Here is a 144179-nt window from a genome sequence, read left to right as displayed (position 1 = left end):
GAAATGTAAAGTATAATAATGTTTTGAATATATTTATGTAAAAGTAAAAGTGAGTTGAATAATAAAATTAAATGTCAAAATCAATTTTAGAATAAAATGCTCAAATTAGAATCAATTTTAGAGGTAAATTCAATTATATTAAAGAGCAATTAAACATGACAAAATCAATTCTACACATCCAGAATTTATTTTGATGCTCTCTTTGAGATGAGAGACACAAATTTCATAGGTAAATTAGTTTTTAATAGGGTAAAATTGATGTAATATCAACGTTGATAGGTCAAAATAAACGTTAAAATATTTTGTTAATACTTTCATATCAGTCCTTCAATATACTTAATAGCTGTCATATATCAGTTCATATAAGTACTAACTATCATATTAATTAGTCTCTATAAAAACAAAATTTTTGTCAGCATTTAAGGACTATTTTAACGTCACATACTATTTTGAATAATGGAACACACAATCAGATACTAATTTGAAATTTGAATACATTGATAAACTATTGTACATATTCGTTACAACTCACATATGACTAATTTCTCTTCCATTATAGAAACTAGCACATATGACTCATGTAGTATTGATGACTTAACTACAAAGCAATTACTAACATAGAATGCATTGCAACCTAACATCAATTAATCCAAGTTCCAACTCACGAATCCAACTAACTTCATGTTGCCTAGCAAACATGAGAGGCCAGTAAGGTAGCTGAATAGACCACAAACAATTTCAGGTAAGACAATATCACTCTGTTACTTGATATGATTCGATATATTTGGCAAAATTGTTCATCAATTTTCTTTTGGCACATGTTTTCATTTTTTTTAACTTATACATTCCTTTTTTTAGGATAAATAGTCATTTTTGTCATTTAAATGTGTAACGAATAGTCATAAAATCTATTAATACATCAAAATTTTAAAATAATCTTTGATTATTCACTCTGTTAGTCAAAATATTCTATAACGCTAAAATAATCTTATAATTAGCCTTATAATATGTAGATGTTTATATTTTTTTGAGACAAACATTTTTTTTAAATAATATCCTTACAATTATTTCAGAGGAAATGTTTACTGTACATAACATTAATTAGTTTATTAAAAAAATATAAGAGTAGTTAAAATGTATAATTAATAAATCGTATACTTAAAATATTAAAACGATGGTTAAATAAAAATGCTAAATTTGTAATCAAATGACACCTAAAAAAGTAAAAAAGCAGAGACAGTAATTTAAATTTTGGGGATAAACTTCTCTACGCGTGTTCATTTGCTTACGTGACCATAGAAAAATGCATCTTCCATAGGATTATACTAGTGGGCACGTATTCAAGCAATCACCTTCTTAACATGGAACGAGAACTCAAATCAACAAAATCCACACTTTCTAAAGCTCTTGCCATACATTGGTGTCTCCCATTACCAAAGATAAAAACACTTGAAGAAATAGTTGTCAAATCTGATACGTTGGTTATTATTGAATGCATTATAAATGTTTTAGCGTCTGTTTGGATATGCGGTAGAATCCGTAAAACGTGCGTTTGGAGTTGTCAAACACGGTTTGACAGAAATCTCATTTGTATGGCTAGCATCCATGTAAATCGATTCTATCACCAAAACCACGGTGAATCCGAAACTACAATTTAGAGCTTCTGCGTTTGATTGAATCGCGTTTGAGTTTTAATTTCGTTTTTCAATGTGATCTTTCCTTATTGCCCTTTATAATTGTCTGACATGGCCGGAAAAAAAGCGTTCTTTAACTCACCGGAAAAAACGTTTTCTTTTCACCGAGGAAGAGACCAAAAGAGATGGAGGATTTCTGGTGAAAAATCTTGGCTCGCAGGAAAGACAATAATTGATTGCTTCCGTTGTATCTCAATTCTCACCCTGTGTTTGCGTTTTGCTGGTTTTGCCTCAATTCATTTTTCAAGGCGAGTCCCTCAGTGAGTTTCTTAATTGCTTTTGGTGATAGCTTTCCTTTAGTTTTTAATAAATTCATCATTTTTTTTTTTACGATATACAAATTTTATATTTTCTTTCAAAAAAAACTTTAGATTTAAAATGATTTTCTAAACCAATAATAATTTTTTTACTAATTTTATACAATTATCTTAAATTTTTATTATTCAACATAGCTTTAAATAATTATCTAGTTTTAAGTAAATTTAAAAGGTTAATTTGGTCATTACACATTCAAAATCAATTTTGATACAAACCATCCAAACATCATTAACTCATAAGAATCACTTTTATATTGGTGTATCCAAACATAAATCAATTTCATCAAACTCACGTTTAACTAAAATAAATTCTCCATTGTGGATGCAAAGAGAGGTTATACTCTTACCATTACAACAAGTAAAATAAAAAGTGGAGTGACGTGAATCTATTCATCAAACATTTATTACCACGTGTGTCGCAAGCTTATTGTATATGCAAACTCAAAAAAACAGAAATAATGAAGTAGGTTGACAAACAAAACAAGTGGTTCACAAACAAAACTAGAAGATTAGAGACACAAACACAAGGTGCAGTACCAACGCAGCGCACGTTAGCAAACTCTCTTCAATACCTATACTATAAAAACCGCTTGTAAAATTTCTTCACTTCTCTTTCTCCTCACTCCTCACTCCTCACTCTACAAAAATGGCGGCCGTAACTTCCTCATGCTCCACCGCGATCTCCGCCTCTTCCAAAACCCTAACAAAGCCAACCACCACAAGCTTCGCCGCCGCTAATCTCTCATTTTCGAAGCTTTATCCTCAGTCAGTTAAAGCTCGCAGATGTATCGCTGTCGGCGGTGCAGTCGGTGCTCGTATGGTGTCGGCTCCTCCTGCCACTCTTCCGGCGAAACTTGATTTCGAAACTTCTATTTTCAAGAAGGAGAGAGTTAACCTCGCTGGACACGAAGAGGTTTGGGTCTCTTAGAAAATCGACCATTTTTATTTTTATTTTCATTTTTTATTTTTGCGTAATTATAAAAAAATGATTTTTTTTTGTTGATTTCTTGTGTAGTTCATCGTGAAAGGTGGAAGGGACTTGTTTCATTTGTTGCCTGATTCTTTCAAGGGGATTAAGCAGATTGGTGTCATTGGATGGGGTTCACAGGTGAAAATCTCAACTTCATTTTTGATTGAAATTAAGTGAGTTTTTGGTTCATGTTTATGCAACAAGAATTAATGATTTGTATTGCTTATCAACAATGTCCTTGTCCTTGTTAGTTTGACTGTTGCACATGAAATATTTGTTCTGTTTTTTTTTTTTGTGAGGAAATTAATTTATTGTGGTTGGATGCTAACTTTATAGTTTGGTATTTAAACATGTGTAGTCATCCTCTGTACCCTTTTGTGGATTAATTTAATGTATGACTGAAAGTAATATGCCTCATGCTCATGCCTTTTGTGTCTGAACTCTGAAGACATCTTTTTTTCAAGTTATATAATTTTTTTCAAAAAAGGAATATTCTGATACTGACACAATTTGTAATTTTAATTGATTCCTTTCTTTGTGCTATATTCATCAGGGACCTGCTCAAGCACAGAATCTACGGGACTCACTTGCTGAAGCTAAGTCTGATATTGTTGTTAAGGTGATTCTTGAATTATTGTTGTTTTCGTTCATTATCTTGTATTGATATATAATTTTTTATGTTAGTAAGCTGTAAAATAATTTGTTACTTTAAGAAAATCTGATTGATGGGTCTATTTTCATGTCCTGCTATAGTAATCATTTACCTTTCAACATGACAGATTGGACTAAGGAAAGGTTCTCGATCCTTTAATGAGGCTCGGGAAGCTGGATTTACTGAGGAGAGTGGAACTCTAGGTGACATATGGGAAACAATATCAGGCAGTGATCTTGTTTTGTTGTTAATTTCTGACTCTGCACAGGTTAGTATATTTAAGTCAGTACTCCAGAAATTTCTGGACTTTTTCTGTGCTGTCTATATTGCTCACTAATATTGATTTATATTATTCTGTATCACTGCCTTTTATTTTTCTAATAAAGTTGTTGATTATTCACTAATGTTTCCAGTCATTTTTTATTGTCTTCGTTTTCCTAAGTATGATCATGTCTGTTACTTTTTACTTATTATCAAACATATAGATAAAATAATGTTAAAAGAATGAAACCAAGAAATATGTATTGCTTTTATGTGTCAGGTTGTGAAATGTTGGGTCATGCTGCTCTGATTTTAAAGTGTTCTAATATATTGGGTCTCTTCTCTGTTTTCACCTGCCAAGTCCCGAATCAAGTTAATAATTTTCTTTATCATGCAGGCTGATAATTATGAAAAAATATTTTCCCACATGAAGCCGAACAGTATACTTGGGCTGTCCCATGGTTTTCTTCTTGGGCATTTACAGTCTGTTGGACTTGATTTTCCAAAACACTTCAGTGTAATTGCCGTGTGTCCAAAGGGGATGGGTCCATCAGTGAGGAGGTTGTATGTACAAGGCAAAGAGATAAATGGTGCTGGAATTAATTCCAGTTTTGCTGTCCACCAGGTAATACTCCCTCTATCTTAATCTCTATTCCTTCTCTCGCCAGGGTGTCCTTAGTTTATGTAATTTTTTTATTTTACTGGGGCTCAGCTTAATATCATTGTATGTAGGATGTGGATGGCAGGGCTACTGATGTTGCTTTGGGATGGTCTGTTGCCCTTGGTTCTCCTTTCACATTTGCCACTACATTAGAGCAGGAATACAAAAGTGACATCTTTGGGGAGAGAGGTATGAGTTTATTTCTTGCATTTCCTTGATATTGTCCTTTGAAGACTTGTTGCATTGCCTAACTTTGCTTTTATGGCTTACAGGCATTTTACTCGGTGCTGTTCATGGAATTGTTGAATCCTTGTTTAGGAGGTTCACTGAAAATGGAATGAGTGAAGATCTGGCTTATAAGAACACTGTCGAGTCCATTACAGGAGTTATTTCTAAAACCATCTCAACTAAGGTTGTGATCTCATACTCAAATCTTCTAAATTTCTCTTCTCTTGGATTTTTTTTCCATTACAATGTAATGTGAATGTGGGCTTGTGAGTTGTGACATAAGTGTTCTTCTTTTTGGTTGGATAGGGTATGTTGGCTGTATACAATGCTTTATCTGAAGATGGAAAGAGGGAATTTGAGAAAGCATACAGTGCTTCCTTTTATCCCTGCATGGACATTTTGTATGAGTGCTATGAAGATGTAGCCAGTGGTAGTGAGATTCGTAGTGTTGTTTTGGCTGGTCGTCGCTTTTACGTAAGTGCATATCTATTTTACATTTAGAGTTGGCCTTTATGTGGAGGACTTCAAATTATTTCCGTGTTTTACAGGAGAAAGAGGGTCTGCCTGCATTTCCCATGGGCAAAATTGATCAGACCCGGATGTGGAAGGTCGGTGAAGTTGTTCGCTCTACAAGGCCAGCAGGTGATCTAGGTCCTCTATATCCATTTACTGCTGGTGTCTTTGTGGCGTTGATGATGGCCCAGGTATATTTCTTATTCTGTTATCAATGTTTTTTGCGCATTTATTGGTAGTTCATGTATATTATGTTACATAAATTTCTTCGTCCAAGTGGTCCTTAATTTACTGCTAATATTTAGTAACATTTAAATTGAGATTACCTTGTATGTGAGGGTAGCAGTGTATTCGCCCTTAATTTTTTTATGGGTGTTGTACTTGTAATTAAATCAAAGGCAAGTACACATTTAGTTGCTCACTTTAGAAATAAGCTCAGTATAGCTTTGTCCCATGATTTGCGACTGAATAGTTAGTTATTAGTCATCCACTAACAACAAAGCATGATTTTTATTTTAAACAATTCTGATCTTTGTTTTCAATTTTCTTGCTTATCTTTGTGGTAGAATTGGCACATAAAACTGACCCTTTCTTTTGTTTATTTGAATGTTTTTAACAATTTCCAGATTGAGATCTTGAGGAAGAAAGGACATTCTTACTCTGAAATCATTAATGAGAGTGTGATCGAATCAGTTGATTCTTTGAATCCATTCATGCATGCTCGGGGTGTTTCTTTCATGGTTGACAACTGCTCAACCACAGCAAGGTTAGGTTCAAGGAAATGGGCCCCCAGATTTGATTATATCCTAACTCAGCAGGCTTTGGTGGCAGTGGACAATGGAGCTCCTATCAACCAGGACTTAATCAGCAACTTCATGTCAGACCCAGTGCACGGAGCCATTGAAGTTTGTGCTGAACTGAGACCCACATTAGACATTTCAGTGCCAGCAGATGCAGACTTTGTCCGTCCCGAGTTGCGCCAGTCTAACTAGAACATGAACCAATTATTGCCTTTCTTGAGTTGATTTCCTTTCAGTAATCGCTCAAAGTAGCAGCTATCGTGAGTGAGTTTTAAAATGGTTGAGTGCTTGTATTGAAGTTTTGTATGACCACTTTGTAGTACTAAGATTTATTTTACGAATGAGGAATGTTGTTTGATGACATATTAGAAATGAGGTAATAAATTATGTTCACAGATTTTTGAGTTGTCATTTTTTACTAACTCGCATTTTCTGTTTGGGCTTCTTTCAAGAGATAGAGGCAAGGGATCAAGGATTTTACTCTTACTATATTATCATGCAACATTGAACTCAAGATTAATCTATACCACAGCAATAAGAGATGTCCGTAATTTTTATTACAAGTGCAGATTGATGTTCTCATTTACTTTCCAAACAGAAAGTTGATTAAATGTATGTTTGAAGCTTGTTTAGTGGGTCACACAAGTCATGAAAATGGAGAAGCAATACATGTTAGTTTGGGGCGAGCATTCATCTGGGTGTTAAATGCCAAGTCTGTTTGAAACTTTGATGTCAAAGTGCATGGAATTTTTCATCCATCGTTGCATTAACTGGGGGAATGTAGAAGCTCCAGTCTACCAATTAGATAGGCCAGAACTATCATGAGTTTGGGAGTCACTATTGTCCGTGAATTGATACTGGAGTCTTCATTAAGGTGACGTTTGAAAGAATTTAATCAAGTTTATATAGCTGTTTGAACATATCCTCTTATGAAAAATAACTTTGTTTCTATACCTTTTTTTTTAAAAAAAAAAAAAAAAGTTTGTTTCAATTTTCTCATTGAAATAACTTGGAAATATCTAATAATCTTACCAAAGCAATTTGTGAAAGAAGTGTTAAATTAAACTGCTGCGTGTTTAAAATTTTGAATTTTGAACTTCAACATTCGTCTTGTTTGACTTACATTATATTTCAAAAACCTAAACCAATGTTACTTTAAAGAGAAGCTGTAAGTTGGAAGAGAGAAACAATAAACACCTGAAATCCCTTTGCAAGTAAAAAATAAGATTTACGGGATTTCGAAAATTATGAAAGCGAATAAAATAAAACTAAAGAAGGAGAAGAACGAACAATAGGATTTACTCTTAATATCTTCTTTGTATTGATAAATGCACAAGTATATATACACTATACACAAATAGTCATAGAAACCATGATGAATGTAGCTAATAGATGATAAATGCACAATCAATCACAGCTTTGATCGAATTACAAAGTTTAGGTAACATACGCATTAAGTTTGGAAGTTAAGCAGTAGGGTAAGATGCTTCCATTGCAATGCCACAAAGTCCTTCGGCTGCATCGACTCCCCTTTGCATCTTAATGTATCCTTCTTCACCCCAATCAGTTCCCCATGAATTCTTAACCAACCAATACTTGGTTCCATCATTACCGACACCATAACCTACGGCTGTGACACCATGGTCCAACTCAGTTCCACATGAACCAGTAAAGACACCACTTTTGTAAAACTGAAAGTCAGACCCACTAGCATCAATAGCTACGGAAATTGGTTGATTTGCCACAGCTTTCTGCAGTGCCTGCTCATTGTTGGCAGGGACATCTTCATACCCGGTAATAGTAACTGCATGGATGGATGCTTTGTTTGCACTGCAAGTTCCGTCAACACCTTGATAGGGGTATTGAGCTTCAGTGTTGAGTCCATGATTTTGAATGATGAATTTGAAAGCATCATCCATAAGACCACCCTCACAACCTTGGTCTACACCTTTTGTGTCACAATCAACAAGTTCTTGTTCCGATAAAGAGACCAACTTCCCAGTACTCAACTTATGGATTCCTTCGGTTGCCGCAACAGCAGAAAATGCCCAACAACATCCTACAAAAAGGTAAATTAAAATTAACTAGAATTTAATGACAATTCAATATTTGATCACATAGTTTGTAATTGAATGCATTACATAATAGATAGACACTTACCACATTGACCTTGGTTCTTCACTGGTGTTACTGCTCCTTTCTTTCTCCAATCCACTGTTGATGGAACACTTGCATTTTCATACTTAAAAGTACTTGTCTTTGTGATTGAGGAGCACATATGACCTTTGAATTTGTTTCTAGATGCTATGAACTCCTCGTTGGTGAGGTCTGCAAATTGATTAATGCCTAATTTGTATAACTTGTTATTGCCAGCATTGTTGGAAGCTTCAATGTAATTTACGTTTTCTTTGAATATCTTTAAACGATTCTCTCTTTCTTGAAGATCCTTATAGACTTTGCCATAGTGAACCATCCATTGTTCATGCTTCTCATATATGATGGAGTCATCTTGGAGAGTACGAGAAGTGACTTGAATAGCAAACAATCCCAAGCAGAAAAACAATGCCAATGAAATGCTATGATATAATTGATTATTGGCAGCCATGTTAGCTAGTGAAGTGTGACAAAGAACTGTTTTCAAGTTGATTAGTTAACAAGTTAAATGTGAGAAAGGTTTGTTGTGCTTGTACTCGAGAGTTTCAGTGGTATTTATAATAGGCAATTCAATGATGATTTGAATGTTAACATTCTTCTAGTTTTCAATTTGATGCTTAAAACAAATTTATCTTCTATACACAGTTACGTACCCGGGAGAATTTTCTGAATGAGAGACCCTTGTGTTGGAAATGGGGGGCTTTAATTACAAAAAGTTAAAATATTAATGCAAAGGATGCCTTTTGTTGGAAATGTTTTGGATTATAAATTATAAAAGTGAAGGTTTGACAATATAATGATCTTTATTATGCGTTTACAAATTGCTAATTAGCGTATGACCAAATTGACGGTGAAAATATTTGATGTGAAATCCATTATTCGAATCTGAATCATCATATTTTCCCTCTTTTTTATTCAAATATATGTTAACGATGGAATCAATAGCAAAATGAAATAAAAAATGGAATCTTTCCAAAATAACATATCTACTAAGAGTAGGTAATTAACTAAATATATACACCGTTTTTTGGGTTACAAGTTACAACTTACTAAGAATATGGAGTACTTTATTGCAAAGGTCCAAGTATAAACGTGAATTTGGAGACAATCTTGAATATCGTGTTAGCCCCCCAGTGAAAAGTTGAGGACCACTAGAAAAATTAATTTAAACAGAAGAAACTTTCATTGACATTAAGAAAAAAGGTGTGTGAACCTGATTGGAAATGTTCCCTTGAAGAGCTCTTTTGTGTTTCAATTGTGGACAATTGCTACATTTTTTAATTCATATTGCTTTTAAAAATAATAATTTTAGTGCAAATTAATTACTTGGATTTTTTATAATAGACTACAGGGATATTTAGCCTTGTACAAAATGATTTATGTACAACAGCACAATTGTTTACCAAGTGTGTGTTTGAATATATGTTGATACAAATTGAATTTGATTATCTGAAATTGATTTTGGTTAAATATAAAATGATTTATTTTGTATACATTCATGTAATGGGAAGTTGATCAATATAAATTTATGTAAATGCTAGTTGAATAGTAAATTTATATATATAATCAATATTGTTCGAGAACAACTAAATATGTTAAAATCAATTTTAGAGTCAAAATCAATTATTTTTGAGAACAACTATACATGTTAAAATCAATTCTACACCTCTAAACAAATTTTTTTTATTAAAACTTCTAGAATCAATTTTGTCTCTTAAAAAAAATAAACCAAACATACACATCTTTCATAAATTCAGTTTAATATGTTTAGTTTTATAAATATACATTCATCATAATATATATTTTTTATGTACATAAATGTGCCAATCTATGATAATTACCAATATATTTGAAGAAAATTAAAGAATATCTAATTATTTTTTCCCCATTTGGGGTTGGTTTGGGATCTTGTAGTTTGCTCCTTCATGGGTTTTAGGTTTGATTCCCTCTGGTGCCAATTTCGATGGGTTAAATCCATACAAAGTTTGCTCTGGCTTTAAAGGGGGTCCTGCAAGTGGACGGTGGGATTGGTTCCCTCAGATTAATCGATTCTTGGATCAGATACCGAATTTTCAAAAAAAAAAATCTAATTATTTTTTATCAATGCATATCTAATTATTTAAAATGAAACTTATAATTAGAGTAAGAAAAAAAAATAGAGATAGAGTTTAGAAATCTCCAACAATGCCAAAATAAAATTCAAGCATAGTATGCTTTACACTTTGCAGACGTGGAAGAGACGGAAAAGCAAATTGCGACAATAATGAAACCAATTGAGAGATCACAAGAGATCTAAATTGCCACTAATATTGTTCTATAATATTGTTACTATTGATTTAATGACACATAGTGGATTTTGTACGTCTTATATACTTTGCTCTCATCACTCAATAAGATTCCCTTCAAAATTTGCTAAAATCAGCATTTGGCATTATTCAATATATCCTTCTTGTTGGTTGGTGAGAGACTTAAGACTTCTATTGCTGTGTATATCACACTGGAAAAAAGTTGTTTGGCTCCAAAAATTCATTTTGTTATTTTTCCGATTTGCTTTGCCTTTTGTTTCTTTTCCCACTTGTATCAAAAAAAAAAGTCCTCCACTTGTGTAACCTAAATTGTGTTAAAAATCCAAAAAAATTGGGTAACCTAAATCTGAACATGGATGCAAAATAGTTTGTGACTAAAATTGGGTAACTACAAAATTAAAACAAATTTATGACTGGAAGTTTGCATTTAAAATAGTGCTCTAATAGCCGATGAAGAACGATCAGGTTTATAACGTTAGAGCATGAGTTTAACTTTCGCCCTCGAAGTAAAAACTTTTATTGATGTTATTTAAGTTTTGAAATATACTGTGATCTCGATGAACCCGTAACTCGACTCACTTATATTTTTTCATATACTAGTAAAATATAATACGTTTAATAGAGAAGTTTAAGGATAATTTAAATGATTTTAGTATGGATATGATCCTCTCACCTGGATTTATAGTGGATTGTGTGACGATTTTATTGAACTAAAATTAAAAATTATTATTAATATTTGATTCTATATGATTCTAGTATGCATAAACTATTGAAATCAAGCAAATTTTTCAACATTTTACAAGTAAAGAAAGTACCAAGGCCACACCTTACATCTTATTGGTACAAGAACTTCTCCAATATAAAAAGGTGTGTATTCCATAACAGTTCCTTCACTTCCTTAGCCATCATCATCATCATCTACTGTCACTTGTTCACTGACACTGTCATTTTCATCACTATCACACTCCAAAACAACTCTGACACAGAACAAACACCTCTCCTTATTCCATTGTTTCCAAGGTTGTCTCCTGTGTTTGGTCCCCACAAACAACTCTCCTTTTTCATTTCTCTTTTCACTTTGCTATGGAAATGGAAGGTTATGATATATTTGGAGATGCTACTGAGAGAATTGGTAAAAATGGTTTTGAAGTAAACAATGAGGTAATTGGAAGTGGGTATGGTTCAAGTTTCTCTCTGGTTTTGGATAGGGAGAGAGGGGAGCTTGTAGAGGAACCTGTTAAAATGGAAGGAAAGGGTGTGTCCACTACAGAGAGAAGTGTTGAAGCTTTGAAGAATCATAGTGAGGCAGAAAGGAGGAGAAGAGCTAGGATTAATGCACATCTTGATACTCTTCGTTGTGTCATTCCAGGTGCTTTGAAGGTTAGTTCAACATAATGCTTTTACATCATCCTTTCTTTAATCATTCAGAAAAGTAATTTAACTCCATGTTTGGATAAAACCTAAATTAAGCACTTATAAGGTAAGTACTTATCACATTAATGCTTAATTATTTTTTAATAACCAATTATATTGGTGTGAAGTATCCACCAACCAATATCCACAATGAAAGCTAACTAGTGATGTTTAGTGGGCTCTCCCCTCCTAACCCAAGTTTTTCCTTTACACATGGATCGAGCCCGAAACTTTGCTTAAAGGATCCGAGTCAGATATCATATAAATGCTTATGTATAACTATTTCTATAACAGAAGGAAATAATGTCAAACTATTTTCATATATGTTACAAAATATTTTCATAAGCTATCCTAAGAAGTTTATAAGTCGTTTCCATAAGTTCCACAAACAGTTTCACAAGTATTTTTGTTGGTAGATAAGTTCAAATAATTCAATCTACACAAACCTAAATAATTTGAGTAAATTGTAATCATTGTTGACCTAAGCTGGTTATATGATTGACTAGGGTGATTAAAAGAATGTTAGATAAAATCAAACTTCAAAGGTGTAACATGGTATTTTATTGGGTATTTCCTTCTAAGCATAGCTTCACAAGTCCCAATTAGATGGATTTGGTACTGACCATGTATGCCTGCATCTTCTCCAAAGAAGTGTCTTCAATTAGCATTCTCCAAAGAAGTGGCTTCACAAGTCTCAAAATGCTAATGAATTTTAATTGCTCAAGAAATATGTCTTCAATTAGCATTTTCCATTATCCATCTCATCTTGTATTGAAGAAGTGTTGGGAGCTTGAAAATTTGGAGTATAAACCATGCTAGTTGGTAGTAACTAGTAAATGATCATATGTTAGACGATCCATTAGTAAAACCATTTAGAAGAGTATTTAATTGTTTTTATGGTCAAGGACACAATTTGAGTTATATTCCCTTAAAAATGGATGTGATATAAATTTGATATTAACTATCCAACCTAGTTATGTGTTGGGAAGTCCGGGAGAGTGTCGAAGGCTGCAATAGACTATCTACTAGGACACTAAGAGACCTCAACACCACAATCTATACGTTAAACTTAAACATTTAGTATATGAGAAACCTCTCTTATATATCTTTCATTCAGGTTGTTTATAGTTGATGTGAGACTAACCACTAACACTTAAATTCAACATCATGCTTATAGTTTGAATTGTAAAGCAAAAATACTAGTAGAAATAAATATGTTAAATCAGTCATTCATCACTAAAAATCTGATTATTATTATTTCCTTTTAATGACACAGATGGACAAAGCATCATTACTTGGTGAAGTAGTTAGACACTTGAAAGAGCTAAAAAGGAATGAAACACAAGCATGTGAAGGTTTAATGATACCAAAGGACAATGATGAAATAAGTGTTGAAGAACAAGAGGGAGGTTGGAACGGTTTTCCTTTTTCAATTAAAGCATCACTATGTTGTGAATATCAACCAGGTTTATTGTCTAATATAAGACAAGCCCTAGATGCTCTTCATCTCATCATCATGAAAGCAGATATTGCAACTTTTGGAGACAGAATGAAGAATGTCTTTGTTGTAATAAGCTGTGAAGAACAAAACTTTGATGCTGCTGAATACAGACAGTTTCTTGCTGGTTCTGTTCACCAAGCTCTTAAGTCTGTACTTAGTAGATTTTCTGTTTCACAGGATATGCTAAGAGCAAGAAAAAGAAGGAGGGTTTCTATATTCAGTTCTTCATCTTTAGAAAATTTCTTATAAGTTCCTTTGTCAAGTAATTTGAATTTTTATATATCCTTACCATGTTTAAATGTGATGAGGAAGTGAGTGATGATAATAGTAATTTCTTGTACCATGTAAACTCATGTATAAGTGCTCCAATGATTTTCTCCAACTCCATTTCACTCGCATTTTGTAAACTTTGACTGTGAATGTCACTCTATACCACTCAATTCTATATAATTCCAGCTTATTACATCAATCTAAACAAATTCTTACCTAAGCTACTTTAGGTGTGAGGGAAAGTGTGATCTTCTTAGAGCACCCACATCCATGCCTTCCATATGTGTGGTATAAATGAGTCCCACTGAATACATTATATTATTTTAAACTTCCCAATTATTTAAATCACTAAACTATATTTTCTAAATTTTCTTACCACCCCACTTGTTGGACAAAGTGAAATATATGACACAGTGTCATAAATATCCGCAAAGACACTCTAAAAAGGAACCGATATTTATGCTCTTAGTGATCACTCTGAAGTCATGAAATATATGACACAGTGTCATAAATATCCGCAAAGACACTCTAAAAAGGAACCAATTTTATGCTCTTAGTGATCACTCTGAAGTCAAACCTGAAAATGGTTTAAAACACCATCGGTAAATAACATCGTCTTCTAAAGTAGAAATTTGATGTTACCTCTGTCTTGTTTATGCTATATCTTGATCTTGAGCTCTGGATGTCTGTTTAACGTGATCTTTAATTCGTTGGAAAGTTTAAAAAAAATTCTACATTTCATCATTTAAACTCAAGATCAAATTCGGCCTCTTTCGTGGTGGAAAATGGGTTTGATTTCAATAGTTTATGCAAGAGAAGAAGCGACGCAATATAGAAGCATAATGGAGACCGAACTAACACTTCAATGGTGAGATAAAAATGTTTAGTGAGCTGCAAATGAATGTGTAACCATCTCAAACATCGACTTAGTTGCCCACTTTAAATAGCCAATTAAGTTATAACCTTTTCTTTGTTTAGTAGCCAGAGTTATTCATTAATCATGCATTCATGCTATGCTATGCTCGTAATCTTTCCTCCATTGTAGCCTATGTCTTTTATAATGGGGGCAAAAATTATGAATAAACAAGTAAAATATTGATGGAAATTACACTATGTGTATTTTAGTGAAATTTTCCCACTCTTTTGAGTTCTTGAATCAAAACTTGTTCATTGGATCTTATCAAAGATTTCTTTACCATTGTGCTCAAAAATTTGTCTACTAAAATCATCCCTTTGTAATATTGATATTTGTTGCCGCAAATGTCCATATATAATTTCTACACCACATTAAGAATTATATCACTATATAATCACTCAACTTGTTTCTTGCAAAAATATAGTTTAATACCCCCTTACGCTTTTGTTACCTTATCTAAAGTGTCCAACTCGAAACCTCTGCAAAATAGCAGAGTTAGATCAAACTGCAATGCCCGTACTCTTTCAATGAACCACTTGAAACAATTCTCTTATATGGTATAGTAACTTGATAGCAAATTCAAAGTTTTCGCATTGTCACTTTTGGTAGACCCTCTTGGTTGACATCGTATATTTTAGCGTCAATTGATGTATATGCAATTATTTAAAAGTCTAGAATGTTTTATTTTGAGTTGTGCAAACATCTAGTTATTTCTCTTTGAGATTCTCACTGATAATACAAGTTTATAGACATGATTCATACCTTGGAAAATATTGAAAATACAGAGGATATTGTGTCGAAATTTCAGTGGATATTATTTTAAAGTGAAGGTCAATTTAAAAATTGTTTAAATTATAGTTTGTCAAGTGTCGTCAATAGGCTTGCCGGACTAAGATGTTCTAGTTTGTGCGCCGGTCACGATTTTGAATTTTGGGCCGTGTGTAACGCCCTAGTCGTTAATTTATTTATTATTGATTTATTTAGAGTCTTTTATATGATTTTAAATAATATTTGTTGATTATGTGGTGTGCATTATTTTATTATATAGTTTATTTTAATATAATTAGAATAGTGTGAGAATTAATATTATTTTGGAGGTTGGGGAGTTAATTAGGAATTAATAGAATTAAGGGGGAGTAAATGAAATAAAGGGGAGTTAATATTTGGGGAGTTAGGAAAAAGAGAAGTCAGAACTGCTTTTACGTACAGACAAGTGTTGGGAGAAAAAAACCAATGTTGTCATTCCTATGGGTAACTTGCAGGTGATCCTGAGTAGTAGGTGGTGGCTCAAGTGTCTAGGGCTCTGATACGTACGGGATGGGATTTACTTATTTATTTTCATTCCTATGTATCAATTTTTGGAACATGCTGATGTAGCTCTTATTGTTGTTTTAATTACTTTGATGAGGCTTTCATGCCAGGATTTTATGGAGAATTAAACAATTGATGTTGTTGTTGTTTTTAATGAAAATATTCCGCTGCAAGGTTTTGGTGAAACTAATAAAGTTTGTGGTTTATTAAATAGTTTTATATTCTATTTAAGAAAATTTAAAAAGTAGTGTGACATGCCCGTTTGGGATATACTCTGATGTATTATTTAACATTTAATTGCTTTGGGATAACGGAGTATTACACCGTGACAACTAAGAAGTTATCAATCATCTTTATTATGACGCTTTCTTTTACGATTTTTTTTTCCCAAATTTCATCTTTTATTTTACTTAAATTGTATATATTTACTTAGACAAATCGAACTACATTTTATATGTAACAAAAAAAAAAACTACATTTTATATATTAACATTTATTTTTATATAAATAGTGCCTATGGTTAAAATGCAAGGAGCTGAGAGTATTTATTTTCATTTTACGATCTTTTATTTACCTTTTTATTCCTCTATAATTTGTGTCCTTTAATCGAAACAAAAATGATTAAATTTTGAGCCACATGCATGTTTTTTCTTGTATTTTTCCCAAATTAACACTAAAAATGGAAAATCATTAGAGACAGCATGGGAGATGTAGATAGATCTTAGAGTTTATTTCAAGGTCCACATGGTTGTATATTATTGGTAAGTTAGATTTAGTGTCGATGACTTATAACCATTAGATCCTCTCACAAGGATGGATGTGTTTACGTTTGGTTACCACTGTTTGAACCATTTTCACACAATGGCTCTTTGTTCACAACTTCAGAACCTCTCTTCATTAATCTCTCCACACGGCATCACCACCACAACCACAAAGGCACCAACACGGCGTCATGTGGTGGTTCATGCGGCAGCTTCCGACACAACAACCTCCCTTCAAGCTAGTAGCTATGAAGAAGGAAAGCTGGTAAGACCAAAATGGACTGGAGAGACTCCTCTCTCTCGCATGGTTCGAGCTCTTATATCTTTCAAGCCTTTATACTCTATCCTCAAGCTTGGTGCTAGACAAGTTTTTATAAGGTTGGTTAACCATTGCTTCTACTCACTTTAATTTGCTTCAAATTTTGCATAACTATAGTTTTGGATGTGATTGTAAATGCAGTACAGCTGAGAAAAACAACATACCTTGGAGGGAAATGACAAAAGAGATTTTGGAGTCACAAGTTTATAAGGAGTTGGATAGCATTCAAAACCAATCTTTAGTCTACCCTGATTGTAATTTCATCTTACTTCTTTAATTTACTACATATAATCTTTCTCTTTTCTTTGCACTTGCATGTTTCAAGTGTATTGATGGAAGGACTGTTTCATTTACTGTACAGATTATTTGAATCCATTTCATGCATATGATGAAGGGAATCTTACATGGCTGGTAAGTGCTAATTCTTAACTTTACTTCACTTTTTGTCAATGTCAATGAATGGTTTCATTTGGTCACTCCTTTCTTGATAACCAGTTACCATAGATATTTTCCTCTTTGGTTTGGTAGTTGAATATGTTGTGTTGTCTATGAATTATTGACACAAACACCGGACACACACTCGTAATTATTTAGGAAATTGAAGTAATTGAATATTATGTAACCACATGTGTCGGTGTCGTGTGGACACACCATCAATCTAAAGTGTTGGTGCTACATAACGGTTGTTCTTCAACACTTTTTTGGTTTTGTTTTGATATACTTATTATGCAAAGTTACTGCTAACTTTCACAAGTTCCAATTTATTACTTTTAAAGATTTGTGTTTGTCAAAGGTTACACATTATAGTTGTAAAAATGTGCCTTGGCATCCATCTAAGATATGGATGATACCAAACAGTCAAAATACGTTTTTGCTGGACCTTTTATGCTTGGCATTAATCATGTGTACATTACTATCTGTTTAAGCACATTTACAAATTATGAGATTTTCCAATGTAATATGTGGTTTTTTGTTTCTTTTGTTCTTTAGCAACCATTTGAATCATAGGTGCATTTTTTAACAAACTACTCTGTGGATGAAAATCCTGATCTTTATTGGCTTCTTTGCTGAAATTCCAAAGAAAATATCATAATATCTGTTTTATATGATGATAGGCAGCAGCAGAAGCCGAGGCTGCTACTAAGTCAATGGTAAGACGAGCGATTCCTACCGCTTCATCAGTAGAAGAAGCGACGCAGATAATGCGTGGCAATTGGCTTAATGCAATTGAACAACATCATCTACAGCATTCACAAACATCTATGATTGGTGACATTCTAGACATTGGATGTTCTGTGGGAGTAAGCTCAAGATTTCTTGCGGACAAGTTCCCTACGGCCAATGTCATTGTGAGTTTTAACGAATGCAATTGAAATTGTTCTGTCAACACTATGTAAAAGAAGCCTTGTGTATGGGATGTACATGGTTTATGATTGAAATGTTTGTTCCAGGGGCTAGATATGTCACCCTATTTTCTAGCTGTGGCCCAGCATAAGGAAAAGAGCGGAACACCTAGAAAAAATCCTATAAAATGGATACATGCAAATGGGGAAGACACGGGCTTGCCTTCTAAATCATTTGATCTTGTGTCTATTTCTTATGTGGTATGCCTTCTTCTCCCCTTATTTGGTCCTCCGTTAAATTCAGAGAATGCTGCAATGCACTTTTTTCTTATGTTCAAAATCACTGGTTAGAGACTAATATTCTTCAGTGTTCTTGCATTAAATCAATTGTGGATTTTCAAGCTCGTAACACAATATGACAATATACTAGAAAAACCTTTTTATAAAGAACAAAGGAATTTGCAGACGTGTATTTTACTTCCTAGGAAAGGAATCTTGCAATTGAAATCTAGGTGCTATCTTTCCTGCACTGCAAGTCACAAGTCCTAAACAGCTGAATGATGGCATCTTTTGAAAGTTTTTTCCATGTGAATTAATTGATACATAGATTTGACTGCTCTAACAATATTTTTAACAAAATATTCAGTAGATTTTATTTGCTTGACTCGTCAATTTATGCAGTTTCATGAATGTCCTGCAAGAGCCATAGTGAATGTAGTAAAGGAAGCATTCCGTCTCCTTCGACCTGGAGGCACGTTTGCTATGACAGATAATTCGGTAAATAAAATCATGATCAGATTTTCTTCTTCTTTCTTTTTATTCTCCTATAACAAACACTAATATCATTAATATTGCCTTGTGCAGCCAAAGTCAAAGGTCCTACAGGTATTTTTCCATCTTTTATTCTTGATCATATTTTTATAATCAATACATTGAGTTTGTTTATATAGCTTTTCCTTATATTGTGGTTAACAGTAAATATTAACATAATATGTATAAGTTAGCTCAAGAGCTAACTACATTTGACTCTTTTTTTATCTGCATAACTACATTTCAACGATAATATGAACCAATACATTAAATCATATATGCTACTAGAGACGCATAGTCGCTGTCACGTTGAAAATCACTTAGCCTGTAACATAACTTTTAATACTGCATACTCTTTTTATTTTGAATCAATCAGAATGAAGTGAGATTTTACGGATCCAAAACTGATTAAAGATCTTTCATGTAGTTTATGGTAAATTGTTGTCTAGTAGGAACATCATCAAACTTGTTCATTTGTTTTCTTCATGTCTTGTAGGAGTTGTCTCCTGTCCTGTTTACATTGATGAAGAGCACAGAACCCTTTCTTGACGAGTACTACTTGACCGATATGGATGAAACACTGAGGGAAGCTGGTTTTGTGAACATAAAATCAATTCTTACCGACCCTAGGCACGTAACTTTAACGGCTACTGTGCCTCAATGAAACATCTTGGGATTTTGTTTCCTTTAAAACTTTTTGGAATACACAAACAACTTTAAGTTTAATGAAAGGTTTTACTTGTTAGGAAGCTTTATTTGGTTGTTTTTTGCTTTGTTCTTTGGTTAGCTTGAATGGTGTATGATCAAGAATAATAGATTAGGAATGATGTTTAAGAAGGATAAGCAAACGTACATAATAAGATAATACTGTACTTCCGAATGTTAGAATGGATGTGCATCTTAAGGGGACAACAAAATATTCTTTGTCTGTCTTACGTTAAAAGCTTTAAAGCTATCTTCTTCACGGTCTATCTATGGACATTATCCAATCTTGGTTATCAATACAAAGTCAGGGTGTGACAAAAGTCACTATTGTTTGAAATTAAGACCTCGTGAAATGAGTAAGTCAATATCAGCAAAAATTTATATTTTTTAGGTTCATTTATTAAATGTTGTATGTAATATATATATATATATATATATATATATAAACCACATATAACATTTAATGAATGAACCTAAAAAATGAATAAAAATGAATTTTTGCTTATAATAGTGATCGGAGGGTGTACATACTTTTCATTACCATAGTTTTGGAAATATAAACGAGATAATACTCCCTCCATCCTTTACAATACAGTTGACTTGACAGATATGTCGATACATGATTTTGATCTTAAATATCTTTGATGATATATTAGAAAAAATTTAATATTTTAAAAATATTCATCGAGACAAATCCAACATCTTATATGATGCCATTTTTCTTTGTATATTAGTAGAAAAATATTACTACATCCGTCCCTAATTATAAGACCCTTTTGAGAAAAAAAAATTGTCCCTTTTTATAAGACTCCTTTGGTATTTTCAAGTACATTAATTATTTCTTTACTAACGTACCCTTATTTATTTTGCATCTTTTTTTTCAATTAACAATAAATATTATGTTGAAAACATAAATTAACTCTCTCTCTCTTAAGGATAAAATTGTAAAAACAATAGTAATTATATACAAATTTAATACTAAATCAACTTTCTTAATCTCCGTAATTTTTGCAAAAGGCTCCTATAATTAAGAACGTAGGTAGTATCAAATTATATCATTTAAAATGGAACGGAGGAAGTATGATATTTGATGAAATCACTTATTTAATATACATTTTAAAACATTTTAAAACTATAGTAATAGAGAGGAAAAATGGAGTTTTGAAGAGTATATGAAACAGAAATGTGAACACGTTTCTTTTTGGTTTGACGAATGTTAATAGGTGCTCGCTCTTACAGCATTTTTTAGTATATTAAAAATAGAAATTACATATTGGAAATTGTGTCAATTTATTTTTCAAAAAGTTAAAAATTAATTTTCTACAATAAATACTTCATTTGTGGAATTCTTAATATGTATCATGACACTATATTAAATAATCGACTAAATTTCTCTTTTAATCCTTTAACAATTTTTTTTGGTATCATTTTGGTCCCATAATTAATTTTTGATTTCTTTCATTCCCTTAAGTTCATCTCCGATATATATTTTAATCCCTTTCGTTAGATTTATTAAAAAAACGTTAAGTAAGTACACATGTCATTTTAACATTAGCTTTGTTTTAATTCATCTTCTTCCTTCTTCTTCACTAGTCTTCTTCTTGATTAGTGAATAAATTTAATGCATCTAAGTTTTATTTTTATTTTAATTCTTAATTCTAAGAATAAAACTTAGTGCATATTATTTTGTGTTTTTTGTATGATTCGCTCCTCATAATTTTATCAAAGTTTGTTATAGCTACACAAAATGTATTTATTTTTAGTTAAAAATCATATGAAAAACACATAAGAAAATCTACATGAGTTTTGTCCTCAATTCTAACTATTTATTTGTTTTCAGTTTTGTTCTTCATTAAGTTTCAGTTTAAACTATATTCAATTTAGCATAGCTTTTGTTAAATTTATTAGATAATTCCTTTATTTTTTTTAGATAATAATTTGATAGAGAAAATTTTAGATAATTATTTGATTAAGTTATTTATTTGAACCAATTTTAAAAATTTATAAGGAAATAATTTTGTTTCCCTGCATATATTCACTATTTTCATTCTAAATTCTAAATACATTTTCTTGATAATTTTTCAATTTAGATAGCTAACACTCATCTTTCAAAAAAAAAAAAAAAGATAGCTAACACTCTTGATCTTAAATATCTTTGATAAAATATTAAAAGAAATTATAAAAATTTGATATTTTAAAAATATTCATCGAGTCAAATCCAACAATATCTTATATGATACCGTTTTTATTTGTATATTAATTAATAGAAAAATATGTTCAAAGAATGTTACTTGAATAATGCATATTTTCAAATGATGTGATTTAAAATGGAATAGAGGGAGTATGATATTTGATGAAACCACTTATTTAATATACACTTCAAAACATTTTAAAACTATAGTAATAGAGAGGAAAAATGGAGTTTTGAAGAGCATATGAAACGGAAATGTTAACACGCGTTATTTTTATTGAACAATGTTATGAACACTCTTTTGAGCACTATCTCTAGCACTCACTTTTTTATTGGATTAAATTAATGTATGTCCCACCACTTTATGTGGGTTCCATTTTCAAAGTGTAGATCCCACATTGTTTTCACCTAATAAAAAAATGAGTGCTAGAGAGAGTGTTTAAAAGAGAGCGTTGCTAGCATTTCTCATTTTTATTTAAGGATGTTAACACGTGCTCTTAGAGCATTTAGTAGTACTCCAGTCGTCCATGTATATAAGCACTCATTTGACTAAAAATTTGTCCCTAAATATAAACTCATTTCAAATTACTAGATGCATTTATTAATAATAACTAATAACTTGTCTTGAAAAATAAAAAGTCAAAATTAATACACATACAAACAAATAACAATTTGTTAATAATAGCATACAAAACAGAAGGCTTATAAGGACAAGTAGAGTACTATATTATGTTACGGATACTTCTTGATCCAAGTATTATTTTTATAATCTTTTAGAAAAGTACAAGATTTATTTTCACCCGGTTGTAGTGTCGAGTACCTTATCATCGTAGGCTATATCATGAACCATATCACACATGAGCAATGATATTTGGATATCCATTTAATGATAACTTTGGTGACAATTTTAGTTTTCTCTCTTTTTATTAGTCAAAAATAATAGAGAGAAAAATGAGAGAGAGGATAAGAATGTTATGTGAGTATGAAAGAGAAAGTTGTCAAAAATTTATCATAAAATGATTGTACAAATATCATTTCTCATCACAGAAAGATTTCTTAAGAATCCATGTTTAAACCATACATTACTATCCCATATGCTATCTTGAAAATAAAATCGTCCTTTCATGTCATAAAAAATGGCTTTCCAAGTATGGAGCAACATTTTACCATTTTTTTTAATATGATATGATTATAATATTATATTCACTTATAACCGTTTAGATAAAATATCACGACTCTCTTCTTACTTAATCAATGTTTTTAGTTTGAATTTAGTCTTGAGCACGCAACAACAACATTAAAGGATCGCACAATGTTAGAGCATCCACAATAGAGATATTCATTTTTTGGTACTTAAATGGCCACATATGTATACATCACTCACTTATAATTTTTTAATAGTAGTACCTAATAAGTACAACATTTCACATAAATTTCTTAAATGAGACTCACTAATCAACTATCAATAACTTTATATCATTACATTTCAATTTTTTAATATTAAAAAAGTGTAGGTTCCACTCCAATTCTTATAAAACCTCGAAAAAATTATCTTCAATTGAGTACCTAATAGGTATCAAGTCTTAAATGTGTAAGACTCTCCTATAAAAAGATATCTTTTAAGGAAAGATAATACTGATGTCTCCTCTGACCATCCTCAGCTTGCCTTTTCATTCCAAATCAAAGTCAACAATGCTCCATTGTTTTACCCTGTCTCTTTCTTTCTTTGTTAGAACATCCATTATTTTGCCCTATCTCTTTCTTTCTTTGTTAGAACATCGATATAAAAACCATGCATTTGATGGAATTTTTTTAGAATTGGAAACGTATTCGTCAAACAATAAAAAAGAAATTGTATTCTTATTTTTTTCTATAAGAAATTGCATTGTTTATACTTGTGTTGTGTTTTATTTTAATAAATTTAATTTTGCTTCTAAGAAAAATTGCATTAACACTTGTATGTTGTTTGGTTGTTGAATCTCCAACTTGCATGATGCATAATGTTTCTTTCAACAATGCAGTTAATTACATAATTCTTGTTGATCGCTATGTAAAACTGCATAAAAGAATTGATTGTCATTATGCTAGTGGATTATCAAATGCTTAACTAGGATTTGTCTCGTCTTTAGAAAAATATTTGTATGCCTAGTGTTTCGCACGGGGAGTACAACTTTTCAATTAAATTAAAAGCAAAATATTATATACTTTATAACTGAAATTGTTTTGAATTTAATATTCTGTTTTGGAAGTAAACCACAAACGATAATAAAAACACGAAATTTTATTTTTCTAGTATTCAACATAGTTTTAGACCATATTTACATGATATCTTCAAAAAAGCACCAATAATTTATCCTTCAGAGCTCTCCAAACTAGTTTCCCTAATATTTGTTTTGGCCTTCATGCCTTATTTTGTCTCCTGCATAATCCTTCCATCTAAGAAAACAAAGAATAAAATAATATTAGAAAGATAGGTATGATAATGAAGACTGCAAATACAAATCAGTTCAAAATATATTGCAAATTCAAGCCTAACACATGCCAATAAAGTATAATAGAAACCTAAAGAAAAAAAGCTAAATGGCCAAGAAATAAATTAGCTAAAATAGATAGATTTCATCACCTCTCACTCTTTACGTTTATCTTCAAAATTTTAGAACAGTTTTAGAAAAACCACTATAATAGAAGTAAGTTCATCATAGTTCTAAGTAACAGGCATATCAATTGAATATGTAACTTCAGATATCCGAGGACTACATATTATTTAAATCATCCTTGACACTTTATTTAATCATCCTCAACACCACCAACAACCTCAATAAACACAAATCCACCAAAAAGTCTATGCTGCTTAAAGAAAGAAGAGATGAGATTTTATGCAGGACTTTGTATAAATCGGCAGTTTCAACTAAAGCTCTTTACTTAACCATCATTGTTGCACAGTAACGTATATTTGATGTGCCAATAAACTTGAGTAAGATGGAAAAATAAGTTAAGCTAACATGAATTTATTCTAATGACAAAAATTATGTCATTCGCTGGAGTTAAATTAGATTGATACATTAAACAAACATGAAAAAGGAAAGCTATTATGCAAAACAAACCTAATGTTGTCCGCAACAAAAGTAAGTCAAAGAGGAAGTAAATATGAGATCTTCACTCCTCTGAAACAGCAAAAAATCAAAAGAGGACGCTTAAAACAACATTGTTGATCAAAATTAACCAAAATCAACAAAAATATAATCACTAATTCTCAAGTATTACAGCCATTTCCATAAATTCACGATGAGAAATAGATGATATTGAAACAAACTAAAACTTCAAAGCTAGCTTGAAGATTTTTATTTTTACTTTTTGCCTAACTCAAAACTCCTTTTCTAAGGCTTTTACTTGTTTAGAAATTAGTCTTCTTCTCTTCTTAAACATTAAGCTACAATGCTTATAGATATTATTTTTCCCCAATCTATTTACCGTTACCTAAAATTATTCAAAGCAACATTTTGTTTCGATCTGCAAGGAATGAAAAAAAAAAATTAAGCAATGAAGCATAACCTGAAGGTTATACTTAAGAAAAACTTTAATCATAAAATGCATACATATAAAAGAATATATGAAAAAGTTTTTTTTTGTTAGTAGTTAGTCGGTAAAAGTGAATTCCTTGAGGTTTGATTAAGGCACTAACTCATGATAAACATAAATCAATTTTATAGTTTTCTTTATGATTAACCATATAGTATACACAAAAGACTTTATCAGTACTTTAAGCATATGATCACTGACCTAAAAAAAATTGAAATACTAGTGATTTTACCTGAGTTACATAAAAAGAATTTGATTTAGCTTGCTTCTCCAAAGCTACTCTTAATCCAAGTGGATGAGCGATATCCTCGGTCTGAAGAAAACCAAAGAGATTTGTTAGCAAAGTAAGCATGTTATTTCATAACCCAAGGGTATATACCATAAGAAAATCAAATTCATTCCTTTCACTATCCAAAATCTATTTTATGTGGCTCAAGATCAAGTCTACTGTCATAATTAGGACCACGCAGATGTATTTTCAACGTTTCAGTGTGAGTTAACTTACGTTGGACAGGAATGAGCAAAAACAAATGGAAGAAGAGCAATTCTTTAACCGTAAAAGGAGCTCAACAATTATCGGATCCAATTATCAACTCCCTATATCATGCAGACGGCTCCTCCCAAAAGGTGTGTTTGTAGTCAAATTGAGAAAATTATGAGGAACTTCTTGTGGGGAACGTTGGAATCTAAAGGGGTTGGAAGACAGTCGTATGGGAGAAGATTCGTCAACCTATGACTTTGTTTGTGAGTTTGGAGGGGAGGGGAAGGGAGGAGTTCAAGAGGTGAAAAATATATAGAAAAAATGAAGAAATCTTTCACATCTTTTGAAAGAGCAATAATTGATAAGTAAAATACTTATGATTGATATATTTTTAATTAAAGAATATTATAACAACAAAAAATGAATTTGAAAAAATTATATAAACCCTTTAAAAGTATTTCCCAATACAATTTTTTAGTTTCCCAAAAAGAGATATTTTGTAACCCCAAATCCTTCTCCTCCTAATTTCTTTTATTTCTTTCATTTACTCTCTCTTTTTTCCAAAACCATCCCCTCCCCTCCAAACTCTCAAACAAAGACTAAGGGGCAAAGAGGCTTAAGCTTCCGCAACGTCAATTTATTTAACAAGTCCTTTTGATGAAGTTGGTGTGGAGTTTGATAGTTGAGCCTAATGCTCTATGGGTGCAAATTTTAAAATCTAAATACAGTAAGGGACGAAGCCAAAAAATATTATGAAGGGTGGCAAAAATTGTAGAGTAATTCTATTATAATACGAGGTATAGTGCATTACGGCGGATGAAAACAAACTCCTAATCTGATGTTATGTAGTGTTATATGACTTTTATTTGTCAATGAGTTGTGGTTTGAATTTGATATTAGTTTTTCTTTTCCTCAGTTATTTTTTATTCAACTTAATTAATATTTTCATATATTTGGCTTAAATAAACTTTTAATCCCCCTGTTTTACCTCAAATGAAATTTTAGTCCCTCTATGTGTTTTTAGTTCCACACATTATTGAAATTTTGGTTTCAATCCATTGTTTTTCTTAAAAATGACATTTTTTGGCTCCAAAAGTCGTGATTTTTAGCCCGGATTTTAAATTTGAAGATAAATTTTTTTAAAAAAAAGAATCACTTTTGTGATAAAAATCACCACTTTCTATCCAAAAAATCACCATTCTAAAGTAAAAAAAAAAAAACTCGGCTATGACTAAAATTACAATAATGGGTAAAACTCGGGACCAAAAACCTAAATTTTAAAAAGCTACAACTAGTAAATTAATTAGTATATCTTAAAGAATGACAAGATATATGTATGTTCAGCGAGGTGGAATAAAAAAAAATATGAGCAAGTTTTACTTAAACAAAGTGGAGAAGCTATATTTAAGGGAAAAATACTTGGGTGACATAGAGTTGGATGATATTGGTGACATTGGCCAATCACAATGCCACAATGCTTGTGTTTCTCTCTCTTTCACAAGCATTGTGATTGGCCAATGTCACCAATGTCACTCAAGTGCTACCCATATTTAAGTATGGTAATTAAACAGAATGAAGTGGAATAAAAAATAGTTACACTATATTCAAGTATATATACTAGGGGTGGCGAAGGTAGTTTCTCACATACAGGAGGCCGTATGTGTTATCCAAGACATAGGGGTGGCTGCCGCCCCATTTCTAATGCACCTAGCTCCCTATGGTGAAATTTAGAGCAACTTGTCTGAATACTTGGACAGGAATCACAATCATTTGGAAGACATTCAATGGAATATTGGGAACGGCAACATTTGGGTGTTACTTCTGAAGAATGTAACCGTCAACTATGTTCCCTAAGAGCAAGCAATTGAATTGGAGGATGGGGTAAGTTGTCAGCACTTAATTCCCGCTAATGTGATGCAACAAATTCATAGCTGCCATGTTGTAGTAACAATAACCACTAATGACGGTTTGTATTAGCCTTTTCTATGCAATGGAACATGTTGGGATTATGTATGGCATTGGGCGGGGTCTCAAAGAATTAAGTTCTTATTGAGCAATAATTAGTCACCGAGCTATTTCCTTAGTCATGCTATGATTCTAATCTTGGAACTGGATCCCACGATGTAATTGCGTTAACGCAGTAACAACTACGGGCCGTCAGATCAAAAATGAAAGGTTGAGATCAAAACTGTGTGAATATAATTGCTACTGTGCCTCAATGAAAATCTTGGGATTTTGTTTCCTTTAAAACTTCTTGAAACATAAACAACATTTGAGTTTAATAGGCCGTAAGGGGACAACAAAATATTGTTTGTCTTAAACTATCTACCTCATGGCCTATATGTGGACATTATCCATTATCCAAACTTGGTTGTCATATAAAGTCACGTTTTGACAAGTCAACATTATTTGAAATTAAAACCTTAAGAAATGCGAAAATGGGTCAAGATCATCACCATTTTTTCATCACCAATGTTTTGAGAATATAAATATAATGATGTTATATTTGATTTGTAAAAGAAAAGTGATATTTGATGGATCCAATTTGTAAACGAAGAGATTTTAAAGTGCATATTGAATAAACAATCTTTATTAAAGAGTGTTTCCAGAACACTATAAAAATTCCTAATAAATAAACTATTCTTTAAAAAGTCAAAGATTTTCATTTCTAATCAATAACTACGTAATTTTCATAAAATCTTACCACAAAGTATATAACACAATTGTTATACTTTTCTTTATTGAATTTACGTAAACAAAGAATAAACAAAAAATCAGGATGTTACACTTATAGGCTCTATAATCCTATGAATCACTCAATTATGATTAGCAGAGGTGTCATAGTGTGTGAGTCAGAAGTTTGGAATTGGAATAAGAAGGAGAGGAGTTCTAATCCAGTTGTTCCTAACTTCCTGCAATATTTGATGAAGAACAAGTCCAACAATAAGTTGATACTCAAGAGGAGCCTCCTATAACAGCCTCACAAAGACAACAATTTGTGTCTTCAAGATTAGCTGGAGTTATCCCAGATAATGAAGTAAATGAGGAGGGAGATTTTGTGCATTATTTTACATTGTTAGCTGATTCCGAGCCTATCAATTATGAAGTAGAAATGTTGGAGAAAGTATGGAAAGATGCTCAGCTAGATGCGAGAGTTCACAAAGTTACCAACAAATAAGAAATCTATTGATGTAAAATGGGTGTTCAAACCGAAGCTAAATCCAAATGGTGAGATTGTTAAGCATAAGACAAGGTTACTAGCAAGAGACTTTACGTAGAAAGTTGGATTTGATTATAATATATTAATAATATTTATAATATAAGATAAGTAACGTGATAATAAATAAGAGATAGTGTGCATAGCTCAATTGATAGGGACAACTATTGTTATATGCAGGGGTTGAAGTTCGAACTTCGAACACCCAACTTATTCACTTTTAAAAAGTGAATTATAACCACTAGACTACTCGACAATAAAATAAGAGATAGTGTGCATAATTATATTGGAGAGAGTGTAGGACATCCCGATAGCCATTAGATTATGCTTCTATTTACAGTTGACGTTTATTCTCCCTAACGATGCAGACATCAATGGTCGTAAGATCTTAATAACATCCACGGTCATATTTAAATATATGCGGAGGATATATCAAATCAATAGTATTTATACCATATATAAATAAAAAAGCATGGCTACTTTTTCTTTTTTCAAAATTATTCTCGACTTTCAATATAAATAGCACATATAATAAATAGATAATAGTAAATTCAATTATTAAAATAAAAGTGTAACAAACACGAATTTTTTTTTTGAAGGACAACATGCTTATAGCATTTCATTTATAATAAGAGTTTCAATACAATTGGGTATATTAAAATAAACGGCGGGACTAGTTAAAGACGTGGCCTCCCTTGCAAGAGCATGAGCAACCACGTTGGCTTGTCGCCTAACAAACTCCACCCTAGAGTTAGAAAAGAAAGTACTGAACAAAGAACGACATGAGGAAATAATGCATCCAAATTCGGACAAGTCGTTTCTAGTAGAAAGGAAGGCTTCAGCTGTCAACTTAGAGTCTGTTTCGAAATCCACATTGTCAAATTGCATATCACTCAACCATTGCAAAGCAGAGTGCAGCCCTAAAGCTTCACCCACTTCCACCTGAACAGTACAAGGGTATGTCATAGTCTTAGCCAGAACAAACGTACCTTCTGCATCGCGAACACAAATACCAATACCTGTACGGTTGACGTGAGAAGAGAAGGCCGCATCGATGTTACATTTGTATCTTCCGGCCACGGGAGGCTGCCACGTGATTCGATGTTGTTGAGAGGTGGAGGCCGTTGTTGGTTGATGATTCGATCTAGATACAAGAACATCCGGAGCATTAGCCAGTTGCCAGTCTGCAAGCATGTTTCTAGCACGCTCGACAACCGCGGCACTTGTTTCTGTTACATCATCCCACACTCTGAGATTGCGGTGCTTCCATATACTCCATAATACAGATGACATATGTTGTTTTAATTCAACCGACAAAGTCTCCAACAGATAAAATATAGCTTCCGAAGCTGAGGCAGTGGTAGAAAGGGCGTGTTGCACCGAACCCCAAAGACCTGTTCTATTCCAAACCTGTATAGAAAAAGGACAAGCAAAGAAAACATGCATAAGATCTTCATGATTGGAGGCGCAACTAGCGCAATTAGTTGGGCAATTAACACCTTTATCCAACAAACGGACACGAGTCGGTAAACAACCCCGACACATGCACCAAATTAAATTCTTGACTTTCGGTGGGACTTTTAGATTCCAAATACCAAACCAATACCCCGGTCGCCAGTTATAAGATGAATCAATCAGTTCTGATACACATAACCTGTAAGCACTACGAACAGAGTAACGTCTGTGCCTTTCCGCTTTCCATATAATTCTATCCTCGTCAACCTGAGAAATCAATGGCGTATGTAGTACTTTGTTTGCTATATCATCACTAAAAACTTGTCTAACCACCTGTTCATTCCATGTTTTATCATATAAATTCATCAAGCTGTTAACAGTAAAATTATGAACAAAGTGAGCACCTGGAGTATCACTACTAATAAACTCCCCATTTGGCAGCCATGGTTAATTAAGAATAGGAATAGTCGCGCCTGAGCCGACACTCCATCTAGCGCCCCCACGCACAATAAATCTAGCACGCATGATGCTGCGCCAAACATAGCTGGGGTTGTGCCCAACAGTGGCCGTGAGATAGGAGCCAGAGGGGAAGTAACGAGCTTTAAAAATTCGAGACACCAGAGAATCTGGTTCTGTAATAAATTTCCATCCCTGTTTACCTAACATAGCCAAATTAAAAGCAGATAGGTCCTTGAAACCCATACCTCCGTGAATCTTTGGTGCTGAAAGCTTCTCCCAATTCATCCAATGAATCCCTCTTTGTGTTGTTTTACCGTTGCCCCACCAGAAGGAGTTCATCATCTTTTCAATTGAGTCTAGTAAGGTAGTGGGAAGCTGAAAGATACTCATCACATAAGAAGGAATAGCCTGCAAAACAGATTTTATCATAACCTCTCGACCTGCTTTAGAGAGACACTTACCACTCCAGGAATTGATTCTCTGCCAAACACGATCCTTGATGTAAGCAAAAGTAGCATTTCGATCTCGACCTATCATAGAAGGTAAGCCCAAATATTTACCTGTGCCCAACACAAGTTGGACGCCTAGAATATCTGTAATGTTAGCTTTGAGGTCATCAGGAACATTACGACTGCAATATATTTCAGACTTTGGTAAACTGATCGCTTGACCAGAAGCTAATTCATAAGTGGATAGAATATGCTTCATAACATGTGCTTGATCCTTGTTAGCTTTGAAAAAGAGAAAACAATTATCAGCGAATAAAAGATGAGAAATTGACGGTGCTTGACAACAAACCTTTGTACCGGTGAGGACACCTCTTGTCTCGGCATCTCTGATAAGCGAAGATAAACCTTCTGCACAAATAATAAACAAGTACGGAGAGAGAGGATCCCCTTGACGGACACCCCGCCCTGGAATAATAGGACCGACCTGTGTACCATTTACAAGCACAGAATAATCCACTGATTCGACGCACATACACATCCAATGAATCCAACGGTTATGAAAACCCATCTTATTCAAAACAGCCCTCAAATAATTCCAGTCCATACGATCATAGGCTTTGCTAATATCAAGTTTTAGAGAAACATATCTGTCTTCCCCTCGCGTCTTGGCTTTCATAAAATGTAAAACCTCAATTGCTACCATAGCATTATCTAAAATCGAGCGTTCTGGGACGAAGGCGGATTGATTGTCGGAAATGCATTTAGGCAGCACTTTCTTCAACCGGTTTGCTAACACTTTCGAAATGATTTTGTATAACACATTACAAAGTGCTATAGGGCGCTAGTCCTTCATGCTAACCTGCGTAGAACCTTTTGGGATAAGGGCAATGTTAGTAATATTCAAATCAGGGGGAAATTGTCTCATATCTAACCAACCACAACATTCTTTAAAAATATCATCACTACATAAATTCCAAAAGTGCTGGTAAAAACCCGAATTGAAGCCATCTGAACCTGAACACTTATCTGGATGCATAGAGAAAATAGCATCCTTAAACTCTGCCTTAGAGAAAGGGGATATTCCTAGAATAACTAACATTTATTTATTTCATATTTTATATAGATATTAATAATAAATCACAAGTTATATTGAGTTTTTACAAGTTACAACTTACAACAACCCCTTCAAAAAAAAATTACAACACATAATTTTTTTTTACAACACGTTTGCCTAAAAAAAAAAGTTACAACACATGTTGTCAAAAAAAGAGATGTCAATGTCACACATAGAAAAAATAGAAAAGTTTGGAATATAAAATAAAATAAGAAAAAAGAATAAGTAGAATGTTCATTTTATAGCATGAAAAAGATGATGAAATGAAGAATACACGTGTGGAAAACCTAGCGCCAGAATAGAAGAAGCTAAAACCTTCAAGGTGCACGTTTCCTTGTTTTGTTTTTGTTCCTCTTCCTCGTACCCTTCTTCTCAAGTCACAACTCTTCTTTTCTTCCTTCGTGCGGTTGAAAGGGTATTTCTCCTTCATGGGTTTTTTGTTTTTTGATCAGAAGTTTTTATTTTTCTTTAAAATTTCCTTATTTATCTATTTCATTTTATAATTTTCTGTTTATGCGTGTGGTTTTATTATTGTTGTGATCAAACAAAATTGAACTTGTTTCTCTTTCTCTCTCTCTCTCTCTGTTGATGAGAGAGAAGATTCTGTTGAGGGTTGAAGCTGTTTGAGTGATTAGGACAAAGAAGTTAAACCTTGTAGGTTGTGTTTGGTAAATTAGTTGAAGGTATTGGTATGGTTTTAGAAGATAAAGTTATTGGATTGTTCTGTTATTGGTAGGTACAGAGTGGGACAGTGGGAAATTATGGTTTTAATTTTGGTATTATTAGTTAATTACCTGATTAAATGGTTTGTTATTATTGCTTCTTGTTTTTGGATACATGATTGTTTATGTCTATAATCTATTTGTGTCATGGGTTGGAAATGGAGTTTTTCTGTATTCAATGTTATGTCTTTTATGATTAATGGTGATATTTCATGATCAATGTACTTTTAGCCTGATTGATAATGTGTTGTACAATATCAATTTAGAGACTATGTTGAATGATTTCTTCTGTTTTGTTTTTTTGCAGATAATTGTGTAACATATCTTATAAGTTGAGACAGTTCAGGACAATTTACGATTGTTTGAAGGATATTATGATCACCATGGATGGGGACGGCATAAATTGGGTTGGAAACCTGTATCAGAAATTTGAAAATATGTGCCTGGAGGCAGAAGACATGATATACGAGGTATGCTCTAATTGTCGTTTCATGTTAATCTATCCTATATTGTATATACACAATGGATTCTTTAGTTTCAAATCAGAAATGCGGCTCAAATTGCCCTCGTGCATCTACCATTGCTTGTGATACATGTCACTGATTGAATACCCTAAAATTGTGTTTTGCAATTCCCACTGCCACATTTAGAGCTGCATCTCCTCTTGGTTTATGTTTACCTAGTATTCTGCCTTAATTATTGTTGTAAGCATTGTAATCAAAGCCATGTGGCAAGCATTCGAAGGTCTCAGTGCCTCTAGCTGGTTTAAACAGGGTTCTTTAGGGTGGTATTAGACATGCATATCTTTTTCAAGTCAGTAAAATAGTCAAAATGTTTAAGGGAGTTAAATATTCAGAATGCTAAGAAAAGTTACAGCATAGGATATTGTAAATTTAACATATGTTTAATTTTATTTTTTTATGAATGAATACCCATGCCTAATCTATATGGACATTAATAATATTAGTCAAATATTTTACTGCTTAATTTTCTTCTTTATGAATGAATACCATGCCTAATTTATATGGCACTCTCGTCTCAGTTCACTAAAACCTGATAGAACTTTATCAGTTTTCCTTTGACTTCCTTGAGTTTTATTTATAGTTGAATGCAACTCTGCTATCATTTTTGTCTTGTTATCTTTGATAATCTTTCCTAATATTTTTGCATGAGCTCAAGTTTTTAACAATAACGGATTAAACTGTTTTTGATATTGTTAGTTCCCTACACTGCCATTGTTTTTCAATCTTGCCAGCTACTCTATTTCTTATATATGTTTGTTCTTTGGGTACAGGATACAGTTGAATATATTGAGAATCAGATGCAGACTGTTGGGGAAAATGTGAAAAAGTTATATTCTGATATCGTGGGAGATTTACTTCCTTCAATTTCATGTGTTTTGGATGAGAAGGAAGACTCTGAATTTCCAAAAGATCAAGTTACTGATGCTGGGTTCTGTAAGAAGCCAATCCAAAATTTCATGGAAAGATCTGCGAAGGCTAATACCAAGCAAACAACCGAGGATTCAAAGATTGATCATAATGCTGATAATGATGTTGTACATAAGACCGGTGCTTTGATTATGTCATCTTCAAAAAGTTCTGTCAAAAGAAGAAATATTGTTTCTCGCTCAAGACAGCACATTGGGAAAAATGATATTAAATCAAATATTGGCATTGATGAAAATCAAGTAAATGAGAAAATGGCTGCAACCAAGATATTCAATGAAATCACTTCGGCAGAACCAGATACACGCATGCCATCACAAGGTTGTGAGATTTCAAATGAAGATCAAAATCCTGTAGCTAGTGTTTCAAAGCCAGCTTTGGATGAAGTGGCAAGACTTGCTTCTGAACCTGACCATTGTAATGAAATTAAAAATGCTTGTACTAAGCAGTTCCCTTATGTTCTGTTACAAGTTAAATCAGCTGAAGAAAAACAGATTGGTACGAGTTCTTATGATAGTGAGTATTTCCTTATGACTTTATCTTATGTTTATAATTTTGTATTTTTTCTCTTTGTTTTGGTTGATCATTTTTAACTTCGGGTGGGTCTTTTAATAGTATTGTTTTCTCTGGTAGGTTTATCTATGGATAGAACAATACAGTGTGATGATTGTTCTAATAGCATGGTGGTTCTATCTCATCCAGGTATTATTTTATATAATTCAGAAGTAGTTACTGAGTTTTGATATTTGGTTCACATCACTCTGAACTCTGAAGCATTTTAACTCACTATAGGCATTATGGCATCTTTGTTTAACGCTTAAAAATGTGATTTTAATGTTACAACAACAATAACCAAGCCTTGTCCAATTAAGTGGTGCCGGCTACATGGATCAAACGACATCATAATGTTCAATCGTATTTCATACCTCTATGCAACTCATTAATCTTTAGATTTTTCATAATAGTTTCTCTTATAGTTTTTCTAAGTCTCCCTTTGCCTCTTGTGATTTGACTACCCTCCATATGAGCCACTCTCCTAATGTCTTCTCTCTACATGCCCAAACCACCTAAGCTGAGTTTCCACTATCTTGTCTAGTCTTACCATACATCCAACACAACATCTTCATCTCCGCTGCGCTTATTTTATTCTCGTGTTGGTTTTTTACTACCCTACACTCCATCCCATACAAAACCATCGATCTTACAGCTGTGTGGTAAAAAAATTCTTTCAGCTTGAACGGTACTTTTGTATCACATAAAACACCTGAGGCCCTCTTCCATTTCAATCACCCCACTTGAATTTGATGGCTGTTATCTCTTTTTATTTCTCTGTCGCTTTGTACTATGGACCCAAGATATTTAAACTGTGTAGCTTGTGGTATGACATGTTCTCCAAATTTCAACTCTAAGCTAGAATTCCGTCAACTTTTGCTAAAGTTACATTCCATATAATCTCTTGCTTCTACTCAGGCGGAAGCCATATGCTTCTAAGGCTTGTCTTCAACCTCACATTTAACTCCTCCCTCGACTCTCCGAGTAGGACTGTATAATCCGCAAAAAGTATGCATCTCGGTGATGGCTCTTGGATGTATTCCGTAAGTGCGTTCAAAACTAAAGTAAAAAGATAAGGGCTTAGAGTTGACCCTTGGTGCAGTCCTACAGTTATGTGATTTTAATGTTATGCACAAAAATGATTTATTTTATAGATTTTTTATATTACAGAAGCTATTTTCCATTAGGCTACAATTTTGAAGTCGCTTTTGTTTTTTTTGCAATTAAAATAAGAAGTGCTTACAATTATATATATATTTTTTCTTTCAAAAGCCACTGAAAATAACTTCTTACAATAATCAAATTTTTTAATTTTTTTTAATTCAGACTTTTTTCTTTCAAAATGTTATCGAAACACTAAAATAATGTAAAGGTGGCTTTTTCATTAAAAAATTATTTTAGAGGCATTCCCATTTGCATGTATCATGGTGTTGGACTGTTGGCTGCTTTTGGCAAATATTGCATAAAAATAAATAGTTAAGAGGCAAAACAATTTTCCAGAGCAGGCAGTTCAATTGGTGAGCTGAGGGACACCCAAGGGGTTCTAACTAGGAGTTTAAGTGTTCAAACCCTGAAAGCGAACACAACAACTAATATACCAACATTTTCCTATAAAATAAATTCAAAACAATTCATTTGTAGAAAGTGATTTTTTCGATTTAAAACTAAATGATTCTGAATAGAAAAGTAAGTTGATTAAACCAAGTTTTAAGTTCTACTCTTCTCTGCAGTATCTGATGAAAATGGTGCACTGGCATGCTACCATGCTTTACATATAATTTTCTGTTCATTGCTTACTATTATTCACAAAAAGGGACATTACTTTTATTTGGAAATTTACATGCAAACCCCTAGTGGTTGGAATAGGATGAGGTTGGATTGTTGTTCTGCTTCGAAACCATAGAAATCTGAATAACAGTGGCTCTAGGGGTGAAAGCATAGCACTTCATTCAACCTTTCCATCTGAAATTAGATTTTTTTTTTGTATTCACCATTGTTTGACAGTAACCTGTTGGAAACACAAGGTGAGTTCTCCACTTACAACGAAGTTTTCTCCATATGCGAGAGTCATGGATCAAATCCTTAACCACTTGCTTAACGTGCTCGAGCTCCTTACCACTCAAACCAACCACGTGTTGGTTGAAATAAGGAATTACCCTTGCAGATTATATACCTTTTTGTAACTTCTACATTAGGTTGTAGGGATTAGGTGTCTTTGACTTGGGATTTGATTAATGCTTCATTCTTATGAATATGTCAAAGCTACTCTATTGAAATGAAAATTATGCATAAAACACTCAATTCCCTTCAGAGTAGAATCTGGTTATTTCAATTTAATGAATTCCTCACGTGTCTTTTATCTTCCATCAACAAATAATTTTATTGCCAACACTTGGTTGGTCTAGAATCTTTGCCCCCCTTTTATTTCTTCCATCTTTTATGTTTGAGGGTGGGGGCATGGTGAGAATTCTTGCTGACACAATTATTTTTTTGTATCGAGTCCAATTTGAATGTTTAATATTTTGTGATGATTTAATAGCCACATATAGGTGCAGTCGCAGTTATGTGATATGATTTAATAATATGCACATATAGGTGCAGTTACTATGATAAATGTTGGCAGGATCGTGAGTCAGATTGTGGGATCCTATGATCCATGAAACACAAACCCTGATGTAATGACTATAGGATATGAAGTAATCACAGTGAAATTGGTATGATTGCGAGTTTGTTCCTGTCTGGACTTCTTCCCAAATTTGGGTCGGAAAACTTAAATTTTATAATTGTACGAATTTGAGTAGAGTCTTCACAGAAAATCCAAGTTTTTATATTGAAAAAAATAATAGAAACGTGAAACTTTATTTTTCCCGTCTTCGTTGCACGATCGTTGCTCTGTTCAGATCTTCGTGATGGAAAAACCTCTTTCTTCTCTCACGGCCTGTCTCTCACACCTTCCTCCACCAGCGAAGCCACCTCATTTTCTTTTGGGGGGGGGGGAACTGTGACGCGGCCTCATCCCTCTTCCCTTTATTTCTCTGTTTCTTTCTTGTGGTTCCTATGTTATCAGTAACTTCGTCTTTGTTTCAGTTCAATCTCTGTTGTATTCTGTGAAAATCTAGAATTGTTGTTTCTAGCCTTGATTTAGTTTGAACCTAGTTGAGTTATTTATGACATTATGGTTATCGCTTAGTTTAATGCTGTGATTTAGAAGTTATTTTCTTCATCTATGATAATTTTTATGCATCTATATATGGATTATATGGATAGAAGTACACTTTTTCCCTACTAGTAGGATCTTATGATCCGTGCTACAATCCTCAACTTACAATCTTTTCGACCACCTCTCGATCTTACTTAGACTCTCAACTTTCACAGCATTGACTATAATACTTTTTTAAAGCAGATTTGTTTTCGAGTATGTAGATATATAAACAGATAGTATTAAACCATTCAGTTTCGTGTTGTTATTATATCATGTTAATTAGTACTGATGCAATGCATAATATATGCAAGGTTCAGGGTTCAAACCCCGACCTCCACAAAAAAAAATTAGTACAGATGCTTTTTATTATCTAAGAAATTTTCAAATTTATTAAGTTTTGATGTAACAATGATCATTACTGTTATAGAACAAGGTCATAAAACCGTGCAAGAAGATCATCTGAAGCTTGAGGAAACTTGTGTTATAGTGACTGGAGATGATCTCGAATTAGTTCCCAAAGAAGTTGGTAATCTGAAGGCTAACAAGGTACAAACAGTCCTACCCCCTTCCTTTAAAAAGTTTATCTTTATCTGGTATGCATTCGCATTAAACCTCTAACTTAAATTACATTTTCCGGTTTTAAGAAAACAAGGCGGCAAGGCTTTTCTTTATCCAAGAAATCGGCAAGAAAGCAAGAGTATAAGGAGCTTGCAGCGTGGCATGGAAACAATGAAAAAGCAAATGGAGTTTCAATGAAGAATTTAGATCAAACATTACAGGAGGATCAAAAGAAGTTACTGCTTCATAGTGTGTCTGAACCTGAATGGGAGCTTCTGTAGATACCAGGATGAGTAAATTGTGCAAATACACAACCAATCCTACAAACTTGATTTCCACTTCTAAGTCCTTTTGAAGGATATTAATGTACCCTTCAGGGAATTTTAGATGTTGAGAAGATTTAAATTCCTAAAATATCTCTCCACGCAGAATAATCTGTAACTTTCCTTATTTTATAAAATATTGAACACATCCTATTTACATATTATTCACTTGTTGACATTGTCAATTGCATGTCCTTTCTGATTGATTTCATAATCCTGAAACTTCTTTTGTTTGCATGATATATGTGTATAGTTCTATGTGAATTAATTAGTACAAATACTAGCTTAACTGGAACTGTAATCCCGATTCATTGATGTGAAAATAGTTCACATAGAAACAATATTAAGCCCATGGTTTTTTCAAATTTCAATATTAACTATGATTATGCGTTTAATATTTTAGACCCTTTTTTGTTTATTAATACTAAACTCGTGCCATTGTCAATATGGTGTACATTAATGTTTCTGTGTTATAAAAATGAAGTTTTGCGTAAGAATGACTATAAATTATATAACTTTGGTAAGATAATGGTGCTCTAGGTACAAATCGAACTGAGTAATTACTGAAACTTGACCACCTAATCCACCATTGATATTTAATTGATTATGGCTATAAAGCATGTGGCTTCTCTTAAGTACCAAGTTTGCTACATCAATGCAGTCACTTGGTGTCTTAATCCAGCTTCTTTAGAGAGCCCATATATTTGGCGTCTCGTTCCACAATGTCCTCCATTATTGATCAATAAAATTGAAAGGGAAAGTTCATGGGAAATACTGACAAAGTAAAAATATTATTTTGTGCGTGCAGTTGAGATAGTAAAAGATTGCGGAAACATTTGATATCTTAGAACGTACTCGCATCTTTTCTCCATATTTAGTATGTGTAAATTTTGCTGCTAGGTTTTTCTTTTTAAAAAATGTAAACGTATGTTGAGGATAAGCAAAACTTTCATTTTCCTTATTTCTTTTAAAGAGTCTAACGGTGAATTTCACACACATTAAATGCTGAGAAGTGCTGACTCGCACCTTTGTATGTCAAATATTTATGTGATCTTTTACCATATGAGTTGTATTCACGGAAAGATGAGAACGGGTTTCAATCAATCGCTTGTTGGAAAATACTCCATCCGTTCTAAAATGTAAGCAAAAATTGGTCAACAAAAATTAATGTATTTTGTTCAAAATTTGTACATTAGATACATCAACTTATGTTGATCCATTTTTGCTTACATTTTGGGATGGATGAGTACATGTATAAAACGGATATTAGGAGTGCATGAGCATATGCCAGATATTTTTAGCTGTACATGGCCTACATTACCCAGCAGCCACAGCTTGAAGTAGCATTGTCTTTAAAACAAATTCATTTCACATTGTTTTGTCCCCCTAAAGCCACTGCTCTTGCTAGAGCACCAACCGTGCATCTCAAACTTTCAAGTACTTTTTGGTTTAGATTATTGTAGCCAAATTAACAGCTTTAAAAAGCTGCTTTGGATGTTTGCTCAAAATAATATACTAATAATAGCCCAATAAACAAGGGCCTGGGAAGAGGGACTATAACTAATTAATGGTTGCCTAAAGCCAGCAAATCTGACAACGATGCTGATCACAAATTCACAATTTATGACTTAAGAAATGTATTAAGCTTGGCTACTGCAAAGTTATAAGGAATCAAGGAGCATTTTCTTAAAAAAATAACATATTCTTGCTATTTTATTTGAATAATTAGACAATTTTTATAATTGAAATTGTAACTAATGGTCAATCCGTTAATAACTTGTGTCATTGTGAGCTTAACTCAGTTGGTTTGGACAATGCATAAAATATGCAAGGTCCGAGGTTCAAACTCCAACCACTATAAAAAAAAATCCGTTAATAACTTGTACGATTAAATGGTTTTAAATTATAACACGTCAATCAAAATAGTGTCTCCGTTAATGTCCATCGTTCAAGAGTATGACCTGACACGTTGTGTAAAGAGTAGGTTATAGGAGAATATCGTTAACCCGCTAAAACATCATCAAACTAGCCAAAACTCGATAAAGCCACGTATTGAACCGGCACAACAAACCGGGTTGGATCACTAAGCGCTTTTATAGCATTGAAAATTATGCAAAAAAATCCATAGTTTGGATTCAAACCCAATCAATTTAGCAACAGGAGCCTTAAGCAACCACTAAGCCATTCAACAATTCTTGTACACTTAAGCATATTGATTTTTTTATTAGATACAATGATTTCACATGAGACATAGTTTCTCCGATCAAAGATAGAAGAACCAAACGAGTGTGTATTATACCAAATGTAGTATAATACACATTTACAAAGTTTATTTATTATAAGTACAATTTTAAGATAAAGTTTTAACATTTATCTAAATATGTGCTTAACCAACAAGCGAAAACCTTTTCAACGTGCAATTGAAACAGGAAGAGATAACTCATTTACAAATAGTAATAATCAAATGAAATAAGGTCTTCCTTTTTGTAGGACCGATGATGGGGAAAGGATCACATGGAGAAGGATAACTACGTACGTTGATAGCAATGCTTTCATAGCATGCATTCACCCAATGAAAAGTCAAATACAAATTATGTATTTCCACTAAAAAAAAAGATCACAGTGTATTTCCACTAATTATGGGTGAATATTGTTTTGCACGCAATACTAATAGTGGTTTTTTACTAAGATTATTTTTATAGGTATTATTTTAAGATAACATGCATACTGGTAAACTAGTTTACTAGATTCTCTCTTTGATTCACCTCTTTTAAATATACAAGATCAAACCCTTGTTGTTGGTATGTCATGTGTAATCATAAAATCTTTTCTGTTATGTTTATCAATAAAGACAACTCACACTTTGACTTGTAAGTATACTCTTTCAAGTTTGGTAGGCAATGGCCACTACACTACAAGTTGTTGAGTCCAGCTTATGTTGAAGTGCATTTGAGCTTCTAATAGAACAAGACAGTACGTATATGGCCACTTGCTATTATATCATTCATAGGACCCCCCCTCTTACTGCTTACGTCCCTGTCTTTCATTCAATAAATTATTTTTCATTTACTACTCTATTTCTTTCTCATTTTTAAATTGTCAGTAATTTTTTTTATCAAGTAACGCAGTGGTCACAATTCATTTTTTAAAGAGAATAAATGAGGTGTCTGAAGTTCTAACCTCAACTTCTATATATATTATACAATATCTGTGTCAACTGAACTATGCTCATAGAAATATATAGTCTTCAAAATGTTCTTACATGTGATTTCGTATTTCAGAATTAGGATAAGATAACAAGTTTTTGTTTTTTTTAACAAAAGTGTTTCGTCAACACCTATTTTTTCATTCCTAAGTGACATCTAGGTAGTTAGTTTTTGTCCTATTAGTTAATTAATTCAATTGAGTAGATGATTAATTCAATTTAATCATAAACTTATTGAAGCCTCCATGGGAATGGACTGTTATTTTCATGTTATCAAATTGTAGCTATCTAAATGTACATTAATTGAACCATGGATATCAATCATTGACAATAAAACCAATTCTTTTTATGAGCATTTATTTTAAATAACGGGGAGAATTGCACTACTAGAAATGTGATCTTTGAAAAGCATTTAATTTATTTTTAGTTACGGATATCAACTACATAGCCCTCAAAACTTGACTCCAACCCAGGGATCCATATGTTTGGCTTAGGGATGACAATGGGCAGAGTTTGAACATGGTATTATGGTACTCGTCTTCATACAAGTAGTTTGAAAAATATATAGACTATTATTTTTTTCATCCTATGGCCTTCTCGTACGTCCTATGCAAATTATCAAAATTCCTTTCGGATTTTATAATCCGGAACATCTATGCGCATTTCGGAATTTATATTCCGGACAACTGCGAAGTATAAAAGGAAATTTACCCCCATTTTTACAGTTTTACAGTTTCACATTCAACATTCACTCTCTCTACATTATCCCAAAATCCGAACACCACAAATCTTTTCCAAATTTGGAGTTTTTTTTTTTGCTTCTGTTATGTGCAGTTTGATTGTGCTGTTTGATTGTGATGATTGATTACCCTAATTTGAATGTTACAGAAGGTTCAACGTCTAATACTCGGCGCGTAAGGGAGGCATGTCATGCTTCTCGTAGGAGAGTGCGTAGCCAACGGCTAGAGGATGAAGGTGGTGTTCCTCCGAGGCGTCGGGGTGCTAGAGGACGCCATGCTGATGTCGAGCATCAGCCGGAGCAGCAAGAGTATATGGACTTGCAGCAAGACCAGCCTGATGTGGGCTTGCAGCATATGGAGGAGTAGGAGCTTGAGGAGGAGTTGCATGCTATGGACGTGGAAATGGAAGATGTCGAGCCACGACAAAAGCGAAAGAAGAAGGAGAATGTGGTGGACCCTGAGTCACTAGATGACTATCCCGGTGGCCCACACGAGACTGGCCTGCTGTGGAAGTACCATGTGCACGTGGCTAGGAAGGCGGCTGATGGCGAGGTATTTTTTAATGTTAAACTCAATTAATGTTAATCTGTGTGAAAATGATGTTGATATTTGTGAAATTGCCTGTTTATGTAATGTTAAATTTATTTGTGAAGCCATAAGTTTAAACTCACTTTGTTAATTTTAATTATTTGCAGTGGCGTGGAAAATTAAAATGCATCAATAACGGAAATAAGATAGAAGAGATGCATGATCATGACACCAGACTTATCATAGCTGCACGGTGGTGGGAGAACAGATTGCATGGCACCGACCTTGGTTGGCTCCAAGATACCAGCTACATCATGATTGACCATGGTCTGATCTATGCCTTTGTGGAGATGTGGCACGAGGAGACTTCCAGCTTCCACCTTCCGTTTGAGGAGATAACAGTCACACTTGATGATGTGACCTATTTGCTGCATATCCCCATTGACGACATGCTCCTGTCCCACGGGTTCATATCACGGGACGAGGCGGTGGAATTGATGGAGGAGTACTTGGAGTCTGATACGGGTGATGCTCTTATTGAGGTCGACAAGACCAAAGGTGCACATTGCCGATTTAGCTACCTAGAGAAGATCTTCAAGGAGTGTTTGAAGGAGCAGAGGGATTTGGCGGCTGAGTATGGTGTGACTGAGGAGGTGGAGAGGTTGCAGGACCAAACTGTCCGCATATATTTGTTATACTTGGTGGGGATCACGATATTCACTGACAAGAGCCAGTGGGCTGTTGATGTGGTCTACCTGAAGTTCTTCAGAAACATTGATCTTGTTTCTAGTTTTTCATGGGGAGTTGCGGCACTAGCACACTTGTATTAGGAGCTCAACAATGCCGCACGTTGGAACTGCAGTCAGATGGCAGGATACCTGACTTTGTTGTAGGTATAAATTAAAAACTATGTTTTATTTTTTAAAATGTAAGTGTATATGGTTTGTATATTTATACGTGGTTGTCTTTGGTGCAGGCTTGGGTGTTTCATCACTTCCCAGGTATGGGAAGCAATGAAGTCTGGGAAAATTATGTAGAGAATCAGTACCCACGCGCGATGCTTTTTTTACCATTGTCTGGTTTAGGCACAGTGGACCACTACATAAATTATCTCGATGCGTTGGATTTGACGAGGGTTGTCATGGCCCAATATGGAGTGCACCGTCAGGCACGTCAGTTTGAGCAGGTTAGCCTTTAATCTGGTTGGCTGAGATTTGGAGACCGCATGGTGAGATATCTGCCGAAGAGGGTGCTTCGTCAGTTTGGGTGGGTTCAGACCATACCGAGACATCTCGTGGAGAGTGCAACTGTTGATGTTAATTTGGCGGAGATCAAAAACCGCTTTCTCCGTGCACTTGATTATGCGCTGACACCTCAGTAGTTGGGAGAGCCTGCAATTCATGGTGTGGAGGCAGAAGATGGATATATCGATTGGTTTTATCGACATTCCCATCCACACATGATTCTTCCAAACATGCCGGTACCGGTGCCGAGGCCACCGGAGCGTGAGATCCTTGATGCGCGAGCTGCTCAAGAGGATGAAGACATTGCCTACTTAAAGCTTAGCGAAAGGATGAGCCGCATCAGAGACCACATCTATGCTGTGATGAGAAGTGGTCTGGTGCCGAAAGGTACTGAGGAATGACATCATTTGGAGGACGCGTTGAAAGAGGTGCATGATCGAAAAGTTTACCGTCGTCGGGGATCTACTGATGGTGGCAGTGGTGGCAGAGGTGGTGAAGGGGTGGTAGCAGAGGTGCTGGGGGTGTAGTTATTAGGGATTGATTGTATTTTATTTACTTTTAATGTTTGAATATTTTGGATCATAATGTTACGTAACATTTGGATAATTATGTTTTATTAATGTTCGAAAATTATATTGTGTTGTTAATTTCGATTTTATAACTTGATTTTTTGGTTTGCATATGGTCAAAGGCCAACAACATTGACAATATCTGCTCTAAAACACAGGCTCAGCTAAAACAGATGGCTTCTGCCTCTGTACTGATGCATTCCGGTTTATATAATCCGGACATGTTTATCACTTTCCGGATTATATAATCCGGAACCGTCGTTCACCACCCCCTTTTGTTGACTTTCAATAGGGTGATTTACACTATTCGGATTATATAATCCGGAAATGATATAAAATGTTTGGATTATATAATCCGGATTCATCTATTCATCACTGACATCTTCATCCATCAGGGTGATGAAGTGCCAAAATCCACGAATAAATCCGAAATTAATATTCCGGAAGTAGTTCAAATTATATTTTTTGAACAAAGGGTATTTTGGAAAAAAATAGGGCACGCGAGGAAAGGTATAGGGTGGAAATATATGTGTGCGTAGCTATATTAATATTTATACTTGTAGCCTATGGGTACATAATTATTCAAAGTTTTTAATATTGAATTATATAAAAAATTTAAATGAAATTATTTAACTTATCCAAAACTTTAAAAATCTAAATATTTTAAATGAGTAAATATTATAATAAATTCAAAAACTTGCTAAGTGTAGTATCCTCAACAACTTATCCAAAAAGTTTTACATCATATTAATTATTTATCTCATCATAATAAAAAACTTGAAAAAATGTAAATGGTTGTATTTTATGTGTAAATACAAAAGGAATTTCTTTAGAGAGGAGTGACGGAAGGGAGGAAGATTAGTAGGATTAAGTGAAATTCGGTTTGCCAACCACACATGCCCCTTCACTCTATAAATTGAGGGTATAGTAATATGTTGAGTTCATTTTTTGTGTGGTGTAAGTTGAGTCTACTTTTAGTATAAAAGAGAACTATATATTAAAAAGAACTATTCTAGTATAATTAAACCACAACCACCAAAATTCACAGCTAATTAAACACGTTTCAAAGTGGTTCAACTAGAAAATAGTACAGTATAAATAAGTTTTTAGATTATTTCATATAAAATGATGCATATTCGAATGCTTTCTAATGACATACATGCATTATGCATATGGCCGCCACTTCTTTTCATTGCATATACTTTTCATTCATCCACCCACTTTTGCCAACAGTTTACATACAAAATTAAAGCATAAACGGAGTAACAAAATGAAAGATACACTTGGTGTGTTTGGTATGGCGGTGACGAGAATTGATTTTGATAGAATTGAGTTTGAGAGAATTGATTTTGATTAAAAGTGAGTTTGAGGTGAATTGATTATGTTTGGATACACTTGTTTGAAAGTGATTCTTATGAGTTGATTTCATTTGGATAGTTTGAATCAAAATTGATTTTGAATGTAAAATGACAAAATTATCCTTTTAATTGTATTTAAAACTAAACATCCCATTCTTATTTTAGATACTTATTTGAACTTATCTAAAATCATAAATGGATTTTTATTGGTTCAAAAATTTATTTTAAAATAATATCAGTTTGAATATCAAATATATATATATATATATATATATATATATATATATATATATATATATATATATATCAGTTTATAAAAATCTTTTTTTTTAAGAAAATTTATAAGATTTTTTTAAAAAAAATATATTTTTTATCAATTTGGTTATTTTTAATACAATATAAAAAATTTCCAAAGGTGTGAAAATACACAGCATCAAACGATATTATCAATCCAAAATATTGGAACACAACCCAACCCAATAGATAAAAAAAACTCCAATTTATGTCACTCTAAAAATCACGTGTTCCTTCTTCTATTTCTTAGATTTCTCATAAGCTTCTTTACATTTCTACCATTTCCATCTCCTTCTCACCTCTCACTACTCTTACGCTTCTAACCTTTCTTCTCCCCCATCTCACTATTTTTCTTCCATCCTACCATTTCTCCATCACTCAGTACTAGTCTGATTGGCCTCAAGCTCACAGAGGGGAAGATAGATCTGTATCGAAGGTGTGTGTTTGTGAAGAAGAAAGTTGTTAATGTGTAATATGGGTAATTATGTAAATTTACATGTCATTGAAAAACAAATTGTTTGATTCGATTTTGCTTTGCCGTGAAAGCTTCAATTTGTAGCTTTGAGAAAACCCACGTTTGGGGCCAAATCCGCGTTTCAGAGAATTGATTCTAAAACCCATCCAAACATTAAAAGTATGTTGAAACAACGTTTCAAAAAACAAACTGGCTTTTGAGGCTATCAGACGTCATACCAAACAAGCACTTACAAGTTACATTTAATAAATCTCATTAGTAAAATTACTTTTCAAATTTTATTTTAGTGTGAGTTCATATGTGTGATGCAAGATATGCTTTTAATTATGTGAATGTGCCAACGTCCCTATCAATAAAAAAAAAAACTAACTTAACTAATTTGGTTAGGAGATCCATGCATTTGCAAGGGATCCATGTTTCTCCATTTAATATTAACAAGGGTTTTTCAATAAAGAGAGCTAACTTAGATTTAGGTGAGTGTTTGAAATCGCATTTGACATCAAATTTTGCTACGATTACAATTTTAAAGTTGAAATTATGAAGCTATAAAACTAAACTTCTACCAAAACATAAAAATGGTAAAAGTCACCGTTAAACCAAACAATCACTAAAAAAATCTTAATTTCTTTCCAATTATAAGAACCAAAACACAAACAAATGAGATGGTTCATAGAAAGTAATAATCCAAAAAAAACATTTTTGTTCAAATTTGTCGGCTAATAAAAGCAACATATCTAAGTAGCAACTAGCAAGTACCATTATTTTTTGTATGCTTAAAAAGCAAAAGATGCACATGATAGGGTCAACTATGTATGGTTGGTCAATCATCCAAATTCCAAAATCCAAATGATATTTCTGACTTGTGAAAACTGTCATAGCATATCAACAACAACTACCTAATCAAGTTGAAGAATCACAACTGAGGCAGACTCTGCACCTGAACACAAAATAACTGAAAAAAGCTGAAAGAAGAATATAAGGACCATATATTAATATTACTCTAATAGGGTTAGGTAATCGATGCTCTTAGAGCAATGGTTAAAGAAACAAAAAAAAAAAAATTAAGTTGAAAATATCACTTCTTATACTTTTAAGAAATTAAATACGCAAATTTCAATACAAAATTATTATATTTGTTTTCTTAACCATTGCTCTGAGAACACTAGTTAACATTTTCATTATTAATATTACACACAAAACAAAACTAAAGGGTAAATATGACAATCACCAATGTTAATCACATAGCTTGAAATCACATAGACCCATGTTTATAGCCAAAAATGTGCAATCATTATTTTATCCTTAAGTAAGAAAAAAATTCAATTCTATGACAGGACATTTTCAGTTCTGTCTTTTTGTGTGGCTTAAGTGTTGTTACCATTATTTTTGAATCACAACAAACATGATTCCAAGATATCTTAAAGCTAAGATAACATCCTAACCCCACAAGATGCTAAGGTTAAAAGGTTACAACTTACATTTAAAATCTCACTTTATCTTGCATAATTGAAATACTATGAAAATTTGTGATTTAACTCCTGCTCAAGGTTTTAAAAAACGGTTTGTTATCAAAAAAAAAGGGTGAAGGTATGGATAATCGATATTACTGTTTTTCATCGTTTTTATAGAGTGAACAAAAATCACGATGAAACACCGTTACAGCCACGACGAAATGCTATTATGGCCGCAAAAAAATGTCGGCCATGTTAATAGATATAGAATCTGAATATTTTTTAATTGAGACAGATAAAAATCATATTTTTAGGGCAATTTCTATGGTACACTCAATAAATTTGAGTGTACCGGTACACCCATATGTTAAATGAATAGTTTAATGAGTTATTTTTTTTAGAAAAAATATATTTTCTATTGGTTACAATTATAATAATTATATTTTATTTCTCAAAAGTGTCGGCAAATCAAAATTCAATTTTTTTTTTAATTTTTAATACCCATAATAGTGAATATTGTTTATTTTTTTGAATAAAATGTTAAAAAATTAGTATGATTCTTATACAGGATGAAATGACGTTTTTTCTTATAAAATAATATTTTCTAAAATATAAAAGTTGATAAATATCTCTTTATTACATAAAAATGATTGATAACTTATTGATTTATGAAATAGATGTACTGGTACACTTTAATTTAAGGGTGTACCATAGAAACTCCCTATTTTTAGTATATATTTGAGGACTTATCAATATTTGTTAAGTCTAAATATCTTCCTTAACCTTATCAATTTTCAAAGTAGGACTTACCTAAACTTTTGAGGAAAAAAATTAAAATAATCTAAAAATAAAAAAATACTCAAAAGAAATCAAAGGTATTCTGTTTTCACATTCCATGTAGGATCGTGGAACCCTCCTCTTTCTCTCTCTACATCTTTTTGCAGACACTATTATATAAGAACATGATTAGGTGACAAGTTTATCTTCACTCTTTAGTACTTTTTTCATTCAAAAAAATCGTGGGTTGGGACCAAAACCCAAGAAATGGTTTCAGTGCTTGTAAATGCTCTGTTTCCAACTCTGTTTCTAACTCTGTTTCTGTATTCCCACCAAACAAAATCAGAGGATTTTAACTCTTTCAGCAATGAGACCAACTTTGAAGTCAGTAACATTGCAGGAACATGTAACTTGTTCCGTGGCAAATGGGTCTACGACGCTTCATATCCTCTCTATGACCCTTCAACTTGTCCTTTCATAGATCCACAGTTCAATTGTCAGAAACATGGTCGCAAAGATAAGCTTTACCAGAAATATAGGTGGATGCCATTTTCTTGTAACATGCCAAGGTACAATTTTTGTTACCATTTTGTGTTCTTTTATTGGTTTCTATGGTTGTAGCTAAATGTGGTTGTGATAAATTGTTTTGCAGGTTCAATGGTTTGAACTTTCTGAAAGGAAATAAAGGAAAAAAGATTATGTTTGTTGGTGACTCTTTGAGCTTAAATCAGTTCAATTCATTGGCTTGTATGATTCATGCTGCTGTACCAAATTCTAGAAGCACATTCAGACAAAGAGATGCTATCTCTTCAGTCACATTTGAGGTTGGTTCTTTTCATTCCTTCACTTATTAAGCACGGACACTCCTCGGGTTAGGCGTGTCTTGGTGTCGGACACGTGTCGCGTCCGACACTGACACGACACCGATACTTATAATTACACTAAATTATATAATTTTATCAAATTATTAGCAGTATCGACGTATCAGTGTCCGTGCCGTGTCTGTTGTCTTTATTAATGCTTCTTAGCTTTTATGTCTTTTGTGCTTCCATTGTTTTGAAATTTAAACCAATAGTGTAAGAAAATATTGTTTTTTTGTTTGTTTTGATGATGTTAGGCTAACAAAGTCATGTCATATTCTGTTTTGCTTTTTGAAACTTCTGTTATGTTATTACATAATTGAACTGAAATTTTGTGACACTTAAATCTGATCTATTTGAGTATTACAAGCCTTGAGGTTAGAACATGATGGTGTGCATATTTCTGTGTTAAAGTGAAGTTTTGAGCAATAAAGAATTGATGTGATTGGTTGGAGGCTTTCCTTTGTGTTGGGGACATTTTCTAATGATAATTTATGAGAGATAATAAATGTTTGTCTTCATATACTTAAACCACTTTTGTGGCAATTTTCTACCAATTCAAACATGCACATAATGTAATTTTTTCATCTAGTCTAAATCAAAAAAGAGAAAAAAACGGTAGTAGTACCACTCTTTATTTTTTTGAGAGGATAGTACCACTCTTTATTGTTTCTCAAACTTTTTTTATTAGAACAGACGTGGAGTTTCAATTACCACAAATTCATTACGTATTTTGTTTATGGTGAAAAGTGGAATTGTTTCTTTCCCTTTTTACTTCATTTCTCAGAACTTGCTTAAAGCAAACAACAGTAATTTTCAACAGTTCCTATGCAAAAGAACTAGACAAGAAAATGAACTTTGGCCCTCTCAAAATAAAAATAAAAAATGAACTTTATCCTATAAAACATTGTCAAATAAATTTATGTTTATAGCAATGATTATTTTATGAGAAATGATATTCGTACAATTTTAGACATTTTTTATGACAACTTTCTCTTTCATATTCAGTACTCACGTTATATTTTTACTTTTTTTTTTCTTATTGTTTTGGTTTTTGTGTCAAGAAATTGTTGTTAACACATATGATAGAGCTGAAAAACACATGTAAAAGACGAAAATATCCCTGTAGCAGTTAACTATTGAAGTTTGGAACCGGTTGCAATTAACTATCGAAGTTAACTGCCGATGGAAAAGGAAAGAAAAAAAACCTCCGAAGAACTAACTCATCAATTTTTTTTTTAAACCAAACAGCATGTTAAAATAACTCTATTGAACTATGGACAATATGATTGATTAGCCAAGAAATGACATGTTAAAATAACTTCGTTACTACGTTGCCTTCAAATTTATTGCTCAGCTAATAAATAGTATGGGTTGTATGGAACAGGTTTGGCAGATATAAAAATGCTGAAACACTTGATATTTTAATTAGGACAGAGGGTGTAATTTTCTATGTGCACTTTGTATTATTCTTCATTCACAGCTAATCACATAGACTGTGTATCTAATAGCGTAAAGTAACAATATCAAGTTTAACTATAATCAGAAAATTATTCACGAAAATAAAATAAAATTGATGAGTTAGTTCTTCAGCACTTAAGTGCGGAGGTTTTTTTTTTTCGTCGGCAGTTAACTGTCGAAATGACATTTTCGTCTTTTACATGTGTTTTTCAGCCCTATCATACGTGTCAACAGCAATTTTTTCTTGTGTCAATACCTCTTCGTAAAATTATGGTTATCACAATCAAATGGTTGTTGAAATAACACAACTCTTATTTTATTGTTAAACATCGATTTTTATTTTGACACTTTAACACCTAAAGTTTTGTTAGGTATGGTATTTAACATCTAATAATTAAATTCTATGCTATTATTTTTAATTATTCTAAAGTGAACTTAAATTTTGAATTAATTTTATGAGTAATCAACCAAATTTTAGGATACAAAAAAATCCTAATCTTTTTTTAATTCATTACATTTGTTGTAACTAAATTATGATGAAGACAACGACTGCAACAAACATTGCTTTACGAAACCGTTTTTTTTAATGGTCCCATGGTCCTGTTTCCGCAAATGTAATGAATGATAATGATAATAATTTGCTATTTATCACTTTTTTTCCATACATACCAGAAAATCTGATTAATTGCTTCATAATGTTTGTTTATCATATAAGTTTTCATAATGCTATTTATATAATGTGACTAGTATAATTATTGTTCATAAGTGTATCAAACTGGAATTTCAATAGTGACATACTAACATTGAACATTATAAGCTAACGGTTATAGCTTGTGAAATAAGTAAATAACTAACTACATGTAATTTATGAAAAGAACGTGAAAATGAACACAAGAAACCTATCTATCTATATAACTAACTAAATGTTATTGTTTTTTCTTTTTAGGAGTATGGGCTTGAGTTATTTCTATACCGCACAGCATACTTGGTGGACCTTGATCATGATAAAGAAGGACGAGTATTGAAGCTTGATTCAATCAAGAGTGGTGAAGCTTGGAGAGGAATGGATGTGTTGATCTTCAACACGTGGCATTGGTGGACCCACACTGGAAGCTCACAGCCGTAGGATCATTTTCTCACATTCATTTTTATTGCAATGTTTAATTAATGATGCTAATGTTTTTGTGACTTGAAATTCATGACAGATGGGATTATATTCAGGAGAATAAAAAGTTGTATAAAGATATGAATCGTTTTGTTGCATTCTACAAAGGACTACAAACTTGGGCTAGGTGGGTTGAAATGAATGTTAATCCAGCACAAACCAAAGTCTTCTTCTTAGGAATTTCTCCTGTCCATTACCAGTAAGTTGTTAATTTAAGTAATTTTATGCATTAATCAACACATTTTTTTTTTCATATAGACTCTCATTGTAAATATTGTTTACATCAATTAATTATAATTATCAGATCGTTAAAAATATTTTATTGTGTTCATTTCTACTTCTAAAATCACACATATAATTCGTTTTGATATATTGGCATGGCATTGAACATTTTTGCATACTAAAAATTAAGCTCTAATAATATATATGGTGTGTGGCATTAGGGGGAGAGATTGGAACCAACCAACAAAGTCATGCATGAGTGAGAAAGTGCCATATTTTGGTTTGAAATACCCTGGAGGGACACCAATGGCTTGGATGGTGGTGAACAAGGTGTTGAGAAAGATGAGTAAGCCAGTTTATTTCTTAGATGTGACAACTCTTTCACAGTATAGAAAAGATGCACATCCTGAAGGTTATAGTGGTGTTATGGCAACTGATTGTAGCCACTGGTGTCTTCCTGGACTTCCTGATACTTGGAATCAGCTTCTCTATGCAGCACTTTCTCATTGAAAGAAAACAAAAAACAACTAGAGAGAGGCTTGACAACTTAATTTGTTTATAAGGTTCAACTTATTTTAGAGGAAAATCCATTGTTTTCAACTTTAGGAAATATTTGATTTGGTGTTTCGGTTCTTGTAATTGGGCAATAAAGGTTGGATGGTCCAATGTCTAAAATTGTAAATGTTCATTGTTTAGGCAGCAATTTGCCTTTAATTGTGCCAAATATATGTTTTTTCAATTTGAATAGTATATCTTGGAAGGATTTGGTGTCTTGTTGTAAATCAAGTAGATGATGAAGTTCCCTTTTCTAAAGCATTTGATTTGAATAAAAAAAAATGCAAGAGAATCTCATGTAATGTTGCCAACTAGAGCAGTTATAATTTATAAGCTTCACATGTCAGATTTGAATGCACGCTGTGTTTACACTCCAAGGATCAGGCCATTTACCAATTGGTGCCCAAATATTCAACTAGTGTTTACTAGTATCACGTTAAAAGTGTATGTTTGGTATTACAATAGATGTGTCAGAATCACGACGATCCATCATAATTTTACGGAAGTTACAAAGTGTAACTCTTAGAAAATCACCATGGAGCGTAAAAATATGTGTTAACGTAAAAAAATTACATATTTATATAATGATATGATGATGGGTACGTTGAGTGGAAATAAATGGAAGGAATGGTGATAGGGAAGGAATATGAATAATACGAAATGATGAACCAATAAACTAGGTAATATGGTGTGTTCCAGAGAACTCCAGTGTAATAACAAAACATTCCTTCTTCTAAGCTTTGACGTGTCTCAATTAATCTGACAAGTTTAGCTCGTGGCAATGTTTGGATTAAGAAGCTGAATCACTGCAATTGGTTTGAAAACGATTCCTAGGCTACTTTGTTACACCACATGTCCTTCCCCATGCAAACCTCATCCTCTTCACATTTCAGACTTCAAACCGACATGTTCCTATTTTGTTCTTTTAAACTCACAGTTCAACTTCTTTTTCACCAATAGTAGAGAACAGTGTATGATTGATTGTTTTCAAACGTGAGATAACAAAACAAAAACAATGGCATCTGAACAAATGTTTCGCGGAGGAGTATACCATGAGACTGAGACGTTTTTGGAGGTAAGAGAGGTTCATATCCAGAAACATGGAAAAAACCTTGACAAAAACTTTGCTGCTGCTGTGAATGATATTAAGGAATCAAATAAAGATAAAGGAGGGGGTGATACTGATAACAAAAAACAGCATATTGGAGAGCCACACTCTGGTAGATACAACGAGTCTGAAGAAGCTAAAGGTGTTGGAGGTTATTTGAACAAGTTTGAAATAAAAGGCGTGGTAGAAGCTGCTGCTAAAGGATTGAGGGACAGAGAGGAGAAAGAAACAACAATGGACCATAATAGATGTCAGAAGGCAATGGATGATACCAATGCAAATGCCCAAGAAAGAGTAAAACAAGAAGCAAGGAACAATGAGGAGGAATCAGAGGCCAAAAGAGTTTCACAAAATAAGGTTTTTATTTCTATATGTAAATCAATGCCTCATCTAGATATCTATCTTTCTCTTTTATATACATACATTGATTCATTGAAAGCTCTATGCTTTTTTTATAACCATCCTTATCAACATTTATATGAAAATAGTACCTGAATTAAGTGAATTAATTAACTTGGATATTATGTATCCTGAAACTTGATATGCATGCAAAATGTGTAGTCATTTTATTGTAGAATCTAAAGAACCTTTGGTGTAAAATTCTAACTCTTAGAAATTTGGCAATTGCAATTAGGAATATAAGGAGGGGCCATCAGAAAAAACTGCCACCAAAAGCTTTGAAGAGACACAAGGGCAGGACCATGAAGGAATTGAGAAATCTAGTGTTGTTCGTCCACTTCCACAGATGGCTAATGAAAGCAACACTGTGGAAAGCTTTCAGGGAGTTCAAGAGAGAGACAAAGCAAAAAAGCAAGGTGTGATTGGGGAAACTAAAATCCAACATGCAGAAAAGATGAACAAAACTGATGAAAGTTTACAAAGTCAAGAGGGAGGAAAAAGAAACAAAGTGTATGCTACTTATGCAGACGCTGTGAAAGCCAATGATTCCACAAAGAGTATACAAGAACAAGAGCTAAATGAAAACATAGCTGAAAAAAGCTTTGAAGGAAATAATGAACAACCTCAAGATGGTGTTGTGAAGATGGAGAAGGTTACTGATGGTGGAAGTACTGTGTTGGGAGCTGTAGGTGAAACTGTGGCAGAGATTGGAGAAAACATGATTCAACCAGCGAAGAAAGTGATGGAAAAGAGTGAAGAGGGAAAAGAGGGTGGAGTTTTGGGTGCTATAGGTGAAACTGTTGCAGAAATTGCACAGACAACTAAGGTGCTTGCCCTTGGAGAAGGGGAAACAGAGTCAAAGCAGAGCATTGAGTCAAATGCTAAGTGAATAATCTGTTTTAAACCTCTTGATAGATATAAGCTGTTTTATCCAAATCTGCCTTATGAAGTTGTAAATAAATAAGAATTTCATTACGTGGTTCTATAAAATAATACAAGTATATGTAATTAGACTTCTATTTTGCATCCTTATAGCAAATATGTGCTCTAGTAAAAGAGCTCTATATATTTTAGCAGTCTCATCAAATTGTGGAATTATATAACAATGAACAATCACTTTGTTCTATGAATATTTGCTCACAAGTTTCCTCAAATCCAGTCGTTAATCCAATTCTTTTTTATGATGACCTTGTATATATTATGCATTGTTCCTATCACAAGGACAACTGAAATTGCCCTTTGTTATGACACAACTTACACCAATGATTACAATCAAATTTTTAAAAAAATAAAGGCATATAAATTTTTAAAACTCTTAGTCTACATTATTTTTTTCATCCAAACTCAATTATTGTGGACAATGACTTCAACCAAAGAGCTGATAACTTTTCCAATCAATCACATTCAATAGGAAAAACACAAAGAAACTCGGACATCGATGGTCATTCGATCAAGATCGGATCAGATGGTATTGTTATGTCATCTGATTGAACGACTATCATGTTCTGCATGCGTATTTTCCCTCCCGTCAAGGGAATCCAATTTCAACAAAAAGGGCGTTGATTTCAGATGATACAAGTTGAAATCAACAAGATGAACATGAAATTATTAAATGATGATAAAAACTATGTAAAAGCAAAATCATACATAAATGTATAAGAACAATAGTTCCATATATAGTTCAAAGTAATAAACAAATTAATTCACAGATATCAAACAAAACTAAAATTTTCTTTCTGTGCAATTAAAATTCATTAAACACACTATAGTAAACTCTGTAGATAAAATTTAAAAACCCAAAAAACCAAACATCAACCTTAAGAACCCTAAATCAATCCCAATAACAATAACAAGAAACTATCTTCAGCAGGGGATCTTAGAGGTGAACCACTCCATGACATGCAATGGAGCTTTGACCAATTCAAGCGCAAGCTCCACTATTATAGTTAAACACAAACAACAAGGACATATACAAGTAAGCGCCAATCTGCAAAATATGAATAAAAGTTTTGATTTTTATAGCGATTAGATCGAAACCCAAATCAAAGTAACCCAGAAGAGAAGAGAAAGGGTACCAACCCGACAATCCAGATGAGTACACCAACGATTGAGATGAGGAGACAGAGAAAGGCGAAAGGAAGACCTAATAGAAAACCCAATGGTCTGCATTCACCTTCTGAATTGCACATCTTTTCTGATCACTACTACTTCCTCTCTTAACTCTTTCAATCTCTTTTCAAATACAAAGTGAACCCTTTTTCTAGATTATCACCTTCTGAATACCATAAATTAATACTCCCTCACTCTTGAATTATCATAATTTTTTTTATTATCAAAAACAACAATTATTTATAAAAAATAAATATATATTTTATATCAACTTACAATTTTCAATACAAACTTACAATTTCGAACTTTTAACGTGTGTAAATGATGGAAAAATCTTAGTAAATATTAGGAAAAAGTACACTGAATTTTTTTATGAAAAGTTTTGCAAATTAACCTTTTTTTTATAACTTTTCTATTTAAAAAATGCTAAAATGATAATTTTCTTAGTATTTTTATTTTTTAATTTATTTTTACTGAAAATAAAGAAACTCATAAATCTAAATAAAACTCATGAATTTTTACCAACTCATAAATCTAAATAAACAAATTCATAAATCTAAATAAAACTAATTTATTGAAACATATAGTTTTAACAAATATTTGAATGTCCAAATAATGTGACATTCTTTGTGACAAAGAATGTGTTGAAACTAATTTTTCTATCATAGATTCAACACATTCTTTATCATATTGAATGTCACAATTTGAACATTCAATATCTTCAAAATTCGAACATTCAATATGTTTAAAATTCATAGTTTCAACATATTTTTTGCCACATATTTTCCAACACACTTTATTTATTTGTTAAACCATTTTTTATTCTAAATAAAACTTTTTTATTATTTGTTAAAACATTCTTCATGGCCAAGGCATGAGAGATAATGTTTTTACCATGAACTGCACCTTATGAAAAGCGAGCAACAAAAATCAGTAAACAAACACAACCAACTGTAGGCTAAACACTGCCACACAGTTGGACAGTTTGTGTACCTCCCCCAATCCAGACAGCTGCACCTAAGTAATATTGTTAGAAGTGAGATTTTGTAAAGTTTGAGCATGAGTGAATCAATTTTGAATTTTGATTTTGAATATGATCACTTCTGGGCATAGGTGTTGGTGAGCATGAGTTCATGAGTAGTGTTGAAGAAGATGAAGGAATTGAGGGCATTGAAGAAGATTGAAAAAGATGATGGCAGAAACATGATTGTGTCATTTTGGTCCCTCATCTATGAGTATAACAGAGTTAACACCAAGTTAACGTTTTGGATGCATTTGACTAACGAAACAATCATTGGGGGAGTTTTTGGTTCGTTTCATTGATCTAGGGATGTGCCTGATAGCGAGCAACACTTTCAGGGACCCAAATGAGGGTTTACTCTTTATTTTATTGATAGTTATTTTAGTAGCTATTGTCAGTAAGGATGATAATGTGGGTCAGTCCGTCCCGTTTAGACCCAACCCGCTTTAAGTTCGAGAAAAATGGGGTAGGGTAGGGCTGGTCAACTTGAGGTGGCGGGTTTAAACACACCGCGTCTCGTCAAAAGGTGCACTAGCATGTTGGCGGGTTGGCCCGTCTAACAACTTTTTTTTAAAGAATAATTTTTTCTTGACAAATATTATTAAAAGATATACTACCATTATGAAAAAAAATCATTTTTATTTTCTTATAATCATTTTATGTCCAGTTTAATCTAGCCTAAAGAAAAAAAAAATTGTCTAATAAAAAATTGTTCAATTGTTTCGTGCCTTAAAGAATTGTCTAATTATTTTTAGGGAAATTTTTTGAAAATTGAGTCACTTATTATTTATTAGTAGAATATACAAATGAAAACATCATTTTTAATAAGCTCGGGACCCACCACCCCACCCTACCACGACCCACCTCTGGGCTAAATTGGGTGGATCAACTATAAAGGATGGGCTTAAAACCGTCTAAAATGACGTGTTAAACTGCTTGGTCTGACGGATTAGGCCCGTTTTGCCACCCCCTAATTGTCATATTTTATTATATAATAATAATTAAAAAGCAACCGAGACTCAATTTTGTTAACTTCATTTCACTCATAAGAATTTGTAATTACATCAACATTTTTTTTAATATTTGTAATAAATCAATAGTATCTATTATTTTTAATTGCAGTATATTTCTATAAAATATGGTAATCATTTAAACTAAATACACCCAATCATACCATACAAGAAAACAAAAAACAAACATAAATTTGATTTGTGTATTTAAAAACAAAAACAAAAAAATCATCTGCAGCACAGTGTTGTTGTTGTTGGAGGCGGAAGATAGCTCCACTACGACAGAGCAGAGTTCAAGAATCGTCGCGAGTAAAAGGTCGACGATACTAACTGTCGGTGGCCATTGTTGTTTGGAGTTATCATTATTTTTATAGCATTTATTGTACCGAATTGTTGTATCATTCGTCGGGTTTCGATCGATTTGGGTTTTACTAGTCCAGGTCTTTGCACAATCTTGTATTTACTTTTCTTTTCTTTTTTTATAATTTAACTTATATTATGACAAAAAAAAGACTACAATTCTAAAGATGCATACGAAGACAACCATATCGATAAGATTTAGTTACATTACAGTGAAACAATGTATTACCAGTTCTATTAAATAAAATGCAAATGAGACCATGATGTTTCTTATCTAGAAACAGTGGCGGATCTTGACTTAATTTGTTGGGGTGTCAAATTTCTATGTAATATATATTAAATGATTTCAAGAAATAGTAGTAATTAATAACTGGGTTAGTGGTATGACTTGTTTGAAAGTAGCAAGAGAATGTGGGTTTGAATCCCATTTTTAATAAAATTTGTAAAAGTATAAGATAAATATGTAAAAAAGAAGCCATGGAGTGTCAAACCAGCAACATTTAGCACGCTATGGCACCCCTTTTCCACTGCAGCAGCCACAATCTTATTGACAAAATACAACTAATATGGTATATAAAAAAAATTTGGGGGATGAAGTGGCTCCCGCGGGTCTTTGAAGAGATCTGCCACTGCCTAGAAGCCAACACGATAGTCATAAATACAAATGTTAGATAAAAGCAAAATACGAAAGCACAAAATTCACAAGAAATTCTTGATACATCAACCGAAGGTCTTAATGGTATGAATTATGAGTAAAGAAACACCTATAACAAAGTTGTGCAACAAGAAGAAACATTAGGGTTTTGACCGCTGTTGAAAGATTGAAACACTATAACAAAGTTGTGCAGTAGGAAGAAACATTAGGGTTTTGACTGTTGTTAAGAGACTGACTTTGTGGTCGGCGGGGATGAGTGGATCGATAATGTTACTGGAACTCCAGTTAAAGAGTTGGCATTCCGACTCATGTTAGAGAGACGTATTTGGAAGTTTTTTTTTTACTCTTTTTCTTTTTCCAATTAATAGTATTTTAAAGTTAACTAATTTAACTAGATTTTTACCTCAAAAAACAATTAACTACATTTTTGCTGAACCTACAAGTTTACCTTAGGAACTCGATTCATTTTCCAATTTAAATTTAAATTCAAATCTACACCATAATTATAGGTAATTTGAAAACTAACTACGGTGAGGTATACATTACCCTCTCTTGTTTAGATGGTAATTTACCTATCAACCAATCAAAATGTAATATACATAGGTAACATTAAATGTCAAATAAATGAGTAGATTTTTTCTAAAAATAAAAGAGTTAATCTTAATTTTTTTTTTTTTTTGAAGGAGAGTTAATCTTAATCATAAGGTAACTTTTAATACTTTTAATTTTTTTTTAATTTTTTTTTGAAACAACAAATGATTTAATTTTTTTTTTATATTAAGGTGTTCAATCTTAATTGATTTACACTACAAGACTTATAACAAATAAAATTTTACATCAAATTTCTTTTATCTAGATGTCCTTAAATTCATCATTTACATTCATAAAATTTCTTCCATTCTAGAACCCCGAACGTGAGAACATAAACATCTCCTTCTTTCAAATTTCTTCTTCTTTATTCTTCCATATTGATCAATTTTTGTTTCTTTTTCATTCTTCTTCCCATTTTGATTGTTCAATTTCGTCGTTCCAAATTGCCGCAATTTCCAATTATCGTGTGAATTGTCGTTGTTGCTAGAACCGCGTCAGGTATCGTGACTTATTATTTTTATTTAAGCAGTCAACCTAATAAAATCTGTTAACACGCATAGACCTGTCTCACTATCAGCAAAAGCCTTTAAGTCCAAATAAAAGAACAAAAGCCTCATCACATAACCATTTCAGCTGCAACCAAAAAAATGCTAGCAAACTCACACAACATCACAGCGGCAACACCTGCTAGCAGCCCTCAAAGTACAACGGATGATTTACTCAATTGTTATAATTAACTACCTCACAACCAAGAAAAATCAAATCAAAAAGAAAAATCAAGTCATCATACCTGACGTTGTACTGAAAATAACGACAATTCTCACGATATTTGAAATCATGACGATTCTCTCAAAAATTGAAAAATGCGGCAGTTGAGAACGACAAAATTGAACAATCAAAATGGGAGGAATAAATTTTATGAATATCTTCTTATATATTAAAGTTAACAAGTAAGCCCTAATTTTAACCTAAATCCTATTGCATAATTTTACTGTTTTAACCCTAATGTTCACACCTAATCTCCTATTTTCATGAACAATCTTCTTATATATTAAAGTTAACATGTAAGCCCTAATTTTAACCTAAACCCTATTGCATAATTTTACTGTTTTAACCCTAATGTTCACACCTAATCTCCTATTTTCATGAACAATCCTAATGCTCTCTCCTAATCTTCTTATATATTAAAGTTAACAAGTAAGCCCTAATTTTAACCTAAACCCTATTGCATAATTTTACTGTTTTAACCCTAATGTTCACACCTAATCTCCTATTTTCATGAACAATCCTAATGCTCTCTCCTAATCTTCTTATATATTAAAGTTAACAAGTAAGCCCTAATTTTAACCTAAATCCTATTGCATAATTTTACTGTTTTAACCCTAATGTTCACACCTAATCTCCTATTTTCATGAACAATCTTCTTATATATTAAAGTTAACATGTAAGCCCTAATTTTAACCTAAACCCTATTGCATAATTTTACTATTTTAACCCTAATTTTCACACCTAATCTCCTATTTTCATGAACAATCCTAATGCTCTCTCCTAATCTTCTTATATATTAAAGTTAACAAGTAAGCCCTAATTTTAACCTAAACCCTATTGCATAATTTTACTGTTTTAACCCTAATGTTCACACCTAATCTCCTATTTTCATGAACAATCCTATTGCTCTCACCTAATCTTCTTATCTTCTTATATATTAAATGTAACCCGTAAGCCCTAATTTTAACCTAAATCCTATTGCATAATTTTACCGTTTTAACCCTAATGCTCACACCTAATCTTATATTTTCATGAACAACCCTAATGCTCACACCTAATCTCATATTTTCATGAGCCCTAATTTTAACCTAAACCCTGTTGCATAATTTTACCGTTTTAACCCTAATGCTCACACCTAATCTTATATTTTCATGAACAACCCTAATGCTCACACCTAATCTCATATTTTCATGAGCCCTAATTTTAACCTAAACCCTGTTGCATAATTTTACCATTTTAACCCTAATGCTCACACCTAATCTTCTATTTTCATGAACAACGCTAATGCTCACACCTAATCTCCTATTTTCATGAACAAAGCAAATCGGCATCGCTTTATTTCCCCTATTTCTTCAAAACAAATCGCCCTATTTCTTCAACAAAACAAATCGCCCTATTGGAATAAAAGGGTTTTGAAAGATTATAGCAACATTTTTTTTTGTTAATATTACACTTTTCATCCAAATTAGAACTGAACTCTCTTTGTTAAATATTTACCATAAAATGCACCTGAATTTTGCAATCTATATAAACAGGTGGAAGAAACATTTCAACAAACAGTTAAAGGGTATCATTTACGGTAAAGGCCAAATATTCGATAAAAGGAAAATTATTTAAATAAAATATTTTACATGTTCAGGTTAAGAATGAACTATTTTTAGGTACATAATATAACATTAACATATAATTTTTACAAAAGAATGAAGTAACATTTTTTCAAAAAAAAAAAGAAAAATATGAAGTAACATACCAATAATATAATATTGACATATAATTTTAACAAAAGAATGAAGTAACACACGATTGATAAAAATTAATATTTTTTTGGTGAATAAGCGTGGTGTCTGAGGTTCGAATTCCAACATCTGCATATATTTGGAACCACATATTTCATTCTCTTTGATATGCATTGAGATTTGTTTTTGTCTACTATATCTACAATGTATATGACCCGTGCGGCAGCACGGGTGGAAAGTCTAGTAACTAATAAATTTGAGGACATTCAAATGAAAAAAATTTGATGTGAAATTTTAATTGTTCTAAGCCAGTCATGTAGTGTAAATTAATTAAGATTGAACGCCTAAATATAATTAAGGCAATATTACATTATGGGTCCTTTATCTTATTTATTTGTAACACTTTGGTCCTTTGTCTTTATTTTTTCCCGTTTAGGTCCTTTATCTCTCTTAAAAGCACATTTACATCTTTTTTCGCATTTTTTTTTATTAAAAAATACATAATTTTATTTTTAAAAATATATTTTTATTAAAACTGAAAAAAAAAATCCAACAATATGATGAAGATGTTCATCATCTTCATCTTCTTCCTTTGAATCTTCATCATCTTCTTTAAATAAAAAAAAATCTACTAAAATATATTTCCAAATATCGTGAATTAATGTTATATTCACCTCAAATATTATTTTAAACACAAAAATCAAAACCTTAATTTCACAAATGTTGCAAGGCGGATGGTGGAGGCCTAGTCACTGTCGGAAGGGTTAGGCTTTACGAAAGTTAAGATTGTTTTGGAAACAACAAAATTGATATGCAAAGCGGGGGTTATTTTTATGTCGGGCTTGAATATTGAGTTAGAAAATAATAATAATATACAGTGTGACAATTTATATAACTAATTTTTATTTTTATTTTTTTTGTGATGAAACTAAATCTCTTTCTCTATAGGGGTTTGATTTTTGTATTTAAAAGAAGATTTGAGGTGAATATAACATTAATTCATGATATTTGGAGATATATTTGTGTAGAATTTTTTTTGATTCAATGAAGATGATGAAGATTCAAAAGAAGAAGATGAAGATGATGAACATCTTCATCATATTTCTGGATTTGTTTCATTTTTAATAAAAAGATATTTTAAAAAATAAAATTATGTATTTTTTTTAATAAAAAAATGAGAAAAATGATGTATATGTGCTTTTATAAGAGATAAAAGACCTAAACGGAAAAAAAAATAAAGATAAAGGACCCAAATGTAACAAATAAATAAGATAAATGATCTCCAATGTAATCATGTCTATAATTAAATAAAAATTAAAAGTTACCTTATGATTATAATTGATTCTTTTTTTAGAAAAAAATTGACTCATTTATGACATTTAATGTTGTCAATGTATATAACATTTTGATTGGTTGATATCATGAGAGGGTAAAATACCCTCTAAATAAGAGAGGGTAATCTAGAAAAAATCACTAACTACCTATTTTAGTTAATTTTCTTTTATTACATTTTTTTTCTTTCAAATTTAGATAACATAGATATCATAAAACATAAACAAACTATTAAATTAAAGTAAAGGATTATATATATGAGGGTGTATCAAGTGGAAGAAATTTTAATGTGAGAGATAAGATGGGATTATATTCTCCAATGGATCAAAATGAAAGTGATTTAAATAGTTAAATCTTATTAAAATATGAATTATCCTTTATATAATTAAATTAAAGTGTTTTTCTATAAGACACGGTAGAGTGTGTATCTACTAGTATATATGAAGTAAGGTTTTATGTCACTTACACATTTATTCCAATTATTTTTACTTAATCTTTTCTATTTTCAAAATTGTTTTTTTTTTACGTAACATAAATATCTCAACAAACTACATAAGATACTTTGATCTTATTCACATAATTCAATGTAATCATATGCATCGGTGTCATATCAGTATCAAACATCACACTGAAACACGTCTAATCCATAGAGTGTCTATGCTTCATAAACTGTCGCTAAATTCTAAGCAGCTAATTGTATGATTGTTTTTAATGCACAAAGAAAGTATCTGAAAGAGGTTGAAAATATTTGCTAAAGGAAACAAAATCAAGCCGAAGGAGCTGGTAGAAGATAAAAATAGGTGGTCAAAAGAATGAATAGTTGTAACGATATTTGAGTATTAAAAGTAAGTTATGATTGATATTTGATTTGAGTCAGGGGCGGATTTACCACCAGCTAGCCTGGGCATGCATCCGGGCTCAATCCATACTTTCTTTGTGTCGTCGCAATAAATTTACATGAAATAGTTAATAAATATAAATGGTATGACAAAGATGTTACATATGTTGATTCATCCTAGCAGTAGATGCGCATCCATGCAATGCTTAGGTTGCGGGTTCAACACTCATAACTCACATTTTATCTATAATTGATTTTTTCCTTTTTAATTCTTTTTTTAACCCAGAACTCACGTTCTTTTCTTTAATTGATTTTCTTTTCCTTATTAATTCTTACATAACTTACTAAACTATGTCCATAATTTTTTATGGATTTGATCCTAATTTTCTTTTTAATTCTTTCATAACTCACCCAGAACTATATCCCTAATTTTTTTCCCTAATCTTCTCACGTTTTGGATTATTTGAACATAGTTTATTATGGATTTGGGACTCATGTATCCCTAATCCTCTCTCCAATACAACCAAATTCTCCTTAACATATTAGATTATATATTCATAAATTTTTCTTTTTCATCTCTCTTATTTTTTTTTTGAACAATCAAAAATGGAACTTATATTAACAAACCACGGGCACCTCCGAGTACAAGATGTACCAGGGAAGCTCAAAAGTATTTACAAATATACATAAACAAACAAAAATTAGCCTAGCCCCAAACAAGCCAAGGGACTTGACCACCACAATTGAAACTCAAAAACAAAAACAACATCATGAGCTTTTAGCCACCAAAGAGAGGTCTGCATTACTTTATCCAGCATGTGATCAATAGAGCTACCTGTATTATTAAACAACCTCTGATTACGGTCATTCAAAATGATCCACACAGTAAGCAACCAAACAAGCTGCAAGAAAGAACTCCTTGCACGAACTCCACCTGTTGAATGAGAGAACTGAAGGAAGTGATCTGAGACAATAATGGGGTCGGGGCCTGAGACACCAAGCCAAGACCGTACCTGACTCCACAAAGTGCCATAAAAACTACAAGAGGTAAATAAATGCTGAGAAGTCTCGATGTGTCCGCATCTCAACAAACACCCCGCATCCGAAGCTGAAAGAATACCATGCTGCATCAGATTTGATCGAGTAGGCAGCTTATTTTTTACCAACCGCCAAGCAAATATTGAGACCTTAAGTGGAACCTGTTTATGCCAAACAAGAGCATCTGCACCTTCCACCTGAGGAATGTCGGGATTAGTCAGTAAAAAATAAGCGCTGCTGACAGTATAACTTGCAATAGGATCCAGATGCCATCTCCAAGTGTCTTTTACATTGCACTGCAAAGAAACATTACAAAGTAAAAGAACACACTCCCTTATTTTAAATTGTACTTTTATCGACAAAATGACAAGTCTCTTTTTTCGATCTATGACTAATCTATCTATGGTCAATATTTAGCCCTTATACTTTTATCGACAAAATGACGAGTCTCTTTTTTCGATCTATGACTAATCTATCTACGGTCAATATTTAGCCCAGGTTCGACAAAATTCCTGGCTCCGCCACTGATTTGAGTACTTTGATCTTATCCACTATAGAGTTGACAAAAGAGTCACAAACTTTAGAAGTGTCCGACGACAGTTAATTATCGTTGGGTTAATAACAGATGAAGAAAATAGCAATTTCAAAAAGTGAAAAGAGCAGTCATCGTCCTTGTAACCATTTCGAGTTCAATAGACACTGCACAACTGACCCCCTTGTCTCTTGCCGCAAACCACCAACCATCTCCACATTTTTTTCCACCAACTTTCCAATTTTGGCATTCCCCCCAAGGTTTAACCTAAATTTCACGATAAATAGAACTAGGGGACTAGAAGGAAGAGTATGAACCGAAACAAGAAGACAGAAAGAACATAAGAAATGTCGAATAATGAAAAAAGGTAGAGTGCAAGAGAGCTTAACTCAGTGGTCTTGAACCCTAACAAATCTCCATCCCAACACCACCATAACCCCAAATCAAGCATGTCAATCTATACTTCAAAGTTCAAAGATCGCTACCCTTACTCATCTTCATCCATCTAAGAATAACAACAATCCACAAAAACTTTTGTTTTCTCCATTGATGATAACCAATAGTACCAACACAAAATAACCAACAAAAATAAAGGGAAACAGAAGGAACAGTACTCCTCATCATCATCCATCCATGCTCGAAGATGTTCATATGATTTATAAATTTCTTTATTTTCATATGATATATATATATATATGGGGTTTGCTAGAACACACCCACTAGTTTTTATGTGGAAGTGTTTTAGCAAAGCTACACCTTAAGGTGTATTTAACCACTTTTTAGTTATTCACTTGGTAAAATACTCCTTCTAAAAAAATAAGTGGGTGTCTTCTAGCAAATGCCTATAGGATTTGCTAGAATACACCAATTTATTTTTTTAGAAGGTGTGTTATAGCAACATACACCTTAAGGTGTATTTATTAACTTTTTAATTATAATTTGCTAAAACACTCCCACATAAAAACTAGTGGGTGTATTCAAGCAAATATATATATAAAATAAGAACATTTTTTAAATAGAAAAACGATAAAAATGATTGATTTGGCCACCCGTTAAGAACTAAGAAAATAAAATAAGTTCCTCTTCGAAGTAGAAAATAAAATAAGTTAAAACCATTTTTCCGTCGAATCTATGTTTCTTAAGAGTACAAAAGAAAAAACACCAATAATTGTATTTTAGCTTCTTAAAAGATCTAAAGTTTTGAGATAAAAATATTAAGAGGATAAAAGAATAAAATATTTAGAGAGAATAAGTTTAACAATTATCTTTATTAATTTTCTATATTCATGCTTGCTGCCGCTGTTACACCTTGTCATTTTTTTCCATGGAATCAAATAAAAGTATTCATGAAATGTTCACAATAGGCCGACTAAAACTGTGGTTGAGGAGAGAACGAGTCGTAGAAATATCATAGTAATATGTAGGGGTGGCGAATGGATGAATTGGATGGATATGGATTTGGATCCTAATGGATGGATCAAAAAAGGTCCATTAGTCCATTACAATCCATTATTTTTTTCTTAAAAAAAAATCATCTAGTCCATCCAATTAGAATAAAGTCCATCCAATCCATCCATTATTAGATTTTAATGGATGGATAATCCATCCGATCCATAAATCAAAGTGTATAATTTTTTTTAAAGTGTATTATTTTTTTTATAGGTGAATTATTTTTTTTTGAAGTGTATTATTTTTTTTGATAGGTGTATTATCAAAAAAACTTATTACGATCTCTTTTAAAAAAAAAAAACAGTTTATTTATGCAAAACAACTTATTAGGATCTCTTTTGAAAAACAGCTTATTTATGCAAAACAACTTATTATGATCTCATTTTCAAAAACAGCTTATTCATGCAAAACAACTTATTCCGATCTCATGTTCAAAAACAGCTTATTCAAAACAGCTTATTTATTAAAAATTGCTTATTATGATCTCATTTTCAAAAACAGCTTATTCATGCAAAACAGCTTATTTATGCAAAATAGCTTATTTCGATCTCATTTTTAGTAACAGCTTATTCAAAACAGCTTAATTATGCAAAATAGCTTATTATGATCTCATTTTTAAAAACAGCTTATTCAAAACAGCTTATTTATGCAAAACAACTTATTTCGATCTCATTTTCAGAAACAGCTTATTTGAAACAGCTTATTTATGCAAAATAGCTTATTAGGATCTCTTTTAAAAAAAACAGCTTATTCAAAACAACTTATTTATATAATCAAATTTTAAACCGTGCCAATAATTCATTTAAAATAAAACTATAACGATTAAAAAAGAGTGTGTAATAATTATGTTTAGTATTTTATACCAACAAACTCTTGCAAGAAAAACTCTCTGCAACAAATGAGTTAATTTTTTTGCTTTCCAAAACACAAATAGTCATTGATAGGTTATTTCATGAAGAATGCAACAGTTGATTATATACGCGCTAAACAAAGCTACGTGCCAAAGACTGAAAATTCTTGGCATCTACAAACTCAAATGAATTAGACACTGAATTCAATATCATATGGTCGTGACATGAGTGAAACATAAGACATCTTTATTTGTCTGTTCAACAATGCCTAAGAATGCCTGCTTCAAAATCAGTGATAATGAGAAATAGCCCAGCTGAGTGGGCATGGACTCCTCACATTGAGCTACAACAGCTTCCTCTGCTATGATCCAGCCTTCGCTATTGGACTTCACTTGTTTAATCTCTTCACAGCAACTCTGAGAAAATGAAGACATAAGAACATAACAAGCACAAATATAACCACTATTTGACAACACTGAATTAACCTCTAAAAACAAAACACACTAAATTAAGGCTAACACAGAGGGATAACAAGGATGGAGAATCAATTATGTTCAGGACAGATGAGTAACTAGCACAACCATTGAAGCATACAAACCCAAAAAGTCTGCTTTCTAATCCCACTAAATAAAGAATATGCTTAATATATCTACCAGGAAAACACTATTGCCATTGCCATCTAACAATTTTTCACCACTAAGCCTTATATTCTCAAAATTGTGAAAGAGCAGGGAAAAATTATGTAGATAAATTTAAAATTTCAGACATACTAAACACAACTAGACCTACTGACCTGCTTCATGTTAAATTCATAGAAGAGAAGCTTGACAGTTCCTCAACAAATTGAGGACCATCATGAGATATTCCAGCTACAAAAAAGAATTCACTGAATTAAAAAAGGCACATGTTAAATGAAAAAATTATAAATAACGAGTTGATAGATACTAACCAGGAGTTCCACAAAGCCAATCATGTGAGCACAATAATGCTTCAACATTTTCTGGCAAAAGAACACTTCTATATTTATCTAGTATCCGTCCACCTATACTGAATGAGGACTCTGATGCCACTGTTGTAATAGGAATGCTCAAGATATCACGTGCCATCTTAGAAACTTCAGGGTATTTACCTTCATTCACTTTCCAATATTCAAGAACATCTAAGTTGGCATATTGATTATGATCAAGTCTCTCTTCATCCAAATAAGTTTGTAAATCAGTCTCTTTTCTGGAAGGTCCGCACAATTTACTTTGATAATTACTAAAATCTTCTAATTCACTTGAAGGAATGATTGGACTACCTCTATCAGACCTTTGTGAAGATGAAACACTTAGCTCATTAGAGGACAAGAGATATTCTTGAAAAAAAAGTTTCATCTTATCAAGAATCTCATTAGCAATTTTCACTCCTCCATCATTACCAAACAGCTTCACATAGCAGTATTCAACAAACTGTAACTTATATCTAGGATCTAAGATGACCGCAAAAGAAAGAATAACACTGTAACAGCTCCAGTATTTGTCAAATTTGGTCTTCATGCTTTTGGCCATGCAACATATTTGATCTTGATTAACAGATACATCATGATAAACACATGCAACTTCTTTGAGTTTCATTTGAATTCTCCATACAGCACTAAAATAAAGGTTTGCAGTTGGATAATTGCTACCTGAGAATAAAGTTGTGATATCATAAAATGGCTTCAAAAACTCATCAATTGTGATATCTAATTAATGTGGGACTAAATGTTAATAATCATAATTCAAGACGTCTATGTAGTTATGAAATAATTCATCGTATAATTATCGGACATGATTAGCTCAGCTGTACTAAATAAATAGCTTTGCGTGTCAAAAAGGAAAACTTTGTGCTATCATACACATCAGCAAACGATGAAATAATTTGGAAAAAGTTGCTATGTGATGAGAAATAATTTGGAAATAATAATTACAAAGCTAAGTGATGTTGATAGTTTGGATAATTGCTACCTGAGAATAAAGTTGTGATATCATAAAATGGCTTCAAAAACTCAGCAATAGCTTCTGCCTCAATCCACTCGCTATCCGATAAACTCTCAAAATGAGGATCAATGTCTTGTAGGAGGGAAAATGCGTCCTTTAAACCAATAGTACTATCAAGCATCAAATAACTGGAATTCCACCTAATAGGCATGTCTTGACGAAGTTGCTTAGAACTTACGTTTGAGAGTTGGTCTAAACAACTTTTGAACTTTAACTTTCTTGCCTCCGAGCCTCTTATATACTTCACGCACAATCTAATCTTATCCAAAGAACCTTCAATAACTTTTATACCATCATGAACAATTAGGTTTAACACGTGTGCCCCACATCGAACATGAAAATATGCCCCACCAGCCATAAGAGAAGTTCCAAATGATGGATGTTTCTTCAAAATATTGACCATTGCATCATTATTAGATGCATTATCCAAAGTAAGTGTGAAGATTTTTTTCTCGATACCCCAATCCTTTAAGAGACTTACTAACTTCTCAGCCAAATTAACCCCGGTATGAGGTGGTGGAAAGTGAAAGAAAGCTAACACTTTTTTCTCCAACTCCCATTTCATATTAACAAAATGGGCAGTCAAGACCATATATTGGTCAGTATTTATCGCTGACCACAAGTCAGATGTTAAGCAAATTTTCCCTGGGATTGAATGTAAATAGCATTTTAAATTTTCTTTTTCGCTTCTAAACAACTTTAGAACATCAGCATTTGCTGTGTTTCTAGAAATCCGCTTAGCATGAGGATGCAAAAAAGAGTGTAAATCATGAATTCCGTCGTGTTCAACAAAGGAAAAAGAATAATTGTTCTTGACAATTACCTCAGCAATCTAGGACAAAAACGTTGTCTACAGAGGTTGTAGCAAAAACTATGACAACAATCATCAGAAAATCTTCAAACGTTGTCAAACAAACAACTATGAAAACACTACAAAATCAACTAAGAAAACACAAACAACAACAATCTCAGATAACCCAATTCAGAAAACGCAACAAAATCACATTACAATATAATAGAGACTCACAAAGGCATAGAAGAATCGATTTCAGATTTGAAGAGGAAGAATCGAATCGTCGTCGGAATTTGAATCAATAGGAAGTAGGAACAGAAGAATCGATTTCAGATTTGAAGAGGAAGAATCGAATCGCTGACAATTGCTACATATGTTCACAACGAATTTCAGATTTCAAGAGAAATTTGGAGAAGAAATTAGGGTTCAGTTTTTAATTTGGGGAAGAAATTAGGGTTGAGTTTTATTTGGGGAAGAAATAAGCTATTTTTTTTTTTGGTTACAAATAAGCTATTCACTATCTAGCTTTTAATTTTTTAATTGTTTCTTTTTTTTGTTTTAATTTGTTATTTTTTTATTCAAATGATCCATTGGATAAAAAATAAACAATAAAAAGTGATCCATTGGATCTTTAAAATCAATTGGATGGACTAGATCCATCCATATTGTTTAATGGATGGATTGGATACAATCCATTAAAAATAAAAAATGTTTTATGGATAGATTGGATGGATTTTGTAGTGGATGGATCGGATGGATATGGATTTCATGGATCTAATTGCCACCCCTAGTAATATGACACAGTATTATCAGATAAAGTAAAATGACCAAAAATTGTCTTATTTTACTATCACAGATTGAATTCTCCTTGAATTTTCACAGTTGTAATCTAAATGGAATGGAATTCTGAAGTTCTAGAGAATTACTACACATTGTCCTTTGTATAACACCAAAAATCCTGAATCTGCTAGCACAAAAATTTCATGTCATAAAGGAAACTCAATGCGCAGCAGTAGTTAGCAATGTACACATGCTACGGAACACAGAACACTACCTACCTAAATCAATTATATCATCACATCCTACCAAACAATATTATTATACATGAATTCGTGTCGAAGATTTCCAACTAGGAAGAAAAACTCCCATACTGATACTACTACATCAGCAGGATTGCAACATAATCCAACTGTTAATCTGGAAACTTCAAAAACCAACTAGCGTCGCATCATTATCTACTCTAAACATCTAACATCTGCCACACAAAAAAATGAAGAAAAATTAGGACTTTTCAAGTATAAATTTTCAATGATTAATGAATTCATAGAGCCAATTAAATAATAAAAAGTTTAAATCTCCAAGGGCATTTTGTTCAATGGCATTGTGCAATGTCTTTTTTTTTAAAAGGGAAATAACAATGATTTCAGCAAAATTCTAGTCCAATTGAAATTGCAACAAGTCAGGAAATGCAAGACAGGTAGACATAAACATTAATACAAACAGAGAGCCAGAAACAACATTTTATTTCAGTATTAACAACACAAACTCGAATTTTTTTGAAAGATTTGACAAAACTGATAGTAAGGGTAGTTCCAGACGCAACTGACAAGAAAAGGTTAAAAATAAAAAACTGGTTTTACACTTCACTCGGATCCTTGAATGCCCCTACCAATATAAACACAATTCCTAAATAAATAGCTTCCAGGAACCCAAATACTGAGTTTTATAAGGTAAGAAACCAAACTAAAACTCTGGATATATTTTCAAAAGAGCACACGTTTAGTATTTACAAGCTGATATTATTCCTCAGGAGATATATTGACCATAATGCAAATTTCCACACAGCTCATTAAAAAAACATAAATAGTTAATAAAATACTACATCCGCAAAATACAAGAGAAGTACAAAACTGCGTCATGACATTGTCACTTCACAAAGAATTCGACAGAAATAAATGTGAGAAAATTGGGGGAAAAATTGTGACATGTTTTGTTAGTGCCTATAAACTGCTTTTGATATAGCAGCTAAAACTTCAATTCAACAAATATGGAACTATCATAGAAGACCAAATGTGACAAGCGCAACAGACACCAGCAAATTTCACATCTACTTTGTCAGACAAAGAAGTTCTTCAGATAGAAAGACATTATAGAGGAACACGTCAATTGTAGTATCCAAAGAGCACTAGTAGAGAGACAACCATCCACTTGAACATGTCAATTGTAGTATCCAATGAGGACAAGTAGAGAAACAAGCATTCACTCGAATAAAAACAGCAGACAAACTAGTAGTAGTACCAATTTTACAGGTTGAAATTGTTCCAATTTTACAGGTTGAAATTGTTCCAATTTTACATGCACAGAGCATAAGAAATGCACTTGACATACTCCATGGCAAACATCAATAATTGTTTATGTACAACAAACTCATTATTCAGTTTTTTATAAAAAGAAAACAATACGCTTAGAAGCTGCTATGTACATCCCTCTTATTCAGAATGAAAATGCAGAATAAACACAGGAATAGAAGGCATACTCTACAGTAAGCAGTCACAGAGCAAAAATGTAATTCTACCTGCAGTATATTCAAGTTCCTCGTGACCCTGCATCAGATCCAGAGGATGAGGAACTGTCACTATCAGAATCTGCAACAACATATACAAATAAGGAAGAAAGAGCATCTGATATCAACAATTACCAAAAGCATGCATATGAAAATGACAATATTGAGATATTAATTAAAATACCACTTGAAGAAGACCCAGAATCACTGCTTGAACTACTTGATCTACTCTTATTATCTGCTTGACTTCCCCCTTGCATAGGCAAGGATGGGGGAACATTTCTTTCATCTGCACAGAAATAGGCAAGCGAGACATTTCAATTAGAAAATAACAGATATAATTAACAGTTCAAAAATACCAACACTGATCAAAACATTACCTGCTTGTTTTTCTCTAGGAATCTGGGCCGTGGCTGGTGGCTGGCTCTACAGAAAGCAAGAGATAACGTGTTTAGCAATAAATGCTTTCCAAAGTATGCACTACCAATCATAAGTTAAAATCCAATTCCTTACACTCTGGACGGAATTCTGCAAAGCTTCTGCTCTCTCTCGAGCTTGTTCAGCCTTCCTCTTGTTTTTGCTCAAACTTTTCTTATAATTGAGCACAAATCGATCAAGCTCCCAAAGAATCTCGGCATCCACGGCATCAAAGTCCACTTCGATTTCATCATCTTGTTGATTCAATTCTAAGTTTTTCTTCCTCATCATTTGTACAACAGCATCAAGTTTCTCTACAGGTAAACTCTGGAGGCTTGTGCTTAGTTTTTGCTTTTCATCGTATGTCATGTCTCTTTTATTGGGATCCTTTGCCTTTGGCTTCTTTGGAGCCGGGGTTCTACTTGATGGAGTATTATTCATAGACCTTGGAGTTCTTGCAAAAGGTTCTTGTCTGTCCAAAATCCGTCTCATATCAAGAGGCGGCGGTGGAGTAAATGCCGGAACCCTTCTAGACAGAGGTGAAGGTGCCCCATAGTCCATGCCATATCTCATTTCACGATTGTAATCTGACTCTATTATAGCCCACCTGTCCTCGAATATCTTTGATAGTTGCTCTGCCATTGCATGAACATCCTGTCCCTTTGGGTTATACGTCATAGCGTTATGAAAAGTGAGTCTCACATCCTCCGCAAATTCCTTCGGTGATTTGTACCAATTCTTGTTCAGCCGCGTCTTCACAGTTCCCAAGTCCATTGGATTAGTGATGATAGTAAAATAATCATGCAAACCGAGACCATCAACATCAACAGGAGTGTTGAACACCCAAGCATACTGGTGTTTCATCAATTTTTCAAGCAGTGAACTACAACTCTTGAAAAACTTGGATCCCATTTGAAGCCCAAGACCCATATCTCCACCACCTTGCTTCTTCCAATTCAATTTTGACTTCTTGTTACTCTCTGCAGGTGGGAATTTATCATTTGCGAGCAAGAACTCTGAGTTATGATAAAACTGGTTAGCTTTAGGCATTCTCTTCTCCTTCTCAACACCTTCACTTGCCCTTCGACTATTCTGGAACATTGGAAAACTTAACTGGTGCAAAGGCCTGGTAGGTTGTCGCGAAACACCGACAGATCCTGCCTCTGAGTGAGCGCGCTGTGCTCCACCCCCGTTAGTAATCCCACCACCCAACACTACATTTGAATTGCCATACCCACCAACATACCCCTGTTTCACTTCAATCCTCTTGACTAAACTTCTCACTGCATCAAGCTCACTTTCAAGCTTCAAGCACATCTCTTGCTTCTCCTGCTTCGACGTTGAGGCCAAATTGATTTTGATTCGGTCCTCCAGATTCGGCTCCTCAGTCACATTTTCTGAATGTCGGTATTCAGTGCTAGGAACTGCCTTGTGCCTGTGGATGGGGCTCGAAGGTCCATCATCCTCAAGCAGAACATTGGGATTAGAAGGTTCAACCTGCTGATGGCTATGCAAGTTATCGGAAATTGCTCCCTGCCTATGGATGGGGCTCGAAGGTCTATCATCCTCCTGCCGAACATTAAGGTTAGAAGGTTCTGCCTGCTGATTGATGTGCAAGTCATCAGAAACTGACTGTGACAGCGGCTGAGCCAAATTCAGATCCTCCGATGTAGAATTCGCTACTGGTTGAAGTGAACTCCCCTCCAATCTCAAATTCAATTGCGGCTGAGACGAATTCCCATCTTCCAATATAGAATTATCTTGCTGCTGAGAAGTCATGTCCTCCAACTTTGAATTCAATTCCGGCTGAGGAAAACTCCTATCCTCCAATCTTGAATTCACTTCCGGCTGAGTCAGGCTAGCATCCTCTGGTCTTGAGTTTTCCAGTATCTGAGGAGAGTCCCCATCCTTCTGTGTTGAGTTTTGGGGCCGAGGTGAATTCACATCCTCTGTTCTAGAACTCACATGTGTCTGAGCCAAATTCTGGTCCTCAACTTGCTGCTGGGCTGAATCCCCATCATCCGTTCTCGAACTCACTGGTGGCTGAGCTAAACTTTGGTCCTCAGTTTTCTGCCGCGGAGAATTTCCATCCTCAATTATTGAACTCGCTTGTGGCTGAACCAAATTATGGCCCTCAACTTTCTGCCGCAGAGAATTCCCATCCCCAATTCTCAAACTCGCTGGTGGCTGAGCCGAATACTGGTCCTCTAGCTGCTGATGAGGCAAATTCCCATCCCCTGTTCTCGAACTCGCTTGTGGCTGAGCCGAATTCTCTTCCTCTAACTGCCGCTGGGGTGAATTCCCATCCCCTGCTCTCAAACTGGCTTGTGGCTGAGCCAAATTTGGTTCCACTAATTGCTGTTGAGGTGAATTACCATCCCCAATTCTCAAACTCGCTTGCGGATGAGCCGAATCCTGGTTCTCAACTTTCTGCTGGGGTGAATTTCCATCAGCAAGTTGAAAACTGGCATGTGGCTGAGCCGAATTCAGTTCCTCTAATTGTTGCTGAGGCGAATTCCTGTCCCCTGTTCTTGAACTCGCATGCTCCTCAACCAAATTCTGATCCCCCAATTGCTGCTGAATTGAACTCCCATCCTCCAATCTTGAACTCCCTTCAGCCTTAGCTAAATTCCCATCCCCCAACACTGCGAATTCCGGAGCTTCATCGATATTCTCAAGGGTAGTACCATTGTTATTGTCTGTGTCACTGGTAACGATAGTAGTAGGGATATTTTCATCTTTCAAAACAGTTTCCTCTATATTAGGGTTTATCTTGATACCTTTGAAAACTTTCCTTCTGTAAACCTTACCCTCGCTGTATCTCTGTATCTCTCTAACTCCATCTATATGCCTCGAAGCCATACATCCAAAAACATAATACCAATCACCAATCCTAGGGTTTTACACATACACACACACAAATACACCTTGGAATCAAACAAAAGAATGAAATCAAAGAAATTCAAAACCCTAACTAGCGAAGAACGAATCAAGAGAGAAAGAAGAAGATTCGGTTAGGGTTTCGAAACACGATTTACCTTTGGGTTCCGATCAAATCTAACTTTCTCTTGTAGAAATTGTGAAGTTTCTCTCTATTGAATCTACACAGGTGTACGACAACGGTGGGTTCGTGAGCGATCGTGGACTTAGTTACACATTTGGGGGTTGCGTAACTCAGAAGTATTATATCGCCGAATATTCTGGAAGTGAAATCACTCGATATCTGTGAGCACCAGTTGGAAGGGGCGATGCGTGTGTGACACGCGGGTATGATTGGGGATTGGAATTTTATGGCGGGTGGGAATTTGAAAAGTTTACGTGGTGAACAGAAGGTTTGTACACGCGCTTGAATGGCGATTGGAGACTGTTGTCAGTGCTTTTTAATAGACAAAGTTGGTTTTCGGGTGGAAAACGAACAAATTAAAAGCTTCGATATTTGCGGGTTCGGGTTAAGCGGTTTTGCGGGTTCACGGGTCGGTTTGAATGAGTGTGTGCCAAACACATAAATTGCGCAGAAGCTATCAGTTCACGAAAGATATGATGATTACAGAGGAAGAGGAGGATTAATGGATGTCTTTATCGTCTCTCTCATTTGAATCTAAAACAAGTGTTTTTCTTCTTCGTTTCGTTTGACACTGCAGTGAACATGCATGGGTAAGGAAAATGTTAATGATGTGATCTAATCCAAAAAGATTGAAATGGGATGAGAATTAGAAAGAAAATAATTTTAAAAACAAATGAAAGGATTCATGAACTTCTTAACATGTGTGATGGTAGGTGGCATTTAAAATGGGAAAGGGGAGTTGTTTTCCACCATGAGAAAGTTAAATTTGACCACTAGATTAAGTAATGAACACATTTTTATCATAGACTCTCAACACCATATCTAAAATTCATCTTCTTCCTTGCTTCCTTCCACATCTCATTGGATCTTCTCTCTCCTCCTCTATCAACCGATCTAACCAAACATTGGAAACAGAAACTCACCATTCTACCATGGCAATAAAAATATAATGAATAAATATTAAAATCTTTATTGAAAGAAAAGAAAAGTATTAGAAGGAATGATGAAATAGGTGAAAATGAATTGCAGGTGGTAAAATAAATAAAGAAAATTCCAGCTGCTCGCGAGGGTTTTTGTTTCAATTTTCGTCACTCTCTCTCCTTTCTTCAAACTGTGTCAATTTGACCATAAAACAATTCTCCATTTCTCTTTGATTTTCTAGTTTCATATTTCATAAGTGAAAGATCCATAACCATTAATTTCTATGATGTTGGATCTTAATAATCTTAAAAACTTGATTCTTGTAATATGCATAAGATTATGCTTTGTAATCTTATGTCATTTCACACTTCACATTGAAAACTCATTTTCAGAATTATACATAAAAAAAAACCAAAATTCATAACAAAGATACAAATGGAAAACGGCCGCTGCATCTGAAAATGGGTTAAATAATTTTCATGATGCAGATAAAATGGAAGGCAAGAAATAAATGTATAATTCATTGTAAAACCATCAATCATTAAGCGGGTGATAGAGGAGGAGAGAGAAGGTTTGAGATGGTGGAAAGAAGCAAGGAAGAAGATGGATTTTAGATATGATGTTGAGTGTCTATGATAAGAATGTATTCATTACTTAATCTAATGGTCAAATTTAACTTTCCCATGGTGGGAAACAACTCTCCTTTCCCATTTTAAATGCCACCATGGTGGGTAAGAGAATCTGAAAATATAAAGGTAAATTGAGAATTAGCTTTCATTCCTATAACCGATAGATGCACAAGCATGTCTCCATGAAATCCTTATGTCAACACAATTAAAACTGTCAAAGACAGAAATTAACAGATGAACCAATCTGATAAATGTTTGACAAAGACGTGGAACATTTTGAATTATTAATATAAAGTTAGAGATCAATTTAAAAATTTGGTACAAAGACATAGACATAACCGAAAGAATGTACTCGAGTTGATCGGCCTGAATGTGATTTTTTACATTTGAGTTTTGCGGGTTCCGACGAACAGGTATTTGTCCACCCTACTTGTTGGGTTTTTCGCGGACTTTTGTATCCTGGGTCAAAGCCTGGAAGTTCCTTAACAGAAAAATGAAGCATGTGGCGTTAGAACTTTTCTGAGTACGCGTACAACACATGGACAATTGTCTTGCTTTCATTGTATTGATTGATTAATAGTACAACATATTTCAGTTTATGTTGATTCAATTACCTTTTTATTATAAATAGAATGATGATCAGTATATGATAATATTTTTTTGTAAATTTGATAAAGATAAAGTAAGCAAGTAATTATTACTATTAAGCTTTATTTCTTGCTAATGGTATTCTTTCATATTGTTACAAACAAAATGATATTTCTTGACCGTCAAAAAGATACATTAATAGATAATAGATATATTTAGAATCCAACTTAATTTACAATTGAAGTTACTTTGAACTGGTGTTCATTCAACAACAACAACAATCAAGTCTTATCACACTTAGTAGTGGTCAACCATATGAATCAAAGGACGTCGTAGTGTTCTATTAAATTTTCTTCAATTCATTTATCTGTAGATCCTTCCTTATAGTTTTTCTAGGTCTACCATTACATCTAGCGATCTGATGACCCTCCTTCATCCAATCTACTCCCCTAACTACAAAATCAACATATCTTCTCTCTATGTGCTCAAATCACCTAAGTTTAGTTTCTACCATCTTTTCTACTATATGTGCTACATCAACTCTCTTATGTCGTCATTCCTAATTCTATCACATCTAGTTTTACTACACATTCAACGCAACATCCTCGTTTCTGCTACGCTGACTTTATGTTCGTGTTAGTTCTTCATCATCCAGCACTCTGTCTCGTACAACATCGCGGTCTTAGCACTATTTGATAAAAAAATACCTTCAACTAAAGTGTTATTTTCACATCACATAAAACACCTAAGACACTCCTCCATTTCAAACAACCAACTTTGATTTTATGGTTTACATCTTCTATTTCTCAGTCATTTTGTACTATAGACTCCAAACATTTAAACCGTGTAACTTGTGGTATGATATGATCTCCAACTTTCACCTCTATGCTATGTTTGTTGTCCATTCATAATTCTAAATTTATATTTCAATAATACTTATAAACAATAATCACTTAAAAAAAAACAGACAATTTTATACTTTACACGTACATACGAGTAAAGTATGAAAAGATGCATTTTCAGCCCTCATGGTTTTGCATTCATGAAGGCTTGACCCGCACATGTAAAAATGTGTATCAAGTAACCCAATATTAATTTTTATGCCATTTTTACCCCCTTTCACTTCATTTCTTCCACAAAAACTTCCACCAAACCTTAGCTTCCATTCCCAACTTTTCACCCTCTTTGAAACTCATAGAATCCATCTTTGTTCATTATTAAACCTTGCTCATTAGAGACTCTTGAGATCAAAAACATTATTTTTAACCTCTAAATCACTAAACACTTGCCAAATCTTGTTGACCTTGCTCTTAGATGTTCATGTGAATAGCAGTTTAACTTTTAAAGCTCTATCACACTTATGACCATATCCTTTCATCAATCCATTTTCATCAAGATACATCGCTTTGCCTGGAACTAGGTATGTTAAGCCTCTCCTTTCATGATCTTAATTCCATTTGAGGGGCTAAAGCTTCGGTAACTAGTGAAATAGTTCAATCGTAATCTTAGACTTGAGGGACTAAGGCTTTATTTTACGTAACTGTTGAAATAGTTCAATCGTAATCTTAGACAATGAACTAAACATATAAACGACTAAATGAGTTAAAATGAGATTGGTAAAGATATTAGGGTGATGTGTGCTTTTATGTTACCCTAACTACATATTTAGGTAGCTCAATTGATTTGAACCAAGAGATAAGGAGTTGGAGGTTTTTAGTTTAAATTCGGACAAAAAAGAAAAACTAATCTAACAACGAATTTTTAACATTTGTTATTCAAAACCCACTTGAATTGGTTTGGTGGGGCTAACTTATGACCTTGAAAAAAATTGTCATTCAAAATGTAAAAAAAAAGGAATAAATTGTTTGTTTTTAATTGTCTGAAGTCCTTACTTTGTAAGGCAAGGTATGCTTATTTTATTGCTAAGTCTATACGTGTCTCTTGAATTGTAATTAATATATGTCAATGGTTGTGTGCAATAAAAACAATTTGTAATTATAAACTTTATACTACTACTACTTTCTTCAAAAAAAAAAAAAAAAAAAAACTTTATACTACAGTGCACTAAAAACTAATTTTAAAACCAATTCAAATATTAACCGGCTCGAATACAACCACCGCATATATTGACTAATCCAACTGAATGGGATCAACTAATAAATCAACTCGAATATAAAACTTAATTTAAACCAAGAACTAGTTTTAAAAATACTTCATACATTCTTTCAAAAAGAATAGTTCGGACATATTAAACTAGTTCATATTGTAAACAGGTTCCGAACCAAATTGAAACCAGTTTGGAGAAAATCTGGTTTTTGAAAATCGAATCAGATCATAAACTTTTTTTTAGAGGATAAACTTAATCTAACTTGGTTTAATTTTTGAACTGCGGACATCCAATACTAGCTACATTGCATTTTTCTGCATATTTTACGAAGAGTATTTAAATGTCTCAAAGTAAAGAAAAAGAAACACATGTCATAATCATACAAGTGTATGACATCGACTTGTCTTCATAGACGGATCCACCATAAGGTATGGTGGGATGATTACCCATTTTTTAATAGGTATATACATCTTTTATAGTATAAAGATATATGATAAATATTATATTGTGCAATTTTACAAAACTTGTCTAGCGTGTCCTAATGGTAAATACCTGGCGCTATTTGCTTCAATGTTTTCCGTTTGATTCCCTCCATCATAATTTCTGCATTTCTCTTGATTTTTTTTAATTGCATGCACTAAACTTTGCGCTCCTTAAGAGTTTAAGAAAAGGAAGTTTCTAAAAGTTACGGGAGATTTTATGCAAGAAACGCAAGAATGCGACCTGGCAACATGTAACTCTTTCAAATAATAACCAACCCCTACCCCATGTATGGTCAGCCAGAACCTAATTGGTCAAATCTCCTATTTTTGTGGATTCTTCTCTTTCTTGTGTAAATAATTCTTAGTACTTTGTGTGAAATGGTAAACTGACTCAGTTAAATTGGGACGGATGAAGTATTAAATAACATTGCTCTTTAGAAAAACGTCCTTAGCTTATGCCTTGCTCTTCATATGTCCTACTTTTTGTAGAAATAAAGCACAAATTCTTTTTATATAAAAAAACATCTTTTATCAAAATAAATACAACTCTTCTCTCTTTAATCTTTTTTTTTTGAATGGAATCCTTTTCTTATTTAAAATATCCTAAAATAATATTTTTTTTTATCAAACTAAAATATATTTTATTCTTTTTATTATACCTGATTATAAATATACACTTTTTTATGTGATGAATTATTTTTAATTTTTTTTTTTATTATTGAAGATTTTAAATTATTTGGAGTGCATAGAGAATTAATTTAAGGCATTTAGTTCAATATTTTTGATAATTAACTTAATGCTAATTACAACTTAAAATTTTGTTTTAATTTTATAGTTTTAGTTTATTTTAGTGAACCACCTAACTTTTTTTTTTCATGACTCTGTCAACGTTTTATGTCAAGACACTAATAACACTTGACATGTCTTGTTGTTATGGCTTTGTTCTTTTCATGATTTGAAATTGAATTTTGTTATTGTATTGTACTTGCATGTTAGATATCTCTAATTGTGCATGTTCAGAATTTTGGGTTTCACTAATTATAACGGAAGAAACTCTTTCTCTAATTGTATTGTATTGTAGTTGCAGTTTCGTCTATGGACGATTTTTATTGTAAATGTATTGAATCAAACAATGTTATTTATTATTTTTAGTATAATTTAATTAATAGATTCTTTCATATTTTAGCCACATACAATGTTTGGATCCGCCCCTGCTTGTCTTGAAGACGGTAGACATGGTAAATATCAGGTGTGTTAATATATGACTAAAGATTAATTTATATTGACTTATTTTAGTTTATCTATGGACATAAGTTTTGGAAAAACTTATGACAATTTTTTTACTTAAAAAAATCATCGTATTTTCACAAGCTCTCTAATATAGCTTATAAGAAATAGGTTACATGAACTATACATAAGCGATTATCATAAGCGCTTGCGCTATAAATAAGTTGCTCATTCAAACCGGTCTTAAGTGTTTTTGTCACCATTTTAGCACTCAATTTATTTTTCAATACACATACTCAATATTTAGAGGAGGTACCACAAACTACCCTATAACCGAGGTTAAGTCAGTTCTAAGTAGCAACTGTAGCTTAAACTGTTAAAGCTTTCTTTTTAATTGTCATCATATTTTTAGTGGGAAAGCATGGAGAGCTGCGCATTTTGAACCTTCAGTTACATAATATTAATTTTATGGTACATACCTAATTATATGGTTCAACCATTGAGATCAAGATTGAGATGCCTTCTATGCTGCTTTAATTTGTGACCTTTGTCCTTTGGCTTGCCTCAAAGGCATCCAAAATGTATCATTCCTGGCTTAAACTCGATGAAGAGAGCTTTCTGTCCCCATGCTACTCTAAGGCTACTCTAATAATCTTTTAATTTGGATCTATCAGTTTGATACTGCTGGTTTCTACTAATAAATGTGCTAAGCTCTCCCCTGATAAAAAAAAATACAACGGTGAAATTCTTACTGCTCTGGTTTTAATTTGGCAATACTGTTTACTACAAATACGGATAGTGTCCCAACAACCACTTGTGCCATACCCCCTAATATCTCTTATTTTAGATTAATAAAAGTTTAAGAGAGTTGGATTCAAGGCTCAACGGGCCCATAGAGAAAACTTATAAAAAGATGATATATTCTTAGAAAAAAGATGATAAATGATATATATTTTTATATTAGCTATTAATATGAGACCATCACATTGACAACAAAATTCAAACTCAAATCTTGACGAGATATGAGTTGAATCGCTACAAATTGAAGCAACCTATTTCAACCACATTAATCAATCTCTCAAACTCTGAATTTTTTGAGATTGAACCAAAACTAAGTAAAAAGAATTTGAATTTTAAGACAATTACAAGTTTTAGTCTTGAATAATTCATAATGTATATATTTTTGTTATTTAATGTGTTTTATTTTTTTAATCAAACAACAAAAAAATGAAAAATATTTATAGTAAATTATTTCTTCATGATAAGGTTAGCTGATTCAACTTTTTTATTTATTTAATAAAAGTTTAAGCAAGTTGGAGTTTGTGGTTTCATCAACCATCAATAAAGTTCTCATATAGACACATGATTCGAACTCAAATCCTTGTAAGATCTAAGCTGAATCCTTATCAATTGAACAAACTTACATTCATAAAAGAAAAATGCTGGATGGTGCGAAATACTTCCGCACATTTCACACGAAACATGTACCGATGTACGCACAATTGTTATATATTTTTGTTTTGATAAAAATTAGCTTAGTTATGCACCAGGAAAAAAAAAAGCTTGTAGATTTATTTGAGTGTTGTTAATATTTACGGTGTACTCGGTGTTATACTTTAGTTCAGAGAAGATAATTTGGATATGGTTCATAAGGTTTTAATTATTTTATTTTAATTAAATAATAATACAAATATTAATAATAATAAAGCTTGTTTGGTTAAAAAATAGAGAATAATTGATACATTAGTTTATTGTGGATGACTTTATAGCTATCAGATAGCTGATAAACTAGCTTATAGATGATAGCGGATAAGTTAGCTTATTGAATTTGTAGTGTTTGGTAAAATTACGATTGAATTAACTTATAAATATGAAATGACATAAAACTGATATATTTAATTAATTTTATTTTCCAATTAAATTTGTAGGGGTAAAGTTGAGATAAATAATGATAAGATACAATCTTTAAAGTATAAGTTCTTAAATTAACTTATTAAAAAACAGAGATAAACTAGAAAAAATAAGTTAGAAGCAAGCTCGTGATAAAGTGCCATTTATCAAACATATCTTTTTTTAGTGAATGAGCTTAAAATCATGTCTTATCAAAGAGACCCTAAGAGTTAAACATGTTTAGTTTGTACAAAATCATGAGCTTTCACGTTTAATCCTTTGAAAAAAATTATTTCCCTTTAGTCCTTATTTACGTTTTATAAGGACTATATTGAGGACTAAAAATATACATTTTCTTAAAAAGTTTTCAAAATCGAGGTTGTTCTCAAAAGCTACAATATTATGAATGACTAAAATAATCATTAAAATTTTATAGGATTAAACTTAAAAACTTGTAATTTTATAGGACTAAAAAATATTTTATCTTAATATTTATAATAATTTTTTTGAGAGGAATAGTAAATATAATAATTTATGGATTTGGAAGTAACCTGGTGTTCATGCTTTTTCAATTGGGGATTTGTAAGGAACTTGCTTTTAATTGTGTTATCATGTTTGGCGGTATAGTAAGAATACAGGCTTTCGTGTGACTTGTGCGAAAATATTTCACACCATATAGCATTACTCTTCATAAAAGGTGAAACTAGTACATGTGTGTTCATAATATTTCTCTTTTGCTCATAAAAATTTGACCTAATATTTTTTTCAAACAAAAAAAGTGACCTAATACTAATTATAACGGTTAGTGTATTTTAAGGGTGTTGTTAATTGAAGACAACTGTGTGTCGATACCCTACACAATATACTCTCGAGCTAGAGTGTTTTGGATCCAAGGTGAGAGAAAGTAATAATAATTTTTCTTTGAAAAGTAACTGAAATTAAACAGTTGATCCCCAACCAACATGGTTCTCTTATACTTATGGCATTGTACTTGAGAGACAAACGTTGATTCTTGATAGCTAGGTCATGCATGTACTTTACCTAATTATCCCCAAAAAAATTGAATAATATTTTATTTTAGCTATTTTATAACTCATTTCACACTATAACTGTATATATTAGATATCCATATATACGTGAAACATTAGATTGGATGCCTGTACATTGTGAACTGAACAATGACATAAGTTTTCCTCATTATACCCTACAAAATAAAAAATTAAATTGATGTCGTTTTCTATTTGAGAGATTCAATATTGATGCCTGCATCTTATGAATAAGAGACTACATTGGGTTCATATCGACGTGAATCCAAGTTTAAAAAATAAAAAAATGAAGCATATACATTCATTTTCATCATAAAAAGGTCCTATTAACATTTAACCTGAAAATGGTTCTATATAGTTTAGATCCAACAATTGCTGCTGCAAAATATGCCTTGATTTATATACCACATAAAATTATATAGGTGTAAATAAAATGAAAGAGATGACCTAATTCACCACATAAAACTCCCTTCATTATTATTTTTTTGTGTTAAAATAAACCAATAGCAAGGCACGTATGGGAAATCCAATAGTATCTTATTACTTCAGAAAGAAAGAAAGAGCATATATAGCAAAATGATAATAATGATAATGATTCACACATCTTTATCAAAAACTCACACATCTTGTTTCGAAAAAAAAACTCACATTTATCAAAACAAAACAAAAATAAACTCACACATCTAAGTAAGCAACAAATCCTCGTGCAGAACACATGGTTTTTGTGAGGTATTTATTACAAAACATGACCTCAAATTCATAAAGAAAAATCAACAATGGACCTGATTAGTTATGTATATGGTTTGGTCCACCTGGTGAAAGCCTATCTCCTGGTACAGCCTTATCTTCAAGATCAGTCCTAGAACGCTTTTGCTTTATTCGATCAACCATTAACTCATGCAAGAGACGTTGGCTATCTATATTGCTTCCACCTTCAAGTCTTCGAGCATGAGGACTCATGAAAAAGGTAGAGAATATCATCAACATGATTAGGCCAATTTTGGAAATTGGCACTTTATTTGAATTCTCCATGCAAAGAACAAGAAGTTGGAAGTTAGCAACAAGCTTTGGCAAATAGAGTTGGGACTACGAAGTTGAGACTGGTTTTATTTCGAACTAAGGTGACTAGATGGTATTATATTATTGTTTAGAAAGATGTTAAAATGATTCCATTGTATCGGATTGGTGTATCATTTATACTCTCTTCAATAAATTGGTTATAAAAAAAGTGTCATGCTAACCTCTGCCCCGAGCACTAATTAAGGATATCAAAAAATGAAGTTATTATTAAAAAAAGATTATTTTTTTTACTTTTTATGAATCGATTACATAATTATCAATGCAATAAATATTATATAATTTCCTTTATTAGTATCTTTAACCAACGTTCGGGGCACTGGTTCACATTTTCCTACAAAAATACTACTATTATGTTAGAATTAAGGTTCGTTTGATTCACAAAATGGTGATTATTGAACATAACATCATAAGATAAATCATGAGAGGAGGGAGGGAGGGAGAGAGGAGATATATCGGAGAGAGATAACATACTTTTAATAGAAAATAAAATGATATTTTGGTATTTAAAATAATCTTTACTTGAAACAAAAAGTTGTTTCATGGTATAGTGAGGGATAAGAAATTCAACTTTTGTTTAGTATCATGCCCCCTGTTTTGTCCAATCACATGAACGGTTTTTAAATTAAAGCAAAATTACACAATTAGTCCCTTAACTTAATTTTAGGTAACATTTTCGTCCTTTATCTTTTTTTTTTTTGTAACGATTTAGTCTTTTATGTTATAAAATAACAACATAGTTATCCTTTTTATGAAAAAAATAATCAAAAATTTGAAAAAAAAATTCATCAAACTCATAGACAAACGCAAATATTCATCATACTAGCCTAGAAAATCAAATTTCATTGAAAAATCTCATACAAAAATGATAAAATAGTGTCATTTTATAACATAAAGGACTAAATCGTTACAAAAAAAAGATAAAGGACTAAATCGTTACAAAAAAAAGATAAAGGACGAAAGTGTTACCTAAAATTAAGTTAAGGGACTAATTGTGTAATTTTACCTTAAATTAAACATAACTAGTATGACATCCTATTACTATTTTGTCCATAATGTTCTCCACAAAGATTGTATTGTAGCGATTCTTGAACCAAAGATAGATTAGACAAAAGTATCTTCAAAATGGCTAATGTTATGTGAACATCCCATTTCAACGACCTCATCGTATGTCTATTCGGTTTAGTGGGTTTTTTAAATTTTTGCATGCATCTTAAGATGAGTGCATAAAGAAATTGTGAATATGACACCATGAAATGATAGGTTGTGGTATAAGAGTGTATTTTCGATTGTACATATAACAACCCTCCTTCAAAATAGACATTAGAATCATTGAATTTTAGGAAGTCTATTAATCCATTGATTTATGGTCATAAAGTTGTTGTACACATGAATGTTAAAATCAACAAATGAAATTACAATTTTAGTTCAGAGCCTATATATACAGTTTTTTATTAAAACATACCAATTGGATACATAAATTGCAGACTGCTTTAAAACAAACTTCCAAACTAAAAACTATTTGTATAAAGTAGATATTTTAAACTTTTTAAAGAGTGGTAATCAATACAAATTTGACATCGTTTGATGTTTTAATAAAACTTGAATATATTTTTAATACTTAAAAAATTACCAAGTTTTGTTTTCGTCCCCATAAAAAAACACATTATTTAGTACAAACGATTTTAATCCATGTTTTTAAGTCAACATATATTTTTCAATGATTTTTGACGGACATGTTTAGAACTTATAAAAAGTTCTTCCACAAAAAATAAGCTCAAAATTTAATTTATAATTTAGATTTTGGATACTTTTAAGTTTTATCTTGAGCTTTTATTTAAAAATTTATATATAATTTATCCCATGTTAAAAGATTTATATATATATATATATATATATATATATATATATATATATATATATATATTTGTGAAGGAAACTTTAATAATATTCTATACACACAATTGTAGAAAACTTTGTTGTCTATATATATATATATATATATATATATATATATATTTGTGAAGGAAACTTTAATAATATTCTATACACACAATTGTAGAAAACTTTGTTGTCTAGAAACCTTTTTTTTATTGTTTTAAAGTCCACCATCACATTACATTTATGCTTTTCTAATCTTAAATTATTATTTATCAAAGGAATGTTTCAATATTTTTTTAAGCTTTTCAAAAGGTAAAATATTAGAAACTTTAATACTTGATTGACATTATGAATTTTATGTGAATTCTTTGAATGTTAATGGTTAGAATATGAAGTTAAATATTCTTTATTCATTCTTGATTGAAGGTTGACGACAAGACTTATACACATTACATAGATGTACGTTTAAGATGAACAATATTCAAATTCATCAGTAGGTTAAGGATTCTTTTTCTATAAAGAATGTAAAATTTGTAGATAGGTTATGAATTCACATATTTCATAAGTGGTATATAGATGCATGATTAGGATGAGGAATGTTAAGATTCATCAATAGATCATGAATTCTCATTTTATAAAAAGTGGTATATTGATCGACGAATTGGCAAGTGCATCAAATCGTAACAAGTAATAAAGTAGTAAGTTTATCGTCTCAACAAGGATTGTTGTTCAACTTAGCAATTAACGAAATTTATTAGAGTAAAAACAGTAAAAGATATAATTAGGTTGCATGTTTTTTAATCGTCCTACACAATGAGAGATTATGTGGTTGATTTAGATGTTAACGACGATTAGGGTATCCTTGAATCTCCCTCCCTTATTTGTTGGGATTAATGTGTTTGATTATTAGTTTATGACATGTCTTGATTCAAGATAGTAGGATATGACCTCGTGATATAACAGTGAAAAGTTTCAATTGATGTCGCTGCAATTTAAAAATTTATGATTGTGGTGTTCCCCTAATGATGAGTCAAAACCCTAACAAATCATAATTAGATACAATAAAAAGAGATTAATTTAAAAAATAAGCAATTTATTACTAGTGGCTTGTTCGAACGGAGGTCGGGTTATTAGTCCTATATCTCCACCTAGAGATCAATGGCATTCCAACTATGTTGACACCTGATATATCATTTGCAAGCACACTAAAAAAATTATTTAAAAAAGGAGAAAAAAGGTCCTAAATAAAACAAAAAATCGTAAAACATGCATGCTAATGATTTCAAATATCCCAATATAAGAGTGAGAGTTATTCCTGGATTCTTCAATTTTTATGACAAAATTAAAAGTTTCTCAAAGTATGACAAAATTTAACAAAACTGTCAGAAATATGCGCCTCAATATGTATATCTTCACTCATATCAACCCCATCTTCATTAATGTCATCTTCAACTTAATTCATATCACCTCCACCTCCACCTTCATCAGCACCCTTTGCAATATAATTAAGATCCTCACAAACTTCAACTTCATTGACATCCTCGCCACCTTCATCAACACCATCTCCAACAACATTCACATCATCTTCAACGACATTGACATCATCGCCAAATTTATTCACAACATCTTCAACAACATTCACATCTTCACCAGCTTCAATTAGTACATCTTCAAAAAATCAACTCCTTTTTCTGTAACATCTCGTTCATCAACACTTTCTTCAACCATATTGTTTCCTCATAGGTGCATGTGCAATAACTAATGACACTTTTGTTGGATGTTCAAAGTACACACGAACTTCTTACTTGTTGCGACAGGAAGTGATACACATATCGACGATGTCTCCATATTCAAGCAAATGAATATAACCTCCCCTATAAGGGAACCAACCACTATATACTCAGAACCTCATGTATTTTCTACAATCGTTGATCATATATTCCAAAATAAACTTGTTAGGGAAATGGGTTTCAACATCTTCCCAAAAACAAAACTCATTATCTAAATACTCCACATTACCAATATCATATATTTTGAAATAACCACCATGATGCAAAATCATAGTAGCCATATGTTCCATTCTTAAAAACAACAACATACACTAATTAACAACAAAGAGAAAACCCTAATATTAAAAACTATTTTTAACCTTAAAATCTAGATACACAAGATGAACAACAAAAACCCTAAATCATTATACAATCAGAACAATGAAGGTGAAAATATATGATTTTGCATGCTCAAAACAAGAACAAAAATATTCATTTACTTCCCCTAAAAAAAAGTCATTTACTTTTTTAATAATCTTGTCATTGTTATTCATTATTAAGTGACCACATTTCTCTTGAATTTCAATGGTCAGTTTAATGGAATAGCTAATCGTTTTTCAAACATCGATTGTGTGTGTTTTTGCTTTGAAGATGAGGAGTTTGGGAGATGAAAGGTAAGGTGTTATGTTTTGTAGGAATCAAAATGGTCCCTTGGGTTTCTGTTAATAAAGAAATAGGTTAAAAAAAAGCTATTTTAGTAAAACATTTAATGATTTTTTTGTTTAAACTTCATTTTGATCCTCAAGGCGATATCATCAAGCCACATGTCCCAAAAAAGTGACACATCAAAAGTTAACACCATAATTTAACGTTAGGGACTATTTTGACTAACATAATTTAGAGTCGGAGATTATTTTACATTTTCTTCCGAGTCATGGAATATTATGTTTCATTTAAAGACTTTTCTGTCATTTTGGTGGCCAATGAAGGCAATGAATCGACCGTTGGTTACAAGTTGGATCGAGCTAACGAAGAGTTGGACTAGTGGATGATGCATAAAAGAAGACAAAGAGATTGAAATCATCATTACACATGAAACTATTTTATTTTCTATCCAACTCACTAGTTTATAATGCATAAGTTTGTATACGCAAAATAGAATTGTTTGGTAACATTTATTCTTTCACGAATTTATAACATTTTTCACTAATTTATAATGTTTTTTCTCCAAATCTATTTCATGTAGCATTTGAACTTATAACTAAGCGTATATTTTTTTTCTTTAGTTTTCGTATGCACTATTTTAATAAAAGACTTTTTACCTTGTAGATATTATAAAGTAAGGTATGGATACTAAAATACATACATACCACCAACCATACCTTGCTAATTTTTTAGGATAATTATTTTTTTAAGAAGGCAAATTAGCCCACCAAAATTTGTACACAAAATTATCGAATCCGAGACCTTGAAATAAGCACACTTTAAGATTTCAAATCAACAACTTCATACCAACTCAAGTGACTTTTTTTAGGATAATTAATTATATCTATTACTTATACTCATATCCATTATGTGTTATCTTGTCTATTATAGATAAATTTTTCAATTACTTATATAAATTTAAGGATTAAATATGTTTTTGATCCCTATAAATATTTTAATTTTTCGTTTTAGTACCCCTAAAGTTTTGCTTAGACTTTTAGTCTTCCAAAAGTTTTCCATCACCACTTTTGGTCTTACTTTTCGGTCAACTCATTGTTATCATTCGAATTTTTAAATGAAATTTGACATGAATATTTATAATATGATAAAAACCTCTCAAAAAAAAAATAGAATTTCTAAACAAAACATGAATTTTCATGTTTTATTAATATTTGGTTAAATAAAACTAACTTTTTTTAGGAGAGATTCTTATAATATTCTTAACATATTTGTAAAAACTCATTTAAATATTTGAAGAGTACACATGAGCTGACTTAAAAGTATGGATGGAAAAAATTGTAGAGACTAAAGATCCAAGGAAAATTTTAAAGGGATCAAAACCAAAAGTTGAAATATTTATAAGCACAAAAAACATATTTAATCCTAAATGTAATATCCATTGTAATCTTACAATTTTTTTGCTTTATATACACACAATAGTGAGACATAAATACGATTAAGAACCTTGATGTTACTTAAAATTTTGAAATGGTTTAATTTTGACACAAAAAAAAAAAAATATGCATAATCAAAGAAAGCTATATCATATTAGTAAAGCATATTACAATTACAAGAAAAACAAAACTGTTGCACTTGGCCTCTTCACTCAAACACCTCCTACAAAGAAACTTGCAAAACAAAGATGAAAGAAAGAACATTGAAAAATAAAACAAATAGAACAAACGTGGTAATAATCACACTGCACACAATAATAAAAACGATAATGACCTAATAAATAGAAACTTAGAAAACAAATAGAAACTATTAAGTACACTATTTAAGGGAGAAGGAATTAAATACCACTACACTATTCAACTATGCGCTAGCTTGATAAGCTCACACCACTGCTATAAGTTCATCCATAACAAAATCACCCCAAAAAATTAAGCTACTTTCTTGGTGGTGATCTTCCATTATGCTGAGGATCAGGGCCTGCTGGGGAGAGTCTATCTCCTGAGATATCCCTAACTTGTTTATGATTTGATATGTGAATACGTAGTTTCTGTAGAAGGCTTCGGCTGTCGATATTTTTGTGAATCAATGGATGATCGCGGAGACTACGAGCCTGCAAAGTTGAAAAGAACGTACATAATACAATTACAAGTACATACACTTGCACTTGATCGGTTGTATACCGGCCCATGTGTGATTTTAATCTTTGAATGGAAGAAGGAATGGCTATGCTTGAGCTGACTTAGAAGATCAATGTGGTGGTTTAATTTGGAAGAAGGTGACTACTAGTATTTATATGTGAGCAATATTTGAAGTTGATTAAGGTTAGGTTAGAAAGAGCCCCACACAAGTGATTTATTTATATGATTAACATTTATAAGAGAAAGCACGTGAATTCAAATATTAAATTAATTTTGGCCAAAAAAAGTGGGAAAGGTTACATGATTTTTATACAAGATATTGAAGATCACAATCACACAACTCAATTAATTAGAAATCTGTTAATATATGATGAGTAGCTAGGGTCATTTTCAACAAGAAATGGAAGTCTTGGATCAAAGATAATGCTTTAATTTTATTTAATTTTCGCTCATGCGATGTTTGAATTTCTCTCATAAGTCTATTGTGATTTTTATTTTATTTTACAAACGAATTGATGTTACGATACATTTGGTGATACTTAGATCCATTAACCTAACGATTAGGGTTTGGAATTGACAATGAACACATATACAAATCTATGTTCGAGACAATGTAGGCATGCCCACTTGTTCTATGATGGACGGTGCTTAAGGTTTATAAATAGTGTGACTAAGTTCCCTTTGTCATGATAACATTCAATTGCTCGTTATAGTTTGCCTATTATGAATAGAAATCCCAGAGCATGTGACCAGATAAAGGAATACTTGCCATCATGGACCATCTTGTGAGTTATGACCTCTATATATTATATAAAATATGTCTATATGACCCAACATACATGGTTCAAATCTCTTGTATAACAAACCCTAACATTTTTGGTTGATAAATTCTTGTGTAACAAACTCTACTAGATGTTGAAAGGTCCCATAATATCTCTCTCTGACTACAGTTGCCATTGAGCAGCTAAAACTTTACAATAGAAAGCGATGTGCCTCCTCTTGTTGTCGCCATTTTTGTGGATATTATATGGTGAAGAATATTTTGACCAATATTGCTTTTAGAAAACTATTATAATATTAACTCTTGTGCCTCCTTCAGAAGCTCTAATATCCCCTCCAAGACTTAAGGGTCATAATCTCAGGATATGAAATGAATAATAAATCACCAGGAAAACCATTTTATTATGCTGCTGGCGGCATCATTTTTTAGGCTTGAAGGAAATCATGGATATTATACTTTTTCTTGTTCAACCTAATAACATTTGTTTTGGCCTGAGCCGAGGTCCAATTCGAACTAATTCAATGATGAGTCCATTTTTTAAGCTCATTCAAAATATGACGGTGTTCCGCCAGAAAAACACTTAATTAAAATTTCTATCTATCACTAGCTCACTTCATTCAAATATTAATTTAAAGTTTGAGTACTTGTGGGTGCCATCACCAACTTTCCAAATCAAGTTGCGTCGTTGCACCGTCATCTGCAACTACTTCAACCACCACTGAGATCTTATATCGGATCTCGATTCTAAAATTTATGGTGTGGTTAGCACCATTTTTTACTTCGTGCTAATTTCTTCAATGAACTTATTAACGTAAACTACAATCTAATATCTTTTATGGGAAAATTAATCCATATGGTGAGGATGTGTTAATATTTAGACTAAGACAAATTAGTTGAATTTTTTTTTCCTTGACAATCCGAAGTTAGATCAAAAGATAAATAAAATATAACTAAAGATTATTCTAGCGTATTCACGTCCTTAACTAAACTTCATTGCTCAACCAAATACTTGAAAATAATACCAAGTTGGTTGAATATGTACCCACAAAAAGCTTTTTTATATATATATATTGACAAAACCTTTATATTTTAATTAGAAACATAATTAAGTTGATTGAATATGAAAAAACACATTTTGAGAGAAATGAAATTGGTTGGCTGTTTTGCACAAGCACGATTCACCACTTCACAGGACAGAAACAAAGTTATATTTTATTCTTCTTTGTTTCGTGTGGCGCCGTTCTACTAGGAATGAGTTTTTCTTGGTTTAAGAATTCTCCATTTTTTTTGTAAAAAACAGAGAAGGGACCATAAAAAGCAATAGGAAATTCTATTCAAATATATCTATATATCATATGCACGTATGTGTCTAGAAACAATGTCATGTTAAATTAATTCTGTTCATTCTAGTTTCACCTTTCATTTTCACTCCTATTTGAATCAAAAGAAAGCTCACATTGTGCATTTACGCTGGTCCAATAGATATATTGATACGTTGAAATTTTGATTACTTCACTTGAATCACAAAATATCAAAATAATTTCTCTTTCCAGATATCTTGGAGTCAAATAAGCATAATATATCTTCAACATAAGTCATACAAAAGACAGATTTTACTTTGAGAAAATACATGATCTGTTCATATTGGAAGCAATAACATGAGTTACTATTTACTATGGATGTTAAAATCTACATTTATATTTGTTTCCATTTCTCAATTAATTACAAATTATTTCTTAATTTAACTAATCAATTGGTCCATGGTCATTGGAAGGCCTATGAGGAGGCACATTCATGTCAGCCATGTGTGTTTTCCCTTCACATGGAGTTCTTTGAAATATCTTTTCTTTTCTTATGGAATAGTTTTTAACTGATTGGCTAAATCTATCTTTGTATTTACGGCAGATTCAATATTTTCATTTTTCAAGACATTCTTAAAGTGGTTCTGTGAAGTTAGAAATTAGAGTTTCTCGCTCAACGAAATTATAACACGCTCGACCTAACTCGACTCTTACAAAACCGACTTGTATTATGAGGACTGATTCCACTTATAAACTGATTATTTCCATGTTTTATCTCGTCTAATGTGGAACTCTTAACACACCCCTTCACACCCAAATTGAGTATCTGGAATGTGACTCAAGTGACCCAATAACGGTAATTTGATAGCAAATGGTCCAATAAATATTGAATAGGCTATGATATCATCTTAGATTTTAGATTTGGCCTAACTCAACCTTTATCGGTTTAGAAGGTGAGAATTGTCTTGCCTTACTAATAAATACATTTTCAGACCAATGTGGGACACATAACCATTATCATTTTCATACGGCTGATCCGATCAAATTATAGCAGTTTCAATTTGAAGAATAATTTGACACTCTGATCTAATTCTCTCTCAAATTTTTAAGTTGATTGCTAGGTATGAGGGTATTAAATGACTTCTCAAAATTTGCAATTAAGAACAATAAATTCAATTGAAAAGGAAGTGATTAAAATTTGTAGATTCTTGCGAATAAAATCATAAAAATACATATGTCTATGTTTGGGTATAAAATGTTTCTGAGAATAGAAAAGTTTTTCCAATGAAAAGGATGGGAATAAAGTTTCCATGAAGATGGAAATAAAATTATGTGTAATTATTATAAATTCTATTTTTAAGGTTCCTTGGAATATTATAATGTTAACCAAACATCTTTTTTTTAAATACTTTGGAATAAATTTCTCATCTTTATATTCCAAGAATGTTACTCCTAGAAATAAATTTGCTAAACTTGAAACAAACACACCCAAAAAGTTCAAAAGAAAAGAGCGAATAGACATATTGTTGAATAAAAAAAATAATCTTTCATTTTTCTGAATTAAAAAATACATTACCGAAATTGTAAAATGTACCTCCAATAACTCCTACCTTAGAGACTATGAAGTGGCACATTTGAAATCATTAGGGACTAATTTTCCTATGAAATTTTGATCATCACAATGACAAATTTATTGGTCATTGCAATTGTTCATGGAGTAAATACTTGCAAATAAAGTTCCTGGTTTGCTGACATTGATGTGAGATCAACAAGGCTGCATATTTGGTTAATGTGTCATATAAATAATAGTTAATGGAGGGATTATTTTGATTAACATTGCATTTGTGTATTTACAAAAATCATAGACTATTTTGTCCGAAAGAGTTGCTGATGTTTACAATTTTGAGGGTCAATTTGTCTATTCACTTCAAAAGAGTTGTCGATGTTTACAATTTTGAGGGTCAATTTGTCTATTCACTCCGAAAGATAATTTGAATAAAGTAAATGAATGATGCAACACCAAAGATAAGTGTACTAGAGAGGTCAAAAAGACAGCCGAAGTACCTGGTTCAAAAATGAGTCATTGTACGAAAAACTTGAACAATTGTCTTCCACAACAAAATTGAAAATTTCAACAAAGAGGTCAAGGATTCACTATAAACACTGTTATAACTTAGTTTAAAATTTAAAGTAAAAAGAGTAACAGTTTTTGATCTTATCCACGTCAAAAGATTGACATTAAAAGCTAAAGCAGATTATTATGTGAATGTTCTGCCATTGTTATTAGTTGAGAGGGAATAAAAATAGAGTGGGGGTGAGACAGTGCTTCTTTTATGTGCTAGCAAGTGTTTTCATGTAAAGCACTTTGATTTTTTAACACTGTCCATTCTTTATTAAAATCAATTAGCATCAGAAAAAAAAATATATGGAAGAAAATAGCACCTATAACTATAACGCACAAAGTTCCACTACTAGCTGAAGAACCAACCTTATCAAAAATAATATTTTAACTTTTTAACCTTTTTTCCCACTTGACTTCCCACTCTTAACTATACAAATTGATAAAGAAGCAAAACAATCATCGCAGTAAAATAATGGGAAGGGTTATTATGTTATATTATATTAGCCACCGCCCAAACTTACCATGATTCTAAATTTCCAAGTGGTAATGAGTACAACATAAAACAATTAGAATATTATGATTCTTAGGTTGTTTTTTCCTTGACAACTAAACTTCATGGTTTACTTTTTATAGATGTTAAGTAGGCCACACACTAAATAATCGATCTCAAGTGTTTAATGATCTTCAATTAAGGTCAAATTAATAAAAAAAAAAAACACTAGAGTTTGAGTTCATGATGAGGTAATTGTTGGTGAGACCTTACTTAACTCTTGATGGAATTTAAGATTATGAAACCTCTTTTTTATGGGAATTGAAAAGATTTTTATTATTATTGAAAGAACTGGTCTAAAGACCAAAAAAGTGTTAGGTCATGAGGGGAGCACAAGGATCATCCACATTAAGTCAAGAACAATCACACAAATGAGTCGAACACCACTTTTTAACCCAAAAATTTAAGAAATTGAGTTTACAGGTCCTCTTACTTATATATTGCTCAACACTCACATTTTTCATTCCATGTGGGACTTCAAACTCACCGCGCACTTGCCACAATCCCCCCCCCCAAGTATGAGTCATTCCATCCATCTGGTTATGCTTCTGCTCAAATGAAAGTTTTTTCATCCATATATACTTGCATTGTCGTTGCCACTGCACTCAACGAGAAACACCACCTGACCAACATTGTTAGAAAGACTTTTGACACATAGTCATCCCTTCGTCGAACAATCGACTCTAATACAACAGTTGGGTCATAAGGGGAGCATGAGGGATGATCCACATTGGGTCAAGAGCAACCACTCAATTGAGTTGAACACCACATCTTAACCCAAAACCTTAAGACATTGGATTTATGGGTCATTTCGCTTATATATTGCCGAACACTCACATTTTTCATCCAATATAAAACTTCTAACTCACCTCACACTTGCTATAACAATCTTCTTTTCAAATGTGAGTCATTCAATCGAAAAAGAAGTGGATAAGAACAATTGCACATTACTCATTTTTTACTTTTTACAATTTCAACACCTCATCTCTCAAACCTAACAATTTCAAAATAATTCTAAATAGAATCCACTAATGAAATCCCTTCATCGACTCTAATACAATTGTTGAGTCATAAGGGGAGCCTGATGGATCATCCATATTGGATCAAGAGAAACCATTCAATTGAGTTGAACACTACATCTTAACCCAAAATCCTTAAGATATTAGATTTATGGGTCATTTCGCTTATATATTGCCGAACACTCACATTTTTCATCCAATATAAAAATTCTAACTCGCCTCACACTTGCTATAACAATCTTCTTCTCAAATATGAGTCATTCAATTAAAAAGGAATTGGATAAGAACAATTACACATTACTCATTTTTACTTTTTACAATTTCAACACCTCACCTCTCAAATCTAACAATTTCAAAATAATTCTAAATTGACTCCACTGATGAAATCACATCCTTGCATTTCATCACAAATGACATTACTTCACATCTTCTGGTCCACAAATCTTTATAAGCAACCGATTGTTAGATAAGCATATATGTTGAATTCTTTAGCCGAAGCCCAATTGGAGGAGTGTTATACATATTTGGCTGATTAAGTTTGTAGGTCTAAACCCTCCATAAGTAACTATGGCTAGATATGGCAGTACTACAAGTCTTGTAATGTTAGCAGTATTATTCACACAACTCTTGTATATATCTGTACAAAACATGTATCATTGTATCTGATCTAAAATATTAAGATAATGACAATGCAAAGTATTTGTTTAGTGTTTATAATAACAATAACAATCCGTACATTTCAACAAAAATAACCTATAAACCTGGTTGATAGAATTGGTTGGGATGCAATGAAAATAAAGAGGCAAAAGTTGATATGTATGTTTCGAAAGATGATTAGGTTTCCTTTCTTTTTCCTCCACTAGTTCATCCATTTACAGTCCTATCAAGTACAGCAGTAATTTGTTTATGATCTGAAGCACATCAACTGAGCATGATTAAAGATATATATGAAATAACTCTTAGTCAAAAGTTAAAAATGACAGGAAGAAGGACAGAAAAAAATAGATAATTAAATCTTAAAAGCATTACCTATGACAGAAACAAACTTTAGGTATGTGGCGATCATTGATTTCTTATCTTAGTGGTGTCAAGACATGGAGAAAGCAACCTTTGATGGCACTTGGTCTTTTTAACTAGTAGCATAATTTATCTTGATGCAAAGAATATGCTTGTCCACTGTGGGAACATCAATTAGTTAGGAAAATATCAGTAGAAAAATCAATAATTAGCACTCTGCTTCCAAAAACACTAGATGTTTAAGCAATGTCAGAAATTAAAACTCCATTCTAAACAAAGAATGTGCACATTTTATAAGTAATGATGTTTATCAAACATATTAGATTTTTAAATCAAACTGACATAATACTAACCTAATAATAATACCAGAAGCATGTTGTGATAGTTCCTTGTTGATTCCCTCAACTCAAATGGACTAACCATATGTAAGGTATTCAAATAATTAAATAGCATGGTGACTTAGATATATTTGATACACTATGATAAAATTATAGTAAAATATAAATAAAAAAAAAATAAAATTGTAAAATCTACCACTCAGTGCATCCAAGATGTTTTCATGTGTAGTTCAATATCCTATGCCCATCATGGTTTTAAATTGCGATTCAATGAACCTTTGTATTGGAGCAAAATGCCAATGTGGTCGAAATTACAGTTGCGGTGACCCCGTAATCTTTATATTGCAGTTGTGGATGCAATTTAAAACCATGATGCCCATCAAAACATTGATTAATAAATTTCAGATATTACTACATGGATACTATAAGATTGACCCTTGCTTGGATCTCACACAATAGATTGTCCTTTAATTGGTCAACAATGCATCAAGTTAGAGTCTAAGAGTTGAAGGATGGCGAAAAACCAAACAACAAACATGTTCGATGCATTGTTGCAACTTCATTGTTTCATGGTATACTGGCAATGTTTCTGTCACAGATTCCAGCAGCGATGTTACATGGTATTATAACAAGAAATTCATTATTAAATTGTTTAAACGTGATTATAATTAACAAAAGTAATTTCACAATCAAACCTATAATTAATCATCAAAGCATATACATATCTATTAAACATAATCAAAATCCTATTTAGAATTAATGAATCAATCAACAAGTTAACTCCAGATAGAATGGCAAGAAAAGAACCTTCGGATGAAGAACCTTCGTTACGATAACTAATAGGGTTTTTTCTTTTTTTGCTACTAAGGTTAAAAAATCTTTTGGTCGCCAATTACTCTTTTAATTAATTTCATTATTATAAAAAATTCGGTCGGTCCCGTGAGTTTACCTCAGTTGCCAATGACATTGCATAATATATTAGGGATCGGCAGGGGCGAAGTTATTTGTTGCCGAGGGGTAGCCATCAAATATATTTTTTCTTTGACTAAGTTAGTATATTTTGATATTAGCTACCCCAATAATATATATTTAGCTACCGTAAAAAAATCTATTTGTCAAAAATTAGTAGAAATAGGAAAGCCAAAATATATTCACTTGTTTAATAGATATATTCCGTATTATTTTGACACTTTTGATCTCTTAAACACTACAATTTAAACTTAGTTAACAATAAATTGGTCAAAAACAGTCAAATTATATTTTATTTCATTTATTTATATTTGGCACCCTCGTGGAAACATAGCTAGCTTCGCCGCTTGGGCCGGGTTCCAACATCAGAAATTCCACTTATTTATAGGTGAATATCTAACCAAAGGAAAAAAAATTATCCCATGGATGATTGGTTTGCTTGATTAGATGTATTATTTTGACACGAAATGTTACTATTAATATATGTTGGGAGTTGGGATCAAATTTTCACCTCATTATCCTTAACTCTTTCACCTCAACCATCAAGCCCATTTTAATATCTTCGTAGTATACACTTGATTTATGCAATAAGGTGTCACAAATTATCATTAGTCCTAACTCAATTAATAAAAATGTCAAAATGGTTAGATCGAAAGACGTGACGGGAGTTCGAACCTTGACCCATTCACTTGTGTGTGTGAGTTTTAATGATTATTTGTCATTTCGTCTATTTATACACACAAAAAATATCATGTGTATTACATCATGCATATTTGAAAACTTGAAAAAATGTATATTTAAACATAGTTTGGAAGGTTAAAACGGATATCATATATATTTGAACATTTAAAAATCATTTTTTTTAAGGAAAAATTTAAAAATCTTGGTTAACGTCATGCAAAGTCATGGTTAGTTATGTTCAACTTTTTTTTTTTGAAGGGTCAGTTATGTTCAACTGATACGTAGGGAATTATGATATCTTATTATATTCATTAATCATATGTTAAATATAATTAACTACATATTTGAACAATGTTAATCATCAAAATTGTTGTCGGTTTTTATTTTCAAATTTGTGTCAAATATCATTTTGTTTTCCAACAATGCTTTTAAACACATTTTTGGAAATATATTGATGAGAATATGTGCTCTCATGTTTATAATAAGTTTTTTTGGTGATTATACACATGACTTTTTGGTGATCCCATGTTTATAATAAGTTTAAACAAGATTATTCAGTCCTAAGTGGAGCTAAGATTATAAAAGGCAATGCGACATAAGTACAATTGATACGATAAAAGGGTATGAAAATATTTGATGTGTTAGCAAGGATTCTAACTTGCAGTACTCATCTTTTGATGGGATGGTTTAGATTTCTTTCATCTTAAATAGAGATTTTAGGTTCGATCTTAGCTCTAAAAACGTAACAGCTTTAAAATTATTGAAGAGATCAACTTTGTTTTTTTTTTTTTTTGAAGGAAGAGATCAACTTTGTTGTCTACCGTGATGTAATATGAGATATTAGTATTTCATTTTCGCATAAAATATATCTTAATTATACCAAAAAGTTCGAACAAAGTGTACTTTATCGGGTTTTATTAAATGAATTGTTAGTTTAAATTAGTTTAACATTAACGCATAAAGGATTAAACAATAAGTTGTAGAGGATTAAACTACATATTATCGGGTTTTATGTCAAAATTGATTCTAACTACATATAGTCTCTTTTCAAAGTGTGTGCTACTCAGACAAGGATTAAACAATAAGTTTAACTGGTACTATATCAGTCCCTAGTTAAGGGTTCTTTTGAGAAAAAAAACGAAAATTAAGAAAGTTGATTATTGAATTAATTTTGTTGACAATTGTTATTGTTTTATATGTTTATCCTTTATAAAAGAGAATTAGTGGATGTTTTTATAGAGTATTAATAATTATATATTGCAAAAAATATGCAACATAAATAGGGTTATAGTGGTAAAGAAATAAATAATATACATTGAAATTTAAAAATGATCTTATAAAAAGAGACAATGAAAAAATACGAAAGGGTCTTATAATTAGGGACAGAGGTAATATTTATTAGGAGGTGCTGAAACAATAATGTTTAACTGTTATTCCTAACTTGTTCCTTGGGGCATTTTCACGTTCTTTTAGTTTTTAACATTTATTTGACAGTATCATGGATCAAATTGATAGATTTGATAAATAATTCAGGGATCGATTTAATATTGAGTGACGTAATTCAGAGACCAACTTAATTTTTATGGAATAATTTATGGATTGATTTGATAGAGTAACAATTTGTAAGCATTTTCATTTAAAAAAAATCCCAAAAAAAAAAATCGATTCTTTTTATCACATATTCAAATTCGTCTTTGTACACGTGGAAGTTGACTTGGAACTCCTATCAACACCGTTAACAGCGAGATTTGACGGAGAGACTAAATTAATTGACATTTATAAGTTTCATGATGTATTTTCTATTTCAAAAAAGTAAGGGATGAAATTAACACGTGCATACAAATTTGAGGACCAAAATGCATATTCACTCTTAGATGGTTCTTAAATTGCTCAATCGATGCTGTCGTAATTCAATTGAGCAACCATCACATTATTATGCCTTTAAATACCTCACCAAATCTCGAAGGAAAAGAATCTACATAACTCATCAAATGAATGTAGAGAAACAAAAATAACCATAGAGATTGTCTTGTTGAGAAAAAAAATTGCATTGACCCACACACATATGAAAGTAAGCAATAAGCAAGATGGACATATTAGATACCTACATCATAGTAATTCAAAGTATACACTTGTTGAAAGCTTTCAACTTGTTCGAATCCTAAATATACATATCTTACCTAGATCTTAATTTTACACACATCACATACTGCCACAAAATAATTTTCTACGGATAAGAACCATTAGGGCTGTTGCACCATAAAACAATTATAGAGGACTTGAGTCCCTGGCCCTGCTATTCTTACTAGAACAACAACTCCTTTCCCAGAAAATTTTATGCAAAACTCTTAGAAGCAAAGGAGCAAACGCAGAAAACATGACCCATCCATTGTATCAGTTATACAGATTCCTAGTGATCGCGTAAACGGCTGACATATAAGTAAACACCATTGAAAGTGTTGCAAACCATATCGCCAATTGGAAAGGAAGATTTAGATACATAAACTTTTGGATTATTTAATGGAAGGTGTAATATGAATCGATCTCAATGGATGACTTAGATACATTAATGTGTGTAATTTTGTGTTTCTTAAATACAAGAAATTGATCTGAAACTTCACAAACTTCTTAATCACTTCCAATGAACAAATTTGGAAGGAAAAAAAAATCATAGTTGTGTGTCTCTTAATGTATATTTCGAACAAAAATATATTCGAGAAATATACTTCCAAAAATCTTTTAAAAATATGGAATGGACAGAGTTGTTTTCTTGAACGGAGTCGGTTGCAACAATTCCGTGTTACAAATTCCCATGAAAGGAGACCCGACTAGATTGATCTAACTTGCATGTTGTTAAGCAAGACGACTTTTTCAACTCGTGCCATGGCAATGGCATGATATTTTTGAAGAACTCTTGTTCACGGACGAGACATACAAATTATTGCAATAACAAGATAGAACAATGAAGAAGCATAACCTAGTAAGAAGATCAAGCAACAACAAAGAAAATTCTCTCTTTGAACATCGCTTATTGTACCAATGGTTGCAAGAGAAGGGACCGTTTACTTTGCTTTGAATCATTCCTATCATCAGCAAAGACCTAATTCCTAGTCTTCAAGGCAGGCGAATCCAAAAGGACTAAAAGGAATAAGTTTCCTATACCCTAGATGGCATAGGAACATTTAGAGGTTAGAGTAGAGCTCACTTCTCCACTCGGTTCTTAATACGTGGGTTTTAGAATAAAGATTGATAGACACTCAAAATTCTTTTAACATTTTAAGTGAGAAAGTGATGTGATGGATGCAATATATTTTTTATGTGATAAGAAAAGAAAGCTAAGAGAAGATAAGATATTAAATTAGTATATACAATTTAGAAATGTTTAAATATAAAAGTTGTTACTATAATATTCGTCATTTCATTTTTGAAGTTGCAATTCACCAACTATGGGCATGGGGCAAGCGGGTGTGTTGCAAATCAATACATAATGAGATGTGAAACATGTACAAAAGACCCATTCTTTGATTCTTTGGTCCATACTTGAGTGCTTATATACAGGTTCTACATTTTTTAGAGGCTATTTTTCCCACCCTTAACAATAAGGTTCAGATCCACCAATCTAAATTATAATCATATAAACGTAACCATTCCTAAAATCATTTCACTTATCAATAGGCCAAAATACCACCCAACTAGATACCATAGTATGTATCTTCTTATATGGAATATATTCTGTCATATGCACATTTCAGATCTACATAACAACGTGATATTTGCCTGTATTCGTAATTAATAATATATTTTCCTCGAAAACAACCTAATTCAGAACAATATTAGTCCATCAAATTATGGAATTGTAAATTCTGAATCTGAACATTGTAATTGTATTTGTACCTTTAATTTCCTCAAACTACATAAGATAAGAAAATTAAAACAAAATCAAACCCAATTTCATCGATACAATGATGAACATTAGGCATCGACATCTAATGTCAACGAAATAACTATAGCTATCTGAATCCCATCCTCAATGATTTAGAACCAGAAACCAAAGGTTTAAGCGTCCTCTTCCGAGAAATCAACAATGAATTCGAAGAAATAAAAGAAGAGACTCCAGTGTGTGGTTGATGAGAAAGAGTAAAGGTAGCTGAATTTGAAACAGAATTGTTGATGAGATTAGTGATATCAGCAAGAGGAACCCTTTTAAGCTTTCTATCGATTCCATTTTTCTTGTTCTTGTTCTTGAAAGATTGAGAAGCTAATTGAGGAATTGAGATCTTGCTCTTACAAACTGGTGGGACATTTTCTTTGTTGCTATGGTTAGATATGGTTGAGGTTGATGTGGTTGATTCCATTGCTAAGAAATAAAATTGAATGAAACAAAATTAAAATGTTGTATTTTGGGGTATAAGGTTATGGTGTATTTATATTTGTAGAATTTGAAATTGGAGGGAGAGTTGAAAATTTTGAGAATTTTGGTTTATGCGAAAATGAGATTTAATTGAAGGCGCTTTGTGAATGGTGGTGGCAACAAGCAAAAATGAAAGTTTCGGTTTCGAGCGCGGCGCGGAGTGATACCAATTTCATTTTTTCAGATTAAATTTTTGTCCAAAACCAAAAGTAGACATCCTTCACCGCCCTTTTTTTTTGGCTCTTTGTAAATTTCCCCCACTCCTTTTTAACACCATTTTGAGTTTCTCTTAGAGAACATTTTTCAAGTGAACTATGGATAAAAAACTATTTACTCCCTCCGTTTTAAAATGAGTGTCGTTTTAACGAAAAATATGTTTTAAAATAAATGTCATTTTCAGTGCAATAATAACTTTTTCTTTTCAATTGTACTCTTCAATTTTATTTTATTTTATTTTGTGGTGGCGGGGGTTTGAATCCCGAACCTTATATATTTTATGCATTGTCCATACCAACTGAGTTAAGCTCACGTGGACAATTGTACTCTTCAATTAATATTATAAAGACTACTTTCAAAGTATTATTTTTTTCTTTAATGAAAAACAAATCAATAGTTGATTAGGATAATTTAGTAAAATAACATTTTTTTTTAATTAATTCATTTCCTAATATGTGTGTAAAATCTTAAATGACACTTATTTTAAAACGGATCGGTATTTAATAGTTGTCTCATTAAATATTTTTTTGATTGAATCAGATATTTTATGTACGCAATTGTATTGATTAATTTCTTTTAAGTTTAATAGGTATATTTGCAAATTTGATATCCCCACATGCGTGTCTGTATTAAAAAAAAGGATTTTGCTATAGCTAAAAGACAATTGCACAATGTATGAAGAGAAAGGGTGCGGTTATGATATATAAGGAAATCCTTATGCATCCTGTATAAATTCATAAATGGTTTTGGAATACAACTCACATAAATCATTTCCACAGTAAAATGATTTTGGCATAATTTTGTACAAAACATACTATAATAAGGACATTTGTGACTGTCATTGAACCAGATCAAAACTCTAAAATCATCATTGAACTAAAATGATGATTTCCGCGGTTGTAGTGTTGTTTCGTTTTGTTTCGTTTGGTTTCGCTTGGGGGTGTGGAAGCAATTATGTTGGGCTACCGGTTAATGGGCTGGGATTTATGCAGGGTGCTGGAAACTAATAAGTATATCTAATGGTTTTGAAGTACAACTCACAGAGACCATTTATGGATTTATGCAAGGTGCATAAGGATTTCCTTATGCACCATAACCGCAGCCGAAGATAACAACCTGGTATTCAATCTTAATCCTAAAATTACACGTATTCCACAAAACAAAACAAAACACACATACTTCTATTTCAACAAAACACTACTAATGATTCAAATGTTAATTGTAATATTGTAGAGTTTAAAGTATTAAAGTTAACTATTAATTGTTTACTTTTAAAATATTTGGAGTCAAGGATAAGAAAAAATATATATATAAAATTTCAAGTTGAGGGGGCATTTTGCACTTAAGTGCAAAACTTCAGGGGGGGGGGGGGGGGGGGGGGTATTTGCAAAAACGTCATGTTGACTAACAGAAGAATTTGACAGAGGGGGTAAATTGATTAACGTTCTGCAATTTTATGAGGGTAATTGACGAAACTTACAATTTTATAGAGGTAATTGCCTATTTACTCATTTTTTCTATTAATGTGATGCATGTTTCAAAGACAAGAAAGAGTCTACATTTCATATTTCTATTAATTAAGACTGAGTTCGCTCAGACTTAAAAAAAAAAGTTGTGACTGGGTTCGCTCAGACTTCAAAAAAGAGTTGTGTACAATTATTATAATGGTATTTTCATTGGAAAAGACTATATCCTTTATGGTATGTTCACAATTGCAATTTTCATTATGTTTTACAAGTTGCGTGATTTTAATATTTGGTATGTCAAAATCTACCATATAAATAAGCGTTTAATTTTAAATTTGAGTAACTTCGGTTTAAAACCAAAGTTATATGTAAATGATTTTTTATGTCATGCTAAAAGAAGCAAAAGTTAATATAAATCACCGTTTAGAGAATTTGAAGTTGAAGCTCTAGACTTAATAAATTTTGATATATGTGAACTTGATGTCGCATTGACGAGATATGATTAAAGATATTTTATCATATTTATCAACGACTATAGTTTTGAAAAATAAAAGTGATACGTTTGGCATGTTCACCTTTTTATACCAGAAATTGAAATTCATGTTAAATAGAGTATCCAAGTCTAAGAACAAAATGTATCCTTATAAAGTTGAGAAATGATATTTGTACAGCCAATTTGTGACAACTTTCTCTCTCATACTCACATTATACTCTTATTATCTCTCTTCCTTTTTCTCTCTCCATTGTTTTTAACCAATAAAAAGAGAGAAAAAAGAAATTGTCATAAAAGTTATATCAAATAGTTGTTCAAATATCATTACTCTATAAAGTTTTGAAGAAAAGACAATTCAAACTTGGGTTTGTTTGGTCTACGTTCAAATTTCAAACACCAACGGATATAAACTCACTAGTAGAGTATATGAATGAGTATTTATCGTGTATGATACAAGTAGCCGATCATATAGATTTTATGACCTAAATGCTAAAGTGGAGAAGGACGAACGAAAACATCCTCCCTTTATGCATCAGATCTCAACCCTCGCGCCATCTTCTTAGGTGATACTTTCTTTTGGGTGATGTTGTTAGTAAAATGTTAGGTATGAACCAACTCAAAGGGTGATTTTTTTTTTTTGTCAACCATCTCGTTCACTGAGGAAAGGGGCTTTGGTAATATGGATTTCATCCAGTAGGTAAGTAAAGTTTGATCAAGAATCGTTCCGCTATGAATCGAATCCAGGTTCTCCTGAACAATATATTCTCTTGTGAAACTCATTAACCACTTCCTTGTACTCCCTCCGTCCTAATTTATAAGCAAAAAAACACTAATTCACACTTATTAAGAAAACTAACAATTAGTGATTTGAGGTATAATTTTTTGTGTTCTCCTTGAAATAAGTTTCATGGAAAGATGTAAAAATAATTCTCATTGGTTAAAAATTATGGAGAAAATAAAAAGGAGAACAAATTGAATGCAATTTGCATTTAATTTTACATTGGAAAAGATAATTTCTTTGAAAAAACATAATAATAACATAAAAGTTGGTCTTTTTTGCTTATATTTTGAGACAAATAATATGAGATTTTTTTGCTTATATTTTAGGACGGAGGGAGTAACTCCTTTATTTGTACAAGGAAAATGCTCCTTTTATCTTCACGTAACGTTTGAAGTGATGAAACGTTTGTAGTTTTCAAAAACTTGAGTCCTCATCAAGCGTCCCTCCGTATGCGGGCGGGATTTTTAATTTTGTTTGAACGTTTTATCTTCCAATACAGCTGCATGTACACTTTTGAAAGAAAAAAAAAATATTAATATTTTCACTTTTCCCAGAGAAGAGTAATTGTTAATTTTGTAAAAAAAAAAACTAGTTTTATCTTACAATTTTAAAATGAAAAAATAAAGTTTGATTCAATCTGTAATATTTCTATAAAGTTTTATTACAATTTTAAAATGAATAAACAAATAGCTTTATTTTTTCTTAAAAAAAAAAAAAAAACTAGTTTTTTTTTTACAAAATTAACAATTACTCTTCTCTGAGAAAAGTGAAAATATTAATATTTTTTTTTTCTTTCAAAAGTGTACATGCAGCTGTATTGGAAGATAAAACGTTCAAACAAAATTAAAAATCCCGCCCGCATACGGAGGGACGCTTGATGAGGACTCAAGTTTTTGAAAACTACAAACGTTTCATCACTTCAAACGTTAGGTGAAGATAAAAGGAGCATTTTCCTTGTACAAATAAAGGAGTTACTCCCTCCGTCCTAAAATATAAGCAAAAAAATCTCATATTATTTGTCTCAAAATATAAGCAAAAAAGACCAACTTTTATGTTATTATTATGTTTTTTCAAAGAAATTATCTTTTCCAATGTAAAATTAAATGCAAATTGCATTCAATTTGTTCTCCTTTTTATTTTCTCCATAATTTTTAACCAATGAGAATTATTTTTACATCTTTCCATGAAACTTATTCCAAGGAGAACACAAAAAATTATACCTCAAATCACTAAGTGTTAGTTTTCTTAATAAGTGTGAATTAGTTTTTTTTGCTTATAAATTAGGACGGAGGGAGTATCTACCAAAAGAAAAAGGAGTATATTTTCCTATTGAAGCAAGAGTTCCTCCTGAGTGTGTGAGGTGAAAACAGAGCTTGACCTTTGAAAGATCGCATGGCGAACAAATGTGAAGGACATGCCGTGGGGATAGACCTTGGAACAACGTACTCGTGTGTGGCTGTTTGGCTGGAGGAGAAAAACAGAGTTGAAATTATCCACAACGATGAAGGCAGCAAAATCACACCTTCTTTTGTTGCTTTCACTGATGGTCAAAGGTTGGTCGGTGCTGCTGCTAAGGACCAGGCTGCTATCAACCCTCAAAACACTGTCTTTGGTAAATTTCTATTGCTATTCTCCAAGCTTTTAAATTGTCAATAAGCTATTAATTGTGGTTGCTTTGTGATTCTTTATATTGCGGAAAATCACAGTCAAATGCGGCTGTTGTTGCGGCTTCAACTAAAGTTACATTAGACAACCAAACGTCCTAACTTAGATTACCATCGCACGCATTTATTTATATTCATGATTATGGTTATGTTAGCAAGACAGAATTTACTATTAATATTACATTTTTTTCAGATGCTAAAAGGTTAATTGGTAGGAAATTTAGCGACCCTGTTGTTCAAAAAGATATTTTGTTGTGGCCATTCAAGGTTGTTTCTGGTGTTAATGACAAACCCATGATTTCCCTTAAGTTCAAGGGCCAGGAGAAACTCCTCTGTGCCGAGGAAATTTCATCAATAGTCCTCACAAATATGAGAGAGATTGCAGAGATGTATTTGGAATCCCCAGTTAAAAATGCAGTTATCACTGTGCCTGCTTATTTCAATGATGCACAGCGAAAAGCCACTATGGATGCTGGTGCCATTGCTGGTCTTAATGTTATGAGAATAATTAATGAGCCCACTGCAGCAGCTATTGCATATGGACTTGAGAAGAGAGGTAGGTGTGATGCTGAGAGGAATATTTTTGTCTTTGATCTTGGTGGTGGGACTTTTGATGTGTCTCTTCTCACCATTAGAGATGATGTGTTTGAAGTTAAAGCAACTGCTGGAAACACTCACATCGGGGGAGAGGACTTTGATAACAGAATGTTGAATTACTTTGTAGAGGAATTTAAGACGAAGAACAACGTGGACATTACCGGGAATCCAAGAGCTTTGAGACAGTTGAGAACTGCATGTGAAAAGGCAAAAAGGACACTCTCCTTCAAGTTTCTCACATTTGTTGAGATAGATAATTTATTTCAAGACATTGACTTTTCTTCATCAATCACTCGTGTCAAGTTTGAGGAAATCAATATGGACCTTTTTAATGAGTGTATACAGACTGTTGAGAGTTGTCTTACTGATTCAAAGGTAGACAAGAGTAGTGTAGATGATATTGTTCTTGTCGGTGGTTCTTCTAGGATTCCCAAAGTGCAGGAACTATTGCGTAATTTCTTCAATGGGAAGGATTTGTGCAAGAGCATCAATCCTGATGAGGCAGTTGCTCACGGGGCAGCTGTCCAGGCTGCTCTATTGAGTGAAGGCATTAAGAATGCCCCAAAGTTGGTGCTGCGAGATGTCACCCCTTTGTCACTTGGTATTTCAGTGAATCAAGACACCATGGATGTGGTAATTCCTAGGAATACTTCTCTACCTGTGAAGATGACAAAAGGATATGGTACTGCTAGCGATAACCATTGCCGTGTCTCTATTAATGTTTATGAGGGTGAGAGAGCAAGAGTCGCGGACAACAATCTGCTAGGTTCTTTTATTCTTTCTTGTCTTCCAGATACTCCTCGTGGCCAACCTTTGGATGTATGCTTCACTATCAACGAAAATGGTATACTGAATGTTTCTGCTATGGAAAAATCCACTGGCAATATGAATGAGATCACGATAACCAACGACAAAGAAAGGTTATCCAGAGAAGAAATTAACAAAATGATTCAAGAAGCTAGAGAGTACCGTGCTGAAGATGAGAAATTCCTAAGGAAGTCTATGGTAATGAATGCATTAGATTGCTGCATTTACAAGTTGAGGAATGGTCTAAAGATTAAGGACGTAAATTTAAAGCTATCATCTCAAAAACTCAAAAAGATCACTGATGCAATTGCAGTGGCTACAAATTTGCTTGATAAGAATAATCAGCGGAATGAAATTCATGTTCTCGAAGATCATATGAAGAAGCTTGAAAATATGTTGAAAGACCTTGAAGTAAAGACTGAATAGTTTTCTTTTTCAGCAGTTAGGTTGATAAGTGTTGTCTTGCTTTTGTACGTCGTGAATGGAAACCTTTATGATGATGATTTATTATATATTTTCTATTAGTTTTGAAGGTTGGACAAAATTTGCTGTGACCATGTTATCTAAGATTGTGACTGTTCCTGACTTGTAAACCAACATTATTATGCCAACCTTGTGCTAAAAGATTGTAACCATGACTTGGGCGCTCATGTTACCATTTCAGTTAATTTTGATTTTATTTGATTGGTATACAAGTTTCTTTGATTAGAGAAAAGTAATGTTAATTTCGTCTCTAAAATATAGTTCAAAACTAATTATCAAGTTGTAGTTTTGGTTGTCTTGGTGAGAAGGGTTTGAGTGATCACTGTCTCAACAATTGTATGGAAATATATATTATGAGAAATATAGAAGGTAAAGTTTTAGTTATGATATGACAAATAATATGAGATCAATACATATCTACTATATTGAAATTCAATGAGATGAACTATTCATTTGTTGGCAGAACAATCCATTTCATAAAAATATAATAGTTGAATAGCAAGGACTTATTGACTAGTGCCTATGTAAATAAAGGAAGTCATAGATGGTCACAACCATTTGGACACAATATTTGAACACACTCACATATTTGAAAAAAGGTAGAGGGAAAAGAATTCGATTATGTGTATTTTTTAAATAATTAAATGATATATTTTAATGTATTTAAATGTTGTGCCAAAATCATTTTGACCATACATGTGTTGGAGAGTTGTTGGCAGTTTGGTTCCAAAACTTAGCTCCAAATCTATGCAACATGCTGTTGTAGTTGTGGGATGTATTCTTGCACTCTGAAGTCAAGGCATGTTGACCACAGCAGCAAAGAAGCTCTTAACTGCTACATTACTACTCAATAAAATCCACCATTATTACAATCACCTGGTTCATCTTTCGCCAACCCAAAATCAGAAATTTTGCATTGTAATTCTCTTCTCCTTTCGAAATAAGTAGCTTCAAACATGTTTAAGCATTGTAAAGGGATTGGTCAATTTATCCTTTGGCTTAAATCTTCATATATATGTTGGTTTATATACATCTGAATTGAAATGCTCATCAGAAGCATTGCTTTTTTCACTTGATTCAAAAACTCCTCTTTTTAACCATACAATCTCACACATGCATAACATCAAAACTCTCTCACATGCATATTCATGCCAACATAGAATTACACACTATCTATCATGGACATGGTGTGAGGCTCATTCATTCAGTCTTAGCAAGTGCTCTATCTTTATGTAATGTAACACATACATGCAGTCGTTTTCCAGGAGTGCACCATTGTTATGTACTTTTGTCTTTAACTGCATGCATGCCACTCTCAGCAGCCAACGAAGACTCTCTCTCATGTCATGTAGTTTTCAAGAACCTCATCATAAACTACAACTTGCCTTCATTTCCTTGAAAATGACTTAAGCAGATCCCTAAAGTTATTCTATATATTAATTAAAATCCGTTGCTAATATCCAAACACATGAACTGCAGCAGTAAATAACAAATAACATTATAATAGTCAAAAACAATGATAACACTAACACATTATCTATACAAGCATTCAAAAAAAGGACTGTAAATTAAGACTCTTTCTGAAGTTTAACGAAGTAACTAAAATCTTAATTTAAGCAAAACTTTTGAAATGACTTGGAAATAAAAGTAGTTAAATTTTTTAGAAATAGTATAATGGTGTAGAGTAAATTAATATAGTAAAATTTCCCTTTTCTATTAATAAAAAGAGTAAAATGAGATTTTTTTTATTAATAAACTGAAATTTCTTCATTTAGTAATTTATTTTACGAAAATTGTGTATATGGCTGTAAGGAGATTGTAACATTAGTTCTTCAACCTTGATGAACTAGGTGGCATGGTGGTGAAGGCATGAACCTAGAAGTGTGATCGTCTCTAAGTCTTAAGTTCAATCCTCTAAATGCTAATAATTATTGTAGGGGTCAGTTCATATAAAACTTTGTCCAGTCTTCAATTGAATCTCCCGCTAATAGACAAAGAAATCGGTCGTTTAAATTAGTGATATCGAATTTTCAAGAAGAAAAAAAATCTTGGCGGACTAGATTCCATACAGGCAAACCGAAAATGCAAGAGGAGTAAACAGAAAATTAGCCGTAAAGATATTGTGAAAGATTATTGTTCAATATGTGGAACTAGAAGTAACCATTAAACCATACCTTTCACCTTTTTTGAGTCAAAACCTATGGCCGACATATATAGTGTTAATGCCAAATTGGTCTTGTGTCAATATTAATGAGCATTTAAGGTTTATTTAAAAGCGTGAGATGTGATTTTTTTAAGTTGAAGGTTCTAGTGAACTCAGATTATAGGAATAATATTCCGTCCCTATATATAAGACCCTTTTGCCAAAATCACGGGAATTAAGATAGTGGATATTTGTATTAAAGTTGTTTGTAATCACTATTGTTTTTACAATTTTATCCTTTAAGAAAGAAGGTTAGTTTATGTTTTCAACATGTTATTTATTGTTGATTGAAGAAAAAGATGTATAATAAATAGGGGCATGTATGTAAAGAAATAATTAATGTAGTTGGAAATAACAAAGGGGTCTTATAAACAAAAAAAATTCTCAAAAGGGTCTTATAATTAGGGACGGAGGGAGTAATAAGTATGGGTCGAGGTTCAAACCTCAAATTCCTCACTTATTCATATTTAAGGTGTATTCTAGTCACTAAACTCTATGATAAAAAAAGATTAGTTTTTCTTTCATTCATTTGAGTTTGAATCTAACACCTTCAACTAAACTATTTGAGCTATGCAAACCCCAACATAATAGGTGATATAACTTGCATTTTTTGAGGTAGAACCCAAAAAATAAAAATCTAAGGTTACAAAACTAAAGAGAAAGTCATAGCCCATAAAGAAAATCAGATTAAACCTATATAAACATTAGACTTTCTACAAAATCTAATGTTACAATGAATTGATCTAATTAAAAAGATAAATTAGTAGAAGGAATTAAATTAACAAGTAAAACATGAGGCCAGCTAACTACTTATAATTAGGACCTATATAATTGAGTTTTTAATAACCTTGGTTTACATATATATAATTGAGTTTTTTATAAGTTGTATTTTGGAAATTATCCACTTGTTTTGATTGTTTTATTTGAATTTATCCACTGACATAAGCATTTGTAAGACTGTTTGAGAGAACAACAGTTTAGAAGAACTTATGAAAATAATTTATGATATGTTTATTATCAACTTATTTTCTTAAGCACTTCAAGAGAGCATATGAAACAGCATGTAACTTACACAAATAATTTAACTTTATTTTATCTTTTATTATAAAAATAGTTTATACTTGTATTATAAGCTGCAACTTAAGCAGTTAATCCAAACAAGTTCTATATCTATTGAATTGAAGTGAACTTGTAAAAAGAAGAGCAGTTAACAAAGGGAAAAAAAATACTCAAACGAGAAAAATGTAACTTAATGAATTTTTGTCAAAAAAGCCAATTAATAGTAACCAGCTACCTTTTATCAAAGAAAAAAAAAAGTAACCAGCTACCTTTGTTGTTGGTATTAATTACCTAAAACTTGGTCCATAGCTGATCACGCATTACCTTCAGCAGCAGACAGTGATGTAATTTTATCATGTGAAGAATATTAACAAAAATTCTAGTGCTAAAAGTGAATTAAAAAAACGGGTTGGGAAAATTATTAAAAACTTAAAAATATAAAATAAGCTTGATTATTTCTATATTTACGATGAAAATTTGATTTTTGATGGAATCAATAACACCATACAGTATAGCTAATCCCAACTATAAGTTACATACAAACTAGTGAAGCACAAATTAAGCAGAAAAGGCTCCTAACAAGCTTCTAGGAGATTATAACACACAGTATAATTTAAGAGAAATGTGAGACTATGCATAAAATTGAAGATAGCTTACAAGAATTAATTAATAGATATTATCTATACCAACAAAATCTTTACTTTTCAAAAGCTCATAACTTAAGAACTCTAAACTCTAAAGTCATGCACGTTTGACTTGTAGCTCAAGAAACTGTTAATAATAATATGCATTTGGACTTGTAATGGATGGTTATGTGCAGGAAACACATTTAGTGAACCTAATATATATATATATAAAAAAAAAAACAAGAAGCTATTTTAATAAATCAAAGAAAACCATAAATAAAGCTTTTTAGTATTATGGTTGATAAAATTTAATAAAATTTGACTTTTTATAGTTATGAATAAGTAAAAGAGTTGGATTAGTATAGAAATCACATATATATTCTTTATAAATCACATATAGAAATCACATATCTTATCCCATCTCTATATCTATTTATGTACTATGAATATGTTTGTAGACAGGATTGGAGTTAAACTAAAAACATATAATTGCAAGAGGCAAGGTATCAAATATATATGTATGCGTTTGTGGGGCTAAAACAATCAAAAAATCTTTCATCTTTTCTCTGACTAGACTCTGGCATACTTTTGCAGAAGCATCCACGATCAAGCCAAGGTACCTTTACCCTCCCACACCCATGTGATATCTTTTCATATAGTCCAATGTTTTATTTTGGTAGTTTTTGTTTTTTACCTCTTAACTTATTACTACTAGCCTATTACAATGAATTTGTTTCATGTTGAAATTCTGCATAAATCTTGTTAAAATCCTGAGTTTCCACGTTACTAGCTTCTCTGTTGCTTTACTATATGTAGAACTGTAGAAGAATAACAGAAAAGATATGAGTCACATGAAGAAGCATTGAGTAGTAGTAATTATGTTTTGTTTGTATGTATATGTATTCATGTTGTGTCTTTGTGAGTGTTGGTGTTATTGGATAAAAGGAATCTGAAAGATTGCAATGGCAGGTTTTGGCTTTTTGGGACCAGCAAACAGTAGTGATGGAATTGTCACAATTCAACAGCTGCATATGAAAGGAATGAGCCAAAGACAAGAAACAACAACCAAAGCAAAGTGTAGTGTGTGTCTTCCTAATCAAAACCTGTGAGAAAACAATCAAACAAACCCTTAGAAGAAGAAAATTAAGCATAAAAGTACTTGGAGTATAAAATAAACCTGTGAGAAAAAATCAAACAAACCCTAGAATCGAACTGCGACCTTGATGAGAAGTACACTCCAAGGTCCCAAGTCAACTCCACCTGACCAATTCAAGTGGGTTGAGCACAAATTAATCTACGTCCCATATTATAACTTTTTTTAAAAACTCGGTATCCGACCAAAAAATCGACTAATATCCGGGGGGACCAACTCCATTATCCACTAGCAGATATCCATTTAAAGCCAGAGCGACACCTATTATAATTAATGAGTAGCATAGTCAACACCTTTAAAAAAATACATAACTTTTGTCCTAAAAAGAAGTAGGACTTCAAAGGGCACATGAATCATAACAACAACACTTAAACTTTATTAGTTTTAAAACTCATCGTTACAAAACCGGTTGTAGGGTGAGGAGTGACTCTCTTTATAAGCACTTTCCGGTTAGACTTGCATTTCTCCAAATAAAAACACACTCATTATCAATATCCTCATCAATAAGCCCAAAACCAACCCCACCAAATAGAAACAACTTTTCATAGAAAGCATAGAGAAGGTGGGAACTAGGGATGAGGAGTACTGGAGGAGAGATAGTTCAAGTAGAAGGAGGACACATAGTTCGAGCCACCGGTAAAAAAGATCGTCACAGCAAGGTTTACACATCAAAAGGTCCTCGCGATCGCAGGGTTCGACTCTCAGCACACACAGCCATCGAATTCTACGATGTTCAAGATCGCCTCGGCTACGACAGACCAAGCAAAGCAGTGGATTGGCTCATCAAGAAAGCAAAGTCTTCCATTGACAAGCTCGCGGAGCTTCCTCCATGGCATCCAATCAGCGAAAATCAAACTCTGAAACCTCTAGAAGAAGTTCAGAATGTAGTTGCAAACTCAAGTGGAATGGTTGTTGGAGAAACATCAGAATCTAATGGTTACAGTTTTCATCTTTTAAGACAATTAAGTGAGAATCAAGGTAACCATAATTCAGCTTTCATTTCACCACATAATGTTGAAACTGATCCTATACCTTTTTTTCCAACTACATCTTCTACTTCTTCATCCATCAATTTTCAAAACTACCCTTCTGAAAACCTTGGCCTCTCTCTTCATTCCTTCCAAGATCACAATGGTTTCATTCCATGGCAATCACAACAAGTATGTGAAAACCATGAAACTTCAAATGAAAACCAAAACCAAAACCAAACCTTTTTTGAGAACCAATATCATAGAATTGAGAATTGGAACAATGAAACAACCAATGATTATATAAAGAAAGTTGGATTCATGGTAAACTCACAGTCATTTCTAGGCCAAGGTTCCGGTTCAGAATACTCTCCAAACGAGACCCTTCAGTCAAATTTTTCGCATTCTGTTAGAACATGGAATGAGATTCCTATGGATTCTTCTTCAGAGGTTCATCATCACAGGTCTCAACAAGTTCATCAAGCTTCAATCTTTGGAAGCAGGTTTGTTTCTGATGGATTAGCAGGTTTCTGCATTCCTGATACAGTTCAAGGTGGAGAAGAGGGTCATAGAGTTTCTTCTAATAGACCTTCTTCTTCTCCTAATCACAACTGAGCAAAGTTTTCTATCAGGTATTATTCCACTGATAATATTAGCATAAAGTTGTAATCTTTTATATATCTTTAGCTTTATGGAACAAATGAATAAAACTCAGCAAAATTATTATTCTCCCACTCCTTGTTCCTTTTTAAATTTCTTTCATGCATCTTATTATATGGATGGATCATTCTCTATCAAGATTAATGGACATTGGACACATTCTTGTGATTCATAAAATTTGTTTTTCAATTTTTATTTTCTTATTGGTTTTAAATTGAAAATGGTTTCATTGAATTGTACCTGCATACATACGTATGAATGTATCTAATTCTTGGATTATAGTCCTTACTGTTTGATGAATGCTGATAATAACACAGTTCATTTGATAACTGGTGAAGTGAAAACCATAAGTTATTATACCATGTCGGTCCATGGTGAATCATGCTTCAGAAAAAATAGAATATAGTAAGATTTAGAATATTTTTCTCCAATATTAGAAAAGAATAAGGTTTTTTATTTTACAATCCAACGAAAAAAGTTGATATGTTCAGTTTTGGTTATTTTTTATATAATTTTTCAACTTTGTTACCGTGGTTTGCATTAGATTGGATATGCTAATACGATTATATTTGTAATGGTTAGGTCGGTCGGAAGTCGTGACGAGGTTCAAACACTTGTATTGTATGTGTGAATTTCAATGGTAAATTGATATTTCGTCTATCTACTAAAAAATTGGATTGACATTTCTTTGCATTTTGGCATTGTGAACTTATGATAAAATATGTTTAGTGGTTTGTTAGATTTGTCTCTGATTCTCATTGCTAATTTTATTATAATTTTCAAATATAATTCAAACTTTATATTTGTACATGTGACTATATAATAGGACATGTGTGTTGAAGTATTACGTACACTACACATAATTTTAGATTTAAATAGCAGTAAAAGAAAAGTTAATTGTGGCGTATAATAAACTGATAGAAAGTCAAGCTATATGTAGTATAGGAAATTGAAAGGTACTGGGAACATTAATTGTGGTGACTTGGATTGCATAAAATTTCAAAGGGGCTGGTCAATTTGTATATATAGGACGGCAAATATATGAAACAAGTTACTGCTCAATGGGCTAGATAATGTTAGTTAACATTAACCTTTTGAAAATGTGGTTATGCTAGCTTCCACAAATAAGCTTGCCTAACTAATACGTAATTAGCAGCATTCATGTTTTCTTTCCTTAAAATTGTTTCTAATCCTAAGTTCAACTTAAATGCCAACTCTCTAGTTGCTTATCCTACAAGGTTGAAATGTTATGGCACATTGATGATTGTACAAGTCCTTCCTTTAGATTTAGACCATGACTGATAATGTTATGGGTGGCTATGCAATTATTTGGTTAGTGGTTGTTAAGGAACAAAATAGCCTTTTTAAAGGAAAGTAGAGGATTGTAGCAGTAGTGCTTTGGTGACTTTCACCGTTTTTCTTTATTATAAGGTTCCTTAAAACTTTTGTAAAATAATTGTGCGCCTCACACAATAATACTCCTGCTCTTTATGTTCCTTTACGGCAGTCATTTTTCCAAGACTTTGTTTGGAGGGGATGGGAAAGTAGGACTTCAAGGGTGGAAAATATATAGAAAAATAGGTAAATCTTTCAGATTTTTTGAAAGAACGCTTTTTAAGAGGCATGATAAACTAATATTTATCATTAAAATATTTTTAATTAAAAAAATATTATAATAACATTGATTGAATTGAAAAATTCATATAAATCCTCTAAAATACCTCCAAAATCCTCCCCTAATATAAATTTTGAGTTCCCCAAATGAGAGGGCCGGGGATTTTGTATCATGAATAAAAAATTAACCCTCAAAATCATCTCATCTCAATGTTTTCTATTTCTTCCACTTGCTCCTTCCTTTTTTCTAAAACTCTCTCCTCCCCTCCAAATAGAGAGTAGGGATAATATATATATATATATATATATATATATATAGACACACACACACACATAGAGACCATATCTAGTGAGAATAGATCTTTTATGTAAGAATGGTGAGAATACTTATCAACCTTTAGATCAAAAACAAGTGGTCCAGATTAAAAGCCTCATTTTAAACCTCTCCTTATTCTATCAATTCTCATTAACACTTATTCATCTTCTCCAACCCATTCGTACGCTTTCAATCAACCCAATCAGTTACAGATTATTCAACACAATCGTCAAAGAAGAATTTTTCAGAGATCACTTATGTTATCATGGTTTTTGGGTGCCAAGCCATTAATTGGACTTGAACCTTTCGACCGTTGATATCTCTCTTTTTTCTTGGGAAGGGTAAAAGGAGAAAAACCCTTGAGTTTCCGAATTCGGGGGTCATTTTCGCTACGGGAAGGTGTTAGGCACCCGGAGCGATTATGGTATTCCATAAGAACCGCTTTCCTAAGTTTATTTCTACGCTTTAATTTTATTGATTATTTGTAAAAAAGAAAGTGTGATTAGTTAAGAATGGGGGTGAGAAGAAGTAGAATTTGATTTTTATTTCGGCTTGGATGAGTTTTGACTCATTGCCTACGTACCGTTTTACGGGATCAAAACCGGCGTAGTTCTTGCTCAAAGATGGTTTTTGTTTTTATTGGTTGATTTTAAGTTTGAAAAGAGATTTTGAAGAATAGAGATGAGAGGCCTCAAGGGCATTAGATTTAGCAAAAAAAGTGAGGTTTGATTAGTGATTAAAAAGAAAGTCTAAATGATTAAGGTGAATTGAATTTTTCTTAAGAAAAAAGAAAAGAAAAAAAAATGAAGTGTTGACTTCATATTTATTATGAAAATTTTTGAAGTGAAGTTCAATTGTTTTTTTTTGAAAAAAAGATGGATTTTCTCTAAGTGTTTAAAACCTAAACGCTTATTTAACCATACAATCCTATGCATACATCTAAGGTGAGTGTGTGCGTGTCGGTGCGTCATAGTGTCCATAGTCCATATTACAAAAATTGCCTAAATACATTCTATGGCCCCTTTGCCAAGCTACAAACCAATGATAACAAATTACATTACCAAATGAATTAAAACTTGCAAAAAATAAATGCTAGGCTAAAAAAAGTGGAGGGAATGCTAAATGAGATGCATGAAACATGGAAATAAACTTGTTAGTGAAATAAAGCATAAAGAGTAGCAAGAGGCAAGAACGCATAAAATGCCATAAAGATAGTAATAAAATGGTAATAAAACCTAAAATTTTGATATGAAACCCAAGGCATTTGTAGCTTCTAATTCTCATGCTATAGCAAGTTTGAAAATAGTTTCTTTTATCTCAAGCTATAAACATAGGATCATTAGAAACAAACAAGCTTAGCTTCATACCAATTTTGAGATAGAATTATCATCTTATTACCCTCTTTTAGAATATGCATACATTGCTCATACAATCAAGGTTTCATGAATCAATCTAAAACAGCAAAGTAAACATAAGATTGTAGGCATGAGCACCTCTCATTAACATGTCAAATGGCATTTATCACGTATTCACAAATCAATGATAGAATTGACAAAATAATCATAAGAAATAATCCAAGAAAAAATTAAAATGCCATGGATTAATCATACAAGAATTTTGCCAATTCCAGCGTGCAAAAACACCGTAAAACATCAAGAAAATGTCAAGAAGTAAGCATGGATTTTCTAGGAAATTTATCAAGATTTTTAATCAAGACATTGGTTCAAATAGCAAAGAAAAACAGTGCAAATAGCAAAAAAAGCAAAAAAACGTGAAAGAAAACTGAGCCCAACCCAAAGCCCAAAACTACAAGGTCCGGATGCACAGGAGCCACACGATTGATCCAGGATCATAAAACCCTAGATCAAACGGCCAGGAATCAAAGGGGAATGGACCGGATTGAACCGGTCCGGTTCGCTGGCTTATATAAACAGAAGAGTACCGGTTTATTTCATTTTTGCAAATCCTTTCTCTCTCTAACTCTTCTCTCTTCTCTCATCTCTCTCTAAACCCTCACCGCCGGTGAGGATGAAGCCACGGCGGAGACCTTGAAGGTCCGCCGGAAGCTTCATCTTCTCCGGCGCGCCTAAGCACCTCCGGTGACCTAAATTTCCAGAACTTCAAAACTTCTACATCAAACGATTCGTCTTCTTATTCTAAGTATGATTTTGGCACTGGTTTTTACAAACGAATCTTGAAACGACGTAGATCGGGAAAAAACTTCGTACGGTTTTGAAACTGATTTTGATCTTTTTTGAAAGAAAACGTTTAGATCTTTACGGATCTACATCGTTTCGTCGTTTATTGCCTCTCTAGTGCTTGTTTTTGCTTTCAACACTTAGATCCTTATGGATCTAGGTTTTGTGTTTACGGTTACAGTCTTATCTTTGAATTCTGGAAATTTTTAGATCTGCTGCTTGCGTGATTTTTCTTCTACAGGTTTAAACCGTGATTAATACTTTCTAAGAGAAGAAAATGAGTTTTACCTGAAGTTTTGGTTGAAACTTTTAATGGAGGAAAATCTTTGGAAAAAAACTTGAATGTTCTTGACGGTTTTGATGATTTTGCTTGCTTTTGGACCGAAAATAAATCGGTTTACCGGTTCATCTTCATCTTCTCTGATTCTTTCTCTGCTTCTCTGTGATTACGTGCTTGAGCTTGCTTCAACGTTTTTGAATCTGCGTGGAAAATCCCTATGATCAGTGCTTGAGCTTGCTTCAATGTGAGCTCGCACTTTGAATTGTAGGGGAATTCTTCAATCCGGTGATGAAGATTCACACGAATCTCTGAGGATTGATGTGAAAATCAATGAATTTGTGTACGAATTTTGTTCTGGAAATCTTAGGGTTCTTGTGTTCTTGGTGATTTCTCTGTGATTTTTTTGGTTTGATCTAACTGACAAGAAAGAGAAAGTTTGATTCTGTTTTTTGGTGAAGTGGCGTGTGATCAATGGCTTTGACTCTGACTCACTGCTTTTATAGCTGACATGTGTGCATCTGATCAAATGAAAAAGTGACACCTGGACTTGAAAAAAAAGAATGGTGCGGCCTTGGACTTAGAATTAATTTGGGACCTTTCTGCAAAATTGAAAAATTAAGGGACTAATATGAAAATAATAAAAAGGACTAAAATGCAAATTGGAAAAGAAACTGGACCAAAATGCAATAAAAAATAAAATTGAATAAAACGCAATTTGATCAAACGTAAAGCGAAACAAAAATAAAATTGACAAAACGGACTAAAACGAACCAATGACCTAAATGAGGTATTTCAAAGTAACCTCTCTATGCCAAAATTTCGTGTGAAATGACCAAAATGCCCCTAGGGCTAAAAATGACCTAAACTGACTCAAACAGACTTGACACTGACTCAGATGCAAGTTTGAAATGAATTTAACAAGGTTTACTGATGAAATGTAAAAAAAACAATCTGAAAAGACTCAGAGACAGTCACAAGGATGAAAATGGGTCCCACTGCAGGAAATGACCAAAATACCCTTCTGTATGACTTTTTGCAAATTTTGAAATAAACTGTAGAAAAAGCAATGTAATGATTCAGAGACACTTTTGAATGACTTACAAGACAAGTAAAGATATTTCAAAAGGTTTTATGCAAGAAAAACATAGGTGAAATTGTGATTGAAAATACTGCGAGGCAGAGACAATTTGAACTGTGCAGTTGAAATTTGATAATTGACAAAGTTTGAAATGAAATTGGGCCCAGTATTTTTAGGTCCAAAAACAGGGTATAACAGCTGCCCCTATTTAAGTTTCTTTGTCTGGAGAGTCAAGAGACGGAGTCTTTGGCTTGACAGGACGAAGATACTTAAATATTAGCATTTGCACTGTGTTTGGACGTAAAAATACGCCTACCCATTTTCAAATAATATGCATGCCATGCATCATTTGGATTATGAATGCAAGACCTCATGGGGATTGGAATTAACAAAATATGTCGTATCCATTGCGGGATTGGTGGACATTGACAAAGATAGTGAATAGCAGAGTAACGGGAAACTAGAAACAAGTTGGACAGGTACAAGCTGTTCTTGGATTCAAACTAGCCACTTGACCGGGGATGAAACAAACAGACAACTGCGAGTTGTTCTTATGGATTCGAACTGGTCACTTCACAGGGGATAGAGGTTACTGGACAAACATGAGTTGTTCTTATGGATTCGAACTGGTAACTCACTTGGGGATATTGGAAAGTGCGAGTTGTTCTTATGGATTCGAACTGGTGACCCGACTGGGAAAAAGAGAAAATTGGCAAGTACGAGTTGTTCTTACGGATTCGAACTGGTGACTCGACTGAAAACATGTAAAATTGGCAGGTACGAGTTGTTCTTAGGGATTCGAACTAGTTACTCGACTGAAAGCAAGGCAAATAGACAGGTGCGAGCTTGTTCTTGGATGCGAACTGGTTACTCCACCGGACAGAAACAGATAGACAGGTACAAGCTGCTCTTGGATCGAGCTAGCCACTTGACCAAACGGAAACATATTGACAGGTACGAGCTGCTCTTGGATTGAGCTGGGCACTCGACCGATAACATAAGCAAATTGATAGGTACAAGCTGTTCTTGGACTTGAACTAGCCACTTGACCAAACAGAAACATATTCACTGGGGATTGGTTTGTTGGCAAAATGTAGATTGAGATTGACTTGACGTCGATTTGATTTGAAAGGTAGAAATTGACCGATATTATTGGCTCACAAGGTTTTGACAGAGAACCTGACATGAGTATTGAATTGAGACTGATGTTGACATTGGAAATGCAATATGCATGGATGATATAACAGATTCATTAATATGCATGGGTACGTAATATGCATGATTATACATGTATGAATGCTTGTAATGCATGACTGTTGGCATTTTGTAGGCACGACTTCACGGGGAAGACAAGACATCAGATCATTGGGCACGTAGTGGCTCGTGCTATATTACACATTCTTGGAAATCCTTTTTGGAGATGACGTCGTTGGGAGACGTATCGGAGCCAAGGCTGAGGGCAGGCAGGTATGCAACTTGCTGGAGATAGAATCTTGGAAGACTTTACTGGGGAAAACGCCGTTGTGCTGGGCATTTCAGTGCTGGGTACGTTGTAGACATTGCATCTGTGGTCAATGCTTTTTGCATGTTATATTCTTAATTTCATTCATTCATTTTTTGCATCCCATTTTTGCCTGGATCGCCCTTTCGGGTTTTCGATCCACCGGGGAAATAAATTCTTTTCAATGCCCCATTTTTGCCTGAACTGCCCTTTCGGGTTGTCAATCCAGCGGGGTGCTCATTTTTGCCTAAGCCGCCCTTTCGGGTTTTCAACTTAGCGAGCTCATTTATTTTCATGCATTTTCATTCTGTTTTTTCATTCTTGCCATTGACCACAGACTATCCTGGAGGAGAACCTGCTTGTAACATATATTGAAATAGACATCAACATACTCTCGCTCATGCATGTTTCATTTGAAAGTACCCTGTTGCTCAGGTTTGCTTTTCAAAATAGACAAAAGGTTTTCAATTTTCAAAATGTTTGTTTCAAGCATTGTCATTATCAAAATAGAAGGAAAATGATTTGTATATAGCTTTGAAAATAGAAGAAAATAGAGTTTTAAACAAAAGCACAGGCTCAATTTGATGTATAAGAGTGGTGGTCAGCCGAAGGCGTGACTCCACGGATTCACAAAGCTTGGAAAATGGTAATTTTATTGGTTGGTGGTACATTGAACACAGTAATCATTACATTTCCTGGAAACTTTGAATTCGCAAGTGTAGGAGCTTTTGATGAAGATAGTCATTAACAGCTGCAGATGCCCCAAGGGGGACGGTGGTTAGCCAGATATAGTTACTTGCCTTTTGTTTCAATCTCATTTTTGTATGAACCGCCCTTCCGGGTTTTCGGCTCATCGAGACGCTCATTCTTGCCTGAGTTGTTTACAATCTCAGCGAGCTTTTCATATTTGTTTTTTTTTTGTCCCTTATTTTTGCCTGGACCGCCCTTTCGGGTTTTCGATCCACCGGGAAGCGCATTTTTGCCTAGGCCGCCCTTTCGGGTTTTCGACCTACCACGCTGTTCTTTTCATATTTCTAGGCAAAGTATTTCTTGACTATATCAGCATTCACTGGATTTGGAAGTTCTACACCATCCATGTGTGTAAGAATTAAAGCACCACCGGAGAAGGCCTTCTTGACAACATAAGGACCTTCATAGTTAGGCGTCCACTTGCCCCTTGGGTCGGGTTGCTGGCTTATCCTCCTTTTCAATACAAGTTCCCCTACCTTGAATTCTCGAGGATGAACTTTCTTATCAAAGGCAGTCTTCATTCTTGCTTGATATGAATGTCCACGAGCCATGGCATCCATACGTTTTTCCTCAATCAAATTCAACTGGTCATACCGGCTCTGGCACCATTCAGCCTCAGATAACTTTGCTTCCATGATCACACGGAGAGATGGGATCTCCACTTCCAAAGGAAGAACCGCTTCCATACCATATACAAGAGAGAAAGGGGTTGCCCCGGTTGAACTGCGCACAGTAGTACGGTAGCCATGCAGAGCATAGGGTAACATCTCATGCCAGTCCTTGTAAGTGGTTACCATCTTCTGGACAATTCTCTTGATATTCTTGTTGGCGGCCTCAACTGCGCCATTCATCTGAGGTCTATAAGGAGAAGAGTTATGATGCTCAATTTTGAATTCTTCACAAAGAGCTTGCACCACATTGTTGTTCAGGTTGGTACCATTGTCGGTAATAATCTTGCTGGGAACACCATATCGACAGATGATGTTGTTCTTGATGAACTTAGCTACCACTTGCTTGGTCACATTGGTATAAGATGCTGCTTCAACCCATTTGGTAAAGTAGTCAATTGCCACTAAGATGAAACGATGACCATTTGAAGCCTTCGGTTCAATTCTTCCAATCATGTCGATGCCCCACATTGAGAACGGCCATGGGGATGACATAACATTGAGAGCGTGCGGAGGCACATGAATCTTATCAGCATAGATTTGACATTTGTGGCACTTTCTGGCGTGCTGGTAGCAATCATGCTCCATAGTCATCCAGTAGTAACCTGCTCGTAACAACTTCCTTGACATAGTATGCCCTGTAGCATGGGTCCCGAAGGTACCATCATGTACATCATGCATTAACTGCTCTGCTTCATGTTCATCAACACACCTTAACAATACCATGTCATAGTTTCTCTTGTACAGAATATCTCCATCTAACCGGAATCTACTGGCCAATCTTCTCAGGGTCTTCTTATCTTGTTTGGAAGCACCCGGCGGATACTCACGGCTTAGTAAGAACTGTTTGATGTCGTAGTACCAGGGTTTATAGTCAACCACATTTTCACCAGCCTGATCGATCACATCCCCAATAGCAAACACATGTGAAGGTCTTTCAAGGCGTTGCACTTTGATTATTGGCACATCATTCCAATGGTTTACTCGAAACATGGAGGATAGAGTAGCAAGAGCATCAGCCATTTGGTTCTCATCACGAGGAATATGGTGCAGCTCAACCTTTGTAAAATATGTCAGCAAACGTCTCGCATAATCACGATAAGGAATCAACTTAGCATGGTGGGTCTCCCATTCACCCTTTATCTGATTGATGACGAGCGCGGAATCTCCATAGATGTCGAGGTGTTTGATTCTCATGTCAATTGCTTCCTCGATCCCAAAGATACATGCTTCATACTCAGCCATATTGTTGGTACATTCGAACAGAATTCTGGCGGTAAAAGGAATGTGATGCCTCTGCGGGGATACAATGACTGCCCCGATTCCTTTACCATAAGCATTGACAGCACCATCAAAGACTAAACCCCACTTGCTATTGGGATCTGGACCTTCATCAATCAACGGTTCTTCGCAGTCTTTGGATTTCAAATACATGATCTCTTCATCGGGGAAGTCGAATTCAATTGGTTGATAGTCATCAAGAGGTTGGTAAGCAAGATGATCGGCAAGAATGCTACCTTTGATTGCCTTTTGAGCTTTGAACACAATATCATATTCAGACAAAAGCATCTGCCAGCGTGCAATCTTCCCAGTGACAGCAGCTTTCTCGAAGATATACTTTATCGGATCCATTCTGGATATCAACCAAGTTGTATGATTCACCAAGTAATGACGCAGGCGTTTGGCAGCCCAAGCTAAAGCACAACAAGTCTTCTCAAGCATTGTATACCGAGTTTCACAATCGGTGAACTTCTTGCTTAGATAGTAGATAGCATGTTCTTTCTTTCCGGTTTCATCTTGTTGACCAAGTACGCATCCCATGGATTCATCAAATACTGCCAAATACATAATCAAAGGCCTTCCTTCCACGGGTGGGACAAGGATAGGTGGTTCCAGCAGGTAATTCTTGATGCTATCAAAAGCTTCTTGGCATTCATCATTCCATACAACAGGCTGGTTCTTTCTAAGTAGCTTGAAGATCGGCCCGCAGGTTGCAGTCATATGAGATATGAATCGGGAGATGTAATTCAAGCGTCCCAGGAAACCTCTGACTTGCTTCTCTGTCTGTGGAGCTGGCATTTCTCGGATGGCCCGGACTTTATCAGGATCGACTTCAATGCCCTTTTGGCTGACAATGAAGCCTAATAACTTGCCGGATCTGACGCCGAATGTACATTTGTTGGGATTCAATCGCAGCTTGTATTTTCTCAACCTTTCAAACATCTTTGTTAAATATTCAACATGCTGCTCCTCATCTGCTGACTTCACAATCATGTCATCCACATATACCTCAACTTCTTTGTGAATCATGTCATGAAACAGAGTGGTCATTCCCCTTTGGTAGGTAGCACCAGCATTGATTAGGCCGAACGGCATCACTTTGTAGCAGAAAGTACCCCATGGAGTGATAAAAGATGTCTTTTCTCTATCTTCAGGAGACATTTTGATCTGATTATAGCCGGAAAAACCGTCCATGAAGGAGAACACCTTAGATTGAGCAGTATTATCAACAAGCACATCAATATGAGGTAATGGAAAGTTGTCTTTTGGACTGGCTTTGTTCAGGTCTCTGAAGTCAACACACATCCGGACTTTACCATCCTTCTTTGGCACGGGCACAATATTAGCAACCCATTCAGGGTACTCAACTGTCATGAGGAAACCCGCATCAATTTGCTTTTGAACCTCGCTCTTAATCTTGAGAGCCATATCAGGATGAGTCCTTCTCAATTTCTGCCTGACGGGAGGACATTCAGGCTTGGTGGGGATCCGATGCTCCACAATCATAGGATCTAGACCTGGCATATCTTCATAGGACCATGCAAAAATATCCGGATATTCCCGGAGGAGTTGGATGATCTTCTGTTTAACCCCTTCCTCTAGAGTAGCACCAATCTTGATTTCTCGCTTGTTTTCCTCGGTACCTATGTTGATAAGCTCAATCTCTTCTTGGTGAGACTGAATGGCTTTCTTTTCTTGCTCAAGTAACCGAGTGATCTCATACGGTATGTCATCACCTTCCTCATCTTCGGCTTCATACACAGGGAAATCAAAACTTGGAGGAACCGTAAGATTACTGTGTTCAACGGGTTTATTATGGTTCAACCTGCATATAATGATTGGATGATTTTAGGAAGAGTTTTTTTTTTCATGCAGATTTTTTTGAAATTAATAAGAAAATACAGATGTTTTGGTTTTTTCTGGCATTACCATTGTTTCCAAGGGAAAAAAAGCACTAAAAAAAAGTAGTCGTGGAAGAAACGACAAAATTTTATTAATCAACGGCAATGCCGAAACAAACATGCCCTTACAGAAAATATCACTCTCGCTTTGGGCAGAGCGAGATGATTGTTATTTTTGAAAACAAAGCGCTAAAGCAACAAGACACATTACTCGGACACATGCATGATTGAAGGAATGTCAATGGCATCCCAATCTCTCGCAATGCCTCCTGGTGTAACAAATGCAGGCCTGAGACCAGATCCAGTTGCTTCTTCAGAGACAGCATTAACAAACCCAGCACTGTGGAAGACTCCTGAGGAAACCCTTGACGACGGGGAGAACCCGAGACCTTCTTTACGCTTGTTCTCACAGAGCTGTATCACCTTGCCCCATCCGGCAGTCTGACCTTCCTGGATAACCTTCTGAGCATCTTTCAATGAAGCCATAGCAGCCCCAGCTTTCTTAGGCTCCGCACCTTCAATGGTCAATCCTTGGAAAGCAGTCCCTTCAGCAGACCCTGCTTCAATACAAGAAAAGGAAGACAGCTGGCTGACTAAGTATGCCTCTTCACCATGAATGGTAACGAGCTTTCCATTCTTCACAAATTTCAACTTCTGATGTAAGGTGGAAGTAACCGCACCTGCATCGTGTATCCACGGTCTTCCCAGCAGGCAACTGTAGGATGCATTAATGTCCATCACTTGGAAAGTAACCAAGAAATTCTCAGGGCCAATGGTTATCGGCAAGTCTATCTCTCCCAGCACATTCTTTCGAGATCCATCAAAAGCTTTGACCAAGAAAGTACTTCTCCTCAACGGGGTCCCATGGTAGCTCAACTGGTCTAGAGTCGTCTTGGGCATTACATTGAGAGAGGAACCGGTATCCACCAACACATTTGATATCATGTCTGATTTACAATTCACCGAGATGTGCAAAGCCAGATTGTGACTCTTTCCCACTTCCGGCAACTCTTCTTCACTAAACCAGAGGTTGTTACAAGCAGTAATATTTCCCACTATGCCACCGAAACGATCTACCGTAACTTCGTGGTCAACATAAGCCTGCTCCAGCACTTTCAACAAGGTATTCCTGTGAGCCTCGGAGCTCAAGAGCAATGACAATACAGATATCTTCGAAGGAGTCTGCAGCAATTGATCAACGATCTTGTAGTCGCTCCTCTTTATTATTCTCAGAATCTCATCTAAATTCGAATCCTCTATAGACTTGCCTGGCTGATTCATATCTGTAGCAATGGGTGAAACGACGGTTGGAGTTGCTTCTTCAACTTGTGGAGTGATTGGCGTAGCTACCTTCTTCTGAAATAATGGCGGACGAACCTTCCCGCTTCTTAGTGCTGCAGAAGTCCCTTCGGCAATATTGCTTACTGTGGCAAAGGAGGCTAGAGGCACCTCTACTCCATTTTCTATCATAGTAGCATTGTACTTGTATGGCACTGCCTTGTCCGAAACATAAGGAATTGGTCCTGGCAACCTTATCACCAAAGGCTCAGCACACTTCTTCAAAGGTACACTCTTGACAGGCGGATCGTGAAAAACTGGCACGACCACGCAAACATCACTGACAGTCAGAAGATTATCATCCATCAAGCTTTGGATGTCGTCTTGAACAGCATGGCAACCCAAAGGATCACGGAGGCATCCTAGACACTTGGCATGATCATGGCTGAACAGAGAAGCTTTGCACAGCTTGATGTGCAGAGGCACCAGAGGAGTTGCGACATTGCGGACATCAAGTCTAGGAGCTTCCTCACACACTTCGATCATATTCACAGCGGCATGATTTGGTAGCGGATTGTCGAGGACATGTGGAACATTATTCTCAAAAGTCAGCTTCCCTTGATCAATGAGTTTCTTCACGATATACTTCAAAGCATAACACCCCTCGACATCATGACCTAAGGCACCTTGATGAAAGTCACATTTGAGATCAGACCTGAACCTTGGAGGCAACGGATCAGGTGGTGGCTTGCCCTGTCTAGTTGTACAATGCCCTCTCTGGAGTAGAGTTGGAAGAAGTTCTGCATACAACATTGGTATAGGAGGAAAAGTTGGTCTGGTATATTGCTGCTGCTGTTGTTGTTGTTGTTGTTGTTGAACCGGCAACTGTTGTTTCATCTGTTGGGCAATTGCATTGACGGGCACTTGAGGTTGACCCGGCGGCAGAGGGTACTGATGATAAAATGGCGGGAAGAAAGGATGCTGAGAATACGGCATATATGGGTATGACGGAGGCATTTGAGCTGCATTGATAGGTGCAACAGTAGCCATGGATTGACCGGCTCCAGCTGACATCATCCCCACTTCCGTTTCTTTCTTCTTGTGGTGTCCATTACCATACCTCTTCGATGCACTCGTAGAAGATTCAGCTTTCTCAAACACAATGATTCCATCCCTGACTGCTTCCTCAAGACGGGTTCCCATAGTGACCATCTCCGAAAAGTTGTTCGGGGCAGCGATGATCATCCTCTCAACATAATCTTTCTTCAAGGTTTTTAAGAATGTCTGGGTCATTTCTTCTTCATCTAAAGCAGGAGTGATACGGGCAGCTGCCCCTCTCCACCTTTGCGCATATTCACGGAAACTTTCCTCCTTTTTTTGAGATAGGGACCTGAGAAACTCCCTATTCGGCTTCAATCGAGTGTTAAACCCGTAGTGGCTCTTGAAAGCAGCGGCTAATTCATCAAAGGTATGGATGTCATTCTTGCTCAAACTAGTATACCACTCAGCGGCATCCTCCATCAAACTATCCTGAAAACAGTGGATCATAAGGGAATCATTGTCTTTGTAATTGCCCATCTTTCGGACGTATTTGATGATGTGGTTTTGAGGGCAAGTTAGCCCGTTGTACCGGTCGAAATCCGGAATTTTGAACTTTTTAGGAACATCCACTTTTGACACTAAGCAAAGATCTTGAGTTTTGAAAAAGTCCGCATTCCCTCGATTGGCCTTGATCTCATGACGGAGTTCTTTAGCAAGTTCCTCCATCATCTCTTCCATGGTCTTGGTTACGGGGATACTTCCGTGCTGTGTGTTGATGTTAACACCTTGGGGCAGGGTATGCACAAGAGGCTCAGTGACAGCCGCTGTTGTTTGTGGCAAAGTAGCATTGATGGAGGCAGCATTTGTTGCAGAGATCAGAACATTGTTAGCAGTGCTCGAAGTGCCCGCTGCAGTACTGGGAGTGAAGAACGGTGGAAGCCCATACGGAAACCCCACTGGCATAGCAAAGCGAGTGTCCGCAGAAGTGGTTGGGAGCACGCTTGTAGTCACCGGTGCAGCTGTGGTTGTAGGGATAGCTGTAGCTGATTGCTCTTGAGCAGCTAGCAGAGCAGTCATGACGTCATTAGCTTTAGCCAATTCCTCCCTTAGAGTGGCTAATTCGGTGCGAAGCTGAGCGTTCTCTTCTTCCATAGCCCTTTTCCTTCTTCTGTACTCTCTGGTTCGATCGATTCTATCAGGTTCGTAGACCTTCTGAGCACGAGCCACTTTTCACACTGAAGCAGAGAAACCAGGAGAGAGTGAGCACTTGGAAGCCTTTGTGACCAATGCATGATGCATATGATGCATGATACGCAAATGCGAATGCAAAAGACTTCTTTTTTCCACCGAAGGATTTTTAAACAAAATAGAAATCTTGCAAATAATCAAAACTACATAGCATTTTCAAAAGGAAGACTTTGAAATTTCAACAAGATAAACAAATGAAGCCCTCAAGCATAGGAAGTAGTCGGAGCATCATCGGACTCGGAATCTGAACCACAGTATCTGGCAAAGAAGTCTCGTCGTCCTCTGGCTCTCTTGGAATCCCTCATAAGCAGCTCGTCTTTCTCTTCCAATTCCCTCCGGGCCTTAGCTAGTTCTTTCTTCAACATCAGATTCTCATGAGTCTTCTGCTCATCTCTACCATCCAGAGTCATGATTAGATTCTCAGCTTGATTGTACCGAGCTTTCCACATTTGCTTCTCACGACTCTCCATAGCTAGATGCTCCTGATACATATCCTGAGTCGCGGGAAGTAGAGGTAGAGGCATAGACGGAGTGGATGAAGACACGTATCTCATAGCTGGATAAGGCATACCAATCTCCTCAGCTCGATCTATCACCCACTGAGTATAGGCCTCATGAGCGACACCGGATCTCACACCTAGATGCTTCACACTTTTCCTTCGAACCTTGGACCAAGCATCCACGAAAGCTTTCCTTTGTCCGGTAGGAGCATTCGTGTAGAAGAAGAACTCTGGAGATGTAGCAAGATTGATGGGCTTCGACTTCATAGGGAAACCAAACTGTCTCATAGCAAGCTCGGGGTTGTAGTTGATTCCTCCACGGGTACCAAGAAGAGGTACATTGAGAAAGTCTCCGCAACCCATAATGATTTCCTTCACCTGAGCGGCCGGAGTGAGCCAGACGACCTCATTAGGAGTGAGGGCCATAATCCGCTGCGAGTAGGACCAGTTTTCCGAGTTGTCATGGAAGGAACTCGGAAGGTGCGAAATAAACCACCTATACAAGAGAGATATGCAGCAAAGAATATACCCACGGCCCTTGAGAGTCCTGTCATGGATGGCGTGGTAGGTATCCGCTAGCAAAGTAGGAACCGGGTTCTTGGAATGAAAGATCTCGATAGCATTCATGTCCACGAAGTCGTCGAGGTTCGGGAAGAGAATGAGCCCGTAGATAAGCAAAGCAAGAATAGCCTCGAGTGTATCCTGACGAGTAGTACCGAGATTAGCCTGATCAAGAAGATACTTCGAAGTGAACCCCCGGATGTGAGATTTGGTAATAAGATGGTTGGAGACGTCGGAAGTCTTGAGGTAGAGATCCTTAGCAATAACCAGAGGAGTAAGAGAAGTCCCGGGACCGGTGAAAGGCGTCTTCTCGGCTATAGGCAGACCCACTAGATTGGAGTAAGCCTCGAGAGTAGGAACCAACTGGAAGTCCGGGAAAGTGAAGCAACGGAAGCTCGGATCATAAAACTGCACTAGAGTGTGCACTAGCTTCTCTTCCACATCGGTTCGGAGCAAAGTAAGCAATCCCCCATATCGGAGTCGGAACCCTGTTTGACTCTTGACCTTGAGTGCCAACTCTCTCAAACTAACCAAATCCACTTCCTTGAACTTGTAGCACTTAGTCTTCTTCATACCTGTGATTATTTACAAAAATTCTCATTTGTTTAAACCCTTCGATGAATGCATGAAAAATGTTTATGCATGAATGCATGTATGCATGATTGTGTTGTTTAAAAGTGGGTTGAGTTTCAAAGTAACGGGGCTACGGATGGACACGGCGTCCGGTGAACTAATGCTTTGGATAGTAGTAACCAAGGTTCTAACACAGTTCCCAAACTGCAACCTCTCTCACATATATCATGGTAGTACAGGACGACACCCGTTCCATGATTATTTGTGAGAAGGTCTAGTTTGAGTGTAGTATCGCGTGACGACTAAAGTTTGAGACAACACTCAATTTAGCCACCGCACTACGTCCTAAAAAGGCTAGGATGGGTTTGGTAACTACGGTTCATAGCTTCGTCGAACAATTGAAAGTGAAGTGCCTAAGCATGACAACACACGCCGACAATATCACCTTCAAAATGCCTCAGCTATGTGAGATTGATCGCATAATCCAATACACGAGGCAACCCCCGGATCGAATTGTCGATTATATCTCTACCTAAACATAAGTTCACTCAGCCCGGGTATAGGACTTTTGATATTCTCACCCCACACGTCAAATGAAAATAAACAAGTATTCACATATGTAAGCAATAAAACAAAGCGTAAATATAAACTAAAGAAAACTAGGCGCGACCCGCTAAAAAGAATCCCCAGTGAAGTCGCCATTTCTGTTATCATGGTTTTTGGGTGCCAAGCCATTAATTGGACTTGAACCTTTCGACCGTTGATATCTCTCTTTTTTCTTGGGAAGGGTAAAAGGAGAAAAACCCTTGAGTTTCCGAATTCGGGGGTCATTTTCGCTACGGGAAGGTGTTAGGCACCCGGAGCGATTATGGTATTCCATAAGAACCGCTTTCCTAAGTTTATTTCTACGCTTTAATTTTATTGATTATTTGTAAAAAAGAAAGTGTGATTAGTTAAGAATGGGGGTGAGAAGAAGTAGAATTTGATTTTTATTTCGGCTTGGATGAGTTTTGACTCATTGCCTACGTACCGTTTTACGGGATCAAAACCGGCGTAGTTCTTGCTCAAAGATGGTTTTTGTTTTTATTGGTTGATTTTAAGTTTGAAAAGAGATTTTGAAGAATAGAGATGAGAGGCCTCAAGGGCATTAGATTTAGCAAAAAAAGTGAGGTTTGATTAGTGATTAAAAAGAAAGTCTAAATGATTAAGGTGAATTGAATTTTTCTTAAGAAAAAAGAAAAGAAAAAAAAATGAAGTGTTGACTTCATATTTATTATGAAAATTTTTGAAGTGAAGTTCAATTGTTTTTTTTTGAAAAAAAGATGGATTTTCTCTAAGTGTTTAAAACCTAAACGCTTATTTAACCATACAATCCTATGCATACATCTAAGGTGAGTGTGTGCGTGTCGGTGCGTCATAGTGTCCATAGTCCATATTACAAAAATTGCCTAAATACATTCTATGGCCCCTTTGCCAAGCTACAAACCAATGATAACAAATTACATTACCAAATGAATTAAAACTTGCAAAAAATAAATGCTAGGCTAAAAAAAGTGGAGGGAATGCTAAATGAGATGCATGAAACATGGAAATAAACTTGTTAGTGAAATAAAGCATAAAGAGTAGCAAGAGGCAAGAACGCATAAAATGCCATAAAGATAGTAATAAAATGGTAATAAAACCTAAAATTTTGATATGAAACCCAAGGCATTTGTAGCTTCTAATTCTCATGCTATAGCAAGTTTGAAAATAGTTTCTTTTATCTCAAGCTATAAACATAGGATCATTAGAAACAAACAAGCTTAGCTTCATACCAATTTTGAGATAGAATTATCATCTTATTACCCTCTTTTAGAATATGCATACATTGCTCATACAATCAAGGTTTCATGAATCAATCTAAAACAGCAAAGTAAACATAAGATTGTAGGCATGAGCACCTCTCATTAACATGTCAAATGGCATTTATCACGTATTCACAAATCAATGATAGAATTGACAAAATAATCATAAGAAATAATCCAAGAAAAAATTAAAATGCCATGGATTAATCATACAAGAATTTTGCCAATTCCAGCGTGCAAAAACACCGTAAAACATCAAGAAAATGTCAAGAAGTAAGCATGGATTTTCTAGGAAATTTATCAAGATTTTTAATCAAGACATTGGTTCAAATAGCAAAGAAAAACAGTGCAAATAGCAAAAAAAGCAAAAAAACGTGAAAGAAAACTGAGCCCAACCCAAAGCCCAAAACTACAAGGTCCGGATGCACAGGAGCCACACGATTGATCCAGGATCATAAAACCCTAGATCAAACGGCCAGGAATCAAAGGGGAATGGACCGGATTGAACCGGTCCGGTTCGCTGGCTTATATAAACAGAAGAGTACCGGTTTATTTCATTTTTGCAAATCCTTTCTCTCTCTAACTCTTCTCTCTTCTCTCATCTCTCTCTAAACCCTCACCGCCGGTGAGGATGAAGCCACGGCGGAGACCTTGAAGGTCCGCCGGAAGCTTCATCTTCTCCGGCGCGCCTAAGCACCTCCGGTGACCTAAATTTCCAGAACTTCAAAACTTCTACATCAAACGATTCGTCTTCTTATTCTAAGTATGATTTTGGCACTGGTTTTTACAAACGAATCTTGAAACGACGTAGATCGGGAAAAAACTTCGTACGGTTTTGAAACTGATTTTGATCTTTTTTGAAAGAAAACGTTTAGATCTTTACGGATCTACATCGTTTCGTCGTTTATTGCCTCTCTAGTGCTTGTTTTTGCTTTCAACACTTAGATCCTTATGGATCTAGGTTTTGTGTTTACGGTTACAGTCTTATCTTTGAATTCTGGAAATTTTTAGATCTGCTGCTTGCGTGATTTTTCTTCTACAGGTTTAAACCGTGATTAATACTTTCTAAGAGAAGAAAATGAGTTTTACCTGAAGTTTTGGTTGAAACTTTTAATGGAGGAAAATCTTTGGAAAAAAACTTGAATGTTCTTGACGGTTTTGATGATTTTGCTTGCTTTTGGACCGAAAATAAATCGGTTTACCGGTTCATCTTCATCTTCTCTGATTCTTTCTCTGCTTCTCTGTGATTACGTGCTTGAGCTTGCTTCAACGTTTTTGAATCTGCGTGGAAAATCCCTATGATCAGTGCTTGAGCTTGCTTCAATGTGAGCTCGCACTTTGAATTGTAGGGGAATTCTTCAATCCGGTGATGAAGATTCACACGAATCTCTGAGGATTGATGTGAAAATCAATGAATTTGTGTACGAATTTTGTTCTGGAAATCTTAGGGTTCTTGTGTTCTTGGTGATTTCTCTGTGATTTTTTTGGTTTGATCTAACTGACAAGAAAGAGAAAGTTTGATTCTGTTTTTTGGTGAAGTGGCGTGTGATCAATGGCTTTGACTCTGACTCACTGCTTTTATAGCTGACATGTGTGCATCTGATCAAATGAAAAAGTGACACCTGGACTTGAAAAAAAAGAATGGTGCGGCCTTGGACTTAGAATTAATTTGGGACCTTTCTGCAAAATTGAAAAATTAAGGGACTAATATGAAAATAATAAAAAGGACTAAAATGCAAATTGGAAAAGAAACTGGACCAAAATGCAATAAAAAATAAAATTGAATAAAACGCAATTTGATCAAACGTAAAGCGAAACAAAAATAAAATTGACAAAACGGACTAAAACGAACCAATGACCTAAATGAGGTATTTCAAAGTAACCTCTCTATGCCAAAATTTCGTGTGAAATGACCAAAATGCCCCTAGGGCTAAAAATGACCTAAACTGACTCAAACAGACTTGACACTGACTCAGATGCAAGTTTGAAATGAATTTAACAAGGTTTACTGATGAAATGTAAAAAAAACAATCTGAAAAGACTCAGAGACAGTCACAAGGATGAAAATGGGTCCCACTGCAGGAAATGACCAAAATACCCTTCTGTATGACTTTTTGCAAATTTTGAAATAAACTGTAGAAAAAGCAATGTAATGATTCAGAGACACTTTTGAATGACTTACAAGACAAGTAAAGATATTTCAAAAGGTTTTATGCAAGAAAAACATAGGTGAAATTGTGATTGAAAATACTGCGAGGCAGAGACAATTTGAACTGTGCAGTTGAAATTTGATAATTGACAAAGTTTGAAATGAAATTGGGCCCAGTATTTTTAGGTCCAAAAACAGGGTATAACAACTTACCATAAAAATGAGTTCTTTCTTGTTTGACGTTTCAGATTCACACAATTTCTCCTCTTGACCATTTTCTAAATAATTTTCACCAAACTATTACGTTTTCACATATCAGTATAATCTGTATACGGTTGATTTTTAACTAGTTCAATTCCAAATTTTTGTGATTCTTTAATTTTGATTATCATGGTTCCTGTGTCAAAAACTCCATTGAATTATAAAAAATGATTATCACCGTTCTTGTGTCAAAAAAACTCCATGATTTGTTGTCGTACTTTTTGATCAATGTCAAATGTTTTATAGGCTAAGTGTATGTTTGGTACCACAAAATCAAGATGACCCACCATGATTTTTCAAAAACAACACTTTGTAGGTTCTGCAAAATCATCATCGTGATTCTGATACATGCTAGACATATGCTAAAGAATCGATAAATATATTTTTGAATATTAACAAAAGAGAGAGTTCATGAATGAAATTACCAAATCCCAAAAGCATCGATGCTGAAGATGGGAGATCAAACACCCCATTAATATATTTTTGAATATTAACATTTCACAATATATATTATTAATATTTTGTATAAAATTGAAGTGTATAAATTTGTTGAAAGAACTGTTGATTGAGTTTAGCTCAATTGATAGAGACAAAATATTGTACTCCCTTCGTCCTTAATTATAAAATCCTTTTGAAGATTTTTTTTGTCCCTTTTTATAAGACCCCTTTGTTATTTCCAATTACATTAATTATTTCTTTACATACATACCCCTATTTATTATACATCTTTTTCTTCAATCAACAATAAATAACAGGTTGAAAACATAAACTAACATTATTTCTTAAAGGATAAAATTGTAAAAACAAAATGATTACAAACAACTTTAATACAAATATCCACTATCTTAATTCCCGTGATTTTGACAAGAGGGTCTTATATATAGGGACGGATGGAATATAGGGACGGATGGAATAGTATGTGAGGGTCGATGTTTGAACTTCAGTCACCCCACTTGTTCACTTTAAGAGGTGAATTTCTAGTGACTTGAAAGAAAAAAAATGTTTAATGAACTTAACGTTTTTGGAACTGGATCACCTCCTGCTGCTTTTCTACTGCCATGCCATCTCTCCTGCGCAGTTATGATGTGTTGGATTTAATCCAGCGGTGGAGACAAAGAGAGGAAAAAGGGGCAAGAGAGAGAA

The 144179-nt window shown here is 33.4% G+C and overlaps 13 protein-coding genes and 1 long non-coding RNA gene across 17 annotated transcripts; 8 read left to right on the top strand and 6 right to left on the bottom strand.

The window, feature by feature from the left end:
* The first annotated feature begins 2615 nt into the window (after positions 1 to 2615).
* On the top strand, positions 2616 to 6494 carry LOC11418347 (ketol-acid reductoisomerase, chloroplastic). Its single transcript, XM_003607524.4, has 10 exons — positions 2616 to 2924; positions 3027 to 3119; positions 3535 to 3600; positions 3761 to 3901; positions 4292 to 4519; positions 4627 to 4744; positions 4828 to 4967; positions 5090 to 5257; positions 5332 to 5487; positions 5923 to 6494. Exons 1-10 carry the CDS (start codon positions 2658 to 2660, stop codon positions 6286 to 6288), a joined length of 1743 nt encoding a protein of 580 aa, XP_003607572.1. The 5' UTR covers positions 2616 to 2657; the 3' UTR covers positions 6289 to 6494.
* Positions 6495 to 7393: 899 nt separating this feature from the next.
* Positions 7394 to 8748, bottom strand: LOC11410471 (senescence-specific cysteine protease SAG39). The gene is made up of 2 exons (XM_003607523.3): positions 8257 to 8748; positions 7394 to 8155 (listed from the first exon to the last, which is right to left on the bottom strand). Exons 1-2 carry the CDS (start codon positions 8699 to 8701, stop codon positions 7563 to 7565), a joined length of 1038 nt encoding a protein of 345 aa, XP_003607571.1. The 5' UTR covers positions 8702 to 8748; the 3' UTR covers positions 7394 to 7562.
* A 2566-nt stretch (positions 8749 to 11314) lies between these two features.
* Positions 11315 to 13855, top strand: LOC11417767 (transcription factor bHLH30). The gene is made up of 2 exons (XM_003607522.4): positions 11315 to 11936; positions 13246 to 13855. The coding sequence occupies exons 1-2, from the start codon at positions 11640 to 11642 to the stop codon at positions 13717 to 13719; spliced, it is 771 nt and encodes a 256-aa protein (XP_003607570.1). The 5' UTR covers positions 11315 to 11639; the 3' UTR covers positions 13720 to 13855.
* A 2920-nt stretch (positions 13856 to 16775) lies between these two features.
* Positions 16776 to 20151, top strand: LOC11418346 (uncharacterized). The gene is made up of 8 exons (XM_003607521.4): positions 16776 to 17106; positions 17189 to 17301; positions 17409 to 17458; positions 18163 to 18396; positions 18499 to 18651; positions 19072 to 19167; positions 19255 to 19275; positions 19697 to 20151. Exons 1-8 carry the CDS (start codon positions 16781 to 16783, stop codon positions 19862 to 19864), a joined length of 1161 nt encoding a protein of 386 aa, XP_003607569.2. The 5' UTR covers positions 16776 to 16780; the 3' UTR covers positions 19865 to 20151.
* A 4173-nt stretch (positions 20152 to 24324) lies between these two features.
* Positions 24325 to 26473, bottom strand: LOC25492921 (uncharacterized). Of its 2 annotated transcripts, XR_003010839.2 has the most exons (4): positions 26181 to 26473; positions 25908 to 25988; positions 25201 to 25260; positions 24325 to 24532 (listed from the first exon to the last, which is right to left on the bottom strand). It is a non-coding gene; the product is annotated as an uncharacterized lncRNA (long non-coding RNA). The 2 variants fall into 2 exon arrangements; XR_003010838.2 differs by lacking the exon at positions 26181 to 26473 and having other exon boundaries at positions 25908 to 26063.
* Positions 26474 to 29008: 2535 nt separating this feature from the next.
* LOC120579972 (uncharacterized) lies at positions 29009 to 32439 on the bottom strand. The gene is made up of 4 exons (XM_039832766.1): positions 31336 to 32439; positions 31045 to 31161; positions 30040 to 30783; positions 29009 to 29125 (listed from the first exon to the last, which is right to left on the bottom strand). The coding sequence occupies exons 1-4, from the start codon at positions 32437 to 32439 to the stop codon at positions 29009 to 29011; spliced, it is 2082 nt and encodes a 693-aa protein (XP_039688700.1).
* A 609-nt stretch (positions 32440 to 33048) lies between these two features.
* LOC11408455 (uncharacterized) lies at positions 33049 to 39869 on the top strand. Of its 3 annotated transcripts, none has more exons than XM_003607520.4 (6): positions 33049 to 33172; positions 33880 to 34042; positions 34867 to 35536; positions 35654 to 35722; positions 39202 to 39320; positions 39419 to 39840. In XM_003607520.4, exons 2-6 carry the CDS (start codon positions 33947 to 33949, stop codon positions 39611 to 39613), a joined length of 1149 nt encoding a protein of 382 aa, XP_003607568.2. In that variant the 5' UTR covers positions 33049 to 33172; positions 33880 to 33946; the 3' UTR covers positions 39614 to 39840. The 3 variants fall into 3 exon arrangements, with proteins under 3 accessions (XP_003607568.2, XP_024638655.1, XP_024638652.1); XM_024782887.1 differs by having other exon boundaries at positions 33081 to 33265; positions 34867 to 35518; positions 39419 to 39869; XM_024782884.2 differs by having other exon boundaries at positions 33081 to 33265.
* A 10571-nt stretch (positions 39870 to 50440) lies between these two features.
* LOC11419379 (protein trichome birefringence-like 39) lies at positions 50441 to 54913 on the top strand. The gene is made up of 5 exons (XM_003607517.4): positions 50441 to 50865; positions 50949 to 51120; positions 53564 to 53739; positions 53823 to 53981; positions 54226 to 54913. The coding sequence occupies exons 1-5, from the start codon at positions 50564 to 50566 to the stop codon at positions 54512 to 54514; spliced, it is 1098 nt and encodes a 365-aa protein (XP_003607565.1). The 5' UTR covers positions 50441 to 50563; the 3' UTR covers positions 54515 to 54913.
* Positions 54914 to 55419: 506 nt separating this feature from the next.
* On the top strand, positions 55420 to 57196 carry LOC11422335 (seed biotin-containing protein SBP65). The gene is made up of 2 exons (XM_003607516.3): positions 55420 to 56024; positions 56302 to 57196. The coding sequence occupies exons 1-2, from the start codon at positions 55575 to 55577 to the stop codon at positions 56953 to 56955; spliced, it is 1104 nt and encodes a 367-aa protein (XP_003607564.1). The 5' UTR covers positions 55420 to 55574; the 3' UTR covers positions 56956 to 57196.
* A 522-nt stretch (positions 57197 to 57718) lies between these two features.
* Positions 57719 to 58366, bottom strand: LOC11416253 (signaling peptide TAXIMIN 1). The gene is made up of 2 exons (XM_003607515.4): positions 58146 to 58366; positions 57719 to 58053 (listed from the first exon to the last, which is right to left on the bottom strand). The coding sequence occupies exons 1-2, from the start codon at positions 58253 to 58255 to the stop codon at positions 57930 to 57932; spliced, it is 234 nt and encodes a 77-aa protein (XP_003607563.1). The 5' UTR covers positions 58256 to 58366; the 3' UTR covers positions 57719 to 57929.
* An 11987-nt stretch (positions 58367 to 70353) lies between these two features.
* LOC112421009 (zinc finger BED domain-containing protein DAYSLEEPER-like) lies at positions 70354 to 73462 on the bottom strand. The gene is made up of 4 exons (XM_039833778.1): positions 73405 to 73462; positions 71306 to 72025; positions 71150 to 71225; positions 70354 to 70772 (listed from the first exon to the last, which is right to left on the bottom strand). Exons 2-3 carry the CDS (start codon positions 71970 to 71972, stop codon positions 71155 to 71157), a joined length of 738 nt encoding a protein of 245 aa, XP_039689712.1. The 5' UTR covers positions 71973 to 72025; positions 73405 to 73462; the 3' UTR covers positions 70354 to 70772; positions 71150 to 71154.
* A 550-nt stretch (positions 73463 to 74012) lies between these two features.
* LOC11409064 (transcription factor GTE4) lies at positions 74013 to 79518 on the bottom strand. Its single transcript, XM_039833777.1, has 6 exons — positions 79189 to 79518; positions 76247 to 79043; positions 76114 to 76159; positions 75918 to 76022; positions 75746 to 75815; positions 74013 to 74425 (listed from the first exon to the last, which is right to left on the bottom strand). Exons 2-5 carry the CDS (start codon positions 79010 to 79012, stop codon positions 75757 to 75759), a joined length of 2976 nt encoding a protein of 991 aa, XP_039689711.1. The 5' UTR covers positions 79013 to 79043; positions 79189 to 79518; the 3' UTR covers positions 74013 to 74425; positions 75746 to 75756.
* Positions 79519 to 113074: 33556 nt separating this feature from the next.
* On the top strand, positions 113075 to 115492 carry LOC11419378 (heat shock cognate 70 kDa protein). The gene is made up of 2 exons (XM_003607508.3): positions 113075 to 113386; positions 113632 to 115492. Exons 1-2 carry the CDS (start codon positions 113167 to 113169, stop codon positions 115266 to 115268), a joined length of 1857 nt encoding a protein of 618 aa, XP_003607556.1. The 5' UTR covers positions 113075 to 113166; the 3' UTR covers positions 115269 to 115492.
* Positions 115493 to 120716: 5224 nt separating this feature from the next.
* On the top strand, positions 120717 to 122720 carry LOC11414122 (transcription factor TCP10). The gene is made up of 2 exons (XM_003607507.4): positions 120717 to 121966; positions 122577 to 122720. Exon 1 carries the CDS (start codon positions 120942 to 120944, stop codon positions 121947 to 121949), a length of 1008 nt encoding a protein of 335 aa, XP_003607555.1. The 5' UTR covers positions 120717 to 120941; the 3' UTR covers positions 121950 to 121966; positions 122577 to 122720.
* The last annotated feature ends 21459 nt before the right edge of the window (positions 122721 to 144179 follow it).

The sequence above is a fragment of the Medicago truncatula genome, chromosome 4 (assembly GCF_003473485.1).
Source record: "Medicago truncatula cultivar Jemalong A17 chromosome 4, MtrunA17r5.0-ANR, whole genome shotgun sequence".
NCBI lineage: Eukaryota > Viridiplantae > Streptophyta > Magnoliopsida > Fabales > Fabaceae > Medicago > Medicago truncatula.
The sequence above is the reverse complement of the archived record's forward strand: the minus strand, read 5'-3'. Positions and strand labels throughout refer to the sequence as shown.

What these genes read in the sequence shown, in the direction of transcription:
- LOC11418347 (XM_003607524.4), top strand. Translation starts at nt 2,658, where the DNA reads ATGGCGGCCGTAACTTCCTCATGCTCCACCGCGATCTCCGCCTCTTCC. An exon ending in AGTCTGATATTGTTGTTAAG is followed by an intron (nt 3,601 to 3,760) that starts GTGATTCTTGAA and finishes TCAACATGACAG; the next exon opens with ATTGGACTAAGGAAAGGTTC. An exon ending in TAATTTCTGACTCTGCACAG is followed by an intron (nt 3,902 to 4,291) that starts GTTAGTATATTT and finishes TTTATCATGCAG; the next exon opens with GCTGATAATTATGAAAAAAT.
- LOC11410471 (XM_003607523.3), bottom strand. Translation starts at nt 8,701, where the DNA reads ATGGCTGCCAATAATCAATTATATCATAGCATTTCATTGGCATTGTTT. An exon ending in GAAGAACCAAGGTCAATGTG is followed by an intron (nt 8,156 to 8,256) that starts GTAAGTGTCTAT and finishes ACCTTTTTGTAG; the next exon opens with GATGTTGTTGGGCATTTTCT.
- LOC11417767 (XM_003607522.4), top strand. Translation starts at nt 11,640, where the DNA reads ATGGAAATGGAAGGTTATGATATATTTGGAGATGCTACTGAGAGAATT. An exon ending in TCATTCCAGGTGCTTTGAAG is followed by an intron (nt 11,937 to 13,245) that starts GTTAGTTCAACA and finishes TTAATGACACAG; the next exon opens with ATGGACAAAGCATCATTACT.
- LOC11418346 (XM_003607521.4), top strand. Translation starts at nt 16,781, where the DNA reads ATGGATGTGTTTACGTTTGGTTACCACTGTTTGAACCATTTTCACACA. An exon ending in TTGTGTCTATTTCTTATGTG is followed by an intron (nt 18,652 to 19,071) that starts GTATGCCTTCTT and finishes CAATTTATGCAG; the next exon opens with TTTCATGAATGTCCTGCAAG. An exon ending in TTGCTATGACAGATAATTCG is followed by an intron (nt 19,168 to 19,254) that starts GTAAATAAAATC and finishes TGCCTTGTGCAG; the next exon opens with CCAAAGTCAAAGGTCCTACA.
- LOC120579972 (XM_039832766.1), bottom strand. Translation starts at nt 32,439, where the DNA reads ATGGTAGCAATTGAGGTTTTACATTTTATGAAAGCCAAGACGCGAGGG. An exon ending in TCATGCGTGCTAGATTTATT is followed by an intron (nt 31,162 to 31,335) that starts GTGCGTGGGGGC and finishes TGGAATGAACAG; the next exon opens with GTGGTTAGACAAGTTTTTAG. An exon ending in AAAGGCACAGACGTTACTCT is followed by an intron (nt 30,784 to 31,044) that starts GTTCGTAGTGCT and finishes TTTTCTATACAG; the next exon opens with GTTTGGAATAGAACAGGTCT.
- LOC11408455 (XM_003607520.4), top strand. Translation starts at nt 33,947, where the DNA reads ATGATCACCATGGATGGGGACGGCATAAATTGGGTTGGAAACCTGTAT. An exon ending in CAGAAGACATGATATACGAG is followed by an intron (nt 34,043 to 34,866) that starts GTATGCTCTAAT and finishes CTTTGGGTACAG; the next exon opens with GATACAGTTGAATATATTGA. An exon ending in TGGTACGAGTTCTTATGATA is followed by an intron (nt 35,537 to 35,653) that starts GTGAGTATTTCC and finishes TTTCTCTGGTAG; the next exon opens with GTTTATCTATGGATAGAACA.
- LOC11419379 (XM_003607517.4), top strand. Translation starts at nt 50,564, where the DNA reads ATGGTTTCAGTGCTTGTAAATGCTCTGTTTCCAACTCTGTTTCTAACT. An exon ending in TCTCTTCAGTCACATTTGAG is followed by an intron (nt 51,121 to 53,563) that starts GTTGGTTCTTTT and finishes TTTTCTTTTTAG; the next exon opens with GAGTATGGGCTTGAGTTATT. An exon ending in ATTTCTCCTGTCCATTACCA is followed by an intron (nt 53,982 to 54,225) that starts GTAAGTTGTTAA and finishes GTGTGGCATTAG; the next exon opens with GGGGAGAGATTGGAACCAAC.
- LOC11422335 (XM_003607516.3), top strand. Translation starts at nt 55,575, where the DNA reads ATGGCATCTGAACAAATGTTTCGCGGAGGAGTATACCATGAGACTGAG. An exon ending in AAAGAGTTTCACAAAATAAG is followed by an intron (nt 56,025 to 56,301) that starts GTTTTTATTTCT and finishes AATTGCAATTAG; the next exon opens with GAATATAAGGAGGGGCCATC.
- LOC11416253 (XM_003607515.4), bottom strand. Translation starts at nt 58,255, where the DNA reads ATGTGCAATTCAGAAGGTGAATGCAGACCATTGGGTTTTCTATTAGGT. An exon ending in GTACTCATCTGGATTGTCGG is followed by an intron (nt 58,054 to 58,145) that starts GTTGGTACCCTT and finishes CATATTTTGCAG; the next exon opens with ATTGGCGCTTACTTGTATAT.
- LOC112421009 (XM_039833778.1), bottom strand. Translation starts at nt 71,972, where the DNA reads ATGAAACTCAAAGAAGTTGCATGTGTTTATCATGATGTATCTGTTAAT. An exon ending in TTGGCTTTGTGGAACTCCTG is followed by an intron (nt 71,226 to 71,305) that starts GTTAGTATCTAT and finishes TCTTTTTTGTAG; the next exon opens with CTGGAATATCTCATGATGGT.
- LOC11409064 (XM_039833777.1), bottom strand. Translation starts at nt 79,012, where the DNA reads ATGGCTTCGAGGCATATAGATGGAGTTAGAGAGATACAGAGATACAGC. An exon ending in TCCTAGAGAAAAACAAGCAG is followed by an intron (nt 76,023 to 76,113) that starts GTAATGTTTTGA and finishes ATTTCTGTGCAG; the next exon opens with ATGAAAGAAATGTTCCCCCA. An exon ending in TTCTGGGTCTTCTTCAAGTG is followed by an intron (nt 75,816 to 75,917) that starts GTATTTTAATTA and finishes ATGTTGTTGCAG; the next exon opens with ATTCTGATAGTGACAGTTCC.
- LOC11419378 (XM_003607508.3), top strand. Translation starts at nt 113,167, where the DNA reads ATGGCGAACAAATGTGAAGGACATGCCGTGGGGATAGACCTTGGAACA. An exon ending in CCCTCAAAACACTGTCTTTG is followed by an intron (nt 113,387 to 113,631) that starts GTAAATTTCTAT and finishes CATTTTTTTCAG; the next exon opens with ATGCTAAAAGGTTAATTGGT.
- LOC11414122 (XM_003607507.4), top strand. Translation starts at nt 120,942, where the DNA reads ATGAGGAGTACTGGAGGAGAGATAGTTCAAGTAGAAGGAGGACACATA.